The following is a 144,179-nucleotide window of genomic DNA, read 5'->3' as shown; positions in this document are numbered from 1 at the left end:
GTGTGTCCCTTTTGAGGATACGCAAGGCATAATCCGCCATGTGGGCCAAAGTTCCCGTTGTCAAATCTGCGGTTGTGCTTGGTTGAGGGGCAGTTGCAGGCAAATCTACGTCACTTGTGTCCCTCAAAAAACCAGAACCCGGCCTTGCCACGCCACCAATTTCCCGTGCCCCCGGGAAAGCTTCCTCATTAAAAATATACTCATCCCCATCATCCTCCTCATCCTCCACCTCCTCTTCGCCCGGTACCTCGTCATGTACACTGCCCTGACCAGACAATCGCTGACTGTCATCAAGGCTTTCCTCTTCCTCTGGTGCAGACGCCTGATCCTTTATGTGCGTCAAACTTTGCATCAGCAGACGCATTAGGGGGATGCTCATGCTTATTATGGCGTTGTCTGCACTAACCAGCCGTGTGCATTCCTCAAAACACTGAAGGACTTGACACATGTCTTGAATCTTCGACCACTGCACACCTGACAACTCCATGTCTGCCATCCTACTGCCTGCCCGTGCATGTGTATCCTCCCACAAAAACATAACAGCCCGCCTCTGTTCGCACAGTCTCTGAAGCATGTGCAGTGTTGAGTTCCACCTTGTTGCAACGTCTATGATTAGGCGATGCTGGGGAAGGTTCAAAGAACGCTGATAGGTCTGCATACGGCTGGAGTGTACAGGCGAACGGCGGATATGTGCGCAAAGTCCACGCGCTTTGAGGAGCAGGTCGGATAACCCCGGATAACTTTTCAGGAAGCACTGCACCACCAGGTTTAAGGTGTGAGCCAGGCAAGGAATGTGTTTCAGTTGGGAAAGGGAGATGGCGGCCATGAAATTCCTTCCGTTATCACTCACTACCTTGCCTGCCTCAAGATCTACAGTGCCCAGCCACGACTGCGTTTCTTGCTGCAAGAACTCGGACAGAACTTCCGCGGTGTGTCTATTGTCGCCCAAACACTTCATAGCCAATACAGCCTGCTGACGTTTGCCAGTAGCTGCCCCATAATGGGAGACCTGGTGTGCAACAGTGGCAGGTGCGGATGGAGTGTTTGTGCGACTGCGGTCTGTGGACGAGCTCTTGCTTCTGCAGGAGGACGAGGAGGAGGAGGAGGAGGAGGGGGTGCGAACGGCTACAGACAACTGTTTACTAGACCGTGGGCTAGGCAGAACTGTCCCAAACTTGCTGTCCCCTGTGGACCCTGAATCCACCACATTTACCCAGTGTGCCGTGATGGACACGTAACGTCCCTGGCCATGCCTACTGGTCCATGCATCTGTTGTCAGGTGCACCTTTGTGCTCACAGATTGCCTGAGTGCATGGACGATGCGCTCTTTAACATGCTGGTGGAGGGCTGGGATGGCTTTTCTGGAAAAAAAGTGTCGACTGGGTAGCTCGTAGCGTGGTACAGCGTAGTCCATCAGGTCTTTGAAAGCTTCGCTTTCAACTAACCGGTAGGGCATCATCTCTAACGAGATTAGTCTAGCTATGTGGGCGTTCAAACCCTGTGTACGCGGATGCGAGGCTAAGTATTTCCTTTTTCTAACCATAGTCTCATGTAGGGTGAGCTGGACTGGAGAGCTGGAGATCGTGGAACTAGCGGGGGTGCCGGTGGACATGGCAGACTGAGAGACGGTGGGAGATGGTATTGTTGCCGCCGGTGCCCTAGATGCAGTGTTTCCTACTACGAAACTGGTGATTCCCTGACCCTGACTGCTTTGGCCTGGCAAAGATACCTGCACAGATACAGCAGGTGGTGCGCTAAATGGTGGTCCTACACTGCCGGAAGGGATGTTGCGTTGATGACTAGCTTCATTGGCTGAGGGTGCAACAACCTTAAGGGACGTTTGGTAGTTAGTCCAAGCTTTCAAATGCATGGTGGTTAAATGTCTATGCATGCAACTAGTATTGAGACTTTTCAGATTCTGACCTCTGCTTAAGGAAGTAGAACATTTTTGACAGATGACTTTGCGCTGATCAATTGGATGTTGTTTAAAAAAATGCCAGACTGCACTCTTTCTAGCATCGGATACCTTTTCAGGCATTGCAGACTGAGCTTTAACCGGATGGCCACGCTGTCCTCCACCAGGTTTTGGCTTTGCCACGCGTTTTGGGCAAGATACGGGCCCGGCAGATGGAACCTGTGGCGATGTTGATGCCTGCTGCGGCCCCTCCTCCTCCTCTGCTTCAGAACTGCTGCCGCCTGCACCCTGTTCCCCCAATGGCTGCCAATCGGGGTCAAGAACTGGGTCATCTAATAACTCTTCTTGTACCTCCTGCGCAACTTCGTCTGTGTCACCGTGTCGTTCGGTGGTATAGCGTTCGTGATGGGGCAACATAGTCTCATCAGGGTCTGATTCTTGATCAGCATCCTGCGAGGGCAATGTTGTGGTCTGAGTCAAAGGACCAGCATAGTAGTCTGGCTGTGGCTGTGCGTCAGTGCACTCCATGTCAGATTCAACTTGTAATGGGCATGGACTGTTAACTGCTTCACTTTCTAAGCCAGGGACGGTATGTGTAAAGAGCTCCATGGAGTAACCCGTTGTGTCGCCTGCTGCATTCTTCTCTGTTGTTGTTTTTGCTGAAGAGGACAAGGAAGTGACTTGTCCCTGACCGTGAACATCCACTAACGACGCGCTGCTTTTACTTTTACCAGTTTCACGAGAGGAGGCAAAAGAGCTAGAGGCTGAGTCAGCAAGATAAGCCAAAACTTGCTCTTGCTGCTCCGGCTTTAAAAGCGGTTTTCCTAATCCCAGAAAAGGGAGCGTTCGAGGCCTTGTGTAGCCGGACGACGAACCTGGCTCCACAGCTCCAGACTTAGGTGCAATATTTTTTTCCCCACGACCACCTGATGCTCCACCACAACCACTACCCTCATTACCAGCTGACAATGAACGCCCCCGGCCACGACCTCTTCCACTAGACTTCCTCATTGTTTTAAAAACGTAACCAAACTAACGTTATTTGTTGCAGTCACACAACTTACACGGTGAGCTATAACTTCAGTATGATTTAGCTACCCCTTTACAGGTTGGTGAGACCACAGCGAAAATCAGGCCCAATGTTACACACTCTGTTTTTGGTGGCTGCAAATTAGAGAGATGCCCCACACGCAGGACTGTCACTGAAGCACAAATGTTAATATTAATGTCACACTATTATTTTTTTTTTATTTTTATTTTTTTCAGGAACACTTTAGAAACCCCCCAAAAAAAAAAAATAGATTTTTGCAGGGAGAATTTAGAAAACAAATGTAACAAACTATATGCTTTCTATGGGCCACTGAGTGAGAGATGACGCACACAGGAATCAGGAGTGGCACACAAGCCCAGAGGCCAATATTTTTCTACCAATGATTGATGGAGTTATTTTCTCTGGTAGATTTTGGAACCCAAATCAAGGAAAAAAAATATAGGCTTTCTATGGACCACAATTGGAGAGAGAGAGAGAGAGAGAGAGAGAGAGAGAGATGGCACACCCAGGAGTCAAGACTGGCACACAAGCAGAAAGGCCAATATTAATCTCCCATTTTTTTGGGGGGTTTGTTTTTTTTTTTTTTTTTTTTTTTTTTTTCAGGGAGACTTTAGAAAAAAAAATAATAAAAAAAATATGATTTTATCAGGAAGAATTTAGAAACCAAATAAAATAAAATTATTTTTTCAGGGAGAATTTATAAAACAAATAAAAACAAAAATAGGCGTTCTATGGCCCACTGACTGAGAGATGACGCACACAGGAGTCAGGAGTGGCACACAAGCCCAGAGGCCAATATTTTTCTACCAATGATTGATGTAGTTATTTTCTCTGGTAGATTTTGGAACCCAAATCAAGGAAAAAAAATATAGGCTTTCTATGGACCACAATTGGAGAGAGAGAGAGAGAGAGAGAGAGAGATGGCACACCCAGGAGTCAAGACTGGCACACAAGCAGAAAGGCCAATATTAATCTCCCACTGTTTTTTTTGTTTGTTTTTTTTTTTTTTTTTTCAGGGAGACTTTAGAAAAAAAAATAATAAAAAAAATATGATTTTATCAGGAAGAATTTAGAAACCAAATAAAATAAAATGATTTTTTCAGGGAGAATTTATAAAACAAATAAAAACAAAAATAGGCGTTCTATGGCCCACTGACTGAGAGATGACGCACACAGGAGTCAGGAGTGGCACACAAGCCCAGAGGCCAATATTTTTCTACCAATGATTGATGTAGTTATTTTCTCTGGTAGATTTTGGAACCTAAATCAAGGAAAAAAAATATAGGCTTTCTATGGACCACAATTGGAGAGAGAGAGAGAGAGAGAGAGATGGCACACCCAGGAGTCAAGACTGGCACACAAGCAGAAAGGCCAATATTAATCTCCCACTGTTTTTTTTGTTTGTTTGTTTGTTTTTTTTTTCAGGGAGACTTTAGAAAAAAAAATAATAAAAAAAATATGATTTTATCAGGAAGAATTTAGAAACCAAATAAAATAAAATGATTTTTTCAGGGAGAATTTATAAAACAAATAAAACCAAAAATAGGCGTTCTATGGCCCACTGACTGAGAGATGACGCACACAGGAGTCAAGACTGGCACACAAGCAGAAAGGCCAATATTAATCTCCCACTGTTTTTTTTTTTTTTTTTTTTTTTTCAGGGAGACTTTAGAAAAAAAAATAATAAAAAAAATATGATTTTATCAGGAAGAATTTAGAAACCAAATAAAATAAAATGATTTTTTCAGGGAGAATTTATAAAACTAATAAAACAAAAAATAGGCGTTCTATGGCCCACTGAGTGAGAGATGACGCACACAGGAGTCAAGACTGGCACACAAGCAGAAAGGCCAATATTAATCCCCCACTGTTTTTTTTGTTTGTTTTTTTTTTGTTTTGTTTTTTTCAGGGAGACTTTAGAAAAAAAAATAATAAAAAAAATATGATTTTATCAGGAAGAATTTAGAAACCAAATAAAATAAAATGATTTTTTCAGGGAGAATTTAGAAAACAAATAAAACCAAAAATAGGCGTTCTATGGCCCACTGACTGAGAGAGAGAGAGAGATGGCACGCTTAGTACTGGCACACAAGCCCAAAGGGCAATATTAATCTCCCTTTTTTTTTCAGGGAGAATTTCTAAAACCCCCCCCAAAAAAAAAATAGGCTTTCTATGGCCCACTATTTGTGAGAGAGATGGGACGCTCAGGACTGGCACAGATGGCACGCTCAGGACTGGCACAGAAGCCCAGAGGCCAATATTAATCTCCCTTTTTTTCTGGGAGAATTTATAAAACCAAAAAAATATTTAAATAGGCTTTCTATGGCCCACTATTTGTGAGAGAGATGGCACACTCAGGACTGGCACACAAGCCCAAAGGCCAATATTAATCTCCCACTGTATTTTTATCAGGGAGAATTTATACACCCCACAAAAAAAAATACAGAAAAATGAAAAGGCTTTCTATGGCCCACTATGTGAGAGAGATGGCACACACAGGGATGGCACTCTAGCAGAAATGCCAAATTGCCAATCTTAATCTCCCACCAAAAAAAAAAAAAAAAAAAAAACAGGGAATGTCCTACAATTACTATCTCCCTGCCTGCAGTAATCTCAGCCAGGTATGGCAGGCAGCTACTATCTCCCTGCCTGCAGTAATCTCAGCCAGGTATGGCAGGCAGCAATAAGGAGTGGACTGATGCACAAATGAAATAAAAAGTGTGGACAAACAAAAAAGATAGCTGTGCAGAAAGGAAGGAACAAGAGGATTTGTGCTTTGAAAAAAGCAGTTGGTTTGCACAGCGGCGTACACACAGCAATGCAGCTATCAGGGAGCCTTCTAGGGCAGCCCAATGAGCTACAGCGCTGAGGGGAAAAAAAAAAAAAATAACTTCCACTGTCCCTGCACACCGAGGGTGGTGTTGGACAGTGCAAATCGCTGCAGCACAAGCGGTTTTGTGGTTAATGGACCCTGCCTAACGCTATCCCTGCTTCTGACAAAGCGGCAGCAACCTCTCCCTAAGCTCAGATCAGCAGCAGTAAGATGGCGGTCGGCGGGAACGCCTCTTTATAGCCCCTGTGACGTCGCAGACAGCAAGCCAATCACTGCAATGCCCTTCTCTAAGATGGTGGGGACCAGGACCTATGTCATCACGCTGCCCACACTCTGCGTTTACCTTCATTGGCTGAGAAATGGCGCTTTTCGCGTCATTGAAACGCGACTTTGGCGCGAAAGTCGCGTACCGCATGGCCGACCCCGCACAGGGGTCGGATCGGGTTTCATGAAACCCCGACTTAGGCAAAAGTCGGCGACTTTTGAAAATGTTCGACCCGTTTCGCTCAACCCTAGTGAACAAGCCTCTTAGTATTGTCACGTTTCTTTTATGCTTTAGATACCCATAGCGGTTAGAGAATGTACTATAAACAGTCACATTTATTGCCATGAGGCGTGTTCATGTTCTCCTCTGGGCACTGCAGCTGACGCCATCAACTCCAAGCAAAAGAACAAAGATCACATATGTATTGTAGCACATGTTTTTGCTAGGGATGCGTTAGATCAAACCGTGTTTTTGCCATAGATTCTAGTAGGTGGTTACAGGCTTTATAAATTGAAATTCGTTGTTCAAAAATATTTGACATATGTTTATGGGTTTTTTCAAAAAGGGAAAGAATAATATTTGCAATTGACATATGGAAATGGTAGAAATATGACTCATTTTTTTAATATATTTTTTTCTGTAGAGGCATGCCTCCTCTATATGTAAAAGTAAAAATAACAGGTGATATATCATCATAATTAACTTTTCAAGAAAATCTGCCAGACCCATCTGTATCTTATGTTGCACTAAAGATGATAAAACGCATTTATAAAATGCAGCATTATGTATGCAAGTGTGAAAAGTCAGAGTTAGGGCCTGTGCACATGTTGCAGATTTGTCACTTTTTTGTCCAGATTTGTCACAAAATCGGAAGAGTTTCCTGATGCCAGCAAAGTGAATGAGAATCCTGAAGTTAAGATGATCTTCATTTCCCTTCATTTTCCTTCTCTCCTCTTCCTCCCTAACCCCTTTCCTCTTTTTCTTTGTTTGGTTACCGTCCTTTCCCTTCGTTGCTTTCCTGACCCATTATCCCCTATACTGTAAAAATCCCCTAATAAAAAGAATTTTGAAGAGAATCCTGAAGTCTCATGCACATGTTGCTTATTTCAGACTTGCAGATTTAGATCTGGTCAATTCTTTTAGCGTTTTTGTTGCAGATTTCACTTGTACCAATGAGTGGGGAAAATTTTGCATCAAAACCTCATGTAAAAACGCATAAAAAATGCTGCAAAAATATGCGTACTGTACGCTGCGTTTTTTTTCTACCAAGAGATGTAGAAATTTCTACACCAAATACTTAACGTCTGCACATACTTGTGCCTTCATGCTGCCTACCTGCCCCTTCAGTCTTGATTAAAGGGAAGTGGTCACTACACTCATGCTGTCTAAACCATGGGCAGCATGAATCAGAGTCTGGTTGTACAATTGATCTCAGGAATGTTTTTATCTGAAACTCTGCAACATCTCAGAGAAAACATTGTTTGAATATCCCACCAGGGACCATGTGGAGAAATGTGGCTAGCCTGGCACAGGTCAAAACCAGTTTCTCCCCACCAAGCTCCAAGTAATTAACAATTTGGGGAATTAAGTAATTAACCTTTGGGGAAAACGTATTAATCACCTTTAATGATGTGGGAAGAAGCTAGCTGGGGATCAAGCCAGGCAAGTACTATCTCTCGCTAGGGTTCCCAGCCAACTTTTCAAACTATGTTGGAGCATTTCAGAGGCAGACATACCTAGCTGTAATTGCACAGTGGCACGGTCATGCTCTGATTCATTATGGCCGTAGTTCAGACAGCGTGAATCTATTAAATGGTTCCTTTTAACAAGTTCCCAATGGCTAAAGTCACGAACAGGCTACTCCAAATCTTTCACATGTGCCTTATAGCGATGAGTGAGTGTGCTCGTTACTCGAGTTGGTGGCTGCTAGACAGCCTGAATACATGTGGGGATTCCCTAACAAACAGGCAATCCCTGCATGTGTTCAGGTTGTCTAAAGGTACCGTCACACTTAGCGACGCTGCAGCGATACCGACAACGATCCGGATCGCTGCAGCGTCGCTGTTTGGTCGCTGGAGAGCTGTCACACAGACCGCTCTCCAGCGACCAACGATGCCGGTAACCAGGGTAAACATCGGGTAACTAAGCGCAGGGCCGCGCTTAGTAGCCCGATGTTTACCCTGGTTACCATCCTAAAAGTAAAAAAAACAAACACTACATACTTACCTACAGCCGTCTGTCCTCCAGCGCTGTGCTCTGCACTCCTCCTGTACTGTCTGTGTGAGCACAGCGGCCGGAAAGCAGAGCGGTGACGTCACCGCTCTGCTTTCCGGCTGACCGACGCTCACAGCCAGTACAGGAGGAGTGCAGAGCACAGCGCTGGAGGACAGACGGCTGTAGGTAAGTATGTAGTGTTTGTTTTTTTTTACTTTTAGGATGGTAACCAGGGTAAACATCGGGTTACTAAGCGCGGCCCTGCGCTTAGTTACCCGATGTTTACCCTGGTTACCAGTGAAGACATCGCTGAATCGGTGTCACACACGCCGATTCAGCGATGTCTACGGGGAGTCCAGCGACCAAATAAAGTTCTGGACTTTCTTCCCCGACCAGCGACAGCACAGCAGGGGCCTGATCGCTGCTGCCTGTCACACTGGACGATATCGCTAGCGAGGACGCTGCAACGTCACGGATCGCTAGCGATATCGTCTAGTGTGACGGTACCTTAACAGCCGCAAATCATGCAGCTGCGGGGAAACAAACATAATCTATGAGCACGCCCAAGATACTTGGAGAACACCCGAGCATGCTCGGAAAACTCAAATAACAAGCACACTCACTCATCACTAGTGCCTTACTATCTCTGGGTATGCAAAGAAACAGAGCATGTGCAAACTTTGCATGAGTCTGATGGGGACTACAGCTGGGCATGTCAGCTAACACAAGAGGGATAGAGTTGGACTTAGTATGTCATGATGCCTTAGTACAGAGTAAATACCTTCTTAACTTTTCCCTGAACGTCACCATACAGTACAAAGTGCAGCATTTCATATTTATTTTATTACTTTTGCTGCATTTGAAAACATACACTGGAGCACGGCTGTGTAACGCTGGTGGGTGTGGACTCGCTGTGCCAGGGGCCAGGCTTACTCTGTAAGGATGTGATTAGGTGTGTACCAGGTCTTCACTAGAGCCTCTGATAGTGAGGATAGACTGGGTTGCCAGTAGATACCAGATCCCACACCAGGCCAGTCCACAGGACTGCAGTAGCTGATCAGAGTGTCAGACGAGCAGGTATGCAGTAAAGGAGGGCAAAGACAAACAATCCGATGTGCAGGCAGCACAGGTTCAATACATGTAGCCAAGGTCAGGAGCATAGAGGTCAGACAGGAAGGGTGAACAAGCCACGGCGATAACAGGAAGCGGAATATGGTGGAATTCATAAACTAGGTGCTAGTAAGCAAAGAACAAATGTTCAGGCAAGGAGTGGTGCGAAGAACTGCCTTATATAGAGCCTGCTGGCACAGGTTTGGCAGGGTAACCTAATCTCTGCAGAGCACAGCAGGGTTAAATACCTGCAGAGACCAGCCACGGCCTCTAAGGGTACCGTCACACTTAGCGACGCTGCAGCGATACCGACAACGATGCCGATCGCTGCAGCGTCGCTGTTTGTTCGCTGGAGAGCTGTCACACAGAGAGCTCTCCAGCGACCAACGATCCCGAAGTCCCCGGGTAACCAGGGTAAACATCAGGTTACTAAGCGCAGGGCCACGCTTAGTAACCCAATGTTTACCCTGGTTACCAGCGTAAACGTAAAAAAACACAAACAGTACATACTTACCTACCGCTGTCTGTCCCCGGCGCTGTGCTTCTCTGCACTCCTTTGCACTGACTGTGAGCACAGCGGCCGGAAAGCAGAGCGGTGACGTCACCGCTCTGCTTTCCGACCGCTGTGCTCACAGCCAGTGCAGGAGGAGTGCAGAGAAGCACAGCGCCGGGGACAGACAGCGGTAGGTAAGTATGTACTGTTTTTTTTTTTTTACTTTTACGCTGGTAACCAGGGTAAACATCGGGTTACTAAGCGCGGCCCTGCGCTTAGTAACCCGATGTTTACCCTGGTTACCAGTGAAGACATCGCTGGATCGGTGTCACACACGCCGATCCAGCGATGTCAGCGGGAGATCCAGCAGCAAAATAAAGTTCTGCACTTTCTTCAGCGACCAACGATCTCCCAGCAGGGGCCTGATCGTTGGTCGCTGTCACACATAACGATTTCCTTAACGATATCGTTGCTACATCACAAAAAGCAACGATATCGTTAACTATATCGTTATGTGTGACGGTACCTTAAGGCAAAATGGAAGCAACTTGCTTTTGCAGCAGTGCAGAGGAGTGCTGTAAGAAACAAAACTCAGCAAACTAGACATGAGGAGATGAAGCACAGTCACCCTGATAAGTAGGGTGGGGCTGAGAAGGCATGCGAGTTGCTGCTGTGATAGTCTGGATAGATTGTCAGCTCAATTACTATGGCATGTTGACAGCGTAGGGTGGTAAATTACCTGACACGTTACTTTTAGGTTCAGCCTAGATGAATGTATACAAATAGTGAATTGACACCCCGGTGACCCTGTCTGTCATAGCAGGGATCGGGCGTGGTGCTAACACTGACTTGCAGAAATGGGCGCTGATGTGACATACCTTGACAAGAAGCTCGCAAGTCTGGGTATGTGTTCAGAAACCACTGATCTTCCAAGTTGAGCACATATGCCAGGCATGGTATGTGCGAAGCTTCACAACCAACACCAAGTTATGCCCAATATCACACACGACCATGCCTGGTTGGATGTTCAAAAATCACAGATCTGTCTGGTCTGTTATTCCTTTAAATAACTCTGCCATGGTGTGCGGTTTATCTCCTAGACAAATTTGCTTCAGCAGGGCCTGTTGCCGCTTCACTGAGGCACTGCTGCAGAGTCTCCAGCTTCTGGCTGATGTGGACAACATGCTCTAAAATACCACATCGGAGATGTAGGATGAGGGGGTACAGAAACTGCTGTAGGAGGTGGAGGAAATCCTGAGCGAAGTAAGGCCAGCAATCCTTGGCGTTGGGAGCACATGTGCATGCCAGAGTGTGAGTCGGCCCCAGTGTCCACTGTGTTCACCAGTGTGCCGTTACGGAAATGTAGCACCCCTGGCCACAAGCACTTGTCCATGTGTCAGTTTTTTAGTGGAGAATGCCAGTAAGTGCATTGGTAAAGGCATGGGTGTGTTCCTGAACACATGCTGCTATAAGGCAGGAACACTGCATAGGGAGAAAAAGTAGCTGCTGGGGACCGAGTACTGAGTGACAGTTGTAGCCATGAGTAGGCGGAAATCCTCCTTGTTTACGAGCATAAATGGCTTAATTTTCATGGCAAGCAGCCTGCAAATGTTTCCATTTAGCATTTGGGCCTGTGGGTGGCTGGCTGGGAACTTTCTTTTTCAATCTAAGGCCTGGGGCAGAGACAGCTGAACACTGGGCTGGGACAAGGATTTGGAAGTGCCTGATGATGGTAAGTCAGAATGTGCAAGGCTAGGGGCAGGGCAGGAGGCACCTGCCCCAGTGTTTTGGACAGGGGATTGGGAAGCACAAAGCATAGGGGAAGAGGCAGTGGTGTCACCCAATGGCACCAATCGTGGACCCAGATGTCCGACCCACCGAGTTTGGTGCTTAGATGATATTAGCCTGATCATGCTGGTGGTTAGATTCTTAATAGTCAGTTCCCTGCTCACCTTTGCATGGCACAGGTTGCAAGTGACCATTTTGTTTGTCTCAGAACTCTCTTTAACCTTCGTCAGGCTGCATAATTTTACAATGTAACAGGCTGCAGAGATACAATTGTACCTTCATATATATTTTATTGAAATTTGGCCAATATATTCTGGACCAAAACTGCAGAGATGTCACGAAATTTCAGCCCTCTACGGCTTTTCGAAAAAAAAAGTTATTGCAATTTTAAAACGGAATAGTTACAATTGTACCTACTCAGCCGGACGAAGGTTTAAAAAGTCCCAAACCGAGGAACACCTAACTCTTTGACAGAGAAATTCAGAATTGTCGGTGCTCTGCACCTTATGGTCATCACACTGCCTCTTCCTGTCTGTTTCGGTGCAGCCTATCTCTTCTCATCAGTGCTCCTGGACTCGCTCTGCATGCCAGCTTCCCACGTTGTGTTGGTGCACCCTAGTCCTCCTGACTTTGTTACATAACAACAAGACTTAGTGGAAACTGTGTCTCCTCATCATCTTCCCCCTTATCCAAAATGTACTGTTCCCTGCCATGTTCTTGGGGCCATGGCTGCTCTAAGGTTTGTGCAGCACTAAACAGCATGTCCTCCTGTCCCTCTTAGAGCATGCAGGTTGAGAGTCCACAATCAAGAAATTGTGTTGTAAAGAACTCCTCGGAGTGTCCTAGTATAAAATATTCAGAAAAATTCCCACGCTCGAGTTCATCTGAGGTTATGCCAGCAGGGGGCGCAGCACCACAAGTCTAGGTAGCTACGTTCCCCTGCTTTCCATTCATTCCCCAGTTTTTACAGGCAGGGGCGCCTGCATTAGCAGGCTGCTGCTTGTAAAATTCCTTCAAATGTAAACCCCTTCAGAAGGATTTACAGCGTGGGACAAGACTGAATGACGGAAGGTATGGGATATTGTTGATTTTTTATTTTAACTTTGTTTCAGGTGACAAGGGTCTTCAATTGGATTGAGAGTTGTAGGGATTCGGACAGAAATCCGAGAGTGGACCCTCTGGGTCATGACTCTAGAGCCCCCGGGGTCGAGTGGACCAGATGGAATCACCCCCTATACAGGGAGTGTTAGGAGCAGGACCTCGGGGGAATGGAGACACAACAGCTAGAGCCAAAGGGACGACCCAAGAGAAAGAAGGAGAGCACAGAGCTATTGGAATGGCGGGGAATAATAGGAAAACAGGACTTAACTGATAATGACAGGAACACGAGACGATGCAGGACACGGCAGGAACACAGGACTTGGCAGGAGACGGCAGGTACACGGAACTAGGCAGGGCACAGCAGGAACACGGAACTTGGCAGGACACAGCAGGAACACGGAACTTGGCAGGACACAGCAGGAACACGGAACTTGGCAGGACACAGCAGGAACACGGAACTTGGCAGGGCACAGCAGGAACACGGAACTTGGCAGGACACAGCAGGAACACGGAACTTGGCAGGACACAGCAGGAACACGGAACTTGGCAGGACACAGCAGGAACACGGAACTTGGCAGGACACAGCAGGAACACGGAACTTGGCAGGACACAGCAGGAACACGGATCTTGGCAGGACACAGCAGGAACACGGGACTAGGCAGGACACAACACTGAGACAAAGCGAGAACTAAGCAGGGAAAAGATATAGACACTGAAGAGCCTAGGGCATAGGGACACTGACGGTAGACAGTGCACCTACAAAGCAAAGGCGTCTTGCCTGGAAAGACGCCGGGAAGAAATACCCGATGGTCGCCGCCATGTTGGGGCGGAGCCATCGGGTCGCGACCTCCCAGAGGGCTCAGCCACAGAGGAGACGCGACCGCGCATGCGCAGAGAGACCGGACGCCGTGAGCCGGCGAAGGAGGAGGCAGAGCGGCGAGGGACAGGATCGAGAGTGCGCCGAGGGATGGAAGAAGCCGGGTAAGTATGTGCAGCGGACGTGACAGTACCCCCCTCCTTAGTCCCCCTCTTTTTAAGGCTAGAAAGGAATCTTTTCATGATAAGAGGAGCATTGATGTTCTCTGGAGGCTCCCAGGACCTCTCACTCAGGGCCAAATCCCTCCCAATCAATCAAAAAAAATAGGTTTTACCCCTAACTACCTTTTTGGCAAGAATATCTTTAACATTAAAGATTCCATCAGAGGTACAGAGCTGAGGAGAAAGAGAGGTAGCGGAGTGAAAACGATTAAACACTGCGGGCTTGAGAAGAGATACATGGAAGGCATTGGGAATGCGTAAAGAGGCAGGTAGTTTCAGTTTGTAGGAAACATCATTAATGCGACCCAAGATAGGAAAAGGACCAATATAGCGAGGGCCTAGTTTGTAAGAGGGGATTTTGAGCTTGATATAGCGAGAGGAGAGCCAAACTCTATCACCCGGAGAATATGGAGGAGCATCCAAACGCCTCTTATCAGCAAATCTTTTCATATTATGGCTAGCTCTCTCAAGAGCCTCTTTGGTCTCACTCCAAATCTTAGAGAATTCCCGGGACAAGAAATCCACTGCCGGTACCCCCGAGGAGAGATAAACAGGAAGAGGAATGCTCGGATGTTGACCATAGACTACAAAAAAGGGAGATTTGGAGGAAGACTCACTGGGAAGATTGTTATATGAGAACTCAGCCCAGGGGAGAAGGGAGACCCAGTCATCTTGATGTGCATTGGAAAAATGTCGCAAGTATGTAGTCAGGACTTGATTAACTCGCTCCACTTGACCGTTGGACTGAGGGTGATAAGCGGAAGAGAAGTCCAGGTTAATTTTCAATAGACTGCAGAGAGCTCTCCAAAAACGTGAGGTAAATTGTACTCCGCGGTCAGAGACAATACGATGTGGAAAACCATGAAGACGGAAGACTTGGTGTAAAAAGATTTTTGCTAACTCAGGTGCAGAAGGCAGACTAGGCAACGCGATGAAGTGAGCCATCTTAGAGAAGCGATCCACAACAACTAGGATGACAGAGCAACTCGAGGAACAAGGTAGATCAGTGATGAAGTCCATAGCGATATGACTCCAAGGGACGGAAGGCACAGGCAGAGGATGCAGGAGACCGGAAGGAAGCTGCCTAGGGACCTTATTTTTGGCACAAGAAGAACAAGAAGCAATAAATTCGGTGACGTCTTGTCGGAGAGATGGCCACCAGTAGTGCCGAGAGATAAGGGAAAGTGTCTTCTTGACTCCTACATGTCCTGCAATCTTGGAGGAATGACCCCAACGTAAAACTCTCTCCTTGTCTTGATTAGACACAAGAGTCTTGCCAGGAGGAGTTGAAATCACTCTTAGAGGAGCAAGAGTGACGATCTTCGCAGGATCAATGATGTGAGCCGGAGAGTCCTCAATGTCCTGAGGCTGAAAGGATCTTGAAAGAGCATCCGCTTTGACATTCTTATTTCCGGGTCGGAAACGAAGTTCAAATTCAAATCGTCCAAAGAATAAAGACCATCTGGCTTGTCGTGGATTTAGTCTTTGGGCAGACTGAACATAGGCCAGATTCTTGTGGTCTGTGTAAATGGTGAATGGATGAAGAGACCCCTCAAGGAGATAACGCCACTCTTCTAAGGCTAGCTTGATTGCCAATAGTTCTTTAACCTCAATGGAGTAGTTTCGCTCAGGAGCAGAAAAGGCTTTAGAAAAAAAAACACAGGTCACCAAATGTCCAGACGAAGATCTTTGCAAAAGTACTGCTCCGGCTCCAACAGAGGATGCATCGACTTCAAGGACAAACGGTCTATTAGCATCAGGACGATGAAGCACAGGGGCTGTAGCGAAACTTTGTTTAAGGGACTGAAAGGCCTCTTCAGCCTCAGGGGTCCAAAGACTGGAGTTGACTCCCTTGTGAACTAGGGCAGAGATAGGCTTGGTAATGGAAGAAAAATGAGGAATAAATTGTCTATAGTAGTTGGCAAAGCCAAGAAAACGTTGGATTGCTTTTGTTCCAAGAGGACGAGGCCAATTCAGGACAGCAGAAACCTTCTCTGGATCCATCTCTAGGCCAGATCTTGAGACAATATATCCAAGGAAGGGAAGTGAAGATTGCTCAAAGACGCACTTCTCAATCTTAGCGAACAGATGATTCTCCCTTAGCCGTTGCAGAACACGGCGGACATCTCGTCTATGAGTGGAAAGATCCGGAGAAAAGATGAGAATGTCGTCAAGGTAAACTACGACAGAAGAGTAGAGAAGATCCCGAAATACATCGTTCACAAATTCCTGGAAAACCGCAGGAGCATTGCAGAGACCAAACGGCATAACCAAGTATTCATAGTGACCGTCACGAGTATTGAAGGCGGTCTTCCACTCATCGCCTGCACGAATTCGAACCAGATTGTATGCGCCACGTAAATCCAATTTGGTAAATATTTGCGCTCCTCGAAGACGATCGAAGAGTTCCGGAATGAGTGGCAGAGGATATTTGTTCTTCACCGTGATGTTGTTTAGGCCTCGATAATCAATGCAGGGACGAAGTGAACCATCTTTCTTCTTCACGAAAAAAAAACCTGCTCCGGCAGGAGAAGAAGACTTGCGAATGAATCCTTTAGCTAAATTTTCTTGAATATACTCAGACATAGCTTGTGTCTCAGCAGGAGAGAGAGGGTAGATTCTTCCCCTGGGCGGGGTAGTTCCAGGCACGAGATCTATGGGACAATCATAGAGACGGTGAGGCGGAAGACCCTCAGCCTCCTTCTTGTTGAAGACATCAGAGAAAGCGCTGTAGACACAGGGTAAGGCGGGAAAAGAAGAGGAAGGAGAAGAAGAAGAGGAAGAACCTACAGGATGCACCGGCAGCAGACAAGGTTCCCGACAAAGCTCTCCCCAGCGCAAGATATTGCCATTGCGCCAATCTAAAGTGGGCTCGTGATTCCGAAACCAAGGAAGACCTAAAAGCATAGGATGAGACAGACCCGCTAAAACATAAAATGCAATTTTCTCCTTATGCAGAGCCCCAACTTGAAGTTCCACCTCAAGTGTTACTTGAGTAATGGTCTCCTGTAACGGTCTACCATCCACAGATGCAAGAATCACAGGAGCCTCTAAGGTTTTGACTGGAACGGAGAATTTCAAAACCTCTTCCAACCTGATAAAATTCCCTGCTGCGCCAGAATCCACATAAGCATCCAAAGAAATGCCCTTGCCAGAAATATGCAAAAGGACAGACAAAGTGAGGGGTTGAGAGGAATCACACACACCTAGGGAGGCCTCTCTTACCTGACCTAGGCGGAGAAGTTTTCCGGACGTTCAGGGCAAGACCGCAATAGATGAGCAGCACTCCCGCAGTAAAAACATAAACCCTGAGTACGCCTCTCTTTATGTCGCTGTTCAGACATCTTTAGACGGTCCACTTGCATAGGCTCAGGTGCGAACGCCAGAGAGGAAGTTCTAGGCTGTGGGCTGAGTGGCTTACGGGTGGCAGGAGAAGGACGTAGAGATCTCCGCTCCCGGGCGCGTTCCTGGAACCAAAGGTCAATACGGGTAGCTAAGGAAATTAAATCCTCCAAAACCGTAGGGGTGTCCTGACCAGCTAACTCATCTTTTATGCGCCCAGAGAGGCCCCGCCAGAAAGCACCCACTAATGCCTCATTGTTCCAGCCTAAGTCGGAGGAGAGGGTGAGGAACTGAATAGCATACTGGCCCACGGATAAAGATCCCTGATGGAGAGACAATAGAGCCTCAGTAGTAGAGGCCAGACGACCAGGTTCGTCAAAAACAAGACGGAAGGTCTCCAAAAATTCAGACAACCGGGAGACTAGGGGATCGTCACGCTCCCAGAGTGGATTTACCCACACCAAGGCGTCACCCTCCAGATGGGAAATCAAAAAAGCAAACTTGGACCGATCCGTTGGGTAATGCTGGGGCAGAAGCTCAAAGTGAAGACGGCATTGGTTTAAAAATCCTCGGCAGAATTTAGGATCCCCATTGTACCGAGGTGGTTTAGCCAAGCGGGGTGGAGGGTGGGAAGCAGAAGCAGAGGTAGAAGCGGTTGTCTGGATAGAAAGCAGCCGATCGTCTATCAAAGACATATAACTGAGGATATGAGCCTGGGTGTCACGCTGCTGAGCTAACTCTTGCTGTAAGCCAACGAGTAGAGCGGCGTTGCCAGGATCAGAGGGCAGGAGCGTAGAAAGGCGAGAATCCATAGCCTTCATAAAGGACATAATACGGGACTGATTCTCCCGCAAAAAGAGTAGCTCTTTTTGCGCGGCAGAGGCCCCAGCGGGGTCCATGGCCTTTGCTTACTGTAGGGATTCGGACAGAAATCCGAGAGTGGACCCTCTGGGTCGTAACTCTAGAGCCCCCAGGGTCGAGTGGACCAGATGGAATCACCCCCTATACAGGGAGTGTTAGGAGCAGGACCTCGGGGGAATGGAGACACAATAGCTAGAGCCAAAGGGACGACCCAAGAGAAAGAAGGAGAGCACAGAGCTATTGGAATGGCGGGGAATAATAGGGAAACAGGACTTAACTGATAATGACAGGAACACGAGACGATGCAGGACACGGCAGGAACACAGGACTTGGCAGGAGACGGCAGGTACACAGAACTAGGCAGGGCACAGCAGGAACACGGAACTTGGCAGGACACAGCAGGAACACGGAACTTGGCAGGACACAGCAGGAACACGGAACTTGGCAGGACACAGCAGGAACACGGAACTTGGCAGGACACAGCAGGAACACGGAACTTGGCAGGACACAGCAGGAACACGGAACTTGGCAGGACACAGCAGGAACACGGAACTTGGCAGGACACAGCAGGAACACGGGACTAGGCAGGACACAACACTGAGACAAAGCGAGAACTAAGCAGGGAAAAGATATAGACTCTGGAGAGCCTAGGGCATAGGGACACTGACGGCAGACAGTGCACCTACAAAGCAAAGGCGTCTTGCCTGGAAAGACGCCGGGAAGAAATACCCGATGGGCGCCGCCATGTTGGGGCGGAGCCATCGGGTCGCGACCTCCCAGAGGGCTCAGCGACGGAGGAGACGCGACCGCGCATGCGCAGAGAGACCGGACGCCGTGAGCCGGCGAAGGAGGAGGCAGAGCGGCGAGGGACAGGATCGAGAGTGCGCCGAGGGATGGAAGAAGCCGGGTAAGTATGTGCAGCGGACGTGACAAGAGTATAATAAACTATTACAACACCCTGTGTCTTTATTTCAATAAAATACTTTTTTCCTAATTTGTGTGTTTTATTAACCATTTACTACTATTGGATCAATAATGGATAGGTGTCTTATTGACGCCTCTCCAATATTAACCTGGCTTAATGTCACCTTACAATAGCAAGGTGACATTAACCTTTTATTACCCCATATTCCACGGCTACACGGGAGTGGGAAGAGAGAGGCTAAGTGCCAGAATAGGTGCATTTTACAGTTGTGCCTTTTCTGGGGTGGCTGGGGGCAGATGTTTTTAGCCTGGGGGGTCCTATAACCATGGTCTCTCTCTAGGCTATTAATATCTGCCCTCAGTCACTGGCTTTCCTACTGTGGCAGAGAAAATTGCGCCAATTTTCTCCGTGATTAAACCCTTTATTTTAATAGCTAGAGCCCCAAAATTTTTCACACAGAGGAATATGTTAAAAAATAATGAATATGAAATTGTTTACTGTATGTAAACCATGTCTCATATCTGTCGGGTTTGGAAAGGAGATGGCAAAAGCCGGCAATTGAATTACCGGCTTTTAAGCTATCTAGCGCTGCATTAAATATTAATATAAATATATATATATACTGTATATATATATATGTGGCTCACTGACATATATATAAATAGACTGTATATATGTCTTCATGAATATTTGAGCCCATGGATCCATTGTATGTCCGTTTTGCAAGCTGGCGAGAAAATCGCGCTGTACGGATGCCATACGGATTACATACAGAGGTTGACAAGTACAAGATACGCTGACACACCCTGCTTACGGATGACATACGGATCACTATTTAGGGAATATTTCTGCGTATTACGCATGTAAAATACGGACTGTATTTCCCTATGCTGAGTGTGACTCCGGCCTTAGAAGGGCTGTTAGTATGATGGCTCAGCTTCAGCACCAGTATCTACAGTATAGGCCTCTGATTCATTACACTGTGCACACAGATCTAGACAAGCATTCACTCCTTCCAATATGAAGTGTCCCAGAGCTGTGCAATGGTGTCACTGTGCCGGGCCGACGCTTGTCCTTTTCTAATCCCTGATAATGTCAGAAGGCCAGCCAACCACAGAAATGCAACAACCAAGATAGCTATGGCATTACAGTTACATTACGGCTTATTGTCTGGGTAACAGGCACTAAAAATATGGGGGCCAGGGATTCCATTGTTACAACCATAATGGGAGATGTTGTGAATTCTGTTGTCGAACTCCCTCCTGTGGTCGTGAATGGTACTTCGGCGAGTTCTGTCTATGGGCTCCTGTTATGACCTGGTGGTCAGGACAATAATGGACCTGGTGGTTAAGAGCACACGGAATAACCTGATAGTTACTGATAATAAAGGACGAGCTCTGGGACGTGGGAACTCTGATGACCGCAATCCCTAATCCTATCAAACACACTAGAAATAGCCATGGATTGCGCCTAACGCTCCCTATGCAACTCGGCACAGCCTAAGGAACTAGCTAGCCCTGAAGATAGAAAAATAAAGCCTACCTTGCCTCAGAGAAATTCCCCAAAGGAAAAGGCAGCCCCCCACATATAATGACTGTGAGTAAAGATGAAAATACAAACACAGAGATGAAATAGATTTAGCAAAGTGAGGCCCGACTTACTGAACAGACCGAGGATAGGAAAGGTTATTTTGTGGTCAGCACAAAAACCTACAAAAAGAACATACAGGGGGCGCAAAAAAGACCCTCCGCACCGACTCACGGTGCGGAGGCGCTCCCTCTGCGTCCCAGAGCTTCCAGCAAGCAAGACAACAATAAAAATAGCAAGCTGGACAGAAAAATAGCAAACCAAAGAAATACAAGCTGGAACTAAGCTTCTGCTGGGAAGACAGGTCACAAGAACGATCAAGGAGTGAACTAGACCAATACTGGAACATTGACAGGTGGCATGGAGCAAAGATCTAAGTGGAGTTAAATAGAGCAGCCAGCTAACGAATTAACCTCGTCACCTGTGGAAGGAAACTCAGAAACACCCACCAGAGGAAGTCCATGGACAGAACCAGCCGAAGTACCATTCATGACCACAGGAGGGAGCCCGACAACCGAATTCACAACAGGCTCCCTCTGGTGGCTGTGAGTGAAGCTGCTGCTTCTGAGGTTCCTTGCACAGGTGACGTGGTTTATCCTTTGGTTGACTGCTCTATTTAACTCCTCTCAGATCGTTACTCCATGCCAGCTGTCAATGTTTTTGCATTGGTTCAGTTCGCTCCTGGATCTCTCTGGTGACCTGCCTTCTCCTGCAGAAGCTAAGTTCCTGATAGTCATTATTTGTTCACTGTTTTCTTGTCCAGCTGGTTTTCATGATTTTGTCTTGCTAGCTGGAAGCTCTGGGATGCAGAGTGGCCCCTCCGCACCGTGAGTCGGTGCGGAGGTCTTTTTGCACACTCTGCGTCGTCTTTTGTAGGTTTTTGTGCTGATCGCAAAGTTACCTTTCCTATCCTCTGTCTATTTAGTAAGTCTGGCCTCCCTTTGCTCAAACCTGTTTCATTTCTGCGTTTGTGACTTTCATCTTTACTCACAGTCAATATATGTGGGGGGCTTCCTTTACCTTTGGGGAATTTCTCTGAGGCAAGGTAGGCTTTATTTTCTATCTCTAGGGCTAGATAGTTCTTAGGCTGTGATGAGGCGCCTAGGTCTGGTCAGGAGCGCTCCACGGCTATTTCTAGTGTGTGTGATAGGATTAGGGCTTGCGGTCAGCAGAGCTCCCACATCCCAGAGCTCGTCCTGTATGAGGTTTAACTATCAGGTCATTCCGGGTGCTCCTAACCACCAGGTCATAACAGTACAAGTGGCCCAAAGTATTAATGCATCTCAATAGAGTTATCTCGGAGATTCATTGTTCAGTATTGGCTGGTCATCCTGGAATCTTTGGTACCAGAAATTTGGTGGCTAGATCCTTTTGGTGGCCTTTTTTGTCACGGGATGTGCGTTCTTTTGTGCAGTCCTGTGGGATTTGTGCTCGGGCTAAGCCCTGCTGTTCTCGTGCCAGTGGGTTGCTTTTGCCCTTGCCGGTCCCGAAGAGGCCCTGGACGCATATTTCCATGGATTTTATTTCTGATCTCCCTGTTTCTCAAAAGATGTCAGTCATTTGGGTGGTTTGTGATCGCTTCTCTAAGATGGTCCATTTGGTACCCTTATCTAAACTGCCTTCCTCCTCTGATTTGGTGCCATTGTTTTTCCAGCATGTGGTTCGTTTGCATGGCATTCAAGAGAACATCGTCTCGGACAGAGGTTCCCAGTTTGTTTTGAGGTTTTGGCGGTCCTTTTGCGCTAAGATGGGCATTGATTTGTCTTTTTCTTCGGCTTTCCATCCTCAGACTAATGGCCAAACCGAACGAACTAATCAGACTTTGGAGACATATCTGAGATGCTTTGTTTCTGCTGATCAGGATGATTGGGTGTCTTTCTTGCCTTTGGCTGAGTTCGCCCTTAATAATCGGGCCAGCCCGGCTACTTTAGTTTCTCCTTTTTTCTGTAATTCTGGTTTCCATCCTCGTTTCTCTTCAGGGCAGGTTGAGCCTTCGGGCTGTCCTGGTGTGGACGCGGTGGTGGACAGGTTGCAGCAGATTTGGACTCATGTGGTGGACAATTTGACATTGTCCCAGGAGAAGGCTCAACGTTTCGCTAACCGCCGGCGTTGTGTTGGTCCCCGACTTCGTGTTGGGGATTTGGTTTGGTTGTCATCTCGTCAAGTTCCTATGAAGGTTTCCTCTCCTAAGTTTAAGCCTCGTTTCATTGGACCATATAAGATTTCTGAAGTTCTTAGTCCTGTGTCATTTCGTTTGGATCTTCCAGCTTCTTTTGCCATCCATAATGTGTTCCATAGGTCGTTGTTGCGGAGATACGTGGCGTCTATGGTTCCCTCCGTTGATCCTCCGGCCCCGGTGTTGGTCGAGGGGGAGTTGGAGTATGTGGTGGAGAAGATTTTGGATTCTCGTGTTTCGAGACGGAAACTCCAGTACCTGGTCAAGTGGAAGGGTTATGGTCAGGAAGATAATTCCTGGGTTTTTGCCTCTGATGTTCATGCTGCCGATCTTGTTCGTGCCTTTCATTTGGCTCATCCTAATCGGCCTGGGGGCTCTGGTGAGGGTTCGGTGACCCCTCCTCAAGGGGGGGGGTACTGTTGTGAATTATGTTGTCGAACTCCCTCCTGTGGTCGTGAATGGTACTTCGGAGAGTTCTGTCTATGGGTTCCCTCTGGTGGCTGTGAGTGAAGCTGCTGCTTCTGAGGTTCCTTGCACAGGTGACGTGGTTTATCCCTTGGTTGACTGCTCTATTTAACTCCTCTCAGATCGTTACTCCATGCCAGCTGTCAATGTTTTTGCATTGGTTCAGTTCGCTCCTGGATCTCTCTGGTGACCTGCCTTCTCCTGCAGAAGCTAAGTTCCTGATAGTCATTATTTGTTCACTGTTTTCTTGTCCAGCTGGTTTTCATGATTTTGTCTTGCTAGCTAGAAGCTCTGGGATGCAGAGTGGCCCCTCCGCACCGTGAGTCGGTGCGGAGGTCTTTTTTGCACACTCTGCGTGGTCTTTTGTAGGTTTTTGTGCTGATCGCAAAGTTACCTTTCCTATCCTCTGTCTATTTAGTAAGTCTGGCCTCCCTTTGCTCAAACCTGTTTCATTTCTGCGTTTGTGACTTTCATCTTTACTCACAGTCAATATATGTGGGGGGCTTCCTTTACCTTTGGGGAATTTCTCTGAGGCAAGGTAGGCTTTATTTTCTATCTCTAGGGCGAGATAGTTCTTAGGCTGTGACGAGGCGCCTAGGTCTGGTCAGGAGCGCTCCACGGCTATTTCTAGTGTGTGTGATAGGATTAGGGCTTGCGGTCAGCAGAGCTCCCACATCCCAGAGCTCGTCCTGTATGAGGTTTAACTATCAGGTCATTCCGGGTGCTCCTAACCACCAGGTCATAACAGTACAAGTGGCCCAAAGTATTAATGCATCTCAATAGAGTTATCTCGGAGATTCATTGTTCAGTATTGGCTGGTCATCCTGGAATCTTTGGTACCAGAAATTTGGTGGCTAGATCCTTTTGGTGGCCTTTTTTGTCACGGGATGTGCGTTCTTTTGTGCAGTCCTGTGGGATTTGTGCTCGGGCTAAGCCCTGCTGTTCTCGTGCCAGTGGGTTGCTTTTGCCCTTGCCGGTCCTGAAGAGGCCCTGGACGCATATTTCCATGGATTTTATTTCTGATCTCCCTGTTTCTCAAAATATGTCAGTCATTTGGGTGGTTTGTGATCGCTTCTCTAAGATGGTCCATTTGGTACCCTTATCTAAACTGCCTTCCTCCTCTGATTTGGTGCCATTGTTTTTCCAGCATGTGGTTCGTTTGCATGGCATTCAAGAGAACATCGTCTCGGACAGAGGTTCCCAGTTTGTTTTGAGGTTTTGGCGGTCCTTTTGCGCTAAGATGGGCATTGATTTGTCTTTTTCTTCGGCTTTCCATCCTCAGACTAATGGCCAAACCGAACGAACTAATCAGACTTTGGAGACATATCTGAGATGCTTTGTTTCTGCTGATCAGGATGACTGGGTGTCTTTCTTGCCTTTGGCTGAGTTCGCCCTTAATAATCGGGCCAGCTCGGCTACTTTAGTTTCTCCTTTTTTCTGTAATTCTGGTTTCCATCCTCGTTTCTCTTCAGGGCAGGTTGAGCCTTCGGACTGTCCTGGTGTGGACGCGGTGGTGGACAGGTTGCAGCAGATTTGGACTCATGTGGTGGACAATTTGACATTGTCCCAGGAGAAGGCTCAACGTTTCGCTAACCGCCGGCGTTGTGTTGGTCCCCGACTTCGTGTTGGGGATTTGGTTTGGTTGTCATCTCGTCACGTTCCTATGAAGGTTTCCTCTCCTAAGTTTAAGCCTCGTTTCATTGGACCATATAAGATTTCTGAAGTTCTTAGTCCTGTGTCATTTCGTTTGGATCTTCCAGCTTCTTTTGCCATCCACAATGTGTTCCATAGGTCGTTGTTGCGGAGATACGTGGCGCCTATGGTTCCCTCCGTTGATCCTCCGGCCCCGGTGTTGGTCGAGGGGGAGTTGGAGTATGTGGTGGAGAAGATTTTGGATTCTCGTGTTTCGAGACGGAAACTCCAGTACCTGGTCAAGTGGAAGGGTTATGGTCGGGAAGATAATTCCTGGGTTTTTGCCTCTGATGTTCATGCTGCCGATCTTGTTCGTGCCTTTCATTTGGCTCATCCTGATCGGCCTGGGGGCTCTGGTGAGGGTTCGGTGACCCCTCCTCAAGGGGGGGGGTACTGTTGTGAATTCTGTTGTCGAACTCCCTCCTGTGGTCGTGAATGGTACTTCGGCGAGTTCTGTCTATGGGCTCCCTCTGGTGGCTGTGAGTGAAGCTGCTGCTTCTGAGGTTCCTTGCACAGGTGGCGTGGTTTATCCTTTGGTTGACTGCTCTATTTAACTCCTCTCAGATCGTTACTCCATGCCAGCTGTCAATGTTTTTGCATTGGTTCAGTTCGCTCCTGGATCTCTCTGGTGACCTGCCTTCTCCTGCAGAAGCTAAGTTCCTGATAGTCATTATTTGTTCACTGTTTTTTTGTCCAGCTGGTTTTCATGATTTTGTCTTGCTAGCTAGAAGCTCTGGGATGCAGAGTGGCCCCTCTGCACCGTGAGTCGGTGCGGAGGTCTTTTTTGCACACTCTGTGTGGTCTTTTGTAGGTTTTTGTGCTGATCGCAAAGTTACCTTTCCTATCCTCTGTCTATTTAGTAAGTCTGGCCTCCCTTTGCTCAAACCTGTTTCATTTCTGCGTTTGTGACTTTCATCTTTACTCACAGTCAATATATGTGGGGGGCTTCCTTTACCTTTGGGGAATTTCTCTGAGGCAAGGTAGGCTTTATTTTCTATCTCTAGGGCTAGATAGTTCTTAGGCTGTGAGGAGGCGCCTAGGTCTGGTCAGGAGCGCTCCACGGCTATTTCTAGTGTGTGTGATAGGATTAGGGCTTGCGGTCAGCAGAGCTCCCACATCCCAGAGCTCGTCCTGTATGAGGTTTAACTTTCAGGTCATTCCGGGTGCTCCTAACCACCAGGTCATAACAAGGAGATACGAGAGCCATAACGAGTTATAGCCGAGTATCACGATTGCTCATCCCTATACATCAATGATAGATAAATACTGAAGAAAAAGTGCAATGCCCGCCAGGGTCGTGGGGTACTCAGTACCAAGTCTGGTACTTAAAAGGGATGTGTCACGGCGGCGGCGACCCGGTCCGTGACTCTGGGCGCCCAAGTAAAAAGGACTGTCTTTAAAGGAGTTTGTAAAATGATAAAAGTTTGTGATGCCACCTGTGGTATTCGGTCAGGGGTGACTGGCGCTGCTTAAAGGGGTCCACTGGGGTTATATTATGGCAGCTAAGATGGTGTGGCTTCCCACAGGTGAAGTTTGGTCTCCAGGGCTCCTGGTGTAGTTGTAACAGGTGATAGGTGGTGTAGAAGCAAACAGAGGACACAGGGTTGCACTCCCTTTACCTCTTTATTGATGAATTCAGGCAGCCAAAGTCCACAGTCCAGAGTACAGGATCACAGGTACAGGTATGGCCAGGTTGGAAACTAATCTGGACTCCCCTTTACCAGGCGGGGTTGGAAGCTTTCCTACTAGCGGTATGGTGTAGTCCTTTGCTGCATTAGGCCTCACACAAGGTCCTCACACTTCTTCTCTGTCCTCCTTGCGGGTAGGACTCTACCCATACGATATGTAGCTTGAGCCTTTTTACAGGATCTGACCCAGGCTCTATTCTGCTACTGTGTCCTCGGGTGTCAATGGTGGACAGGTAACTTGCAATCTGCTCTCTGCTGGTTTCTGCCGTGGTGCATAGAGTTACCCCCACAACTTCGGTCTTCGGGCTACCGGTATCTGTGCTCAGCGTGGAGGAAGCCCAGTCACAGCTTCTCTCTCCAGCTCTCAACTCTCCTTTGCTCCTTTCCCTCCTTCACTGTCTCTACAACTGTTCTGTTCTCGTTCCTTCTAGGAGCTGCAGCACCTCTCATGGCTGCACGGACCCCTCTTTCCCTCTCAGACTCTCACAGTCTGCTTCTTCTCTGCTCTGTTCCTCTGACAGACTGTCTGCTCTGGTCTCCCTGGACCAACTGCCTAACTCCTCCTCCAGACCAGAATATATATCTCTATATCTAGGGAAGCTTCCCTGAAACCGGGTTCAGAGCTCCCCCTTCTGGCCTGGAGTCAGAGCAGTGTTATATGTGCTGAATACCTGATAAAGGGATCCTTTCTTGCTTCCAAACGTGACATCACTCTCCCCATAAGGAAAGCAATGCCACTACCAGGAACCTGGGTGTTACAAAAGGAATGAAGAAAGAAAGAAAGAAAGAAAGAAAGAAAGAAAGAAAGAAAGAAAGAAAGAAAGAAAGAAAGAAAGAAAGAAGCATCACACCAAAAATTTGTTTAAAAAGTGTTTTTCAATGGTCCACTTTTCACACTAATTTTTGGTGTGCTGCATCCAGTTGCTTTTCTTATCTGGAAAGACAGACAGACAGATAACATTGGTCTGATAGCATTTTCTTAGTGTTAATGATTTGTCATACTGTGCTCAATGACCTATCCGAGTCTCACCAAGAATAAATAGACTGCACGCTAAAAATACACCACAAGTCGGAAATCAGGCTTTAAATACAAAAGGCATTAATCCAGTGTCTAGAGCTTTATAACAGCCTTGCTTCTTTAAAGGACTGACCTACATGTTAGAATGATGAAAAGAGGCTATCCAGGGACAATGTCTGGTAATTGTGGAAGATGTCTGTAGTTACAACATCTGCCTTATGTGCATCTGAAATGACCTTGCAAAAAGCAGTGAGTAATATTTTAATGGTACACCATTGAATGGTCTTTTATGCTTAATGGATTTTTTTTTACTTCTAAATCCAGTCAAGTGGTTCTACATAATCTTCCATTTATTATATGATGAATCGATTTTAGAATATTTTTTCTAGAGGAGAGATGGGCAGTCACCGACGTCCTAGCCATTTGAAAATTACATAAGTTGCTTTCATAGCATTAGCGGACATATGGGGCCTGATTTATTATTGTATTTCTGTCAGTCTTTTACTAAATTAGTTATTTTTTGATTGGCGACAAACTTGTCAAAAGATTTGTGCTTTTTTTCATGTTGTCTTTTGTGTTTAATTAGTTTTCTAATTTTGACATCACTGTTGCTTTGCAGATATTTTATAGTGATTCATGAAATGTGACTTTTAGAAATCTCTACTTCATCTCCCCTGGAGTGATTTTATGTATGCCAGTTTAAATAGTCACAACTTTGCGACATTTTGCAAAAAAAGTGACTTTTTGTGCTAAGAAGTTGCAAAAATGGTTGATAGCAAAAAGAAAAGACGAATGTGACTTTTGCGTAGAATTCATGTATTGCAAGTGCCATTTTGATGAATTTGGTGCACAAAAGGTCTGCAAAAACCACAAGCCAAAAAGAAATTTGACTTAAAAAATGCAAATATTGAATTGGGCCCATAGTTTCAAACCAATCATATATAATTATATTTACAAGACAACTAGCTTTAAAGGGAATGTTTAATCAAAAAATGTCCTACTGTTTAAATTTTACTTTTTATGTTAAATGTATAATTCATTTGTAAAAGCTTGTTTTTAATTTTCAAAGTTTCTAACTTAAGTTTAAATAAAGAAATATTGTAATTCTCACTCTGGCCACTAGGCCTGATATTAGGCTGATACTTCATGTTCTGTACAGATTACATCTCGGTAGTCCTCTCCTTATTATTACAGGCAGGATTGCATTGACAGATAAAACAGAATTTGCTAATCTCAATACATGATAATCTCAGCTCACTTCTTCGCCCTCCCTGCACAATGACCTCTGCACATGTCACAGAACATGCTCTGGAAACTCTGATACAGAAGTCAATGAGTCAGAGCCTATCTATTGTTTTCTATAGTTCCTATGGCTATCTCTAAATGTTGTTAACAGCAGGTCAACCAGGAAGTTCGGTTAGCATAGCAGACCGAACCTTAAAATGTTCACTCATCTCTATATATTACACATATATCTACGGCAAGCCCGGACTGGCCATCTGGCAATTCTGGCAAATGCCAGAAGGGCCTGTCTGGTCGTGGGCCACCTTGACTGCTACATTGTTAACAGAATCAGTGATCTCAAGACAACCATACTGTTAAGAGTTGTGACGGAGCACAAGGTTGCTGACTCCATCACTTACTCCAGCAGGCCACGGGTACCTTTAGACATATTGGTCTTATAGTAAATCTTGCTTTTATCCATCCAGGGTAATAGTAGTAATATATCCCATCAGGTGCACAAAAATTAACAGCAACTGTCAAGCCATTTTTTCCAGTCTGTAGGTTATCTTAGGGCAGAGGTGTCAAACTGCATTCCTCATGTTTTCAGTATTTCCTTGTACTGCACAAGGTGCTAGAATCATTCTGTGCAGGTGATTAAATTATCACCTGTGCAATACAAGGAAATCCTGAAAACAGGACCTGTTTGCGGCCCTCGAGGAATGCAGTTTGACACCTCTGTCTTAGGGTATCTTAGCCAGATGTTACAGCATAGTGGATGGGATTTCAAGAAATCCATTTCCACTATGCGTTCAGGGGTTCCCACGGCATCCCTTTGTAAACGGACATGTGGTGCGTTTTTTCAGACCGGAGCATGTCTATTTATGATGCGGAGACGTAACCCATTCACTATCATTAGATGCGGTAAAACCACATTATCTTCTTAGTCACATGCGTATTAAGTGCGGGAACGCAGCTTACTACTCATATGAACTAATTTATATACTAGCGTACCTTGTTTCAGCCAGAAGTTTGCGTACACTGCAGTTCTCGTGATCAATCAGCTGACCGCAAGAACTGGTGTGCATGTGACCGCTGGGGACAGGGTTATCTCCGGTCACTAGCCAAGTTCTCACGGTCAACTGACCGCGTTATCTCCTCCGGTCATCAGCTTCCTGCTCTGCTGTGTCTGGATGTCAGGCTGAATGGTGACATATTACCACTGTTCAGCCAAAGACAATCAGAAGTAGCAGAACTGGACTCGTGGGGCAGGATGTATATATTCTCGGCGGATAGGTAAAGTTATTGTTGCTTTTTTTAATTCTATTACAAGAGATCAAGGGCTTCGGTGGAATTAGGCGATGCAGTAAGTATGGTTTAATTGAGATTAATAAAGGAGTCTGTGTCATTATTTCAATTAAAATACTATATTCTGGCTGTGTTTTTATTTACCATATGACTGTAGGATAAGTAATGGATAGGTGTCTAATAGACGCTTCTCCATTACTAAGCCGTTGGCTTGATGTCACCTGACAATACAAAGGTGACATCAACCCCACAAATCTTACTCCACTTGTCACTGCTAATGGGCTAGTGAGAAGAGCTGAGTTAAGTGCCACAATTGGCGCATCTTTGAAAGTGGCAGTAGTTGGGTGGCTGCGGGCTGCTATTTTTAGGCTGGTGAGGACCAAAATCCATGGGCCTCGTCAGCCTGACAATACCAGGCCGCAGCTGTCTGCTTTTTCATTGGCTGGTTAACAAAACTAGAGGGACCCTACTCTATTCTTTTTGGAAGGAATCCCACTATTTTTGCTAACCATACAAGGTAAGCAGACTTCTGTGGCCTGGCATTATCAGGCTGGTAAGGTTCATGGATATTGTAGTCTACTTTACTCTGGCTGGTTAACATATATAGGGGGACCCCACGCTATTTTTTAAAAATTACTATTTATTTATTAAAAATCAGGGGACCTCTCTCTGGGCTTTCCTCCACTTCCTGTGTCATGTACTTCCAGCTGTGTCACAAGATTCACCATTATTTAAACTAGTACACATGCGTAGTTAGCTGTGTTCCCACACTTAATGCACAAGTATTTAGGAAGATAACACGGTTTTACTACATCTAATGAAAGTGTATGGGTAATTTACGCAGCGGAGACTGAGTGACTCCGCTACATAAATTGACATGCTGCGGTCTGGAAAGACGCACCACATGTTCGTCTCTGCGGTTGAGCCACGGGCATCGGTGCACACATAGGGGGCATGGGATTTCTTGAAATCCCATCCAGTATGCTGTAACAGCTGGACCCTGCAGGTTGGATGCTGCAGATGTACGCAGCATGCAACCAGCAGCGTTTACTCACCGTGGGAACATACCCCAATATATCTGCAAACAGGAAATCACTTTTTTCCTTCCCAGAAGCCAACTTTCAATTAGCCTTATTTCAGGTGACAAAAAAATGCATGCGGAAAAACGCATCAAAAGCGCATGTAAAAAACGCATCAAAAACACAGGTGACCTGCCAGTGACCTCAGCTACAGATTTGGTGCAGATTTCACCTGCATCAAATCCTGAGCAAATACTAAGCCATTCCTCATCACGTACACATACCCTTATAGTAGCCTGAAAGCAGTATTGAATAAAAGAGCGCATCCCCAAAAAAAGATTAAACTGACTCCACTCTATGGCCATTCATCTATCCAGGACTGGAGAAGGGAGTCTTTCACAGATTGTTATCACCAAAGAATATGGGAATAAACCCTGTTCCAAGGGGTCCTGGAGCAGACACATGATCTGTCTCTTACTTGAATGGTCTCATCAAGGGTAGTTCATTTTTTTATAATAATCATAGCATATTAACATTTACATGGGAAAGGATTAAAAAAAACATGGCTACTTTCTTCCCCCAAAAAAGTATTCATCCTGTCCATTGATTGTGTCTCGTATTGCAGCTCAGATCCATTAATTCCTTCAATAGTGCCAATGGACATATCTGCACATGCACACCGGGATCCAAAGTGTGGATGGGGCTCAAGAGCAGAGCCTGCTCCACATGGGACAGATGCCAGCTGTTTTATACACCCGGCATCTGTCTCTAACAGCATCCATGGTAGCTAACTCTAATCACTGCTGTTAAACAATTTAAGTGCTGCTGTCAATCATTGACATTGGAATTTAAATGGAGTGATGGCCTACTAAAGTCCCCCATGGCTGACGTGTTAGCTCAGCCATTATCTGGGCTTCATAGGAAAAATCGTATGTATCCCAAAATGGTATCTATAATAACATCAGCCCTTAAAAAAAGCCCTTATACAGACATGTCGATAGAAAAATAAAAAATGTATAGCTACTGGAAGAAGGGGAAGGAAATACAAAAGCACAAAAATGAAAAGAAACCCTGTCAAGTTGACAAGGTTCAGCAGAACAAACAGCAGAAAATGTATAAATGGAGCTAAAGTGATTGCCTGGGACTTTAATTCTAATTATTTATGAATATCAGATTGTTGAAGGACATATTCACAGGACCCATGTACAAGAAGTGCCAAAGCTCCATACATCATGTAGTGGCCAACACGTACATATTGATGACTTTTTTATTGAGCATCAATATGAGATTTGTGGGGGTTCGACACCAGTCACCCTACTGATTAAATGATATCCGCTCAGTGTCCGAATTTAAGTAATGTATTGAGCAGAACTAAAAAAAACAAAAACAGAATACTCAGTGGGGAAGTGGGAATAAAATGAGAGAAAAAAATTGCCATTTTTGACCTGGTGATAAGCCTTTCATCAAACTTTTCATGATGAACAGGACACCTGAAGTAATAGTGGCTGCAGAGCCGAATAAAACTTTTTAGTTTCTTTTTAATTTTGCCTCTCTGTTGTGGAGATATTACAAATCAAAGTCTCGACACCTAATGAGTTAAATGTTGTTACGTCCAAGCGGGTGTCATCAGGTACCAACTCATACAGGGAGAAGAAGTGCATGCCCCCAGTGAAATCTATCTGATAACACCCACTTGGCCTTAACTAAAGTTAACTCATTAGGTCCCAAATTTTTTTATTGCTAATATCTCTGCAACGGAGAGGAGAAATTAAAAAAAAAATGGATTTACTCTGCTCTGCAGCTCCTATTATATCATGTGTTGTGCTCAATGTGAAAAAATGTGGTGATAGTTGAATCGATAGATAAATAATACCTATCGATATTTCATTTCCCATAATTATAATAAAATTCTCCCAAGATGATGATTAGCAAGTGTCTGCACAGCTTCCCATCTGAAAGGGAGATAATCAATTACGAAATAAGAAAACCACCTGAATTTGAATAGCACATGACTAGTTAATAAAAGGGTTAAATTAAATTGCCGGTGTGGTCTCTTGACCGCTAAGTCCCTCCGGCTTTCAGTGGCATCTCCTTCTGCATCATTTGTTAGGGGGAAGGATTGATCAGATTGGAGCATCCTCCTTCACCTCCAGCACACACAACCTCGGGCATTTTCTCCCTTTGCTCTCTGTGGCTCCTTTGACGTCAGACCTACAGACAATAAGCCGTGCATTCTAATGATAAAGTGAATAGGAGCTTATGGGGAGAGGGGGCTTTGTATAGCAGCCATTACTGTTTCTGCACGGCGTAATGAATAATTTTCTCTGACTGTGTGGGAACTTGAATTGCTGCAAGGGAGAGGGGGAAAAAAAAGGAGAGAGAGAAAGAGAGAGAGGAGGGGGTGAGAAGGAAAGACTGAGCTAGAGGGAGAGAGGAGAGACAGAAGGAAAAAAAAAAAAAAAAGCAAATGCTGCACACTCCATAGGTGGCACTAGGGAATGGTACATCAACACTGAGCTTTAGGTTTGCAAAAGGGAAAATCATTTTGAATCCGCCTGCCTGAAAGAGAGGGAACGGCTGATAAAAAACAAACATGTCCGCGAAGGAAAGGCAAAAAATCAGGGTGACAAAAGACAGCGTCACCTTGCTCCCGTGTTTTTATTTTGTGGAGGTAAGTGACACGAGAATCCTAATACTTCCATTGCATGTCAATGTGTGCATGGTCCTTCTGTCTTAAAATTAGATTTTTTTTCCCCCTTGCTGGAAAATTTGCTTTATTTCTAGACAATGAATGAACGAAGATCTGCATGTATGTGTCTCTGTACCACCGGCTGGAGGTTACATATTGGGTAGAATGGTTTGCATCTTGAGAAAACTGTGTAAACCATCACGTCTTTAGACACAATGTAGGTGATGTGCAGAGACTGACGATCGATAGATATTGTAAAGCTTTGCTAATAAATGTGCCGACAGCGTAACACAGATGTATTCTCATATATTTCCTATTGCTGATACATCCATGTTACATGTCATCCTCGACCTGCTCAGTCAGAAGCTGACATATGCTGTAAGGCTGTACAACGTCGATGAAGATGATTAATGTATTTTTTTATGTAAATGTAAAAACTGTTCATGGAAATAGACATTTGGCTTTGGAATATGTACAGTATTGGTGCCTAGTGTTGTTTTTTCTCTTTCCTGGCACTCAGCCTTTTTTGTTGCTGTACATAGTGTTGACGACTTGTCTGGGTTTTCCGAAATAATGCACACATACACTGTATCCATGTAGATGACAGATATCCATGATCACATGGAAGGATAGGAAGGATTCATCATCTTGGAAGCAAGATTAGATATTGTGTTATACGGGTATGAATGAAGGTCATATATGTTTGCTTGTTTTGAAGGCCAAGCTGAATGTGCTGGAATATTCATCAATAATTACAGACCGGTAGTTGCTATCTATAGGGGAGTTCAGCGACAGGCCACATTTACTGTCATTGAGGTCACGTTCTAACATGTTATGTGGCCCTGTTGGAGAAAAAGGGAGGACTTAAAGGTTTCTTAACATCTGCCTTATAGTGATATCTAGTATCTATCTATCTATCTATCTATCTATCTATCTATCTATCTATCTATCTATCCCCAATAATTTATCTTTTCCAGTACTAGGAACACAGGCCTACATTGTTACAAGATACTACACATCATAGTAGTAGATCAGTGGAGGAGCGAAGGATGATGTTTCCAACACTCAAACTAAAAAATGAAAAAACAAACGACAAAAAGTCAACTCACCACTCAGAAGATCCAAAGCAAGGATGCCTGCAGTGCCGCAGGATGAAACATGTGAAGAAATAGGAGGAAATCCAACGTGTAAATCTTCCGTAAAAATAGGAACTTTATTCGGAAGTATAACAAAATCCATAAAAGTTGCAACTGTGTTAATGGCTTCACATTAGTGAGCAAGACCTTGCTCATTGATGTAAACACATGCACAGTTGCAACTTTTATGGATTTTTTATACTTCTGAATAAAGTTCCTATTTTTACGGAAGATTTACACGTTGGATTTCCTCCTATTTCTACACTCAATAATGGATGTGAATACTTTTCTGCCCAATGATGACAAAAGTATTCTCGGAGTGATACCTTTATTGGCTAACCAGGAAATAATATGTTTGCAAGCTTTCAGAGCACAGAGGCTCCTTCAGGCAGGATTACAAAAATGTTGTAATTCTGCCTGAAGAAGGAGCCTCTGTGCTCTGAAAGCTTGCAAACATATATTATTTCCTGGTTAGCCAATAAAGGTATCACTCCGAGAATACTTTTTTCACCATTGGACAGAAAAGTATTCACATCGATTTTTCTGGCTAACACGGTACCACAATATCATTTGTTATTGTTCGCTTAATAATAGTATCCCAAGACGTAACTCCATGAAGCCCAAGTATGAAGAATAGAGTTGAGCGAATTTGGTCGAGTTTCCTCTTATTTGGCAAGCTATAGCGCTTGCCGAATAAGCTGCAGAGGGAACCCGGCTTCCTGGATCGCTCCGGCCGATCAGCTGATCAGTGCCACAGCTGCATGTATTGTGACGGTGTCAAAGTCGCAGCACATGCATGGAGAGCCTGTTTGTTGGGATCTCCATGCATGTGCTGTGACTGGGATACAGCCGTGAAACATGCACCTGCGGCGCCAATCAGCTGATCGTCCGGCGTGATCCAAGAAGCCGGGTTCCCTCTGCACCTTATTCGGCAGGCGCTATAGCTTGCCGAATAAGAGGAAACCCAAACAAATTTGCTCATCTCTAATGAAGAATCCTCCAATGTACCATAGTTTGGTCATACAAGAGTCTTCAAGAGTATATTGTAGCATCAATGAAGGCCTTTACTATCCAGATTGGCCAGAAACGCATTATTTTGTTCATTTTAAAGAGAAAAAATATTATTTATTTACTATCTATTCATTTATTATGGTTTTTACTAATCAGACTGTAATTTTTATTGATTTCCATTTTGAGGTCGTCCATTTAACAAAGCAGAAAAATAACTGAATGGTCTCTTTTTATATATAAATATGTGTGGCCTATGCACATTTTACAGAATACAGACACTCTTGATTCCATACCTATGTTTTGATGGTTTATAACAAGATAAAAGAGAGGCCTTGTTATAGGCCGAAACATGTTGTTCTAGATGTCCACTGGTTTGATCTGAATGCTTGTAACTGCGCTTTATACACATTTTTTAACTATTTCTCAATAAATTGGAATTTTTAAACAAATAAGACCTCTGAAGGGGCAGCGGATTCTTCATCGCTGGGGCATATGTTTTTGGTCTGGATTATGTTTTGATGGGTGTGTTGTACGGTACATCAACAGGTTGAGCGTACTCTGAACGATATTTCATTGTCAAGCACATTGAGCAGCACAAACTTCTAGTTGCCTTCAAACCCTACGACAAATCTCTGTGGGTGATACTGTTCATTATACTGTTTACCATTGACTTTGGTCTAATGTCCTATGATCCTGTCCAAGTGGGCAAGCAATGTGCTAGAACTGTAAAGGGTAGACAATACCACATAGTTACAGTAGTGAAAAGATGCTTAATATTTCATTGATTTCAGTGATCTTGGCTTTTCTTTTAATTAAGAGGGGTAAGATAGACTTAAAGAGTACCCAAACTTTTTTAATTTAATTATTGATCAGCCTTTGTAAAGTTATGAATCATTGTAATTTACTCCATTAACTTATGTTATTTCCTTCTGTCTTTAGCACTATATGGAAAGTGCTGGCTTGTCTGCCTAGTTCATGCTTTGTTAGGAACTGATTTGCACTGTAGGTCTAGCAAAGATCTGTTCTTCTGTGAGCGTGTCTACTCAGATAGGGAATAATGTGTGAACATGGGGGAAGGGAGCACAGGACTATGGGCTTTGCTAGACCTGGAGTTCAAATCAACTCCTAAGACAGCATAAACTAGGCAGACAAGTCAGCATTTTCAGCATGGTGGTAAAGATACAGGTGTTTCTCACAAAATTGAATATCATCAGCCATAATCATCAACATTAACAGAAATAAACACTTGAAGTAGATCACTCTGTTTGTAATGATTCTATATAATATATGACCTTCATTTTTTTGTATTGAAGAACTGAAATAAATTAACTTTTTGATGATATTCTAATTTCTGAAAAGCACACTGTCAGTGGAAGGCTTACAGCTCTTAAATGGTCTTTTTTGTGTAATCTTTAAGTAAGTCATTCTATCTAACAGGTCCAAGGAGAAACCAGGCCTTTGATGTTTAACCCTTACAGTTTCATGTAAAAGTTTGGGCACCTCTGGTCAAAATTACTGATTTTGTGAACAGATAAGCAAGTTGAAGATGAAATGATCTCTAAAACCCTAAAGTTAAAGATGACACTCTTTTTTGGGGGGGTAAAAACAAAAAAATATATTTTGATATTTTATGTTTTAGAAATTACAAAAAGGAAAATGGTCTGATGCAAAAGTTTGGGCACCCTCCATAGTTAGTACCTAGTAGCACGCAATTTTGAAAATCTCACAGCTTGTAAGCGCTTTTTGTAGCCAGACAAGAGACTTTCAATTCTTGTTTGAGGGTTTTTCATCCATTCTACCATGGAAAATTCTTCCAGGTCTGTGAGATTCCTGGGTTGTCTTGCATGCAACGCTCTTTTGAAGTCTAGCCACAGATTTTCAATGATGTTCAGATCTGAGGACTGTGAGGGCCATTGTAAAACCTTCAACTTGTGCTTTTTGAGGTAGTCTATTGTGGATTTTGACATGTGTTTAGGATCATTATCCATTTATAGACACCATCCTCTTCAACTTTAGCTTTTTTTTTTTTTTACAAATGATTTAATTGAATCCCTTCTTCCCATTACTCGTGAAATGTTCCCTGTGCCATTAGCTACAACACAATACAACGCAACATGATTGATCCACCTCCATGCTTTATTGTTGGGGAGATGTTCTTTTCCTGAAATTCTGTGCTCTTTTTTTCTCCACACATACTTTTGATCATTGTGGGCAAAGAGTTCTATTTTAGCACCAGGCTTGTTTAGATGTTATTTTGCATACTTCTGAAGCTGAATTCTATGGTGAGGAAGCAGGACAGGTTTTCTTCTGATGACTCTTTCATGAAAGCCATATTTGTGCAGGTGTCTTTGAACAGTAGAACAATATACCACAACTCCAGAGTCTGCTAAATCTTTGTGACAGTATTTGGCATTCAAGCAGCTATTCTGATTTCCCTCTCTAGAAATCCTATGAGCAGCTCTAACAGAAATTTTGCTTGGTCTTCCAGACCTTATCTTGACCTCCACTGTTCCTGTTAACTGCAATTTCTTGATTACATTTCAAACTGAGGAAAGGGCCTTGAAAATGCTTTGTTACCTTCTTATAGCCTTCACCTACTTTGTGGGCCTCTACTATTTACAATTTCAGAGTGCTAGACAGTTGCGTAGAAGAACCCATGGCTGCTGTTTTTTTAGCACAAGGTTAGAGGAGGGTGGGTTTTTATCAAGTTGGGAAATTTGCATCACTTGACCTTTCATTACAATGATAGTAAACAAACCATAATCCTAACGGGTTACTTAACTTTTACCAAGGTTTCAAACATGTAAAAGATGAAAATGTATTCTTTGTTTTAAACCTAAAATTCAAAAGAAATGTGTCATCTTTACCTTTAGGCCTTTTACGCTTTTAGAGAGCATTTCATCTTCAGCTTACTTAACTGTTCACAGAAAAAGTAATTTTGAGCATTGGTGCCCAAATTTTTACATGCCACTGTGTACAGGAACCTGGACTTATGCATGGTCACCTAGGTTGTGTCAACAGAGTGGCTGAAGGTCGGTGAAGCTGATTAGTAGAGAAAAATTAGAAAGTCAAGTAAAGAAAAAATTTGAGTTGATTTGTCAAAACACAAGCCGAGATCAAGGACGTGAATAAATAGGCAGTGAAGAAGAAGTGAACGAGCTAAAGTATAACCCATAACTGGCAGCCAGAGACTGATTGTGTGGGTTTAAATAGTGAGGAGCCCCATCTATGGATCATGGGAAGGAGCTAATTGCACTAATAACCAGCTCTCTACTGCAAAACACAGGTGAATTGGAGGAAGGAAAAATTGGATAGGTCCTAGCCATCGAAATGTTTAAGTGAAATGCGCTATCATTGCCCAGCATCATCCTAGTGAATGACTGAGGTTTTACGAACATGTGCAAACACAGATGTTACAAAAGATATATAACTTTACAAAGGATTATTCTTAATTAAATTTTTTAAAAAAGCATGAATATTAGTAGCCATAATTTATGTCCTGTCCTGGTTTTGTTTCTAGTTGCTCTTACCTATAAAAATATCTAAACCTTTCTTTGCTGACTAAACAATCTTTTTGAGAATTTACTCATCTGTGAAGGATACTGCCGAAATTGTATACAAGGTACTACCGGTGTTCGCTGAAGTTAATAAACCATCAAATAATTATTATGTGACATGAAAGTGGAAAAAAAAACAGCCATATATGGACATCAAAATGTTCATGAGAACAGATTTTTTTTAGGAGACAAATGTGTTTATCGTGCTTGACGCCCACCTACATAGTTATAATGCTGAGTACAGGTTTGCAAGGAAAAGTAGCAGACTTATTATTTAAAACCATTAAGACTGAAATTAGCAGAACTGATCGATCAGCTGGAAGTTGCACACAGGCTTGGGTAAAAGAATGAGTCCATATGCCCCTCTGCCAAGCAGACTGTATAGTCAGGCTAAATTCACATCTAGAGAGCAAATGGATGCAAAACCGAGGGTATACATGTGCTGTGTGTTAATATCATTGACCTAGTCAAATCAGACCAATGCTATCATTTCATGTGAAAAATGTTGAATGAAGAATAAAAAGGTGCCTGACCACGTGTTATGGTCCATTTTAAAACAGATAGCACATGTATGCCAAAAATGGAGATGTGATTGATATCTGATAAGTAGTTCATTATTTACGTGGTAGGTCCTGATATAGATTTTGCATTGGAGTTTAAATAATAATCAATGGAAATTAGAATAACAGCATTGGCAGATCCCAAGAATTATTTTCCAATAACACAGAGATTTACAGAGCAGGATGGTTATTGGTTACTATAAAGCGTAATTTATCCATCCAGTTTTCACGTATGAATGTTATCCTTGTTTTTTACAGATAGCATGCATACCTGCGATAGCCTATGCGGCCATTCCCATGTCCATGATTTTTCGCAGAGAGAGAGGTCCACAAAAAATTGTGGTGGTTAGTCCGATTTTGATCTGAGAGTTGGATCAAAATTGGTCATGTAACTCAATGTAGGCTTAGACACAAATTTGTGAAAAATGAACAGAAAAAAAGTATTTTTGCAAATTTCAAAAAGTAATAACAGACTTGTAAGCAGATGTTACCACCACTTATCAGAGTATTATAATAAAAGTAGTCATGTGTCTTATAACTTTTAGATGACAACGGTAATGCCCTTATCTGGCATCACCTGGCAGCAACAACTTGTCATTATCCACTGTTATATCACTGTGGCACAAGGTCATAATGGACTGCATTTTCCTGAAGAGACTTCGTGAGAGAAGGCTCTAGCAGTTGCACTGGCATCTAAGAAATGTTGCGTGCACATAGCCAGTTTCTGCTCCAAAAAGTTTTTCAGGTGGGTTTGGAGCTCATTCACCCTGAACCGTACTGGAAAAAGCACTAACAAAACCCTCAAAAAATGAACATATATTTCTATGTAAAGAGACATGTAGTTGTTCATATGTTCAGACTTTTGAGCATCCTTTACCTGCTTGAGGTTTACAGAGACACCATTTAACCATTGTTGAGGCATCCTCAACTTGGAAAATGTTCCATAATGCTTGCTCACATGACCGTACAACATGGCTGAGTGGAAGTTGATGTTTTATCAGATAGCACTTGGCCCAGTGTTATACTATGGGGCAGTGCAGATCTGCAAATTTTTTCTCATGCTGATTTGACATGAGAAAACAATCGTCGCATGATCAGATTACGTTCATTCATACAAGTCTATAGGTGCGCGAGAAACGCGGACTTCACTAAGATTTAATGCATCCAAGTGCAGTGCGATTACCACGGGCAATGGAGGAGGTGGAGAATTTAAGTTCTCCGTCTTCTCCAAAACTGTGCTGCGATCCTCTGAAGCGAGAGAATCGGATCACACTAAGGTGACACTCGGATCATACTCTGACAGAGTTTGATCACAGTGACATTAGCATAATGAGCCTGATTCTCTTGTATGAGACAATTGATGGCCGTGTGAGTGTGACCCCAGCCAAATTTATAAAAAATGGGGCTCTGGAACCCTGGTAATGGGGGGCACTGTATTGTATGGAGTCGAGATACTCATGCTTGACATCTGCTCCATTCAATGTCTAAAGAACAGAGAAAGTTGAGTACAGTGCTCGGCTATTTCTAGCAATCCCATCAACAGTGGTTGGAGCGGAGGCTGAGCATGCACATCTTGACTCTACATTCAAAATGGAGATCTTAGGATTAGTGGGGTTCCTGGTAGTCAGACAAACAGTGATAAGCAAAGTTATCCTTTATCCTACAGACCGGGGATAACTTATTATTTTTGGGAAAACGCATTTAAAGGGGTTGTCCATGACTGGCAGAATCCTTTCTCAATTATAATAATCTCCCACATGAAATGAAAACAACTTATTCACACCTTCGGTGTCTGCTTGTTCCCAGAAATGTTTGCACCAGATCTCCCGGGGCTTGCATGACTTTGTTATGTGAGTATAAGGTGTTTTAATTTTATGTGGGTGAATGTATTAATTAAGAATTGGTTGTCTGAGTAGTGGCTGCAGTGATCTCATGAGCACTGTGACACTTTCAAACTCAAACAGCTGATCAGACAGGGTTCCATGCCCATAACAAATCCTATAACGGTGAACAAATTGATTCAATGCAAGTCAAACTCATGTCGAATTATAGGAGATTCACTTGGCCCAGTGAATTTGAACTATTTGTGATTAAATTTGCTTGTATAGACAAAGAATGATCCATTGCCATTTTCCACAAAGTAAAAGATTGCATCAGCCAGCTAAAGCTCACATGAACTCAAGTGCAGCCATGCTTGCTTCCCCATAAGGCTTTACAACTATCATATGAGGTCGTATAGCACAGCCAATCTGGAGGGACTATAGCCTGTATAAAGGTCAAGAAAGAGAATGCAGCAGCCATTTTAGGTTGATTCTGAAAAGTGAGTGGATATCAGAGCTCACAGCTCAGAAATAGAAAGGAGGAGAAAAAGCCGTAAAATATTAGACAAATGCTACAAACATTGTGTGTTATACAACTGAAGCAGTGAAGAAGATGGGTATAGTATTATGCCTATAATAGAAAGATTAATTTGCTAAGGGAAGAGAGATATAGGAGAGGTAGCATAGTAACATAGTTTTTAAGGTTGAAGGAAGACTTTTAGTCCATCTAGTTCAACCCATATCCTAACCTAACATGCCCTAACATGTTGATCCAGAGGAAGTGTCAACAGACCCACTGTGATTGATCAGTAATATAATGTAGTTGGCAGCTTGTCTTACGGCATTTTAATTACAATTACAAATTCTTTTTTCATTCTTCATACACTAGAAAGCAGCAAGGCAACGCAATATTTCTTACTTAAAAAGAAAAGTAAACTAAACTCAGACATTTAACTACTCACTGAATGTCAACCTCACAAAGCATGACACAAACCACTTTTTTGCACACCTCCCTACCTACCTAGCAGTTCTTACAGCCATTTTGGGAAGGGTAAAATCATTGTTTTACCAAAATCACAAAAAATTACAATAAATCCAGACATTATCTGTACATGCCTGCATTTGCACATCTGTTTTTTTTTCTTGTTCAGTTTGATACCCACACATGTCAAACAAGTTGTCCTCCTCCAACCTCATGATCATCTTTCTGGTAGCCAGGCTGCATAATCCAATTAGTGTTTGGTGGCCATTATGACCATCATTGTCCTCTTCTCATCTTCTTCCGTTATGTCATCAGATAGCCATATGTGTAATCAAGAAACGTGTCCATTTGTCCATTCTTGTGGCAACTCAACTCTCTCACGTTGAGGTTTACTACAAGTATTGCCATTTTTTCCAAAGGAAAGTAATCTGCTTTGTATTCTCATATGGCACAAACTGTTGGACGTTCCTTGGAATTGAAGCTGTGCTGCAAGGTGCACTCCACCATGGATAGCAGCAATTATGGCTGGACTTTACATGTCTTTATGGCCCATTGAGTCAATGTTTTAAACAGCGGTGAAGCATGACTGCGGGTCTCTTTAGAAACAATGGTGAAAGATTACCAAAAACCAACTCTTCATATGTATCTGACGGTTTAGACAATAGCACATTTTATCACTAAAATTTCAGAATGTAATGAAAATTTGTTGGAAAAAAGTTTTTTTAATATAATTATAGAGTTGGAACCTTTTAAGAAATCACAATACGTATTTAACCTGCGTAAAAAATCCAACTCTATCTCTCCTGCTTCCACTCCTTAGCTAAAAAGGTAAAAAATAAAGCCTCTTTAGAAAAGTGGATTAGGTTAATGGATTTTAAGAATATTTTTAGAAGTACAATAGAAAAATATGATCAGCTTGACAGTTCTAGTGACTCCTTTATGATGAACTGTGTTATTCATCCTGCATATGAACAGTTATATATCATAGCTGCTTCTCATATGATAATACCTAATTTGAAGAGCGTGCTCCTCTTCACCTTTGAGTTGTCATTTAAGCCTATCCTGTTGACATTTAGCTAAACTTTTAATGGTTTGATGAAATTTTGGAAAAAGAGAAACTTTAGACTTTTTTTTAATAAAACGCATATTTGCAATAGTAGACCTGCTAAGCTTGATTCATCATTTATTCAACCAAGGTAACTCTGACATCCTTAATTCAGCCTTCAGAAAAAAAACCCTGATTGAGGGAGAGAGGGAAGAGACACAGGTGTGGCGTTTCCTCTGAGCGTAATACGTTTTTGCCAACAATGAAAAATTATTTTAATTATGGTTATACACACCTTTAATCAGTAGGGAATGCAAGTTGAGATTCTCTAGGAATCGATTCTTTGTGCACCTCTCCTCAGTGTCTGGTAAAATCCAATAAGGTGTGCAGCTCACTTTGGAGAACTATGTACAGATCCTGCTTCAGATCTACATAGGTAGTGAATTCAGAGTAAGGAGGAACTCCAAGCAAATGTGGCGTTCGTCACCTTAGTATTTCTTAAAGAATCCATTTCCAGTGAAAATCTATTCCAAAAAATTGTTTTCATTTCTCAAAGTAAAAATGTTAAAATACAATACTACACATTTCGACTGCTATTTTTACAGTGCAGTCTTCATCAGGTAACAAAAACAAACAAACAACATACAAAAGCACTATAGGGTGGTGTCACAGCCTTGAAGCTTTCTTATTTATGAAGGTTCCCAGGAGAGATTAGCTGGGCGGGACCCAGATTCTGACAATCGGGTTCTCCTCCCTGACAAATGTCTACATAGTTACGTCTGGAGAGACTCAGTTTTCTCATGTACATAAAATGATATAAAGTAATATGACAGATATAAAATACTTACAAATTAAAAATATAATGTAATTCATTCTAATACGTCTGGAGACACTCAGTTTTCTTATTTACATAAAATGGTATAGAGTAATATAACAGATTATAAAATACTTGACAAATAAAAATATAACGTAATTCATTCTAATACTTTATAAAACAAAAAAACAAAACTCTATACTCTATACTATTTTATACCACCTTATAGTGCTTTTGTATGTTTTTTTATCTTTTGGTTTTTTTTAACCTGATGAAGGCTGCACTGTAAAAATAGCAGCCGAAAAGTGTTGTATTGTATTTTAACATTTTTTAAGGTGATGAATGCCACATTTGCTTGGAGTTCCTTCTTACTCTGAATCCTTAATTCAGGAGAGACAACTGAAAATTACCGTAAGTTCTTTCATATTTTTGTGAAGAGAGATGAGAGACTTTTTTTTAAAGTTAAACCCTTCTCGACATTGGACCTACTGGTACGTCCTATTTAGCAGTGCGTTCTCACAAAAGGACGTACATGTACCGTATGTCCTGGCGATCGTGCGAGTTCAGGAGCGGAGGCCCGGATGCCACTGCCGGAGTGGAGCCCGCACCGGCCAGGACTGTTTAATCCAATAAATGCTGCAATCAATAGCTTTGTAAAAAAAAATAATTTCTTAGTGTGTGACAGAAGCCAAACATTAAAAAAAAATATAAGTCTGGTATTGCTTTAATCGCACCAACCCAAAGAATAAAGTCGCCTTATCACTTTTACCACACAAGGAATGGCGTCAAATATACATAAAAGCCATTCTTCACCAGCTGTTGATTTGTTCATTCGGTTCACAAAGATCGCAGTAAGGCTCTGGTCACATTTATCCTGCGCTCTCTGCTGAGCGCTAACACTTGGGTTTCCGTGTAAATCTCTGAAATACGGGATTCAGGCAGAACCCTATAATGAGGCAGATGGAAACATTGTGGATACCGTCTGTCTTACGATCCAGTGGGGTCTTTCCTTTTAAGCATGCATATAAGACTGGTCAGTCACAGTTTTGTGCCCTTCTGAAAAGAAGGACACCGTTGAGAACAGGCCAGACTGAGTCCAGAGTAAATCTGCTGCCTCATCATAGTGAATGAATCCATCAGGAGTTTCATCTGAAATCAATTAATTTGAAAATTTAGATGGAATCCCGGATGTAAGTGCTCAACATAGAGCGCAGGATGAATGTGATCCAAAATCATACGTAAATTGTTCCCAGTATAAGCTTCAAATCAAACCACAAAAAAAGCAAGTCCCCACTCCTATCTGTTACTCTGTTATCTGTCAATGAAATGTTGGAGGCTTCCATGTTACTGGTAGTACGAAAGCACTGGAAAAGTGCTATGGCTCCTCGCTCCACCCAAAAGAAATCCAGTGAATTTTGCGATCCCAAATCCAATTGTCTCCCTCCTTTCTGAGCCCCAATGTGCCTAAAACAAAATCAGTGTCCACATGTTTGGCTTTCCTATAGTGAAGAGAGCTTGATTAATTTCCAAGTGCATGTCTCCAGATGCATGAGCTGGGCATAATGTATGGGCAATATAATGTACGGCCACTATAATGGCAAATTTGCAATTATGACTTGGAAACATCTACTGCTGCTTGTTTCTGAAAAACAGCCATGGAGTCAAAATCATCACTACACCTGTACATATATTCCCAGGGGGTGTATTTTCGAAAATGGGGCCACTTGAGGGGGAATTCTGCTCTTCTGACACTTAAGGGCTCTGTATATGGAGTCCGCAAACTATTTTACAATAATTTGTTCTCCAAGAATCAAATAGCAATCCTTCACTCCTGAGTCTTGCTATGAGGCTAAGCAGTTCTGTACAGCCACATATGGGGTATTGCAACATTCAGCAGAAATTGTGTGACAAATTATGGTGCCATTTTTACCCATTTTCCCTTGCGAAAATGTAAAATCTAGGGCTAAAACATAATTTTTGTGGCAAAAATGTAGTTATCTTTTCTTCATTACCCAATGGTATAACATTTTGTGACACATGTGGGGTCCATATGATCACTTCACCCTTAGATGAATTCATTGAGAGGTTTAGTTTGTAGAAATGGGTCACTTATATGGGGGTTCCACTATTCTGGCACCTCAGGGGCTCTGCCAATGTGACAAGGCACCATCAAGCCATTCCAGCAAAACCTTTACTCCAATATGCATCTTCTTCCCTTCTGAGCTTAGCACTGTGCCTCAAAAGTAGTTTTCGATCAAATATGAGGTATTCAAGAGAAATTGAGTAACAAATTGTACTGTTCAATTTCTCCATTTCTCCTATTATCTCTTTTGAAAATTAAAAACTTGGGGCCAAAGCAATATTTGATTGGAAAAAAATTGTAATTTTCCATTGATTCAGCCCAAAGTTGTACAATTCTGTGAATCGACTGAGGGTTAAAAAATGCTCACTACACCCCTAGATGAATTCTTTGAGAGTTGTAGTTTCTAAAATGGCATCACTTGCAGGGGTTTCTGCTGTTTTGACATGTCCGGGTTCTTCAAATGTGACATGGCATCAGCAATCTATTTCAGCCAAAATTGCGCTTCAGAATTCAATTGGCACTCCTTCCCTTCTGACCCCTTCCGTGTGCCCATAAAGTAAATTTCTACCACTTCAGGTATCAGTGTACTCAGGAGGAATTGCACAACAAATTGTATCTTCCATTTTTTTCATGTTACACTTACGAAAATGTAAAATTTAAGCCTAACGCAATAGTTTTGAGGGAATTAACGTATTTCTTCATTTTCACAGCTAAACGTTATAACATTTTGTGAAGCACCTGTGAGGTCAAGGTGCACACATCTCTAGAGAATCCTTGGGGGTTTAGTTTCCAAAATGGGGTCACTTGTGGGGGTTTTCCACTTTTTAGGTGCATTATGGACTCTGCAAATGAGACATGGTGTCTGTTTGCTATCTATTCCAACAAATTTTACGCTCCAAAAGTCAAATGTTGCTCTTTCCCTTCCGAACCCTACCATGTGTCAAAACAGTAGTTTTACATCACATATGGGGTATCAGTACATAACACAACACATTGCATGGTTCATTTTCTCCTGTTACCCTTGCGAATATAAATAATTTGGCACTAAAGCAGCATTTTTGTGGGAAAAAGTACAATTTCCACTTTTTCCTTCCACATTCCTTTCCTTCCTGTGAAGCACTTAAAGGGTTAATTAACTTCTTAAATGTGCTTTTGAGCACTTTCTGTGGTGTGATTTTTGGAATTTTCTGTCACATAAGCCTCTCAAAGTCACTTCAAATGTGATATGGTCCCTAAAAAAACTGGTTTGGTAAATATTGTTGGAAAAATTATAAATTGCTGATTAACTTTTAAACCTCCTAACTTCCTACCAAAAAAATTATGTTTAAAAAAGTATGCTAATGTAAAAATGTAGACATGCTGTAAATGTTATTTATCATCTATTGTGTGTGGCATAAATAGAAAGTTTGAAAATTGCAAAATTTTCAAATTTTTTGGCAAATTTTCGATATTTTCACAAATAAACGCAGCTCATATCAACCAAAATTTACCACTATCATGAAGTACAACCTGTCATGAAAACAAATTTAGAAATAATAACCCTTTTCTTTTGTTGACAGCTCGAAGTATAGAGACCCAACCACCGCTGATGCAAGCTTATAAGCACAAAGCTAAAGTTAGCCAGGATTAGGAGGTAACAGCACACTCCAACAATCCTGGCCAACTGTAAAACGATGCTTACAAGCTAGAAAAAAAAGAGAAAGAAAGCTTGGAAGCATAACGCATGTTCTAGTGTCTAGCATCGGTGATCAGTCTCCAAAGCAAAGAGCAGTAAACAAAAGAAAAGCATTAATATCTCAGGAACAGCTGAAAATGTTAATAAGCAGTAAGTTGCAAAATTGCTTGTATTTACATGCAATACTGACAATACTATCAAATTAGTTTAGAGCTAATTAGTAAAGCCGAGTGCACACAATCCAAAAGTGGCAGTGCTTTGGACACGGCGCACGTTTGCTGAGTCCAAAGCGCTGCAGAAATGCTGCATAGGCAGCATCAATAGTAAAAAGTTGGTCACACTTGTCAAACACTATGCTTGACAAGTGTGACCAACCTGTCAATCACTTTTCCAAGTGATGCTTCAAATCTCTTGGAAAAGCGTAAGCATTCTGCAAGCTAAAAACACTTGCAAAATGCTTGTGTTTTGCGGGAAAATGCATGCGAATTCCACATGCGTTTTACCGGTGGCAAAGAGTTGCGGAAAGGCTGCAGACATTTCCACAGCAGTTCTGCAACATGGGCACATAGCCCAAGCTGCTTAACCCCTTTCTGACCTCGGACAGGATAGTACGTCCGAGGTCAGAAGCCCCGCTTTGATGCAGGGCTCTGGCGGTGAGCCCACATCAAAGCCGGGACATGTCAGCTGTTTTCAACAGCTGACATGTGCCCATAATAGGCGCGGCTATTAACGCCTATTAACTAGTTAAATGCCGCTGTCAAACGCAGACAGCGGCATTTAACTACCGCTTCCGGCCGGGCGGCCGGAAATGATCGCATCGCCGACCCCCGTCACATGATCGGAGGTCGGCGATGCATCTGAATTGTAACCATAGAGGTCCTTGAGACCTCTATGGTTACTGATCGCCGGTAGCTGTGAGCGCCACCCTGTGGTCGGCGCTCACAGCACACCTGATTTTCTGCTACATAGCAGCGAACATAAGATCGCTGCTATGTAGCAGAGGCGATCGCATTGTGCCTGCTTCTAGCGTCCCATGGAGGCTATTGAAGCATGGCAAAAGTAAAAAAAAAAAAGTAAAAAAAAAATGTGAAAAAATAAAAATAAATATAAAAGTTTAAATCACCCCCCTTTCACCCCATTCAAAATAAATCAATTAAAAAAAATCGAACCTACACATAATTGGTATTGCCGGGTTCAGAATCGCCTGATCTATCAATAAAAAAAGCATTAACCTGATCGCTAAATGGCGTAGCGAGAAAATAATTCAAAACGCCAGAATTACATTTTTTGGTCACCGCGACATTGAATTAAAATGCAATAACGGGCGACCAAAAGAACGTATCTGCACCAAAATGCTATCCTTAAAAACGCCATCTTGGCACGCAAAAAATAAGCCCTCACACAACCCCAGATCACGAAAAATGGAGACGCTACGAGTATCGGAAAATGGCACATTTTTTTTTTCACCACTTAGATAAAAAATAACCTAGTCATGTTAGGTGTCTATGAACTCATAATGACCTGGAGAATCATAATGGCAGGTCAGTTTTAGCATTTAGTGAGCCTAGCAAAAAAGCCAAGCAGAAAACAAGTGTGGGATTGTACTTTTTTTGCAATTTCACCGCACTTGGAATTTTTTTCCCATTTTCGAGTACACAACATGGTAAAACCAATGATGTCGTTCAAAAGTACAACTCGTCCCGCAAAAAATAAGCCATCACATGGCCAAATTGACGGAAAAATAAAAAAGTTATGACTCAGGGAAGGAAGGGAGTGAAAAACAAACATGGAAAAACGGAAAATCCCAAGGTCATGAAGGGGTTAAGAAAACCTTAATATAAACATATAAATTTATTTTTGGGGCTCTTGCTTGATACCTTTATAACACATCCCATGAGGGACTATGAATGGCAGAGACTACAATTGCAGTGTTTTCTTGGCACTAAGGTTCATATAAATACATATCTACAACTCCTGGCAAAAATTATGGAATCTCTGGCTTTGGGGGTTGTTCATTCAGTTGTTTAATTTTATAGAAAAAAAGCAGATCACAGACATGGCACAAAACTACAGTCATTTAAATGGCTTTAAGAAACACTAAACGAAATCAAGAACAAAAAATGTGGTAGTCTGTGATGGTTACTTTTTTTAACCAAGCATAGGGGAAAAATTATGGAATCATTCAATTCTGAGGAAAAAATTAAGGAATCATGAAAAACAAACAAAAAAAAACACTCCAAAGCATCACTAGTATTTTGTTGCACCACCTCTGGCTTTTATTCCAGCTTGCAGTCTCTGAGGCCTGGACTTAGTGAGTGTCACACAGGACTCTTCATCAATCTGGCTTCAACTTTCTCTGATTGCTGTTGCCAGATCAGCTTTGCAGGTTGGATTCTGGTCATGGACAATTTTCTTCAACTTCCACCAAAGATTTTCAATTGGACTGAGATCCGGACTATTTGCAGACCATGACATTGACCTTATGTGTCTTTTTTCAAGCAATGATTTCACAGTGTTTGCTCTATGGCAGGATGAATTATCATCTTGAAAAATGATTTAATCATCCCCAAACACCTTTTCAATTGATGGGATAAGAAAAGTGTCCAAAATATCAACATAAACTTGTGCATTTATTTAAGATGTAATGACAGCCGTCTCCCCAGTGCCTTTACCTGACATGCAGCCCCATATCATCAATGACTGTGGAAATTTGCATGTTCTCTTCAGGCAGTCATCTTTATAACTCTCATTGCAACGGCACCAAACAAAAGTTCCAGAATCATCACCTTGCCCCATGCAGATTTGTGATTCATCACTGAATATGACTTTCATCCAGTCATCCACAGTCCACGATTGCTTTTCCTTAGCCCATTGTAACCTTGTTTTTTTCTGTTTAGGAGGTTATTGACGACTTTTGTTTAGCTTTTCTGTATGTAAATCCCATTTCCTTTAGGCGGTTTCTTACAATTCAGTCATAGACGTTGACTGCAGTTTCCACCCATTCGTTCCTCATTTGTTTTGTTGTGCATTTCCTGTTTTGGAGACATATTGCTTTAAGTTTTCGGTCTTGAAGCTTTGATGTCTTCCTTGGTCTACTAGTATGTTTGCCCTTTAACAATCTTCCAATGTTGTTTGTATTTAGTCCAGATTTTAGACACAGCTGACAGTCAACAACCAACATCTTTTGCAACATTGCGTGATGATTTACCCTCTTTTAAGAGTTTGATAATCCTCTCCTTTGTTTCAATTGACATCATGTTGGAGCCATGATTCATGTTAGTCCACTTTGTGCAACAGCTCTCCAAGGTGTGATCACTCCTTTTTAGATGCAGACTAACGAGCAGATCTAATTTGATGCAGGTGTTATTTTTGGGTTTGAAAATTTACAGGGTGATTCCATAATTTTTTCCTCAGAATTGAGTGATTCCATAATTTTTCCCCTATGCTTGGTTAAAAAAGTAACCATTACTGACTACCACATTTTTTGTTCTTGAATTCTTTTAGTGTTTCTTAAAGCCAGAAAATTGCCATTTGAAATGACTTTAGTTTTGTGCCATGTCTGTGATCTGCTTTTTTTCTGCAAAATTAAAGAACTGAATGAACATCCTCCAAGCCTGGTGATTCCATAATTTTTGCCAGGGGTTGTACTTACTGTGACATCAAGTGTGTACATACTCTTTACAGTTTGATGCGTTGTTTTTCATTGCATTCTGTGCATGAATGTATTTATTATATTTGTCCTGTGACATCATTGTGGTCTTTATCCTTTAGCTATGACATCACTGTTTTTATGATACCTGCTCTTCGGCATAATTATGCTCATTATTCCAGTGTGACAACACTGTATGCGTCCTCTGATCTGAGATATGAACGTTTTTCTGTTACATCACCATATTTATTATACCAGTGCTGTGACATCACTGTGCTTTTAAATTTCTGCTAAGTTGGATTGCCCCCGTAGGGCAGTGGGGTACTCGGCACCGGGCCCTTCGGTTCTCAAGGGGGATGTCACGGTGGCTGACCCAGTCCGTGGCCCTAGGGGAACGTCCGTTGTAAATGGGGGGAAGGTCTTTAAAAGGATAATGTTCGTGACACCACCTGTGGTATTCGGTCAGGGTGATTGACGCTGCTTAGGGGTCCACTGGGGTGATGTTATGGCAGCTAGATGGTATACCTTCCCACAGGTGAAGTATGTCCCCAGGGCTTCCCAGTGTGTAGATGGTGGATGGTGAAAGGCACAGTGAAGAATGAGGAAACAAGGTTGCAGTCTCTTTACCTTTTTACTGAAGGCTTCAGCGTCCTCAGTCCAGAGCACCAGATCACAGGGTAGGCAGAGTCCGGCCGGTCTGAAGGCAAATCCAGAGTCCCCTTATTAAGGTGGAAATCAGTAGCCTTCCTCTAGCGCCTGAGTGTTGTAGTCCCTCCCTGCTGAGCTTCTCGGTGAGGTCCTCACAACTATTGTAGATGCTAAGTCTCTTTCTCTCTGTCCCCCTGATGGATAGGATAGGACAAACCCATATGACTGATGGCCTGAGGCTTTTTACAGGGACACTATCATGCCTCGGCCCCCACAAGTTGCCACCGTGCCTCCTGGGTATAAGGTCAGGCAACTAATATGGAACTAGCTGTCCTGCCGGTCTCTAGAGCCAGGCTTGGAGACGATGACTCCTTCGGTGTTCCGGCTACCGGCTTCTGCGCCTCAGAAAGGAGGCAACCTTTTACAGGGCAGAACTCTCCTTTTGCTATGACTTTGTTTCTCACTCTCAGCAACGCAATTCCCTTCAATGTCTCTTCCTTTGGATGCTGCCGCATTGGTAAGCAGGCGCAGCTCCGTGTCCTTCTGTCTAAGCCTGTGACAGGATCCCACCCCTGTCAGGGACCCACTACCTGAGAGGAGCTCAGATAGCAGCTCACTGGGTGAAGCTCAGCTCACTTCTCTCTCACTTCCTGTCCAAACTGCCAGTTTTGCCTAATTGTGAGGAGTGCCCTAATAAATAGAAACATGGCTTCCCCTGGCGGCCTGGAGTGTGAAGTGTGTTGTGTGGTTTGTGATACCTGGTAAAGAGATCTCCTTTATTGCCCTCAGACGTAATATCACTCCCTCTGGTGGAAGAATGACATTACTGCAATGACCTGGACCCTGGGGCGCTGCAGTGCCACTTTGCAAAAAGGTATATACATCACAGTTTGTAATAAGTGTCTAACACTGAATATGTATGGCATCTGCTTTAATTGATACATTAGGAAAGCCATTAAAAGCAATATGTCAGCAGGTTTTTGCTGTGTAATCTAAGAGCAGCATGATGTAGGGGCAGAGACCCTGATTCAAGCAATGTGCCACTTAATAGGCTATGTTTTGCTCTTTCAATAAAATCACTATTTTATCAGCAGATTATCACTAGAGGACTAGGTGTTGTCACAGCGGTAACTCACACTCTCTCAGTGCTGTCCTACTCACTGTGGTCACCGCGCTGCTTCTCCTTGTGTCATGCCTTCTTGCTGAGTTGCCTCTTGCAGCAGGCCCAGCACTGCTGCATCTACTTGCTGTCTCTACCTGGCTATACGGAGGTGGGCCAGACTTTGAAGGAATTTAACCCTGCTGTGTCCAGCAGACTTCCTGACCATGTCTCAGTGTTTGATCTCTGTGCCTTGTACTCCTTCCTTGATTCGTAGGTCAGTTACTGCAGGCCCTGGCACTACCTTGGATTGGCACTTGGTGGCTACCCCAGTGGCCCAAACCTATCCTCACCATCAGAGGCTCTAGTGAAGACCAGGTAACCAGCCAGGCTAGTGGCGTCGTGGGTCCACACCTAACGTAGTCACAGTTGTCTGGTGCCACCTGGCCCAACCACGTCTCCAACAATGATTAGCAGATTTCTGTCAAAATACATTGTACACAGAATACTGCTAATCAGTGGTGTGGAGAGGGTTATACAGAGCTCAGCATTCAGAGCACTGCTAGATTTGCAGCAGAGAAAACTATGTTTTTATCACAATTACTGCACCTAATAAACTAAGAGATACATCACCGGAATCAGGGTCTATATAGCTATATCATGCTACTGTCAAATTACATAGCAAAAACCTGCTGACAGATTCCTTTTAAAAAAGCTCATGACATTCTTGTTAAATGGCTGCCTGTAGTGGATACCATACAGTAACATTCATCGCCCATAGATTATTATTTTACCCATTTAATAAGTATGTTTTTTATAGGATCCTGTTTTTGAATTTTAAGTAATGAAGGGTAATATATGGTACTCCCTGTAGGAGAAGTGGTGCACAAGTAAGGTATCCAGCCATCAGTGCTTTCCTTTCCTTGCACAATCGCGGTTGTAACCAGATTCTCCCTTTAACCTCCGGCAATCAGTTCTGATGTAAGTCTGAATACAAGACCGAAAACGTGTAACAAACTTTATGATTGCATTAATAAAAGGAACTCTGTTTCACTGTTTATCTACTTGAGTGGCAAGTTTTTTAATCGCTATGAATTTTAAATAGTTATAAGGATCTGTCTGAGTCACTGGCTCAAAAGAGGCTACCTTTAACAAATGTGGCCCTAGTCACTTCACTTATTAAGCTCCAGAAAAATCTTGGCTTTCATCCTTTAACCTCTATACATGTATCTGGACTTACAGCATGGTCTCATGGGCTCTATCCATGCAGTAGTTGCCGGCTGGATGAGCGAGCATGAGGCAAGATTGGTCAAACCAGCTGGATCAGTAGCAGTAGAGACAAGACAGGGCCAAAATCAGGGCACAAAACAATAGTCAAGAAATAGTGGTCAGGCAACAGAAGATAAGTTGAATCAAGTCAAAATAGCCAAAGTCAAGATCAGATGGAATTCCAAAGTAAGGGTCAGGAATATAATACAACAAAAGCCCACCAGCTTTATAGGGAAACCAAACAAAATAAATAGTAAATCCCAGCAGCTTACTGGGAATTTAAACAGAGTGTGGTGCTGTGATTTAGGCCTCAGCAGGGTACTAATTAAGGCTCTACACAAGTGCGTGTAAGGTCACGGTACATGTTGTGACAATGTCAACCATCCTGGACCTCATCAGAACTGCAATTGCCAGCCTATCGTGAAGAGGCCCAGGATTTCAGCTCTCGCTGTAATGAGAAGATGCGCCAAGTATCGGATGGGCAATGGTGAGGAGAGGATGGGTAAGAGAGGTGAGCAGTAAGGTAAGTATAACATTTTTAATCTTTTGATGGCCTTTCATAGTTCAGCTGACAACCATTTTGCTAAATCCGCGAGGATGCGAATGACAAAAAATCTGCATTTTGACAAATGCAGATTTTTGCAAATTTCAAGTAGAATTCCATTCAATTTGAATAAATTATTAAACCTCTAATACTGATATATGCCATCCCAACGAAAGCCCGAAGGCCTCCGGGCCAGTAGCATTAGTGTGAATCCAGCCTTAGGTACATATATAAAACCTTGCGGAATGCCTCTTACAAATACCGTATAATACCATATGAAAAATATTCCTATGACATAACATTTCAAAATGTTTTTGTGGAATAATGTAACTATCGATTTACATTTTTATTACCTAATACATTTACTAGAGAATCAGAGAAGGATATGAATCATTTTTAGTAATTCATTTCTCACATTTACATTTATAGGCTTGTGCTAAAAGATATAGTACTCTCACCTTAATTATTAATTTATACAGAGCTTCAAGAAGATCAATATCATGCAATCTACTTTTGTCAAAATAACGTGAATTATTTATTAGAAATTATATTTTGACACTTATAGTGCTTGAAGCTGGAGGAAAAAAATGTCACATTTACATTCAGGTCTTCAACCAAGAAATACATTGAAAACCCTATAAAACTTTTACTTACTAGCAACTTTTAGCTCGTCTAAGTCCTAAAGGTCAATCCATACACATTGGACTTGTCAGAACCCGCCAATATCGGGGGGCTCAGCTGACAGTCTGAGTATGGAGACACTTTACTCTCTTCCTACAAATAATGTCAGGGAAGAAAAAGATTTGACATGTCTGATTTGAGACTGACAAAACTTTTCTTTTCTACGAGATATGCCGCCACCAAAGAAGTCGGGAAGTGACTCTTATTTAGAGAGCCAAGCACTCCTGTATATTGAGGAGTAAGGAGATATATCGGCCATAGGTGGTAATCCTATGGTTTTCCATAGGTGGTAAATGCAAATTATACCATCCTATACCACCATATCCTATAATGGTGGTGGTCTTTGTATTATCATCATTATCATCAGTGTTACAGCTGTACAAGGTTTTAAAATCTGGACTGTACAGGACAACTGTATACTTTTTGAGTTTCCACCCATTTTTGTTGGAGACACCACCTTGTTGTCTACTTTATGCCTTTGGCATACCAAGCACTGTATTATTGTCAGGGTCATTTATGAAATGCTGCACAGTAGTGTGTTTACTATAGCCAGCAATGTACTGTTCTTAATTAACATTATATTTTATATTTAGGTACACCTTTTCTTGCGCACTGTATGTTACTTGAACTGTACACGTTGTGACAGACTTCCAACATTGTATGTATCCGATTACAGAAGTTCTACTGCGCTGAAAAGAAAAATGGAGAAAACACGGTGCCTCGTGGCACAATAAATTCAAGACGGGTTATTGGAAATCCAATTTTTCACAATAAGTTCAAAATGGGCTAATGGAAACCCAATTTTCAACAATAAGTTCAAGATGGGCTTGTGGAAACCCAGTAAAGAACTGTTCACACTGGGAGGTTGTGCAGTGAGCATGCACAACACTAGCGGACAGTGTATGGAGTAGATTTATGTGCACAAGGGACAAGCTGTAGGAGTCACTCAGGAGCGCTTGTGTTGTCTGGGTATCCACGCAAAATACTTAAAGTCTGGAGGATTAATACTGAGCATTGGGCGCTACTGGTCCAGCCTTAAAACGCGTTGTATAGACTCTCCAACATTTCATGCCTTTTTTATGCTTTTTTTTTTAACTTTAAGTAACTTTTTAGCAATAAAATATTCACTTTTTCTACATCTCTGTTGGATCCACTTTTCATTCCAACTGAACTTCCTCAACCAATAGTGCCCAAGCCTCATTAGTTTCCTGTAGAATTTTTTTATTACACAAGTTAGGAACGCATGTGTGGTGCAGGATTGAGTGTGATATCAGAAACAGAATTTGTATGAAAGGTATACCGCAAGTCTAAAATGCCTTATGCAGTAAATTGTTTGATGCTAAGTTATGTCTGAGTAGTAGCAAGGAACTTTGCACTGTAATTATAGATAAATAGTTTTCTTATGTGGCAGGTAATATGGCTAAGTCAGAAGACATTATGGAGTCAGTATTAGCTTGTCCCCAATGTCCACGGTAATGTGTTGAGAGCATAAAAGCAAGATGGCTAGAAAGTTGAGGTCACACCTGCGGTAGGCTCAAAAAAGCAATCCAGCCATTTGAGCTATCGGTCTTTGTGTGTGACAATTAATTGATGTGCTACCCTATGGTTTAAAACAGAAAGAAGAGAAGCAGGAGAAGGATATTAGTAGTCACATAAATGTGCATCGATTAGCTTCTATAATGGGGGAGGCTATAGTGACACCAGATGGGGTCTAGAAACTAATGCCTGATTTTCAAAAATAGTGCTGTGCCTGAGACAACTAAAAGGCTCATACTTGATTGTGAGGAACTGTTAGGCAGTAACTGTGGTATAAGCTGCCAGAGCCTAGTCAAAGATGCTGCAGGAAAACTGATGAAAGTGTAGATGTGAACTGTGAGAAGGGCTGTGAAAAACAGAGAGACTGTGTGTGTGCGGAAGCTGCAGCATAATAATGCAGAGACTACTGTGGTGCAACAGAGAAGCTTCTGAGAAGCTACCAGCAGATATGTCTCGCAAGTGATGAAAGTGGATCGCCCCCAGACACAGGGCCACGGGTTACTCGGTACCGGTCCTCTGCTGGCTCAGTTCTGGGGATGTCACGGTGGCTGGACACGGTCTGTGACCCTGCCAAGGGGCGTCCAATAAAGGGTGATGGTGCGTAGTGCGAGGAATAACAAGGACACAGGGTTCAGTTTCTTTACCTTTTACTGAAGGTTTCAGGATCCTCAATCCAGAGCACAGTCAACAGGGCTGTCTGAGACCGACCGGTCCGAAGGCACTTCCAGAGTTCCCTTTGCAGGTGGAAATCAGTGTCTACCCACTAGCGCCTGTGTGTTGTAGTGCTTCCCTGCTGAGCATTCAGGATAGTCCTCACCACTTCTGTTCTCGTTCTTTCTAGATCTTTCTCTTCTCCGTCCCCCAGGTATGTTATGGCTAGGATGCACCTTTATAACAGGTAGGCCTGGAGTTATTCTGGAACCCTAGTGTCACCCCTCTCCCACGATTGCCTCCTATGTCCTTCTTAGGTGTTGTATGGTAGACAGCCAACCTGTAATTAACTGTCCTGCCGCTGTTTGAAATAATGCGTGGAGACTGTTACTTCCTCGGTGCTCCGGCCACCGGCTATGCGCCTCAGTAGGATGTTGCCGTTCTCGAGGCGCGACTCCTACTGGATCTCCTTTGTGCTGATCTCATTTCTCACTGTTCCACAATATCCTTCGCTTCGTGTCTCTTTCTTAGGATACCGCCGCAGGGTAGTGCAGGGGCGGTTCCGTAACAATCTGTCCTTTCGCTAGGTACCTGCCAGATTTCCCAGTTCTGACAGGTCCTCCCTGGAGCTCTCCCAGGCTTCGTTCTGCCTAACTTCCTGTCCAACCCCTAGTTTTACCAATGTGAGGAGTGGCCCAATAAATAAGCCTTTTACTCCCCCTAGTGGTCGGAGTGTGAAGTGTAATGTGTGCTGGTGATACCTGGTCAAAGAACTCCTTTAGTGCAGTCAGACGTACCATCACTCCACTTAGTGGCAGAGCGACGTTACTGCAACAACCAGATCTCTGGGGCGCTGCAAAAGTGTCAAGTGTCTACTGTAATGTAAGCTGCTGCAACCTCAAGTCTCTTCGTAACTGAAATTCTTCAACTTGAATCCCATGCGGCTCTGCATCCTTCTGCCAAACATAACTGCTCTACCATAAAGGGCCATCATAGCTTAACCATATTTAAAGGGCACAGTGCCAGCCACCTATACGAGCACTGTACTTGGCTGTATCTGTCATCTCCCTACGAGATGAATGGTGCATATCGACAAGGCATTTCAGTGCCTCGCTCTTGGTATCAGTAGGGTCCCAAAGGTCAGAACTTACTGATCTGCAATTTATCACCTATCCTAAGATGAGTGAAAACTTTAAATGTTGGGGTAGAAATTTAGTCTTGTTTTTATATATTGTTACATATTTGACCTGTAGATGAAAATGACGCTTAAAATATAAAGACTATAGACAGTTTGCTACGGATATCATTTTTTATTATTCGTTTCCTAAAAGAAAAATGTAACTCCTAGTGCAAATGGACATGCCTGTACATCCACACTGAGATTTGCAAGTGTGTAGGGGGTTCAAGCTGGAGGTCTTCTGAAGGCCCTCTTGGCTGCTATTTTGGTGCTCTGGTAAAGCCCAGTCACATTCTGGGCTTCATAGGAGAATATCATTTACACTATATACTGCAATATTGTGGTATTACAGTATATAGGACAAGAGATCAATTAATCACAAGTTCAAGTCCTCAAAATGGATTAAACTTTAAAATAATTATATATATATTTTTTTCTTTTCAATTAAAATCTCCTCTATTTACTCAGTTGAAAGGTTCGCTCACACTCGCGAATAACACGGCCGAGTGCTATGCGATGTTTTATCGGCTAGCACTTGGCCCAATGTTATTCTATGGGGCAGTGGAAAATCTGCAATTTTTTTCTTGTGCCAGTTATATAGCATTAAAGAATGTATGGCAGTGTGAGTGATAACTTAAAGCAAAGAAAAATTCAAATAAATAGACGTAACTGGTATTGCCACATTTGTAAAAGTATGTTATGTTCTATAAAAAAATAAATTGAAGTAACCGATACAGTAAGACCCCCTTCACACGTCCTTTTTGTCTTCGTATGGTGGTGTGTGCATGTCAGATTTTTAATAACAGCTCACAGCTGTTTGCTTAGCCTTTACTGGTGAATTTACGTGGACCCCAGCAAAAAATGGCGTAGGGTCCCCCTTTAAATTCAAACCAGCAAAGCCTAAGCAGACATCTATGATGGATATTTATAGCCTGGGAAGGGGCCAGAGATCATGCCCCCCAGGCTACCAACTTCAGCCCTCAGTTGCCCCAAAAATGTTGGCGGTGGATGGAACTGCTCAGTTACAAAGCTGCACAGCACAGTGCCATGGACGGAATGGTGGCCGCGGCCAAATACTGCACATCCATTCCTTGTTTATTTGAATAGGGGCAGATGTGCAGTGCCTGGATGCAGCCATTAAACTGTAGACGGAGCTGTAGTGTGCAGCTCTGCAATTGAGCAGTTTCGGTCAACACTGGGAATAGCTGATTTGCGGTGGTGCAGGCTGTTGCATCTCCATTGATAAGACATTGATGTCCTATAGTAAAGCAAAGGCCACCAATGTTGAAATCCCAGACAACCTCTTTAATGTGAAGAGTGCTACAAAAGATGCTCCAAAATTCTTAATTCATGGTGAACATATATCTAATAAAAGACAGAAGAGCTTGTGGGTCCATTTTGAATATATTATGATGATGCTATTGACATAAATTGATGAATACTAATGTCGAGTAAACTTCAGAATGAAATTTTAGACAGCCACTGATTAAAGTCCCCATATGAAATTTTGGAAGTGCTTATTGTATTTACCTATTGGAAAGAAGATTGCTTGTGTTATGGTCATATTTTGGAAAATTGCTACCTTTCGATGAACCAAAAAAAACAGAAATGCTTAATTTATTCTTCTAATCTGTCCTGTCATATGAAAAGCTGGTGTCTACTGTTAGAACAAACAGTTAAAGGGAACCTGTCACCCCGTTTTTTCAAGAAGAGCTAAAAATAGCGTTAAATAGGGGCAGAGCTGGGCTTTACATTAGTGTATTTTTAGTTCTTCTTGAAAAAACGGGGTGACAGGTTCCCTTTAAATAATTACAGAGAAAGCATCCATGTCTTTAAAGAGTTCACAAAGAAGGCAGCGCTTATAATAATTATTGGTGTAATTAGCAACGCTGTGAATGCCACAAGCAGTTCTATGCTGCCAAAATAAGTCTCTAAAAAAAGTGCTATAATGTACAAAGTTCACTTATTAAGTCTCCAAAGTGTCTTTGAGTTTAATTGAACTAAATAGAGTTATAAATCTATAAACTCTACACCCCAACAGAAAACTGGATTACATCAAGGTGATCCTGTAAGTGCAAGAACAACTAAGATCAAAAGCCTATTATCCTGACCAACATAGTAAGAGCAAAATTCTTAGCTGTATCTTCTAACGCATGACTACGCAGTCAGGTAACTTGTGTGTGGATCCCGGTGTAACAGGCCAAATTAATCTCTGTCCCTATTAAACCTAGGTAAAGTTTGGCCTAGGCCAGAGTATAGCCCGAAGGATAAACTTTCCCAGGTCAAGCAATACCCGTGGGTTTAAAATAGCCAAGGCCAAACTAAACCCATCTAGGCTACAATACCTCGCTATTTTATGATTCTATGTAAATTAGATAGATTTTAGATACCATTTTTTAATAACCTAAACTGACTTACAGGTAGAGGGAAGGTATTTGTATTGTTAATTACATGATGAAGATTGATCTTACAATACAATGAGACTCATAAATTACAACAGTCCTCACATTTGAGATTACACTTCTGTCCAGTAAAGGTACCTTCACACTGACCAACTTCACAACGATATTGCTAGCGATCCGTGACGTTGCAGCGTCCTGGATAGCGATATCGTTGTGTTTGACACGCAGCAGCGATCTGGATCCTGCTGTGACATCGTTGGTCGGAGCAGAAAGTCCAGAACTTTATTTCGTCGCTGGATCTCCCGCAGACATCGCTGAATCGGCATGTGTGACGCCGATTCAGCGATGTCTTCACTGGTAACCAGGGTAAACATCGGGTTACTAAGCGCAGGGCCGCTTAGTAACCCGATGTTTACCCTGGTTATTGGTGTAGATATAAAAAAAAAAAACACTACATACTTACATTCCGGTGTCTGTCGCGTCCCTCAGCGTTCTGCTTCCCTGCACTGTCAGCGCCGGCCAGCTGTAAAGCAGATTACAGCGGTGACGTCACCGCTGTGCTTTACGGCCAGCCGGCGCTCACAGTCAGTGCAGGAAAGAACAGCGACGGGGGACAGACACCGGAATGTAAGTATGTAGTGTTTGTTTTTTTTTACATTAGCACTGGTAACCAGGGTAAAAACATCGGGTTACTAAGCGCGGCCCTGCGGGACTTCGCATAGTTGGTCGCTGGAGAGCTGTCTGTGTGACAGCTCTCCAGCGACCACACAGCGACGTTGCAGCGATCGGGATTGTTGTCTAGATCGCTGCAGCGTCGCTAAATGTGACGGTACCTTAAGACAAGGGCTTTTATCTTAGAACTAGATGGTGGCCCGATTCTAACGCATCGGGTATTCTAGAATATGTATGTCCACATAGTATATTGCACAGCCCACGTAGTATATTGGCCAGTCACGTAGTATATTGCCCAGCCACGTAGTATATTACCCAGTCAGGTAGTATATTGCCCAGCCACGTAGTATATTGCCCAGCGACGTAGTATATTGCACAGCGACGTAGTATGCAGCACAGACACGTAGTATGTTGCCCAGCCACGTAGTATATTGCCCAGCTACGTAGTATAATGCCCAGTCACATAGTATATTGCCCAGTCACGTAGTATATTGCCCAGTGACGTAGTATACAGCACAGAGCCACGTAGTATACAGCACAGAGCCACGTAGTATACAGCACAGAGCCATGTAGTATACAGCACAGAGCCACGTAGTATATTGCCCAGTCACGGAGTATATTGCCCAGCCACGTAATATATTGCCCAGCTACGTAGTATACAGCACAGAGCCACGTAGTATATTGCCCAGTCATGTAGTATAAACCATTAGAAAAAAGGAGTCAAAACGCTGCCAATTATATCAATAAAATTACAAATATTTATTAAGTAGTAACATACAATATACAATCACATAAACACCTAATAAAAAATCTCCAGTACATATAGGGTTACTCATGTGAAGGGTACAGGTAACAGAATCACGTACCATCCCAAAATGTAATACGACTTAAGGTCCAAGGTTCAGAGCGCAAGATGAGTATACCAAAAGTGAAAGCACACTTGTTAAATCCCTCTAGGAACCTATGGCCCCCCGAAGAAGCCTACGCGAAACGCGCGTAGGGGCTGGCAATCTTCACGTCCACTCCACGACTGACATGGGTAAGGTCCAGTCCTAGACACCTTTTGATACAACTAGTTTACATAGGTTCCTAGAGGGATTTAACAAGTGTGCTTTCACTTTTGGTATACTCATCTTGCGCTCTGAACCTTGGACCTTAAGTCGTATTACATTTTGGGGTGGTACGTGATTCTGTTACCTGTACCCTTCACATGAATAACTCTATATGTACTGGAGATTTTTTATTAGGTGTTTATGTGATTGTATATTGTATGTTACTACTTAATAAATATTTGTAATTTTATTGATATAATTGGCAGCGTTTTGACTCCTTTTTTCTAATGGTTTATATTATCAATGGGAGTTTTTTCTGTCCAGTATAGGACGTATATGTGGCTCTGATCTAATTAATCATACCCAGTCATGTAGTATGTAGCACAGCCCACAGAGTATATCACACAGCCCACATAGTATATAACACTGCCTATGTAGTATACAGCACAGAGCCACGCGGTATGTAACACAGCCCACACAGTATACAGCAGTGTGGGCACCATATCCCTGTTAAAAAAATAATTAAAATAAAAAAAGTTATATACTCACCTCTTCGGGTGCAGCGGAGCTCCAGCGATAGGCGCGCGGCTGCTGCCATCTTCCGTTCCCAGGATGCATTGCGAAATTACCCAGATGACTTAGCGGTCTCACGAGGCCGCTAAGTCTTCTGGGTAATTTCGCAATGCATCGACGAGAACGGAAGATAGCGGCTGGCGCGAGCCGCTCAGCGGACAACGGAGGGTGAGTACAGCAGGTTTTTTTGTTTTTTTATTATTTTTAACATTACATTTTTTACTATTGATGCTGCATAGGCAGCATCAATAGTAAAAAGTTGGGGACACACAGGGTTAATAGCGGCGGTAACGGAGTCCGTTACCCGCGGCATTAACCCTGTGTTAGCGGTGACCGGAGGGGAGTATGCGGGCACCGGGCAGTGACTGCGGGGAGTAAGGAATGGCCATTTTCTTCCGGACTGTGCCCATCACTGATTGGTCGTGGCTGTTTTGCGGCGACCAATCAGCGACTTTGATTTCCATGATAGACAGAGGCCGCGACCAATGAATATCCGTGACAGACAGAAGGACAGACGGAAGTGACCCTTAGACAATTATATAGTAGATGCAATTGTAACTTCACTTCACTGGTTATCACACTCTGATTGGTTGACACGTGTGCAGATCTCTTTCTATCATACTCACACAGCTGTCTTTAATGTGCAACTACTAGGAAAGCAAGAGAAAGAAGCGTCTCCATACCATTTATTGGACTGATATTTCTATTATATCTGTAGCCTTGTTTCCTCACACATAGAAGTCGCTTCTTAGATGGTTTATGCTTATTTTCTGCGGTTAAATTTTTTTGGGCTTATTGGGTCCATATAGCTAGCATTTGCTCCCTTACCTATACAGGGGTACCCCTTCACTATATGGTTTTCTGGGGACGCCCAGACTATACCTATTGCCTTATTGTGTATATTCATATAAGAACAAGCCATTTTTTGTGCATATACAGGTCCTTCTCAAAAAATTAGCATATAGTGTTAAATTTCATTATTTACCATAATGTAATGATTACAATTAAACTTTCATATATTATAGATTCATTATCCACCAACTGAAATTTGTCAGGTCTTTTATTGTTTTAATACTGATGATTTTGGCATACAACTCCTGATAACCCAAAAAACCTGTCTCAAAAAATTAGCATATCAAGAAAAGGTTCTCTAAACGACCTATTACCCTAATCTTCTGAATCAACTAATTAACTCTAAACACATGCAAAAGATACCTGAGGCTTTTATAAACTCCCTGCCTGGTTCATTACTCAAAACCCCCATCATGGGTAAGACTAGCGACCTGACGGATGTCAAGAAGGCCATCATTGACACCCTCAAGCAAGAGGGTAAGACCCAGAAAGAAATTTCTCAACAAATAGGCTGTTCCCAGAGTGCTGTATCAAGGCACCTCAATGGTAAGTCTGTTGGAAGGAAACAATGTGGCAGAAAACGCTGTACAACGAGAAGAGGAGACCGGACCCTGAGGAAGATTGTGGAGAAGGACCGATTCCAGACCTTGGGGAACCTGAGGAAGCAGTGGACTGAGTCTGGTGTGGAAACATCCAGAGCCACCGTGCACAGGCGTGTGCAGGAAATGGGCTACAGGTGCCGCATTCTCCAGGTAAAGCCACTTTTGAACCATAAACAGCGGCAGAGGCGCCTGACCTGGGCTACAGAGAAGCAGCACTGGACTGTTGCTAAGTGGTCCCAAGTACTTTTTTCTGATGAAAGCAAATTTTGCATGTCATTTGGAAATCAAGGTGCCAGAGTCTGGAGGAAGACTGGGGAGAAGAAAATGCCAAAATGCCTGAAGTCCAGTGTCAAGTACCCACAGTCAGTGATGGTGTGGGGTGCCATGTCAGCTGCTGGTGTTGGTCCACTGTGTTTCATCAAGGGCAGGGTCAATGCAGCTAGCTATCAGGAGATTTTGGAGCACTTCATGCTTCCATCGGCTGAAATGCTTTATGGAGATGAAGATTTCATTTTTCAGCACGACCTGGCACCTGCTCACAGTGCCAAAACCACTGGTAAATGGTTTACTGACCATGGTATTACTGTGCTCAATTGGCCTGCCAACTCTCCTGACCTGAACCCCATAGAGAATCTGTGGGATATTGTGAAGAGAAAGTTGAGAGACGCAAGACCCAACACTCTGGATGAGCTTAAGGCCGCTATTGAAGCATCCTGGGCCTCCATAACATCTCAGCAGTGTCACAGGCTGATTGCCTCCATGCCACGCCGCATTGAAGCAGTCATTTCTGCCAAAGGATTCCCGACCAAGTATTGAGTGCATAACTGAACATTATTATTTGATGGTTTTTTTGTTTGTTATTTAAAAACACTTTTATTTGATTGGATGGGTGAAATATGCTAATTTTTTGAGACAGGTTTTTTGGGTTATCAGGAGTTGTATGCCAAAATCATCAGTATTAAAACAATAAAAGACCTGACAAATTTCAGTTGGTGGATAATGAATCTATAATATATGAAAGTTTAATTGTAATCATTACATTATGGTAAATAATGAAATTTAACACTATATGCTAATTTTTTGAGCAGGACCTGTACGTGGTATCATTTATATATTATTGTGCCTTAAGGTCGTCTTTATATGCTGATTTATTATGGGACTAGCAGTGTTGTTATTTGTATTTTAACATGTTTTTATTGTGTTCACTCTCTTTTTCAAAAAATTTAGCATTTTTGTAATTTGATTATATTTTGGGAGTGCACTCTATATGCATGGTTCTTTCTCTTGCTCTCCTAGTACATTTTGCTGCTGTGCATCGGGTTGCACCCCTGCTCATATTTACCTCATAGGTTGTGGTTGGTTTCTTGCCCATTGGTAGTGCCCCCTGGCTCTCTTTTTCCTCTTTGTGATTACATAATGTGTAACTACTGAGAAGTGCGGCAGGATTATTTACCTCATTATATCCTTGTGGAACTCTAACATTTTTACCAATTGAAGTTTTTCTGGTTCAAGTAATAAAAGCCCTTGTGTTTAGAACTTTAACATTTAAGTAAGTTATCTTCTGAAATAACTTATGTGATAAACCTAAACCTCCAAAAAGATGTTGAAAAATTAAGTAATTCTTGTGAATATCACTCAACCCTGCTGATATAAAGGGAGGCCTCATCTGGCATATAGGGATATGAAAAGGCCTAGGCCAATTTATATCCAGCAGTATAATATACCCAGGGTACAATCAAGCCTAGGCCGCTTTAACACCTAGTATAGCCTGAACTCAGATTATTCTATGGCCTGTTACATAAGGATATTGTTATTTAGTGCTTGTTATGGGTTTTAGTATGGGAAGTGGTTCACAGGATCCTCTGGCATGTATATTTAGGCTGATTTGCATAATTACCCTGTGAGCCACGCCCTCCTGGTAAATAACATAAAAAATTGCATAAAAAATACACCCATATCTCTGGAACCATCTGGCAGATTTAAAAAAATTAAATAAATAAAATAGAAAAAATAAAATAATGTCTAATACTCAGGGGAGCAGTGGGAATAAAATAGGAGCAAAAACTGAACACTTTTGATCTGGTGACAGGTCCTCTTTAAATCCAGTACTGTAGACTTTTGTTCCCTTGGCCCCTTGATGCCACAGTCACCACCTTCTATTGTATTTGTGTCTTCCATCCGTATTAGTGTCCCATGGTGCCCCAGGTATCTTCGGAGCCTAACAACTTATCTGCCATAAGCAGTTGCACTGATATTCAAGGTGTCTTAGCAAGTCCTTCCCTCACGCTCACAATCAGACATAAGTCTGTAATTTACATGTTTGCGTCAACCATCACGTAATCACTTATGAGTAGGAAAAAAGTCTACTCCTCAGATATTCCTACAGATCTACCCAAACTGCAATTATTTTCCCTTTCCATTCCCATTAGTAAGTCAGCAAAAAGTCTGTACTCTGCGTCCCTGGTTGCCTAAGCTGAGAGAAGTGGTACAGTGGACCCCAAGATATTTCATTAGCATACCAAGCACAGGTCACTTCCCAGTGGGGGAGTGAAGTTGGGTTCAGAAATAACATTTACACATTATGCAAATTATAATATTTCAAGAAAGATTTTCACAGTGACAAATTCTTCTAACCAGTTCTGTTCGTTGCTAGATTAATTATTGAATTTTCATTTTTTCATCTGTCAATCATATTACAATAAGAGAACCAGTGCTTATATACTTTACTCAATGGGTACTAAACTTTTTGCAACTAAGGCCTCACTTCTCTAAACATGGTAATACCTGGCCTCATCTTTGGTCAATGGTTATTCGAGTATTACCATTTGTCTTGATTTATCTTCCATCCATAGCTAAATCAGTAGAAATGCAAGGAGACAAAAACTGACCAACCAGCATGTCGGAATGAAGCAAACATGAAAAGATGCAGACTGCAGTGGCTGCCTTGTGTGCAAACCAAAGAGTGCAGCAGCAAACTGCGAGCACCAAGTTATATGAAAACATGGAATATATGACTTGTAAATGGCATTAATGCAAAAAAGACTATACTTCTAAAATTGAGGTACTTAACAGAAAAATTGGCTAATTTGCGTGCACCCACTTAGCCTCGAAAAGGCTAGGGTCACACAACCTATATTCTCGTGTCCAAGAAAATCGTTCCTCTTATGCTGATCACTTTCTGATCAGCGTGTGATTATAGTGTGATCCAGTTTTCTCGGATGTGGAAAAGATGGAAAAAAAGTCTCCATCTTCTCCTTTCTGTCAGTCCATAAAAATCGGCCTAAACCCGAAGTGCAGTCCAATTTTTTTGACGGACCCATTGTATTGCATGGCCTAGTGCGATCTGATTTATGGATGCAAATCGTGCATGTTACGATTTTTTTTCCTTGATCCGAGGAAAAAAAATCAGACATGTGCATGACCTCATAGAATAACATTAGTGATGACGAGCGAATATTCTCATTACTCGAGATTTCCCGAGCATGCTTAGGTGACCTCCGAGTATTTTTTAGTGCCGCAGCTGAATGATTTACATCTGTTAGCTACCATAAGTACATGTGGGGGTTGCCTGGTTGCTAGGGAATCCCCACATGTAATCAAGCTGGCTGAGAGATGTAAATCATTCAGCTGAGGTGAGGAAAAATAAATCTCCGAGCACTAAAAAATACTTGGAGGACCCCCGAGCGTGCTCGGGAAATCTCGAGTAACGAGTATATTCGCTTATTACTAAATTACATTGGTCTGAGTGCGGATCGCGCTCGGACTGAAAATATGGTTGTCTACATGAAACCTAAGACATACCTTTCCTTGATAGAACCCTAACCCTTATTATATACACCTGTGCAAAGCTTACAAACATAAATTGTTCACAATTTTTCTGGTGCAGAAAAAAAAACAATTTTTCATCACTATCTTTGATCTGGTCTTCATCAGTGTTTGGTCAGTTTCAGTTTTTCCAATCAGCGCTTCATCAGTGATATTCATGAATGAAAAAAAAAAATGTATAAATTGCAAAACTTCTCCTATTCATTGCAATGTTAATCAAGGACAGCACGTGGATTGCACACTGGTGCCGTATGTAGGCTGGCCATGATCTCCACGGAGTCTTAGCCTTCTATGAGTAATTTTGATATATGACTCAAATAAAAAACGAACATGTTTGCTTGTTAGGCCTCATTCACAGGTCCATTAATAATAATAAATAATACTTTTATTTCTTCAAAGCCAATATATTCTGCAGCACTTTATAATTCAGAAGGAACATGTACAGACAATAGCAGACATGAGAGAGTAACACATATTTCTACAATTGCAAGGAGTGACGGCCCTGCTCGCAAGCTTCTAATCTATGAGGACGCAGGGAAGATGCAATGATTTTAATAAATAAGGGTATTCAAATAAAGCTGCGTGAAGAGGATCACTGTCCTGTGTCTGTATAAGTACAAATACAAAGTGCTATGGAGTGAATGGAGAGTATGGGAACAGATGATTGAAGGGAGAACAGTGAACTGTCATGTTCATGAGGAGAGGTGATAAGCCAGTCTAAAGAAATGTGTTTTGAGGCCACACTGAAAACTGTGGATACTGGGAATTTTTCCTATTGCCTGGGATAGTGAAATCCAGAGAATTGGCACAGCATGAGAGAAATCTTTGAGACAGGAATGGGAATTTCTAATTAAAGATTATGCTAATCTTGGAGAAGACGGGTAGGATGGTAGACAGAGATGAGGGAGGATGGTGCAGACCTGTGGAGAGCTTTTTGGATGGGAAAGAAAAGTTTATATTGGACTGTGAAGCAGAGGGGTAAGCAGTGCAATGAGTGGCACAGAGTGGAGGCATCGGTGTAGCGGTTGGACAGAAATATGATTCTAACTGCTACATTCAAGATGGATATGAAAGGAGAATTTTAAGAGGGTAACCGATAAGTAGAGAGTTGCAGTAGTTCAGGCAAGAATATTTCAGAACAACAGAAATAGTTTTTGCAATTTAAAAAGTAAGAAAAGGTTGACAAAGTTGAAAAGGTTGAATAATAGATATGTTTTTGAGTTGCTGGTGAAAAGAGTGAGTGAGGGATTGGATATAGGGAGTGAAGGAAAGATCTGAGTCAGATATAACCCTGAGACCGCGAGCACCCTTTTTCCACATATGTGTTCTACGTATCTGTGATTTTCATGGACAGAACACATACCCATTATAATCTATGGAGCTGTTCACAAGCCAGTATTTTATTGCTGCCTTGTGTCCGCAAAATAAACTGCGAAGACATGTCCATTTTTGATCCGACTCACATGTGTTACTCAGTCTCTATTTTATCCTGTGGTCTGTCAGCTTGTGCTACATTTTCATTTAAAAAAAGGCTAAAATTTTTGAGGGCATTGGTTGCCTATGAAGTTTGGTACTAGAAACCTTCCCCAAATCTTGCATAACTCTCTATCTATCTATCAAAAAATAATTCTGTACATTCAGAGGACTACTGACTGAAAGGGTGTTAAGGAATTAGCTGTAAGTGAAGTTGTTAAAAAAAAGTGCCTAAGCACTAACAGGATCCTGCTGTCCTGCTGGCAATTTAGTCTCTGCTAACGTTTTTGTTTCTGCTCTGCTTTGTTGATGTGTGACTGACAGCATCATGCTGATTGACCCCTTAACTGTGGGTAGCCGGCTGTCAATCTGCAAGATATCAACAGTCACGCCCCGTTGACAGAGTAGCTCGGAAGAAGAAGAGCTGCTCTTTTAATAGTGTGTGACTGCAAACATCATGTTGATTGACCCTCTAACTGCGGGTAGCCGGCTATCAATCAGCAAGATGTCGGCAGTCAAACCCGTCAACAGAGCAGCTTGGAAGAAGAAGAGCTGCTCAGGTTGATAGGGCATGACTGCCAACATCATGTTGATTTACCCCCTAATTGCAGAGACAGCTGTCAATCAGCAGTCATGCCCCGCCAACAGAGCAGATCAGAAGAAGAAGAGCTGCTCTGTTGACAGGGAGCAGCCGAATTGACTACAGGAGCGGTCTGTGCCAATGAAGAAAGGTGCTGAGCACAAAAGGCAGGTAGTTAGCAACTAAATGCCTGTTAGTATTTAGGCACTTTTTCAACATAGGTCTGAATATCCTCATTAAAGGGAACATGTCACAAAAAATAGGCACCGTGTTATAGAGCAGGGGGAGCTGAGCAGACTGATTTTGTAAGATTTAATATAACCTGTGATTTATTGCTTTATACCTATGCTCTTTTGGGAGTGTTTGGTCCTTTGGGTGGTCCTATCAGTGGCTGACAGCTGTATCTGTATACACACTTATACCAAGAAAGTGGTTAGTCACTGATAGGTCCGCCTACTGGACCAAACTGGATCAGAAAAAGCAGAGGATTAAATGATGAAAATGCAGGCTAGAGCTAGTGTTTTTTCACAAAAGTATATGACAACATACTCACCTCCCCCACTCTATAACATGGTGCCTGCAGATTATACTGCATTTTAATGGTGACAATTCCCTTAGCCCTATAGCTTATGCACGTGGATGACCGCGGCTGTGGGCAACATATCAGTGTGTCGTATTCTTATCTCCAGGGGGGCGATGGGGTGATGGAGAGGTTCCTCTCCCTCTGTCTAAACATTTAGATGCTGACGTCAGCATTGACCTCATTGTAGGGTTGAATCTTTTATAAATGAATAATGTAAAATCCAAATAAAAAAAGTAAAAAATAAATAAATTCTTATAGTGTGATCTGTCATCAAAGACAAGGCAAATATTAATGTCATCTCTAGATGATTTATTTCTGAGGATTAGGAGATAATTTTTCTAGCACAGTTTTAGGCTATAGGGAAAATTAAAAGAATAAATATATTTTCAGGACATTTTGTTCTCTGAGCAGCTGAGGTCACTTTTTAACCACATGTGGCATTACCTTGGGGATACAAGTAGTGTACTGACTTTCCTTGGGTAGCATTCATGTTTCTAGTGCTTTTGCATTGAATATATCAGTTTCACCCTAATTTTATTTTAAAAAATCTACTTGAACTTTGTCAAATATTAGAAAAATCTAATAAATGTCTTCTCTTTGGTTAATTAGTAACCAATATCTTTAGAGCTGGTTCTATCAAGGTTCTGTAATATTTACACTTTTATACCATACTTTATAATGCTATTTATATAGTAATTTTTTCTTTTTAGTTATTTGTTTGCACTATGAATTTTGCAATTTTTGCTTTATAAATGCCAATACTTCCTTTATTGTGGCTATAGACATTCAAAACTAAACATTATTGTTAAATTAAAATAATTTGTCTTAATTAATGAGCCTTTGAACAGTTACTAAAACCGTATATCAGATTCTATTTAACTAGAAGAATATTGGGCCAATCATTCAATTTATTACATGTAGGAAAGCAGAGTAAAGGCCCCCATACGCATTAAATTAACGTTGACCAAAGCTGCCGATATCGACAGGTTCAGGTGGCAATCTATTGTCTATGAGGCCTTTTCTGACATGATGTTGAAAGACAGAAGGTGTTATGACCTGGTGGTCAGGACAATAATGGACCTGGTGATTAAGAGCACACGGAATGACCTGATAGTTACTGATAATAAAGGACGAGCTCTGGGACGTGGAAACTCTGCTGACCGCAATCCCTAATCCTATCAAACACACTAGAAATAGCCGTGGATTGCGCCTAACGCTCCCTATGCAACTCGGCACAGCCTAAGGAACTAGCTAGCCCTGAAGATAGAAAAATAAAGCCTACCTTGCCTCAGAGAAATTCCCCAAAGGAAAAGGCAGGCCCCCACATATAATGACTGTGAGTAAAGATGAAAATACAAACACAGAGATTAAATAGATTTAGCAAAGTGAGGCCCGACTTACTGAACAGACCGAGGATAGGAAAGGTTACTTTGCGGTCAGCACAAAAATCTACAAAAAGACCATGCAGAGGGCGCAAAAAGACCCTCCGCACCGACTCACGGTGCGGAGGCGCTCCCTCTGCGTCTCAGATCTTCCAGCAAGCAAGACAACAATAAAAATAGCAAGCTGGACAGAAAAAATAGCAAACCAAAGAAATACAAGCTGGAACTTAGCTTCTGCTGGGAAGACAGGTCACAAGAACGATCCAGGAGTGAACTAGACCAATACTGGAACATTGACAGGTGGCATGGAGCAAAGATCTAAGTGGAGTTAAATAGAGCAGCCAGCTAACGAATTAACCTCGTCACCTGTGGAAGGAAACTCAGAAACACCCACCAGAGGAAGTCCATGGACAGAACCAGCCGAAGTACCATTCATGACCACAGGAGGGAGCCCGACAACAGAATTCACAACAAGAAGGTTCCAGTGTGTCAGATTTCAGACTGTCCATCCTTTGTTCTTTTAGAGATAAGACATACCTGTTGACAACTGTCTCAACTGTCTGAGCACAATGGAAGGCTCAGCCAGCTGAGCGCTCCTGTGTATGGGAGAGTCTGGGGAGATAGGAGCCAGCCGAGCCGTCTGCTGAACCATCGTCCAGCCCAAAACTAACTAAATTGTATAGGGGACATAAGGAATCTTGTGCCTACCTATGTCTGAATCTGAAACCTATGTCTGAATCTTGCCAGCTTATCAGAATACCTGAGGATTCTCCAGTGAATAACGGCTTTAAAGACTGTCTACTTTATGGTACCATTGCGGAAATCTTAATCCATCCTGTTACTACCCTCAACTCTATAGCTCAATACCCTCTGCAGCCCATGAAGATAATGAATAAACAATTGCCTTTTATCCATTGGAATTAACATCACATTATTGACCCATGTGAAGACTTCCTAAGATGTTCCCATCTACTTCTACACACACTGAGCAGAGCACTGGAGTGGACAAAAATGGGCAAATCAACTGACCGACACCATTTTGATTCCTATGAACAAAAGTCCGCTAACAAACTTTCCTCCTGATAGACAACAAAGGGTCTAAAAGGGTTTGTCTCACATTTATATTTTTAGCAGTGCACCATCCCTCTGCATCTCAGCTCCCGGCTTGTCACAGATTCTCATTTCAGGCCAGTGGCATGGCTGAACCAATATCTCAAACTGCCAGCTCTCTGAAGCTGCAAGCAGAGGCAGTTTGTTTTTGGCAGCATGGGAGTAATGTTGAGACACTGATCCAGGGATCCAGCCAGCTTCAAATCGGCTCTTGCAGGCTGTATAGCAAACATCTTGCAAGTTTGCCTAGAAAACCAGTCACCTCTGAGGTGGTGGGTACTCTTGGCAATGAGAAGTAAATTATAGAAAAATGTAACATTTTGAGAACAAAGAGGATTTTTAATAAGACTTAAATTGCAAAGTTGCTTGTTTTTACAACCACTTTGCAATTTTACAAATTTAGTAAGAAAACCCCTTTAAAGGGACTCTGTCACCTGAATTTGGCGGGACTGGTTTTGGGTCATATGGGCGGAGTTTTCGGGTGTTTGATTCACCCTTTCCTTACCCACTGGCTGCATGCTGGCTGCAATATTGGATTGAAGTTCATTCTCTGTCCTCCATAGTACACGCCTGCGCAAAGCAATCTTGCCTTGTGCAGGCGTGTACTATGGAGGACAGAGAATGAACTTCAATCCAATATTGCAGCCAGCATGCAGCCAGCGGATAAGGAAAGGGTGAATCAAACACCCGAAAACTCCGCCCATATGACCCAAAACCAGTCCCGCCAAATTCAGGTGACAGGTTCCCTTTAAACTAAAAAGCTGCAGGTAGCATTGAGATGCAGTGGCAATTTGTGGGACACACTTTTACAGTGTATTAGCAAGTATATCAAGGAGTAGCCAAAATAGTAATTACCGTATTACTGTGGATTTTGCCCAAGTTAGATCCTACCCCAAGTAAATTTTGTAGAAAATATGGCACTCAGGTAGCTGGTGTAAAAAGATAATTTTATTGTGTGCAGGACATCCAAAATTAAAGAAGACGTTTCGGCCATATAATCATCTTCATCAGTCAGACAGATAGCAGTGTGCAAAAGGATACAGGCAATAATGACCGCCCTGGCTAACCTGCATGTGCCACTCACTGTCACAGCACATGCTGGTTATCCAGATCCAGGCACACACAGATTTGATGTTGGTGATCCATTCTATGGAAAGGTTGCTAATTTCATAAGCATGAGCAACCCCTTTAAGCGAGCAACAAATGAAAATTAAGCAAGAATGTACCGGGCAAGACATTCAGTACAGACCAAATTTTGGACACACCTTCTCATTTAAAGATTTTTCTGTATTTTCATGAATATGAAAATTGTAGATTCACACTGAAGGCATCAAAACTATGAATTAACACATGTGGAATTATATACTTAACAAAAAAGTGTAAAACAACTGAAAATATGTCTTATATTCTAAGTTCTTTAAAGTAGTCACCTTTTGCTTTGATGACTGCTTTGCACGCTCTTGGCATTCTTTTGATGAGCTTCAAGAGGTAGTCACCGGAAATGGTCTTCCAACAATCTTGAAGGAGTTCCCAGAGATACTTAGCACTCGTTGGCCCTTTTGCCTTCACTCTGCGGTCCAGCTCAACCCAAACCATCTCGATTGGGTTCAGGTCTGGTGACTGTGGATGCCAGGTCATCTGGCGTAGCACCCTACCACTCTCCTTCTTGGTCAAATAGCCCTTACACAGCCTGGAGGTGTGTTTGGGGTCATTGTCCTGTTGAAAAATAAATGATGGTCCAACTAAACGCAAACCGGATGGAATAGCATGCCGCTGCAAGATGCTGTGGTAGCCAAGCTGGTTCAGTGTGCCTTCAATTTTGAGTAAATCCCCAACAGTGTCACCAGCAAAGCACCCCCCACACCATCACACCTCCTCCACCATGCTTCACGGTGGGAACCAGGCATGTAGAATCCATTCATTCACCTTTTCTGCATCGCACAAAGATACGGTGGTTGAAACCAAAGATCTCAAATTTGGACTCATCAGACCAAAGCATATATTTCCACTGGTCTACAGGCCTGCTGCACAAAGTCTCATCTTAACAGTTGTTGTAGAGATGTGTCTGCTGCTAGAGCTCTGTGTGGCATTGACCTGGTCTCTAACCTGAGCTGCTGTTAAGTCTCCCCGCGGGCTAGGGGTACTCGGTACCAGACCCGGTGTTCACAGCGGTATGTCACGGTGGCTGCGACCCGGTCCGTGGCCCTGGATGCCCATGTAAAAGGGAAAGGTCTTTAAAGGGATAAAGTTTATGTTTGTGACTCCACCTGTGGTATTCAGTCAGTGGGGACTGACGCTGCTTTAAGGGGTCCGCTGGGGTGATGTTATGGCATCTAGATGGTACATCTTCCCACAGGTGAAGTATATCCCCAGGGCTCCCGGTGGGTAGATGGTGGTATGGTGAGAGGTGCAGAGAAGAACATGGACATAGGATTGCAGTCTCTTTACCTTGTTTACTGTTGGTTTCAGCAGCCACAGCCCAGGGCACCAGACCACAGGGCAGGCAAAGAAGTCCGGGCAGTCCAGAGACAAGCAAGTTCCCCTGGGTACGTCAGGTGGGAACCTACCACTCTGCGCTTTCTGTCTCTAAGTCCCTGCTGCCACTAAGTGTCTCAACAAGGTCTTTAATCATTCTGCTGTCCTAGGACAGGTACCTGTATGGCAGGCAGCTAGGGCTGTGTAAACTGGGGTCTGTTCTCGGTGACTCCAGGCTCCTAGTTGCTGCTGTGCCACAGGTTATAATGGGCGAAGTCCTTGTAGAACAATACCCTCCGATTCTGCTCTGTGTTTTATAATCCACAAAAGCCTCGGGCTCCTGGTACCCGGATTCTTGCGCTGATACTCTTCAGAGGCCTGCTCATGTCCTCCTGGAGCTCTCTCTTTCCTCTCTGCTCCACTCCTGTCTGTCCTCGCACACAGACTTGTGCTACAAACTGAACTCTCTCCACCTCCAAACCAGGATCTTTATTGAGGGAAGCTGCCCTAAAACAGGGCTTGGAGCTCCCCTCCTGGCCTGGAAGTGGAAGGTGTTGTGTGTGTAAACCTACCAAAGGAAACCTCACTTGTCTCCAGACATAGCACTATTCTCCCCTTGAGGAAGACAGCACTACTGTGGTACCCGAACTCCTGGGGTGCAACACTGTTAACTTGCGATTTCTGAGGCTGGGGACTTGGATAAACTTATCCTCAGATGAAGAGGAGACTCTTGGTCTTCCTTTCCTGGGGCGGTCCTCATGTGAGCCAGTTTCTTTGTAGCGCTTGATGGTTTTTGCAACTGCACTTGGGGACACTTTCAAAGTTTTCCCAATTTTTCAGACTGACTGACCTTCATTTCTTAAAGTAATGATGGCCACTCGTTTTTCTTTACTTAGCTGCTTTTTTCTTGCTATATAATACAAATTCTAACCGTCTATTCAGTAGGACTATCAGCTGTGTATCCACCAGACTTCTTCTCAATACAACTGATGACTTATAAGGCAAGAAATCCCACTTATTAAACCTGACAGGGCACACCTGTGAAGTGAAAACCATTTCCGGTGACTACCTGTTGAAGCTCATCACGAGAATGCCAAGAGTGTGCAAAGCAGTCATCAAAGCAAAAGGTGACTACTTTGAAGAACCTAGAATATAAGACATATTTTCAGTTGTTTTACACTTTTTTGTTAAGTATATAGTTCCACATGTGTTAATTCATAGTTTTGATGCATTCGGTGTGAATTTACAATTTTCATAGTCATGAAAATACAGAAAAATCTTTAAATGAGAAGGTGTGTCCAAACTTTTAGTCTGTACTGTATCTAGGTCTGTACTGTATCTAGCTACATTTTTTTTCGAATATGCAACATAGTTTTTACGGATGTATATGTATTAGTGATGATGAGCGAATATACTTGTTGCTCGGGTTTTCCCAAGAACGCTCGGGTGGTCTCCGAGTATTTATGACTGCTTGGAGATTTAGTTTTCCTTGCCGGAGCTGGATGATTTTCGGCTACTAGACAGCTTGATTACATGTGGGGATTCCCTAGCAACCAGGCATGTACTCAAGCAGGGTAGCAGCCATAAATCATCCAGCTGCGGCAAGGAAAACTAAATCTCCAAGTAGTCATAAATACTCAGAGACCACCCAGCGCGCTCGGGAAAACCCAAGCAACAAGTATATTCTCTCATCACTAATACTGTATGTATCTTTACGTACTTTGCTTTCTATTTGCATTGATTTTTTTTCTTTTTTTTCACTATAGCTGCCTATTCTTGCCTCATCAGTGGTGAGCCTCTACTTTCTGGAGTTGACAGATGTCTTCAAGCCAGTACATTCAGGGTTTAGCTGCTATGACAGAAGCCTTAGTATGCCCTATATTGAACCTACTCAAGAATCTATCCCATTCCTTATGTTGCTCTGTTTGGCATTTGCAGGACCAGCGGCAACCGTAAGTATTATCATTTTGTCTTACCTATACCTCCTTATTGGAAAAAGTCAATCTTAAAAGTGTTTATATAACCTACAAAGAAATTTCCGTGGCCAAGATGGAATTCTACCCCTTAGACCGAATATGTAATACCAAGAAAAAGCAAACCTTAAGATCTCTATATGACAGTATCTGAACACGATATTAAACCGTGTCTCAATAGATGTATAAATTAGAGACCTCAAAAAAAGAGTAAGGGGATTTTTTAATGTAAAAATATACAATCTATATATATAATTGTCTAAGGGTTTTTCCGTCTGTCTGTCTGTCTGTCTGTCTGTCCTGGAAATCCCGCATCTCTGATTGGTTGAGGCCGCCAGGCCTCGACCAATCAGAGACGGGCACAGCATGGCGACGATGATGTCATAAAGGTTGCCTCGACCAATCAGCGATGGGCACAGTCTGCTGCGAATTCGACTCGACCAATCAGCGACGGGCACAGTATCGACGTAGATGTCATAATGGTTGCCATGGCGACGATGATGTCATAAAGGTTGCCTCGACCAATCAGCGACGTGCACAGTCTGCCACGAATTCTGGAATCATCATTGTCCATATACTACGGGGACATGCATATTCTAGAATACCCGATGCGTTAGAATCGGGCCACAATCTAGTTTTTATTATAAGCATATTACTCCTAAACATAAGTTCATGTCGCCCAACATTGAACCTTTATACTGCTAACAAAAAAAGAAATAGTCAGCTCACCTGCAATTAGGCCATTCCTCATCTGTTCCTGCACGGAAAGCAATTGAGCAATCAGTTCCAAGAGGAGAAAAAAGGGAGTTTGTCCAGCAGGAATGATGAATACAATTTTAATTTATTGATCCATATTAAAGAAAAGTAGTATTCTTTAGGTAAACCACATTTTTTTCCTTCCTCCCCTCTCCTGCTATTCTGCAAGGGCCCACTGAGGATTTCCCCAGCACCCCGCCAGCCCAGTCCGACCCTGGATGGAGCACCATTTTACTTTTTGAATGAAAAATTTGCTGGAATCATTAGCGGACGCCATATCACAATTGGAGAGCCCCTGATGTGCCTGAAGAATGAAAATCCCCCACAAGTGATCCCGTTTTCATTCATATTCAAAATCAGGACAAGAGATGCTCACATGACAAAGTGTGATATCTAGGACACCATACAGAATGCTATCAGGGAGTATATTGCATACTGTCAGCATTCTGTAGCCTAGATATACACACAAATTATACAGAAAGCCCGGACAACCCATTAAAGGATTATTTTCAATTTGCAATGATAGGTATCTCCACTCAAACAATCATTTGCACAATTGTTTATTTCACATCAGTCATTATTAACAGCAGCAAACACCGGTTTTGAAAAGGAAGGGGTAAAATATTTGCTGCTGACTTAGCATAAATTCTAGGCCTGCATGAAAAATGTGATTAGTTAACAAATTAGCTTTTACTTGTTTTTTGGCTAATAGTTGTAGGTGACCATGTCTACACGATGATCAGTAGCAAAACATTTCTATCAAGTATTATTTCTGTACTTCCTATTGATGTTTCAAATATTCTGTACCAAATATTTCTATATAACCCACAAAGCTCAGAGAAGTAATGAACTAGTCAACTCTTTGATGGCCAGCAAAGACTGGGTACTCTTTTTCTTGGTATGGATGACCAATGAGACAATTATGGTATAGGCAATGAATAAATCTTTATTGCAGGAAATGTGTGGTTGGGTGTGTGAATATGGAAATTATTCACTGTGGAAAATCTGCAGCAAAATTTGCAATGCTAAAGAATGCACCAAATTGTGTTGTGTTCTTTTTTGAATGTTTCCCACAGCCTGTAGAATAAACTGACATACTGTAGACTGCTGATTTGCACCTCAGATCAATTTATGCTTCCAACTTTTTGTATGTTACATGTCATAGAGCAAAATTAAAATCTATAAGACCTCTACAGAAGGGAGAAAGAGCTGCTGGGAAAAAGACAGTAAGTTGTGAGATCTGTTTATGCAGGGAAGGTGAAGTGCAAAGGCTGGCTTTGTTCCAAGGAAGAAGCATCCTGGGTTCAAAGGTTTTTATGAGGTTGTTCAAGGATGTGTGTCTTCATTGTCCAGATGTCATGACTCTGTCGGGTATCAACAGGACCAGGGTCTCCTTCCCTATCCCTAATGCTATGGGCACCCAAAAACACCCTATTCCCTGGATTACTTCTGATAGTGAAGATGCTGGGACCACGTACCTTGCCTTAGCTCCTGAATCCACACTCAGTCTATACCCTTTCCCCACCCAGAGAAAAGTAGTAGTGTACCATAATACACCAACCAGACTAACAAGGTAATGCAAACAGGGAAAAAGGAAAAAAACAATCGTACAAATATACACACATAAACAACAGAGGTAAACACCGGAAAGTGGAGGATGGGGTTAAACCAAAGTAGGAGAAGAATGGGAATTACCACACACTCAAAATCTAGCAACAGTCATAGATAAATCTACCAAACTCCTTCTCTCATAACAACCACCAACAGCCTTGCAGCATAAGCTACTCTGACAATGAGTGCTAGCCAGGACCCAGCTTATATAGGAGATGGGAGTGGCTAACAGTGCACAGCTGAGAAACTTTAAGCAGGAAAGCTTCCAGGAGCTCTCAATAGAGTAGATTAACACCTGCACTGCTAAAAGAAATTTAAACTGTTTAATATGAAGGTGAAGTGCTTCTAATCAGTGCAGAAGTAGGAGAAATCAGACGTTGCGGTCTTCTGGCTCCTATCTGTCGTGGTAAACCTGTGACATCAGATATGAATGTTGGGGTTTTCCATCGATTTGATATTTATGGTATATAGATTTTCAGTGTTGCAGCAAAGGGACAGACATGGCACATTCAATAACATCTCTGTGGGGCCATTAGAACCCCTCTAACTTAATAACTTTACTATAGATGATGCATACCAGGTCATGTTTAATCTCTACGTAATGGTAAACCCAGGATAAGAAATATGACATTAATATCTACATTCTGTAAGATATCCTGTAAGTTGGGGATCTCATAAAATTCTAACAGACCCAGCACATCCCACAATCCGCTACACATGAGTTCATCAATGGGAGGTACGTGGGCTTAACTTTGAGTTAATAAAAAGCAGTATTTGGGTATGGGCCATTTGTCAGTCCTTGGAACATATAATTTGCTGTGGTTCTGTCCATTTTCCCAAACAAAGTGCTTCCCTCCACTAAGCTCTGAGCCAATTCCATGACCAGGTTTAGTAATTCTCTTTCAATATTTCTATTTTATGTAATTGTATATATCGTATTGTTTATTCCCATTTTGAATCATCTAGTATATTTTTTATAAAACTGCCTATCTTTCTCGAATAAATATATAACATGTAATAGCTGTGTTCCTCTTGCTCTGTAAACCGCACCCCTGAAGCCATACACTACCTGTAACGGGTGTCCAATCGGCCTGTATAAATAATTAGTAATGGCAGCTTGTAGTGGTTCCTTTTTGTGTTATTGCGGAGCTGGCAGTGAATGTACAGGGGTATGTACATATATATATATTCCATTCATTGAAATCGGAGGTGAATATACCATAAGCTCACTGTTAGTTCCCCAATAACCAGCCTGGTAGTAGAAGCAGCCATGGTCTCGCCCATCACTTGTCAGTTAATTGTGTAATTGTTCTGATGATTTGAGGCAGCAGAATTATGTTCCTTTTACAAGTGGTAACAGTGGTGGGTTCTGCATGACCCCCCTCCCTGGCTGTGTATCTTTGACATATTGGTGTATGTACATATAGAATGTAAGTCCGCAAGGACAGGGTCCTCTCCCCTCTGTACCAGTCTGTCACTGTAATCCTGTTTGCTGTAAACGATATCTATAACCCTGTATGTAACCCCTTCTCATGTACAGCACTATGGAATTAATGGTGCTATATAAATAATAATAATAATATTGGTGGTAGCGGTGGGATTAGCAGGATCCCCCTGGCTGTGTTTATTTTACAAAATACATGAATGAGATTTTGAAAAATCTCCTCTGTAATGCTGCCTCTAAGTTTTCAGTGGAAAATTCAGAGCTTAATGGTTATGTGGAAACATATCCTAATGGTGGACATAGACATTTCAGATAAAGTGGTCAATTAGAAACATGTGTAAATATGCCTATTGCTATAATTATGAAGTGTGATCAATTATTATAAATAATGTCGAAATCAGAACATGTTTAAAGAGTTTTCCTACTACATAAATGATTCCATTGCCTAACCACAGGATAGGTGATAAAGGTATTATCTGTCTGACCGCTCAGACCTTCATTGATCCTGACCGGTGTTTCCAAAGCACTCTATCCCCTAATTGAAGAAGTGGTATCTATGCTCCATCACTGCTCCATTCGCTTCTCTGGGACTAAGGCAGACTAATTGAAATGAATAGAGTGATGACCAAGCATGTGCACCACTGCTCTGTTAACCAAGAGGACTTCGGGACCCCTGTTATTTGAATTGGCTGGGTTAAAGCATCGAGAATCCCAGGAATTATGCATTTATTCAACTGTATTTATTTTGCAGAAAACTTCTATTAATAAATATACAGCACTGGTTATCAATAGAATATCGTTCTCATAGTTACAATCACATAATTTACTTGACAATTACCTTTATTTGAAATTATTGTCAATTGACTGAAAAGAGAAATCAGATTTTTCATACTATTTAATGCCTAAAGGTAAGACGAGAAAAGACTGCTTGCCAGGAAATCCAATGTGTGAAAGTGCAAGATAGAAAATAATTTGTAGCAGGCATCACAATTTATGAAAGGGTAAATGATAAACAAGAGGTCAATGGACATATAATGTGCTGACAATTGTCTGACACGCCGTGCGCCTCACCTACAGATTTCCTCATTGATTTGATGATTTTAGCATCTCTGTCTAATCCAGTGAAATCTCATTTGCCATACAGTCGATTGAGCTGAACTATACCTAGGTGAAACAGTTCAGGTGGAAATATCTTTAATTTATCAAATTGGAGTACATCTCCCATTGAACCTTTTCCTTTGTTTTTGGCATTTCATCAATTTCCCAGCACATGCTTTTCTAGCCAAGCGTTGCTTTTCCTGCTGAACGCTGACAGCAGATTTACCACATAGCCGGTGTACTGCAAAACCTCAGTAAGAAACTAATAGACTTAACACATGGCCACTTCTGGTGATGAACACAGAACGTTTTACGATCTCATGAGATACGTGGTGAATAAGGAACCTGCCATCTTCCATGTCTGAATCTACAAGACATAATATCAATAATACCATTCCTTCTCTTGCAGAAAATGTTGCACGTTGTTTTCTGATGGAATTTAATGATCTTATTGAGTTGATATGTGAGGATCTCTCACCTGTGAATAGAATAAAATCAATGAAGGTTTGTGTAGGACAAAATACAATGCACAAGCCTCGATATTCATTGCTTGAACCATTGAAAGCAGGTGAATGGATGCAGTAACAGTCGGAGGCAGAGCAAGGGTTAACAGAGAGATTTACTATAACATTGTTACTCAACACAGGGAGGGGGTAAATGGAAGATAGGGTAGTAAAACTGTATATGATTAACCCCTTAATCCCATATGACGTACTATCCCATCGAGGTGACCTGGGACTTAATTCCCAGTGACGGGATAGTACGTCATAATGGATCAGCCGATCGCGGCCGGGTGTCAGCTGACTATGGCAGCTGACATTCGGCACTATGTGCCAGGAGCAGTCATGGACTGCTCCTGGCACATTAACCCCTGGCACACTGCGATCAAAGATGATCGTAGTGTTCAGGCGGTACAGGGAAGCATCGCACAGGGAGGGGGCTCCCTGCGTGCTTCCCTGAGACCCTTGGAGCATCGCGATGTGATCGCGTTGCTCCAAGGGTCTCCTACCTCCTCTTCCCTGCAGGCCCTGGATCCAATATGGCTGTGGGGCTGCCTCCAGCAGTGCACGTCAGATCGCTGTCCTGACACAGTGCACTGCAAAGTGTCAGATCAGCGATCTGACCCTAAAACATGATGCCCCCTCCCCCCTGACCCCCCCCCCATGTTGTGAAGTTAAAAAAATTCACATATGTAAAAAAAAAAAAAAAAATTCCTAAATAAAGAAAAAATATATATTGTTCCCATAAATGCATGTTAGGGGTCGAGTTCCCGCTTCTGCACAGGGGGAATCTCGAGCCACCTCCGCTGCAGTCTCCCATTCTTGTCCAGCCGCAGTGGAGTCTGCTCAGCAAGGACGTCGGTCCCAGTGTCTTGCTCATTCTCACTCTGTTCTGAGAGTTACTGCTGCTTCTCCAGTCTCTGCTATTAAAGTCTGTGCTGGTCAGCAGCGAGCGGACTTCTCTGGGACTAAGTCCTTGTCTGCACGTACTGAGCATGCCCAGCGTAAGGTCTCCCGTTGGAGATCGAGGGTCATGTGCTCAGGCTCTGCAGCACATTCCATTGGTCCTCTTGGCAGGTCCTAGAAGGGCAAAAGTGCTGTGGCCACTTCCTGTGCTGCTGCTATATAAACTGCGCATGACCGCACGGCCATGCGCTAGTATTGTCAAACAATTGCTAATGTGTGTATGTTGTGAGTGCAAGTCGTCCTTGGATACCCCTACCCTATAGTATGACTGTTCGCGGAAGGTGTATGGCTGCTACCTAGCACCCGACTTATCCTACAGCACTAGTCACACATTATAGCGTCCAGTTGCTGTGACCGCCAGTACGGCGCCGTGCACTTCCTCTGTGCTTTCCTTACCCAAGCCTGGGTGGTTAGTGGCATTCGTCAGTGTGGCACTGCATGCTCTTCTGTTTCATTTCACACCCAGTTGCGGTGTTGCGCCAGCAAGGGTCTAATCGGACTTCAATCCCAGTTGGGGTTGAGTTCGCTGACTACTTGCTCGCGCTTTAGGTGCGGTACCGCGGTCCTGTGCCTTAACAGGATTGCTTCTTTCACGCTGGGTGAGGTTAACCCACGCGTGTATACTCTAGTGTACCGCCATATAGTCTGCTAATTGCTAGCAGCAGGTTTTCACCTGCACGGTGGACCCCGGACTGCGAACGCATCTATACCATCTGTCTTGGTGCGTTCCGCCAGTCCTAACAGAATACTAGCGCCAGGGTCTGGCTAGTAAAATGGCGGACGACCAGCGTTTACAGCGGTACATCCAGCAGCTGGAGGGAAGGTTGGCGGCTCTTGAGCGTTCAACCTCAGCTGTGGATGTTACTGCTGTCGCTGTTCAGGCTGCAAGTGTGGCTGCAGCTACCTTGTCCACTGCCGCTCCTGTACCGACGCTATCTCGCCTCCCGCTACCAGAGAAATTTTCTGGTGACAGTAAGTCCTGTAGGGGTTTCGTGAGTCAGTGCTCAATACATCTCGAGCTTCTGGCCTCTCGTTTCCCTACAGAGCGGGCTAAGGTGGGCTTTATAATTTACTTATTGTCGGACAGGGCGTTGCAGTGGGCTATGCCGCTGTGGGAGCGTGGCGATCATGTGGTGCAGAGTGCTCCGTTATTCCTGAGCACTCTGAAACAGGTCTTTCTAGGACCTCGTGTCACCCATGACACGGCGCTCCAACTGTTGGCACTGACTCAGGGCTCGTCCTTGGTCAGCCTTTTTGCCGTCCATTTCCGCACTCTGGCATCTGAGCTGGAGTGGTCGGATAAAGCCCTTATCCCTATATTTTGGAGGGGGCTGGCTGACCACGTTAAGGATGCTCTGGCCACTAGGGAGATTCCCGCCACACTGGAGGAGTTAATAGCAGTATCTACTCGCATTGACCTCCGTTTTCACGAGCGGAGGTTAGAGCGAGCCCAGTGTAGGCAGAGGTTTCGGCTGGCTCCCACCTTCGCCAAACCTTTGGAATCTCCAGTCCAGGCTCCTGAGTTCCAGGAACCTAAGGTGGTGTCACGAGCGGGATCTAAGTCCCAGACCGCTCGTGCACTCCAGGGTTGCCATGTTTGCCAACAGTCAGGACATCTTGCCACCAGATGTCATCAGCGGTCGAGGAAACGTCAGCATCTAGTGGTAGTAGGTGGAGGTGCACTAGACACTGCGACGTTTGCCTCCAAATTGTCCTTCAAGGGGACAATTACCTTTGGCTCATCCTCCCACTCGGTAGACCTCTGCGTGGATTCTGGGGCGGAGGGCAATTTTATGTCTTCTGCCTTCGCCCAACGTCACGCAATATCCCTGGTTATGCTATCTCAACCAGTAACGGTATGAGTGGTGAATGGGTCGACACTCCCCGCACAGATAACACATCAGACCATCCCTGTTACTCTGTCCCTGTCGCCATCCCATCAGGAGATTATTTCTCTGCTCGTCATTCCTGAGGGTATTGATGAGGTCCTGTTGGGGATACCTTGGCTACGGTACCACTCTCCTCACATCGAGTGGTCCTCAGGCAGAATTCTGGGATGGGGTGAATCATGTGGGGGTAGGTGTCACCGAGAGTGCGTTCAGGTTGCTACTACTGAGGTACCCGCAGATCTATCCTCTCTCCCCAAGCAATATTGGTCTTACGCAGACGTGTTCTCCAAGAAGGCGGCGGAGACCCTTCCGCCCCATCGTCCCTATGACTGTCCTATCGATCTCTTGCCTGGTGCGGAGCCTCCCCGGGGTCGAGTTTATCCATTATCTCTCCCGGAGACGGAGGCCATGTCTCAGTACATTCAAGAGAATCTGGCAAGAGGGTTTATCAGGAAGTCAGTGTCACCTGCTGGGGCAGGGTTCTTCTTCGTGCAGAAGAAGAATGGGGAGCTACGTCCATGCATAGACTACAGGGGTCTTAACGCTATCACCGTTAAGAACAAGTATCCTTTGCCCTTGATATCTGAGCTCTTCGATAGGCTTCGGGGAGCAAGGGTATTTACTAAATTAGATCTGCGGGGTGCTTACAACCTGATTCGCATCCGTGAGGGGGACGAATGTAAAACGGCGTTTAACACCAGAGATGGGCACTATGAGTATCTGGTGATGCCCTTCGGGCTCTGTAATGCCCCAGCCGTTTTTCAAGACTTTGTCAACGACATCTTCCGGGATATGCTTTCCACCTCAGTTGCAGTCTATCTGGATGATATTCTCATCTTTTCTCCAGATATTGACTCCCACCGGAGAGATGTTGGCAGAGTCTTCGACTCTCTTTACGCTAAGTTGGAGAAGTGTATGTTTGAGCAGGAGTCTTTGCCGTTCCTGGGCTATATCATCTCCGCCCAGGGATTGGCTATGGATCCTGCCAAACTACAGGCTGTGATGGACTGGCAAGAGCCCCATTCTCTTAAAGCGGTGCAGCGCTTTATGGGGTTCATTAACTATTACCGCCAGTTCATTCCCCACTTCTCAACTCTGGTAGCTCCCTTGGTAGCCCTCACCAAGAAGGGAGCGAATCCTAAATTGTGGTCGGAAGAGGTCTCCAAGGCCTTCACTTCTATTAAGTCCCACTTTGCTAGCGCTCCCATCTTACATCGTCCCGATGTGGATAAGCCATTCCTAATGGAGGTGGATGCCTCGTCCGTTGGTGCTGGAGCAGTCCTCTACCAGAAGGATGCTCAAGGTCGGAAGCATCCATGCTTCTTCTTCTCTAAGACTTTCTCGCCAGCGGAGAGAAACTACTCCATCGGGGATAGGGAGCTGCTAGCAATGAAGTTGGCCTTTTCAGAGTGGAGACATCTTCTGGAAGGTGCGCGGTTTCCCTTCCAGGTTTACACTGACCACAAAAATTTGGTCTACTTACAGACAGCCCAGCGGCTAAATTCTCGCCAAGCCAGATGGTCCTTGTTCTTTTCCCGGTTCCACTTTTCTCTTCATTTTCTCGCCGGGGAGAAGAATATTCGTGCTGATGCTCTCTCTCGCTCCCTTATGTCAACTGAAGAGGAGGAAGAGGAGCCTCGGCTTATTGTTCCCTCTGAGAGCCTGAGAACCGTAGCACCGGTTTCGCTTGAGTCTGTGCCTCCGGGCAAGACTTTTGTGCCCATTAATTTGCGACCGGAGGTTCTCTCTTGGGCTCATTCGTCCAGAGTGGGTGGACACTTTGGGACAAAGAGGACATCTGAGCTACTGGCGAGGACGTACTGGTGGCCGCATATGGTCCGGGATGTCAGGGATTATATTCTGGCGTGTGTCTCCTGCGCCAAAAATAAATCTCCGCGTCAAAGGCCAGCTGGGTTGCTCTATCCCTTGCCGGTGGCAGATGGGCCCTGGGAGATGGTCGGGATGGACTTTGTCGTGGGTTTGCCCAAGTCTCGCGGCTGTACCATCATTTGGGTCATCACCGATCATTTCTCGAAAATGGTGCATTTGGTGCCGCTACCACGGTTACCTTCTGCACGGGCCTTGGCTGCGTTGTTCATTAAGCACATCTTCCGCCTACATGGTATGCCTGACAAAATTGTCAGTGACCGGGGTCCCCAGTTTGCGTCTCGGTTCTGGAGAGAGCTGTGTCGTCTTCTCAGTATTGAGTTGAATCTCTCTTCCGCTTATCATCCCGAGACGAATGGGTTGGTAGAGAGGGCCAACCAGACCTTGGTCACATACCTGCGACATTTTGTTTCAGCCAGGCAGGATGACTGGGCATCCTTGCTATCATGGGCAGAGTTTGCGCTGAACAACGCCGTAGCCGACTCCACTGGACAAACCCCATTCCTCCTCAACTATGGTCAGCATCCACGGGTACCTGTGCCTATGCCCGTGTCTTCCGCAGACTCCAGGGTGGCAGACTGGGCTGTGGAGGCACGGGATATTTGGGACCGCACTCAGGATGCCATTCGGGCCTCTAAGGAGAGAATGAGGTCCTCCGCCGATGCTCATCGGCGCCCCGCCCCGTCCTTTGCTCCTGGCGACTTGGTGTGGCTCTCCGCCCGTAACATCAGGCTGCGAGTTGAGTCCACTAAATTTGCTCCTCGCTACTTGGGTCCCTTCAAGGTCCTCGAACAGGTTAATCCTGTGGTCTACCGTCTGGCCCTTCCTCCACGCCTTGGTATCACCGACACCTTTCATGTGTCCCTCCTTAAGCCCGTATACATGTCTCGGTTTTCTGAGTCATCTGCCGGGACATTGGGTTCGTCTACGGACGATTTCGAGGTGAACGCTATCTTGGGGTGCAAGGTGGTACGTGGCAAAAAATTTTTTTTGGTGGACTGGAAGGGTTACGGCCCTGAGGATAGGTCCTGGGAGCCTGCTGAGCACATTCGGGCTCCGCAGCTCATTGCTGCCTTCGAACGTAGCGAGGCCCAAGGGAGGGGGGGCCCCAGGAGGGGGGGTAATGTTAGGGGTCGAGTTCCCGCTTCTGCACAGGGGGAATCTCGAGCCACCTCCGCTGCGGTCTCCCATTCTTGTCCAGCCGCAGTGGAGTCTGCTCAGCAAGGACGTCGGTCCCAGCGTCTTGCTCATTCTCACTCTGTTCTGAGAGTTACTGCTGCTTCTCCAGTCTCTGCTATTAAAGTCTGTGCTGGTCAGCAGCGAGCGGACTTCTCTGGGACTAAGTCCTTGTCTGCACGTACTGAGCATGCCCAGCGTAAGGTCTCCCGTTGGAGATCGAGGGTCATGTGCTCAGGCTCTGCAGCACATTCCATTGGTCCTCTTGGCAGGTCCTAGAAGGGCAAAAGTGCTGTGGCCACTTCCTGTGCTGCTGCTATATAAACTGCGCATGACCGCACGGCCATGCGCTAGTATTGTCAAACAATTGCTAATGTGTGTATGTTGTGAGTGCAAGTCGTCCTTGGATACCCCTACCCTATAGTATGACTGTTCGCGGAAGGTGTATGGCTGCTACCTAGCGCCCGACTTTTCCTACAGCACTAGTCACACATTATAGCGTCCAGTTGCTGTGACCGCCAGTACGGCGCCGTGCACTTCCTCTGTGCTTTCCTTACCCAAGCCTGGGTGGTTAGTGGCGTTCGTCAGTGTGGCACTGCATGCTCTTCTGTTTCATTTCACACCCAGTTGCGGTGTTGCGCCAGCAAGGGTCTAATCGGACTTCAATCCCAGTTGGGGTTGAGTTCGCTGACTACTTGCTCGCGCTTTAGGTGCGGTACCGCGGTCCTGTGCCTTAACAGGATTGCTTCTTTCACGCTGGGTGAGGTTAACCCACGCGTGTATACTCTAGTGTACCGCCATATAGTCTGCTAATTGCTAGCAGCAGGTTTTCACCTGCACGGTGGACCCCGGACTGCAAACGCATCTATACCATCTGTCTTGGTGCGTTCCGCCAGTCCTAACAATGCATTTCTTTATCTAAAAAAAAAAATAAAAGTACACATATTTAGTATCGCCGCGTCCGTAACGACCCGACCAATAAAACTGTCACTCTAGTTAACCCCTTCAGTGAACACTGTAAAAAAAAAACAAGGCAAAAAACAACGCTTTATTATCATACCGCCGAACAAAAAGTGGAATAACATGCGATCAAAAATACAGATATAAATAACCATGGTACCGCTGAAAATGTATTCTTGTCCAGCAAAAAATGAGCTGCCATACAGCATCATCAGCGAAAAAATTAAAAAGTTATATTCCTCAGAATAAAGCGATGCAAAAATAATTATTTTTTCAATAAAATAGTTTTTATCGTATAAAAGCGCCAAAACATAAAAAAAATATAAATGAGGTATCGCTGTAATCGGTCTGACCCGAAGAATAAAACTGCTTTATCAATTTTACCAAACGTGGAACGGTATAAACGCCCCCCCCCCCCAAAAGAAATTCATTAATATCTGGTTTTTGGTCATTCTGCCTCACAAAAATCGGAATAAAAAGCGATCAAAAAATGTCACATGCTGGAAAAATAGTACCAATAAAAACATCAACTTGTCCTGCAACAAACAAGACCTCACATGACTCTGTGGACCAAAATATGGAAAAATTATTGCTCTCAAAATGTGGAGACGCAAAAACTATTTTTTGCAATACAATGCGTCTGTTAGTGTGTGACAGCTGCCAATCGTATAAATCCACTAAAAAACCTGCTATAAAGTAAATCAAACCCCCTTTCATCACCCCCTTATTTAGGGAAAAATAATAAAATAAAAAAAGTATTTATTTCCATTTTCCCATTAGGGTTAGGGTTGGGGCTAGGGTTAGGGTTAAGGCCAGGGTTAGGGTTGGAGAAAGGGTTAGGGTTGGGGCAAGAGTTAGGGTTTGGGCTAGGGTTAGGGCTAGGGTTAGGGCTAGGATTAGGATTAGGATTAGGGTTAGGGCTAGGGTTAGGGTTGGGGCTAGGGTTGGGGTTAGGGCTACAGTTAGAATTGGGGCTAAAGTTAGGGTTAGGGTTGGGTTTAAAGTTAGGGTTAGGGTTTGGATTACATTTGCAGTTGGGATTAGGGTTAGGGGTGTGTCAGGGTTAGTGGTGTGTTTAGGGTTATGGTTGGGATTAGGGTTAGGGGTGTGTTGGAGTTAGGGGTGTGGTTAGGGTTGGGATTAGGGCTAGGGGTGTGTTTAGGTTAGGGTTTCAGTTAGAATTGGAGTTTCCACCCCAATATATGGGGTATCAGCGTACTCAGGACAAATCGGACAAGGCCGTGTCCTTGGAGCCGGCTCAATACTTGCTCTAATCATTGTAGAAATTCATCAAATGTGCCAGCATAGACGATTATGTCATCCAAGTAGATCAGAGTGGCTTCAAAGTTCAGGTCCCCCAGACACTTCTCGATAAGTCATTGAAAAGTTCCCGAAGCATTCGCCAGTCCGAATGGCATTTGGTTAAATTCAAACAGCCCCATTGGTAATATAAAAGCCGTCTTCGCTTGGTCGTGCTCCAACTTGAATGAGCTGTAATTGTCAGGATTTCATTCGGAGTCATGGAGGAAGTGACTCGCATATGCAATCACTAGTGTTGAGCGATACCGTCCGATACTTGAAAGTATCGGTATCGGATAGTATCGGCCGATACCCGAAAAATATCGGATATCGCCGATACCGATATCCGATACCAATACAAGTCAATGGGACATCAAGTATCGGAAGGTATTCTCATGGTTCCCAGGGTCTGAAGGAGAGGAAACTCTCCTTCAGGCCCTGGGATCCATAGGGATGTGTAAAATAAAGAATTAAAATAAAAAATATTGATATATTTACCTCTCCGGCGGCCCCTGAACTCAGCGCGGGTAACCGGCAGGCTTCTTTGTTCAAAATCAGTGCTTTTAGGACCTGAGAATCACGTCCCGGCTTCTGATTGGTCGCGGGCCGCCCATGTGACCGCCACGCGACCAATCACAAGCCGCGACGTCACCGCAAGCTATTAACGCGCTCATTTTTAAAAATGAGCGCGTTAATGGCTTTCAAAGACATAGCGGCTTGTGATTGGTCGCGTGGCCGCGACCAATCACAAGCCGCGACGTCACCGCAAGCTATTAACGCGCTCATTTTTAAAAATGAGCGCGTTAATGGCTTTCAAAGACGTGGCGGCTTGTGATTGGTCGCGTGGCCGCGACCAATCACAAGCCGCGACGTCACCGCAAGCTATTAACGCGCTCATTTTTAAAAATGAGCGCGTTAATGGCTTTCAAAGACGTAGCGGCTTGTGATTGGTCGCGGCCACGCGACCAATCACAAGCCGCGACGTCACCGCAAGCTATTAACGCGCTCATTTTTAAAAACAATCACAAGCCGCTACGTCTTTGAAAGCCATTAACGCGCTCATTTTTAAAAATGAGCGCGTTAATAGCTTGCGGTGACGTCGCGGCTTGTGATTGGTCGCGTGGCCGCGACCAATCACAAGCCGCTACGTCTTTGAAAGCCATTAACGCGCTCATTTTTAAAAATGAGCGCGTTAATAGCTTGCGGTGACGTCGCGGCTTGTGATTGGTCGCGTGGCGGTCACATGGGCGGCCCGCGACCAATCAGAAGCCGGGACGTGATTCTCAGGTCCTAAATGCGCTGATTTTGAACAACGAAGCCTGCCGGTTACCCGCACTGAGTCCAGGGGCCGCCGGAGAGGTAAATATATCAATATTTTTTATTTTAATTCTTTATTTTACACATCTCTATGTATCCGATACCGATACCACAAAAGTATCGGATCTCGGTATCGGAATTCCGATACCGCAAGTATCGGCCGATACCCGATACTTGCGGTATCGGAATGCTCAACACTAGCAATCACCTGTTCTTTTCCATCTTAGATTTGTGACAACACTACTCCTAGTCCTTTCAGGCTGCCATCCATGTGCAAAATGAAGGGCTGCGAAAAACCAGCATAGGCCAACACTGGTACTTCCGTCAGGGCAGTTTTTAGAGCTTGGAATGCCTGTTCCTGCCATTCTCCCCACTGTATCTTCTGATTCTTTGCCCTGAATGGGACGCCTCTCAACAGTTCCTGCAGTGGATTCACGATGTGTGTGAAATTCTTCACGAACTGTCAGTAGTAGCCAGTTAGTCCCAAGAAGGTCCTTATATCCTTTACTCTCTTTGGGTAGGCCAGTCTTGTACCACTGCGATCTTCTCTGGGGATGGTCTTACTCCTTCAGGCGAAACCATATGCCCCAGGTATTCCATCTGGGTTTGGAACAGATGGCATTTGGAAAGCATCCTTTACTCTCTTTGGGTAGGCCAGTCTTGTACCACTGCGATCTTCTCTGGGGATGGTCTTACTCCTTCAGGCGAAACCATATGCCCCAGGTATTCCATCTGGGTTTGGAACAGATGGCATTTGGAAAGCTTCAGCTTTAGGCCGTGTCCTTGGAGCCGGCTCAATACTTGCTCTAATCATTGCAGATGTTCATCAAATGTGCCAGCATAGACGATTATGTCATCCAAGTAGATCAGAGTGGCTTTAAAGTTCAGGTCCCCCAGACACTTCTCCATAACACATTGAAAAGTTCCCAGAGCATTTGCCAGTCAGAATGGCATTCCGTTAAATTCAAACAGCCCCATTGGTGATATAAAGGCTGTCTTCGCTTGATCGTGCTCCAACATTGGTCACTTGCCAGATCCAGTGTGGAGAAATACTTTGCATGTCCTAGAGCAGAGAGAGACTCATCTACATCTATGGGGTCTCCATGTGTCTCCTCTAGTATATGTAAGACCTTGTCAAATGTGTCATGCTGTCAGGGGTGTCTAAAAATCACTGAATCTTTGGCCTCACCCTCCAGTGCCATTATGGCGATCTACGCCTGTAATGCGGGCACCATATGGTGCATTTTCATCATCCCCTTAATATCATCCAGTCCAGCTTCACAACATGGTATTGTTCCCATTAAACTTTGGCAAGTTAGTTAACATAGCCCCTAGGGAGATATTTGACCTTGAGAGTGCTCCAGACACTTGGACTGCCACCTTCGAACTTGAAGACTGCACCCTGCCGACTACGCCAAGTGAAAGCAGGTGAATGGATGCAGTAACGGTCGGAGGCAGAGCAAGGGTTAACAGAGGGATTTGCTATAACAGTGTTACTCCACACATGGAGGGGGTAAATGGAAGATAGTAGTAAAACTGTATATGATTAACTTAGGGACAACATGTGTATAATAAGGAAGGGGAGAGTTCAAAAGCATCAAACTTTTCCTTGATGAGGAGCAGTCTCTGAGATGATAGTGGTGGCGTTCCGGCCTGAACGCTTGAAGAATCCGGTGTCGTCCTGGAACGGAAGGGGCCTTGGATTCCAATGTAGTCTGTGGTCCTGGGATGTCCGATCGCAGGTCCTGGGTCCAAGGGGGAGATCAGCTGGAGGAGACCCAGTCCTTTCTTTTAAGCGCTGACACAGCACGGAAATATGCGGGAGCGGATATGTCTGGCAGCCGCACTCTATCTGCAGCCTGGTCATCCCATCTGGGAGTGTGCTCTCTATAGTCTGGCTGCAAGGAGGAGCCACTAACGGTCAGTGGAACTACGGGAGTCAGCACGGTCAGTGATCTCTGGAAGCGTCTCCTTCTGAAGTCTCTGGTAAGCTTCTGTAGGCCACTCTGGCTTGGGCCTACTGTACTTTGTCCTGACCGTGCAGCGCAGGAGGGCTCGCAGATTCCAGTTTGAGATAAACACCCTGCAGAAAGGGTTTGGGTGTGTCAGTTTTGGTCTTGCATGCAGGAACAGCAGTAGACTCTGCAGAGCCCAACGGTGTGAGGCAACACAGAGCAAAGTGGAGCCAAAAGGCCTGACACCCCCAGTGTACATGACAATGCAGAAGCCCACGACAACAAGTCACGGTCTGTCTTTGTTTCCCGACTGCGATCCGGTGGATCTGATTTACTTCTTTTGCTTGTGAGTACAATATGCTATTGAAAGAGACTTTACTTTGAACTTTTCCTGGGTCACTGCCTCATCCCTGCACAGTGTGGATACCGCTGCACTACAATGTATATGTAGTATTTTTTTGCACAATTCTTAGTAAAATGGAGCCTTTGATTTCTTTAATAATGCTTTGTAATTAGTCCAAAAAAATGAATCACATAGTGTTATGTAAGGGATGAAAATCTTTTCCACAAAAATGATCCTGACTCTGGATCATGACACGGTCACCCCAGTAGTAGATTAATCCTCTCCGCCTGCACACTAGAGCAATATACACCATAGATTGCCCCACAAGTCTACAATTTAGACCTGTAGATACTCCATGAATATTATGGAAGTACATGGAAGTATATCTGTGAAATGCAGCTGGCTTTCACCATCTCTCTCCACACAGTGCAACAGCTCGGACCCATAGAAACAAGGACACAATATTCTAGTTTTGTCTGACACAGATGCTGAATGCAGCCTGACAACGAATTTATTGTTTGGAAGGCAGCCCTCATTATTTTTGTGCCATGGTTACAGGGAGCTGAAGGACACAGCGTACAATGCAGGTGTGCATAACATGTCACACCATAATTACAGTATTTTTTTACATTGCATTCTGTAATGCTGTAGATAAGCCCCCGATGTTACCTGAAAAGGGAGAAAAAGACGTTATATTATACTCACCCAGGGGCGGTCCCGCTGCTGGTCAGGTCAGATGGGCGTCTCTGGTTCGCTGCGGCGCCTCCCATCTTCATTACAAGACGTCCTCTTCTGATCTTCAGCCACGGCTCTGGCGCAGGCGTACTTTGCTCTGCCCTCTTGAGGGCAGAGGATAGTACTGCAGTGCGCAGGCGCCGGAAAGGTCAGAGGCCCGGCGCCTGCGCACTGCAGTACTTTGTCTGCCCTCAACAGGGCAGAGCAAAGTACGCTTGCGCCGGAGCCGTGGCTGAAGATCAGAAGAGGACGTCTTGTAATGAAGATGGGAGGCGCCGGAGCGGACCAGAGACGCCCATCTGACCGGACCAGCAGCGGGACCGCCCCTGGGTGAGTATAATATAACGTCTTTTTCTCCTTTTTCAGGTAACATCGGGGGCTTATCTACAGCATTACAGAATGCTGCAGATAAGCCCCTGATGCCGGTGGGCTTACCTCACCCGCGATTTTCGGGGTGACAGGTTCCCTTTAAAACGATTTGTGTGATTATGTCAGATATGATTACCAGAGTAACCCGGTGCGTTCTAATACAGAGGGAGTCAACTATCGGAGCAGGGTGCAAAGCCCGGCCCTGGAGCTGGGACAGGTGAGTGTTGTGAATTCTGTTGTTGAGCTCCCTCCTGTGGTCAGGAATGGTATTTCGGCTGGTTCTGTCCATGGACTTTCTCTGGTGGCTGTGGGTGTTTCTGAGTTTCCTTCCACAGGTGACGAGCTTAATTCGTTAGCTGGCTACTCTATTTAACTCCTATTGGATCATTGCTAGATGCCAGCTGTCAATGTTGTACTATGGCTCTAGTTTGCTCCTGGATCGTACTGGTTACCTGTTACCCCAGCAGAAGCTAAGTTCCTCTTTGCTATTTTGCTTGTTTGCTATTTTTTCTGTCCAGCTTGCTATTGTTAAATATTGCCTTGCTTGCTGGAAGCTCTGGGACGCAGAGCGGCGCCCCCCGCACCGTGAGTCGGTGCGGAAGGGTTTTTTTTTCCCTGCACTCTCTGCGTGGCTTTTGTAGGTTTTTGTGCTGACCGCAAAGTGACCTTTCCTATCCTCTGTCTGTTCAGTAAGTCGGGCCTCTCTTTGCTAGATCTATTTCATCTCTGTGTTTGTGATTTCATCTTGCTCACAGTCAATATATGTGGGGGCTGCCTTTTCCTTTGGGGAATTTCTCTGAGGCAAGGTAGGCTTATTTTTCCTCTTAAGGGCTAGCTAGTTTCTGAGGCTGTGTCGAGTTGCATAGGGAGCGTTAGGAGCAATCCACGGCTATTTTTAGTGTGTGTGATAGGCTTAGGGATTGCGGTCAGCAGAGTTCCCACTTCCCAGAGCTTGTTCTGTGTTTTGTGGCTATCAGGTCTTTCCGGGTGCTCTTAACCATCAGGTCCATTGTTGTCCTTACCACCAGGTCATAACAGTACAGCTGGCCAGAAGTATTAATGCATCTCAATAGAGGGATAAGAGAAGTTCTGAGACCATTTTTTTTCTTTGCAGCGTGTTTTGTCTCTCATTTCCCCTATACCTCTGGGTGGTTCAGAACACAGGTGTAGACATGGACATTCAAGGTCTGTCCTCTTGGATGGATAATCTCACTACAAGGGTACAAAGCATTCAAGATTTTGTGGTTCAGAATCCGATGTCAGAGCCTAGGATTCCAATTCCTGATTTGTTTTTTGGTGATAGATCTAAGTTCTTGAATTTCAAAAATAATTGTAAATTGTTTCTTGCCCTGAAACCTCACTCCTCAGGTGACTCTGTTCAACAAGTAAAGATCATTGTTTCTTTATTACGTGGCGACCCTCAAGACTGGGCATTTTCCCTTGCGCCAGGAGATCCGGCATTGCGTGATGTTGATGCGTTTTTCCTGGCGCTTGGATTGCTTTATGACGAACCAAATTCAGTGGATCAGGCAGAGAAAGTCTTGCTGGATCTGTGTCAGGGTCAGGATGAGGCAGAGACATATGGTCAGAAGTTCATAATCCAGTACTGGACTGGAAATCTATGTCTGTGTCCAGCTGGGGTTGCCAGGGGGTACATGGTGATGTTCCATTTTTGTCTATTTCGTCATCCACCCCTTCTGAAGTTCCGGAGTTTTTGTCAGATTATCAGGATGTATTTGATGAGCCCAAAGCCAGTGCCCTACCTCCTCATAGGGATTGCGATTGTGCAATTAATTTGATTCCTGGTAGTAAGTTTCCTAAGGGTCGATTGTTCAATTTATCTGTGCCAGAACACGCCGCTATGCGGAGTTATATAAAGGAATCCTTGGAGAAAGGCCATATTCGCCCGTCGTCATCACCGTTAGAAGCAGGTTTCTTTTTTGTGGCCAAGAAGGATGGTTCTTTGAGACCTTGTATTGATTACCGCCTTCTTAATAAAATTACAGTCAAATTTCAGTATCCTTTGCCGCTGCTGTCTGATTTGTTTGCTCGTATTAAAGGGGCTAGTTGGTTCACCAAGATAGATCTTCGAGGGGCGTATAATCTTGTGCGTATTAAAAAGGGCGATGAATGGAAAACTGCATTTAATACACCCGAGGGCCATTTTGAGTACCTGGTTATGCCATTCGGGCTTTCCAATGCTCCATCAGTATTTCAGTCCTTTATGCATGACATCTTCCGAGAGTACCTGGATAAATTCCTGATTGTGTATTTGGATGATATTTTGGTCTTTTCGGATGATTGGGAGTCTCATGTGAAACAGGTCAGAATGGTGTTCCAGGTCCTTCGTGCAAATTCCTTGTTTGTAAAGGGGTCTAAGTGTCTCTTTGGAGTTCAGAAGGTTTCGTTTTTGGGATTCATTTTTTCCCCTTCTACTATCGAGATGGACCCTGTTAAAGTCCAGGCCATTTACGATTGGACTCAGCCGACATCTGTGAAGAGCCTGCAGAAATTTCTGGGCTTTGCTAATTTTTATCGTCGCTTCATCACTAATTTTTCTAGTGTTGCTAAACCGTTGACTGATTTGACCAAGAAGGGTGCTGATGTGGTCAATTGGTCTTCTGCGACTGTGGAAGCTTTTCAGGAATTGAAGCGTCGTTTTTCTTCTGCCCCTGTGTTGTGCCAGCCAGATGTTTCGCTCCCGTTTCAGGTTGAGGTGGATGCTTCTGAGATTGGAGCAGGGGCTGTTTTGTCACAAAGGAGTTCTGATGGCTCGGTGATGAAGCCATGTGCTTTCTTTTCTAGAAAGTTTTTGCCTGCTGAGCGCAATTATGATGTTGGTAATCGGGAGTTGTTGGCCATGAAGTGGGCATTCGAGGAGTGGCGTCATTGGCTTGAAGGAACCAAGCATCGCGTGGTGGTCTTGACAGATCACAAGAATTTGACTTATCTTGAGTCTGCCAAGCGGTTGAATCCGAGACAGGCTCGATGGTCGCTATTTTTCTCCCGTTTTGATTTTGTGGTTTCGTACCTTCCAGGCTCTAAGAATGTGAAGGCTGATGCCCTGTCAAGGAGTTTTGTGCCTGACTCTCCGGGTGTTCCTGAGCCGGCAGGTATTCTCAAAGAGGGGGTAATTTTGTCTGCCATCTCCCCTGATTTGCGGCGGGTGCTGCAAAAATTTCAGGCTGATAGACCTGACCGGTGCCCAGCAGAGAAACTGTTTGTCCCTGATAAATGGACTAGTAGAGTTATCTCTGAGATTCATTGTTCAGTGTTGGCTGGTCATCCTGGGATCTTTGGTACCAGAGATTTGGTGGCTAGATCCTTTTGGTGGCCGTCTTTGTCACGGGATGTGCGTTCTTTTGTGCAGTCCTGTGGGACTTGTGCTCGGGCTAAGCCCTGCTGTTCTCGTGCCAGTGGGTTGCTTTTGCCCTTGCCGGTCCCGAAGAGGCCCTGGACGCATATTTCTATGGATTTTATTTCGGATCTCCCTGTCTCTCAAAAGATGTCGGTCATTTGGGTGGTTTGTGATCGCTTTTCTAAGATGGTCCATTTGGTACCCTTGTCTAAATTACCTTCCTCCTCTGATTTGGTGCCATTGTTTTTCCAGCATGTGGTTCGTTTACATGGCATTCTGGAGAACATCATTTCGGACAGAGGTTCCCAGTTTGTTGCGAGGTTTTGGCGTTCCTTTTGTGCTAGGATGGGCATTGATTTGTCTTTTTCCTCGGCTTTTCATCCTCAGACAAATGGCCAAACCGAACGAACTAACCAGACTTTGGAGACATATCTGAGATGCTTTGTTTCTGCTGATCAGGATGATTGGGTGTCCTTTTTGCCTTTGGCTGAGTTCGCCCTTAATAATCGGGCCAGCTCGGCTACTTTGGTTTCGCCGTTCTTCTGCAATTCTGGTTTCCACCCTCGTTTCTCTTCAGGGCAGGTTGAGTCTTCGGACTGTCCTGGTGTAGATACTGTGGTGGATAGGTTGCAGCAGATTTGGACTCATGTGGTGGACAATTTGCCATTGTCCCAGGAGAAGGCTCAACGTTTCGCTAACCGCCGGCGCTGTGTGGGTCCCTTGACTTCGTGTTGGGGATTTGGTTTGGTTGTCGTCTCGTTATGTTCCTATGAAGGTTTCCTCTCCTAAATTTAAGCCTCGTTTCATTGGTCCGTATAAGATTTCTGAGGTTCTCAATCCTGTGTCATTTCGTTTGGCCCTTCCAGCTTCTTTTGCCATCCATAATGTGTTCCATAGGTCGTTGTTGCGGAGATACGTGGCGCCTGTGGTTCCATCTGTTGATCCTCCTGCCTCGGTGTTGGTTGAGGGGGAGTTGGAGTATGTGGTGGAGAAGATTTTGGATTCTCGTATTTCGAGACGGAAACTTCAGTACCTGGTCAAGTGGAAGGGTTATGGTCAGGAAGATAATTCCTGGGTTTTTGCCTCTGATGTTCATGCTGCCGATCTCGTTCGTGCCTTTCATTTGGCTCATCCTGGTCGGCCTGGGGGCTCTGGTGAGGGTTCGGTGACCCCTCCTCAAGGGGGGGTACTGTTGTGAATTCTGTTGTTGAGCTCCCTCCTGTGGTCAGGAATGGTACTTCGGCTGGTTCTGTCCATGGACTTTCTCTGGTGGCTGTGGGTGTTTCTGAGTTTCCTTCTACAGGTGACGAGCTTAATTCGTTAGCTGGCTACTCTATTTAACTCCTATTGGATCATTGCTAGATGCCAGCTGTCAATGTTGTACTATGGCTCTAGTTTGCTCCTGGATCGTACTGGTTACCTGTTACCCCAGCAGAAGCTAAGTTCCTCTTTGCTATTTTGCTTGTTTGCTATTTTTTCTGTCCAGCTTGCTATTGTTAAATATTGCCTTGCTTGCTGGAAGCTCTGGGACGCAGAGGGGCGCCCCCCGCACCGTGAGTCGGTGCGGAAGGGTTTTTTTTTCCCTGCACTTTCTGCGTGGCTTTTGTAGGTTTTTGTGCTGACCGCAAAGTGACCTTTCCTATCCTCTGTCTGTTCAGTAAGTCGGGCCTCTCTTTGCTAGATCTATTTCATCTCTGTGTTTGTGATTTCATCTTGCTCACAGTCAATATATGTGGGGGCTGCCTTTTCCTTTGGGGAATTTCTCTGAGGCAAGGTAGGCTTATTTTTCCTCTTAAGGGCTAGCTAGTTTCTGAGGCTGTGTCGAGTTGCATAGGGAGCGTTAGGAGCAATCCACGGCTATTTTTAGTGTGTGTGATAGGCTTAGGGATTGCGGTCAGCAGAGTTCCCACTTCCCAGAGCTTGTTCTGTGTTTTGTGGCTATCAGGTCTTTCCGGGTGCTCTTAACCATCAGGTCCATTGTTGTCCTTACCACCAGGTCATAACAGGTGAGTAACACTTACATATGAAGCCATTCTTAGGGTATGTGCACACGTTGCAGATTTTCCTGCGGATTTTTCTGTACTAAATCCGCAGCTCGTGGCAGAAAACGCAGGTGCGGTTTTGGTGCGGTTTTAGTGCGTTTTTTGTGCGGTTTTAATTGCGGTTTTCATTGCGGTTTTCTCTGCAGATTGTCTGCATTTTTTATATCAATTATAATCACTGTAGGATGTATTGCACATATAGGCATATAAAACACCTAATTTAAATGATCCAATGTGAAAAAAACCCTAGTGGGAAGTGAATGGCTCCAATATCATGTCTTCCTAGATTCTTGTTATCGTGCTGTGTGAGAGCCTGGACTCTCCAGAGGATCATCTGCTACTCTCTCTGGTGGGCCAAATCAGCTATGCTCATAATATTATGTGACAAATTAGTTCATGTAGCTGACAACCAGAGCTTTACATTCAATATTATTTGTTTGGGTTGCTTGAAGTTTTCATAGGTTTAGTTGTCATATGCTGAATGTAAGTCTACATATTCTCAAGCAAAGCAAATGCACCACTGAAAATGTCGTGTGTAGGTGTATCTCACTGTACTAAATTAGACTGTAATTCTTGTGATAAAGATGCCTGGACAGTTAAAAGTGTCCTTGTACATGTACTGAAATGTTGTCAGGTATGTTAGTCAGTGGTAATTATTGCATAATAACAGCTATGGAAATGGCTGCAGGCAGTGTGGGAGTAACGAGAGTTGGAGCTGCAGAATAGATGACTCATGCTTTGCTGTTTTGCTGCAATGCAACTGTTCTGCTCACATATATATATATATATACACAGTATATATATATATATATATATATATTTAGATATATACACACACATATATATATATATATATCTAATATATAATTGCCTAGAATACTACTTCCTGCAATTTGTGCCAACTTCCGTGGCTTTGTCCGGAGCTAATGTCCGGAGCTAATGTCCGGAGCTAATGTCCGGAGATTAATTGCCTAGAATACTACTTCCTGCAATTTGTGCCAACTTCCGTGGCTTTGTCCGGAGCTAATGTCCGGAGCTAATGTCTGGAGCTAATGTGCGGAGATAATGTCCGGAGCTAATGTCCGGAGCTAATGTCCGGAGCTAATGTGCGGAGATAATGTCCGGAGCTAATGTCCGGAGCTAATGTCCGGAGAGCTAATGTCCGGAGCTAATGTCCGGAGATAAGTGACGTCAACAGTGTCCAGTGTCTGATTGGTTGCCGCCTGCTGCGAGCGACCAATCAGAAACGTGCCGTACTGTGACACACTCCGCCCGCCATTTTGGTGTGATTTTTGAATTTTTACCTCACAGCAAGTTTCTACTGCGTGGAGGCGGGCCCAGTGACGTTGCTCTTCAAGCTCCTGCCGAATTTCGTCAAAAAAATGATAATACCATTTACCAAAACTATATATATTTAGTTGTGAAGTGGTTCAGTGACATTTTCACACCAATTTTGAACTTTTGTTTGGTGTTTTCTCCATATACTGCCTATTATTTTTGTTCTTTCTTACTATTATTTATTAATTGTATTATTCTTACATTTGAATAATTAAAGTATATATGGATTCTAGACTCCCGATTCTTTAGAATCGGGCTGCCATCTAGTATATATATAAGAAGCTGGCAGGGAGTGGCTGCCAGTCTAGTCGTCCCTCTCCTTGTAGGCTCCAGCTAGCCCTTCAAACTATATTTTCTCTAAAGCACTGTAATTGTGCAGCCAATGTCATGAAGGTTTTGGGACTTCGGGCGCTAACAAGGTCCCTAGAACTAGGGGTGCCCTGAACTATCCCTGTCCCAAGCATTACTTCTGAAGGTGGAGACACTGGGTTCTCTTGCCTCGTTATGCGCCTATATTTATACTGGTCTATCCCCTCTCTCACCCTGGGTATTGGGAAACTGAAGTGTATAGGAACACACTAACCAGACAAACAAGGGAAGACGGACAGGGATAAATGAAAATACCAACCATACATAATGCTCACACCAAACAACAGAGTGGAAAACAGGGGAGTTAAAGGAAGGAGAAACCAAATAGGGGAGGATGAGGATGTGCACACAGACAAAACTCAAAGCAACAATCTCAGAATGCTAACTCCAACCATGAACTACACCTCCAACTCCAGAACCAGACAGTAAGAACTAACACTGGCAATTATTTAGTGCCAGAGATGAGCATATATAGCAAAAGGGAGTGACCAACACTAAACAGCTGAGACAATCCAAGTAGAAAAGCTCCAGGAGTTTCAACTGAATAGATTAACCCTTGCATTGCTAGCATGGAAAAAAAACCTGACCTGTTGTGTTGGTGAAGTACTTCTAACCAGTGCAGGAGTGCATGAAACTAGACACTGCGGTCCTCTGGCCCCTATCTGTCTCTGTATTCCCATGACAGCCAGGCTTTGATTTATGATGCCTGTGGTTTGGCCAGCATTAATAAAATGACAGATTCACTTTCAATACATAAGGCTGAGACTTACTGTATATGTTGTGAGACAACAATTTTCTGAAAATTCACTTATCAAAAACATTGGTGCAGAGACTTATAAGATGGAAGTAGGCACGCATACCTGTTATATTTCAGGGGTCTCTAAAGCTTGAGAAAGGGAAGGTTGGCAAAAAGTTGTGTAGAGGCCTGATTCAATCTTACAGTACAACCATATTTGGCAAGTTAAAGGTTAACAGTACATTTAATTAATAGATATTGGAACTGTGATCAGAGATATAAAGTTTACCTCTGGTCAGTGGCGCAGGTTGATGGAACTACTGCTCCCATCAGCCGACATCTGCTGCCGCTAATAGCAGCGAGAGCAGGAGCAGCTGAAGGGAGTATTCATCAACTGGCACCTGTGCTCTAAATAAATAATTTTTAAAAAAAGGTGTGGGTTCCCCTGTATTTTTGGTAAACAGCCAGGCAAAACTGACAGCTGGGGGTTGCAACCCTCTGCTGTCAGCATTAACAAGGTTATCAAGAATTGAGGGCTCCCACGCTGCTTTTTAAATTATCTAAATACATAATTTTAAACAAATTGCATGGGGTCCCCCAAATTTTTTGACAACCAGCCTTGCTAAAGTAGACAGCTGGTGGCTGGTATTCTCAGGCTGGTAAGGGGCCATGATATTGACCCTCCAAGTCTAAAAATAGCAGCCCACTGCAGCCCAGAAAAGGCATATCTATTAGATGTGCTAGTTCTGGTGCCTTGCCCGGCTCTTCCCACTTTCCCTGTAGTGGTGACAAATGGGGTTCATATTTGTGTGGCTGATGTCACCTTTGTATTGTCCGGTGACATCAAGCCCACAGATTAGTAATGAAGAGGCATCTATAAGACACATATCCATTACTAATCCTATAGTTGTATTGTAAATAAAGACAAAGCAATGATAAAGTCTTTTATTTGAAATAAAAACAAAAGACACTTTTCCTATTTTTATTTAAAATTAACAAACACAATTTACTCACCTAACGCCCATTCTCTTGAATCCCTGGTCTCCTGTAACAAAACAAAAATAAAAATCAACTATATCCCTCACCTGTCCGATGTTCTGTCACATGCCGTAATCCATATCTGGGAGTAAATAGTTTTCAACCTTAACGGTACCAAGATGCGACCGTCCAGGCTGAGAACCACTGATGAATGAGCTGCTGCAAGCGCAGCATCAGTGACTAGCGATGATGTCATTGAAGTTACTTCCGATCACTGTGACAGCATTCTCAGCCGAGTTGAACTGCGGTGACCTCCCTTAGGTGAGAGGTGAGCTCACTGCAGTTCACTGGGAGAACTTACCCACCTATGAAAGTACTGTGTCTTTAAGCCTCTGTGAGTACTCTGCACCCCTGCCTGTGGGAGTACTGTTCCAAAAAGCCTCTGTGTTTTCTGCAGCCATGTCTGTACGAATGGTATCTAAATAACAATTCTATTCTGCAGTCATCTATGCCATTTATGCGCCAAAAAAAAAATTTACTCTACTGCTGTGTCTATACAACTAGTGTTTTTTTGTTTTGTTTTTTAATCTACTCTGCAGCCATCTATTTGGCATTTGTGGTCCTAGAAAAGGATCTTTCCCTACCACTGTGTCTGTACGAGTAGTGTGCCAAAAAAATAATTTTACTCTGCAGCTGTGTCTTTGCCATTTTTGATCTGAAAAAATAATTCTACTCTGCAGCCGTGTCTTTGCCATTTGTGGGAAAAAAAGATTATTTTTCTCTACCACTATGTCTGCACGAGTAGTGTGCCAAAAAAAATAATTCTACTCTGCAGTGGTGTTTTTGACATATTTGATCCTGAAAAATAATTCTACTCTACAACCGTTTTTTTACTAGTAGTGTGTCTAAAGCTTAATTCTACTCTGCAACCATGTGTTTGCCATTTTTTGGTCCAAAATACAATTCTACTCTTCTGCAGCCATTTTTTTGTAAGCAGTGTGTTTAAAAAATAATTGTACTCTGCAGCAGTGTCTGTGCCATTTGTAGGCCCCCAAAAAATTGAAATCCACACACTAAAGCCAGCTCAAAAAAGCTCCCTGGAGTGGAATTTCTTGAGGTAATGTGCTGATGACAAGTGACGGGTAGTTTGCACGCTGTGCTATCAGAGCCTTAAGTGAGGCATAAATCTCTTGAACCTGAGCACCACCTGAATGACAAGGCATCTGAATTCGTAGCACGAGGTGCAGTGGAGTACACACCTAAAAAGCATGACAGATCTGAGCCTCCTCCTGATTCCTCTTCTGATGCGATCTCGACCTCTTCCTCCTGCTCACGATCAACAGGGCCACCTGCCTGCCCTCAAGGAGATTATCTGACAGCACCACCACTACCACGAATGTCAAAGAGCATCTCCACACCGTCCAATGGAAATGTTTAGCTTTCCATCCCTCTAACCCTCGAGAGAAAGAACATTTCAAAGTTACTGGCATTTCAAAGGCTGCCATTCCAGCTGGTGGAGATGGATAGTTTTAAAAAACTGTTGGCAGTGGCTATGTTGCAGTACATTCTTCCCAGTCACCACTATTTTCTGGGCATGCCATCCCTGCCCTGCACACACATGATACAAGCAAAATAAGGGGTAGGTGTGCACTACGCAGCACAATCAGTGGCAACGTCCACATAACCACCAATACGTGGATGAGTAAACACGGCCAGGGACGTTACATTTCCCTAACTACCCACTGGGTAAATATAGTGGCCCCAGTAACAGAGGCAGAAGGCGTTTTAGCCCATGTCTCACCACCATCGAGGATTGCTGGACGTTTCTTTGTCTAGGCTCCCATCCCATCTAATCCGCTTCCTCTACTGTCTCCTCATCCAGTCACAGTAAGATCTGCACTACCAACTTTAGCAAAGCCAGCTGGAAACAACAGCAGGCAGTACTGAAACTCCTCATCAAACAGCAGACAGATGAGTGGTTGGTACTGGTAAACCTCAAGCCCGGCCTGTTGGTTTATGGTAACACGTGAAATCTCATAGCAGCTATGGGCCTAGCCAGTTAACACACATCCCTTGGCCGATGCATGTACTGAACTTGGTGGTGCTGAGCTTCCTGAAAAAGTACCCACATATGTAAGAACTGCTGCTGCTGAAAGTGCAGGCAGTGTGTACGTGCTTTCAGCATTCTCACCCTGCTGCTGCTCACCTGTCCATGCTGCAACATCACTTCTGCCTTCCCACTTATCGCCTCATATGCAAATGAACCAACAAGGCTCTAGTTTAGCTAGGTCCTTCAAGATGCTTAGCTATGTCCTTGTGAAATGATGATTTCTTGATACATTGCAGTGCCTATATTCTTAGCCTTGAGCTAAACGTTTTTATGTCATTTTAGCTGGTATACAGGATCTTGCAGCATCAGCTGAAATCTGGTACATGTTTTTAACCCCTTTCTGACCTCGGACAGTATAGTACGTCCGAGGTCAGATCCCCTGCTTTGATGCGGGCTCCGGCGGTGAGCCCACATCAAAGCAGCAACATGTCAGCTGTTTTAAACAGCTGACATGTCCGTGCAATAGCGGTGAGTGGAATCGCGATCCACCCGCAGCTATTAACTAGTTAAATGCCGCTGTCAAACGCTGACAACCGCGTAGCATTTAGCAACCGCTTCCAGCCGCGCGGCCGGAAATGCGCGCATCGCCGATCCCGTCACATGATCTGGGGTCAGCGATGCATCAGGATAGTAACCATAGAGGTCCTTGAGACCTCTATGGTTACTGATGCCAGTTTGCTGTGAGCATCACCCTGTGGTCGACGTTCATAGCAGCCTGTAATTCAGCTGCATAGGAGCGATCTAATGATCGCTCCTATGTAGCTGAGCCGATCGAGTTGTGCCAGCTTCTAGCCTCCCATGAAGGCTATTGAAGCATGGCAAAAGTAAAAAAAAGTTTAAAAAAATATGAAATAAATAAAAAAATATAAAAGTTTAAATCACCCCTCTTTCGCCCCATTAAAAATAAAACAATAAAAATAAAATCAAACATACACATATTTGGTATCGCCGTGTTCAGAATCTCCCGATCTATCAATAATAAAAAAAAGGATTAACCTGATCGCTAAACGGCATAACGAGAAAACAATTCGAAACTTCAAAATTACGTTTTTTGGTCGCTGCGACATTGCATTAAAATGCAATAACGGGTGATCAAAAGAACGTATCTGCCCTAAAATGGTATCACTAAAAACGTCAGCTCGGCATGCAAAAAATAAGCCCTCACAAGACCCCAGATCATGAAAAATGGAGACGCTACGGGTATTGGAAAATGGCGCAAGTTTTTTTTTTTAGCAAAGTTTGGAATTTTTTTTCACCACTTAGATAAAAAATAACCTAGACAGGCTTGGTGTCAATGAACTCGTACTAACCTGGAGAATCATAATCGCAGGTCAGTTTTAGCATTTAGTGAATCTAGCAGAAAAGCCAAATAAAAAACACGCATGGGATTGTACTTTTTTGCAATTTCACCACACTTGGAATTTTTTTCCAATTTTCTAGTAAATGTCATGGTAAAACCAATGATGTCGTTCAAAAGTACAATGACATGCAATACCCCAATTGATCTGATATTGATTGCCCATCCTAACCTTTTGGATTTCATGTTTTCATTTAATAATAGCACTTCTTCATGGTTAATAGGAACAGAAGCAAATATCTTATATATATATTTGCAATGATCCTAAAGGTACCTTCACACTAAACGATATCGCTAGCGATCCGTGACGTTGCAGCGTCATCGCTAGCGATATCGTTCAGTGTGACACGCAGCAGCGATCAGAATCCTGCTGTGATGTCGCTGGTCGGGGCTAGAGGGCCAGAACTTTCTTTGGTCGCTGGCTCTCCCGCTGATATCACTGAATCGGCGTGTGTGACGTTGATTCAGCGATGTCTTCGCTGGTAACCAGGGTAAACATCGGGTTACTAAGCGCAGGGCCGCGCTTAGTAACCCGATGTTTACCCTGGATACCATCCTAAAAGTAAAAAAAACAAACGCTTCATACTTCCCTTCGGCTGTCTGTCCCCGGCGCTCTGCTTTCCTGCACTCACTGTGAGCGCCGGCCAGCCGGAAAGCAGAGCGGTGACGTCACCGCTCTGCTTTCCGGCCGCTGTGCTCACAGCCAGTACAGTGAAGCAGAGCACCGGGGACAGACAGCGGAAGGTAAGTATGAAGCGTTTGTTTTTTTTACTTTTAGGATGGTATCCAGGGTAAACATCGGGTTACTAAGCGCGGCCCTGCGCTTAGTAACCCGATGTTTACCCTGGTTACCGGCATCGTTGGTCGCTGGAGAGCTGTCTGTGTGACAGCTCTCCAGCGACCAAACAGCGACGCTGCAGCGATCCGGATCGTTGTCTGGATCACTGCAGCGTCGCTTAGTGTGAAGGGGCCTTAAGAACATTTCTTTGATTCAGCACTGAGATGATTCACAAGACTGAACAATAGAATTTTACATTCACCCTAAAGACAAACAACTTGTTAGAGCACTTGGCAATTGTAAATAAAGTTTCACATTTACTCATTGTTCTATTTTATGTATGTTAAACATTTACGATCTGTGAATTTATTATGTTTTCTCTTTTTTAGATAATGGTGGGTGAAGGTGTTCTCTACTGTTGTCTTTCAAAGAGGAAACATGGGATTGGAGCAGAAGCAAACATCAATGCTGGCGGATGCAACTTCAACTCTTTCCTAAGAAGAGCGGTCAGGTTTATAGGTACGATTATCTTTTAATGTCTGTCCTGCAACATCCCTGCACATTTAATCCCTTCATCCCAAAGCCTGTTTTCACCTTCCTGATCAGGCCACAGTTTGCAATTCTGACCAGCGTCACTTTATGTGGTAATAACTGTGGAATGCTTCAAAATATCCCAGTAACTCTTAGATTGCTTTTTTGTGACACATTGTACTTAATAATAGTAGTAAATTTTAGATCGATAGGATTTGGGTTTATCTGTGGGCGACACTTGCAATGCCACTGATGTACTAGAACAGGAAAAAAACCCCACTACTGACCCCATTTTAGAAACTATACTCCTCAGGAAATTCATCTGGGAGTGTAATAAATATTTTTATCCCATAATTTTTTTTATCCCAAAAATATATTACCAATTTCTTTACCACTGGGATGTGAGAAAATGAAGAAATACATTTGTTACAATAAAGTAGATTTAATCAAAATGTTTAATCTTTACCATGACTATAAAAAAGTACCCTGTAAATTGTTACACTATTTCTCCCAAGTACTGTAGTACCCTATATGTGGTATACGACAGCGCTCAGTAGAGACAACCCTGCCAGAGCAGTTCTCAGCTGATAAGTGAAAGCTGATTAGACCCCACCAAACTTATATTGAAGAATTATCCAGTCGATAGATCATCAATGATTGGATCTAGAGAACTCTGCAGCAGTGCCATAGAAATTAATATTACGCATGATATGGGCACCCTTGGGACTTCAGAAGAGGTGGCTATTTGGCTTTTCAAGACTGAATTTTACTTGATTGGCTTTTTTGGGAGCCATGTAACTTTTCCAGCTCTTCTAAATGACAAGGAACACGGACATCTACTATTTTTCCAATAACAGATAACAGATCTGAGTAATGTCTTGTTTTTGTGGGAGGAGATTAAGTTTTTATTGGTGCAATTTCAGGGTACAAAACATTTTTATTTGCTCTTTATTCCAAATTATGAGAGACAGAATGAACAAATAAAAAGCAATTCAGTAATTGTCTTTTTTTACACCATTTTATGCTGTTCATCATGAGGTAAACATTATAAGACTACTTTATTCTTCGGGTTAGTACAATTACATTGACACCAGGGTAAGTTAGCATTTTTATACTTTGCAATTTTTGCAATCTAAAATAGTGATTTACCAAAAAAGTATTTGTTATTGCATTGCAATAGTCTGAGAGCTATAACTTTTTTATCTTTTTGGCTGAGTTGAAGTTTTCATACCATTTTGCACTACATAACTTGTTTCGATCGCTTTTTTATTTTTGGGTGGCAGAGAGAAATTCATAAATGTTTATCGTGTTCACCAAATGGGTTAAATAATATGACCGTTTTATAGAGTGTTTCATTCCAGACACGATGAGGCCAAATGTGTACTTTTTTCCTTTGTACCTGCAAAATATTTTTCCATTTTTTTGGTATTTTCCTTTTTATTTTTTCAAAGTTTTACCTACTTTAATTTACTTTGTTTTTACTTTTTTACTTAGTCCCACTTTCTGTTGTCTGATCACTAGCCTAATACTCTGCAATGCTTTTGTATAGCAGGTGGTGATGAGCGAGTATACTCATTACTCGAGATTTCCTGAGCACGCTCGGGTGTCCTCTGAGTATTTATAAGTGCTCGGAGATTTAGTTTTCATCACCGCAGCTGAATGATTTACATCTGTTAGCCAGCATAAGTACATGTGGGGATTCCCTAGCCACCAGGCAACCCCCACATGTACTTATGCTGGCTAATAACTGTAAATCATTCAGCTGCGGTGATGGAAACTAATTCTCCGAGCACTTACAAAAACTCGGAGGACCCCCGAGCGTGCTCTAGAAATCTCGAGTAACGAGTATATTCACTCATCACTAATAGCAGGGTATTAGAGTTTGTCAAGTAGACACAAGCAGGAGGTTGCCAGGTCCTGCTTTCAGCAGGACCTTACAGGTCACTTGTACTTGAGCGACACCTCGGCCATTATTCAGCCTGGGATCATCATGGAGACAATCAGCATGACGCGATCGCGTTGTGCCAATCAGAGCAAAGGGGAAGCCCCATCTCTCTATTAGCAGATCAATGCAGCTGTTGCTATTGACACAGGTATCAGAGGGGTTCAACCCCACAATTGGCACTAGTATCGATTGTGCGTGTTACTGCAGGTTGTCAGCTATGATGTATAGCTAACTCTCAGTGGTGATTTCACCAGCTTTGCTATGCTAGTGAGCCGGCACGATTGTCGCACTACATATGTATGATGGTTTGCGGGAACGCACTTCCTGCTGCGCTGTAAATGTGTATTTTGAAGGGGTTAAAGAGATTTTGGAAAACCCCAATGATAGCTGCATGTATGGGTAAAAATAAAATATTGCCGCGTTAATTTTAAAGCCCTGCTGCTTGTACACCAACAGTTATTTAGTACGATTACAGACTTGGTTGACTCATTTGTAGAAGTAATTCTTATTATATGACACATGACCATGTCAACAAATTACTGCCCACAGCATGGCATTACTGTTACCGGTCAGCGATTATCTTCCATGGTGACACATTGAGTGCAATAAGTGATTCATACAGTCCAGTAATAAAGGTCTACAAAGAAACTCTGAACTGTCAGTAAATGATGGGAAGGGGGGGTTGAAGTTCATTGCAAGATTTTTTTATTATTTTATCCAATTTGCTGCCATTATTGGGGCTTTCCTAAAGATCAATAAACCTATTTTACTAATGGGAGACATTCTATAACGCCAATGATTATTTTGGCTTTCTTTTTGACATTATAGCAAACACAAGTTATGAGAGGAGTTGACAGGACCTTGGGCTGGGTTGTATTCATGTTCATGACCCTGTTAGGGGAGTCTGTATCGATCACTGAAAAATAAGATTTTGCTTTACCACAAATGAGCATTTGAATTCAGTTAAGCAAATTAAGTCCAAAGCCTGAATTAAAGGAAGTAGGTAGTGATGAGGCATTAAATAAATACAGACAATTAAATAAATTCTGTAAAAAGCAAATCAAGGCAGCAAAGAATGAGACAGAGAGACTCATTGCCAGAGAGAGTAAAAATAATCCCAAAATATTCTTTAACTACGTAAATAGTAATAAACTAAAAAATGATAATGTTGGCCCCCTTAAAAATAGTCTGGGTGAAATGGTGAATGAGGATGAGGAAAAAGATCCGTGATAACAAAAATTCTCAATTAAGTGTCACCTGCTTAACCCAGCAGGAAGTACGGCAAATTGACAAATCTCCGGGCCCGGATGGGATACACCCCCGAGTACTGCAGGAATTAAGTACAGTCATTGATAGACCATTATTTGTAATCTTTAAAGATTCCATAATAACAGGGTCTGTACCACAGGACTGGCGTATAGCAAATGTGGTGCCAATATTCAAAAAGGGGACAAAAACTTAACTCGGAAATTATAGGCCAATGGATGTAGTGTACATAGACTTGTCAAAAGCCTTTGATATGGTGCCACACATAAGGTTGATACATAAAATGAGAATAATGGGGATAGGGGAAAATATGTGTAAGTGAGTTAGGAGCTGGCTCAGGGATAAGAAACAAAGGGTGGTTATTAATGGAGCACACTCGGACTGGGTCGCGGTTAGCAGTGGGGTACCACAGGGGTCAGTATTGGGCCCTCGTCTTTTTTAACATATTTATTAATGACCTTGTAGGGGGCATACAGAGTAGAATTTCAAAATTTGCAGATGGCACTGAACTCTGCAGGATAATCAATACAGAGGAGGACAATTTTATATTACATGATGATTTATGTAAACTAGAAGCTTGGGCTGATAAATGGCAAATGAGCTTTAATGGGGATAAATGTAAGGTCATGCACTTGGGTAGAAGTAATAAGATGTATAACTATGTGTTTAATTCTAAAACTCTGGGCAAAACCGTCAATGAAAAAGACCTGGGAGTATGGGTGGATGAAAAACTCATATTCAGTGGCCAGTGTCAGGCAGCTGCTACAAAGGCAAATAAAATAATGGGATGCATTAAAAGAGGCATAGATGCTCATGAGGAGAACATAATTTTACCTCTATACAAGTCACTAGTGCGACCACACTTAGAATACTGTGCACAGTTCTGGTCTCCGGTGTATAAGAAAGAAATAGCTGAACTGGAGCGGGTGCAGAGAAGAGCGACCAAGGTTATTAGAGGACTGGGGGGTCTGCAATACCAAGATAGGTTATAACACTTGGGGCTATTTAGTTTGGAAAAACGAAGGCTAAGGGGTGATCTTATTTTAATGTATAAATATATGAGGGGACAGTACAAAGACCTTTCTGATGATCTTTTTAATCATAGACCTGAAACAGGGACAAGGGGGCATCCTCTACGTCTGGAGGAAAGAAGGTTTAAGCATAATAACAGACGTGGGTTCTTTACTGTAAGAGCAGTGAGACTATGGAACTCTCTGCCGTATGATGTTGTAATGAGTGATTCATTACTTAAATTTAAGAGGGGACTGGATGCCTTACTTGAAAAGTATAATGTTACAGGTTATATATACTTGATTCCTTGATAGGACGTTGATCCAGGGAACTAGTCTGATTGCCGTATCTGGAGTCGGGAAGGAATTTTTTTCCCCAATGTGGAGCTTACTCTTTGCCACATGGTTTTTTTTTGCCTTCCTCTGGATCAACATGTTAGGGCATGTTAGGTTAGGCTATGGGTTGAACTAGATGGACTTAAAGGGTATGTGCACACGCTGCAGATTTTTCTGCGGATCCACAGCGTTTCCGCAGCTGCGGATTCGCAGCAGTTTCCCATGAGTTCACAGTACAATGTAAACCTATGGGAAACGAAATCTGCAGTGCACACGCACGGAAATGCAGCGTTTTATTTTCCGTAGCATGTCAATTCTTTGTGCGGAATCTGCAGCGTTTTTACACCTACTCCAGTAGAAAACTGCAGATGTAAAACCGCAGCAGAATCCGCAATAGAAACCACGATAAATCCGCAGGAAAAAACGCAGTGGTTTTGCACTGCGGATTTATTAAATCTGCTGCGGAAAAATCCACAGAGTTTCTCCTTGCACAGAATGCCAAGTCTGCAGAAGGAGACATATAGGCCATACAATGCTCCTCTGGGAATATAAATATGCAAATTGCTTCTTCTGAAGACTACATCATTAGAGTAATCTATTGGATGTAGCAATAAAAAGGTCAACATAGAACCTTTAACACCTTTACTGATCAAGTCGGTTTTCATCTTCATGACCAGGTCAAATTTTACAATTCTGACCTGTGTCATTTTATGTGGCAATAAGTCTGAAACACTTCAAAGGAAAAAATCAGAAAATTGGCAAAAATGTAGCAATTTTCTAATTTTACATTTTTATGCCCTTAACCCCTTCATGACCTTGGTATTTTCCATTTTTCCGTGTTCGTTTTTCACTCCCCTCCTTCCCAGAGCCATAACTTTTTTATTTTTCCGTCAGTATGGCCATATGAGGGCTTATTTTTAGCAGGATGAGTTTTACTTTTGAAGCACATCATTGGTTTTACCATGTCGTGGTAAAAAAAATTCCAAGTGCGGTGAAATTGCAAAAAAAGTGCAATGCCACACTTGTTTTTTGTTTGGCTTTTTTGCTAGGGTTCACTAAATGCTAAAACTAACCAACCATTTTGATTCTCCAGGTCATTGCGAGTTCATAGACACCAAACATGCCTAGGTTATTTTTTATCTAAGTGTTGAAAACAAATTCCAAACTTTGCTAAAAAAAAATTGCGCCATTTTCCGATACCCGTAGCGTCTCCATTTTTCGTGATCTGGGTCGGGTGAGGGCTTATTTCTTGCGTGCTGAGCTGACATTTGTAATAATACCACTCTTGTGCAGAAATGTTCTTTTGATCGCCCGTTATTGCATTTTAATGCAATGTCGCGGCAACCAAAAAAAGTAATTCTGGCGTTTTGAATTTTTTTCTCGCTACGTCATTTAGCGATCAGGTTAATCCTTTTTGTGGCGATACTAAATATGTGTAGTTTGATATTTTTTTATTGCTTCATTTTGAATGGGGCGAAAGGGGGGTGATTTAAACTTTTATATTTTTTTACTTTAAGTTTTTTTTTACTTTTTTTTACTTTTGCCATGCTTCAATAGCCTCCATGGGAGGCTAGAAGCTGGCACAACTCGATCGGCTCAGCTACATAGCAGCGATCATCAGATCACTGCTATGTAGCTGAGTTGCAGGCTTAATATGAGCACCGACCACATGGTGGCGCTCACAGCAGGCCGGCATCAGTAACCATAGAGGTCTCATGGACCTCTCTGGTTACTATCCTGATGCATCACTGACCCCCGATCATGTGACGGCCTGATGGCCGGAAGCACTGGTTAAATGCCGCTGTCAGCGTTTGACAGCGGCATTTAACTAGTTAATAGCGGCGGGTGGATCGTGATTCCACCCGTCGCTATTGTGGGCACATGTCAGCTGTTCAAAACAGCTGACATGTCCCGACTTTGATGCGGGCTCACCGCCGGAGCCTTCATCAAAGTCGGGGTTCTGACCTCGGACGTACTATCCCATCTGAGGTCAGAAAGGGGTTAAACCAGAGTCATACAAAAAACTTAATAAATAACATTTCCCATATGTCTACTTTACATCAGCACAATTTTTGAAACATATTTTTTAGGAAGTTAGAATGGTTAAAAGTTGATCAGCGATTTCTAATTTTTCCAATAACATTTACAAAACAATTTTAGTGACAACATCCCATTTAATGTGACTTTGAGGGGCCTCTATGACAGAAACTATCCAAAAGTGACACAATTCTAAAAACTGCACCCCTCAAGCTGCTCAAAACCACATTCAAGAAGTTTATTAACCTTTTTAAGTACAACGATACCCTATATGTGGGTGAAAACTATTCTGTGAGGGCACGCAGCGCTTGGAAGGGAAGGAGCACCGTTTGACTTTTTGAATGCAAAATTGGCTGGAATCGAGAGGAAACGCCATGTTGCGTTGGGAGAGTCCCTGATGTGTGTAAAATCACAACAAATGACCCCATTTTGGAAACTAGACCCTTCAAGAAATGTATCTAAATGTGTGGTGAGCACCTTGAACCCCCAGGTGCTTCACAGAAATGTATAAAGTTGACCCGTGAAATTAAAAATCTGATTTTACAAACAAAAATGTTCTTTTAGCCCCAAATGTATTATTTTCACAATTGCAACATGAAAAAATGGACCCAAAATTTGTTGCCCAATTTCTCCTGAGTGAGGAGATACCCCATATGTGAGTGAAAACTACTGTTCGGACGCATGGCAGGGCTCGGAAGGGAAAGAGCACCATTTGACTTTTTGAACTCAAAATTGACTGGATTTGAGAGCAGATGCCATGTTGTGTTTGGAGAGCCCCTGATGTGCCTAAACAGTGGAAACCTGCCACACAAGTGACCTCATTTTGGAAACTATTTCCCTCAAGGAATGTATCTAGGCATGTGGTGCTAGCACCCCCAGGTGCTTCACAGAGTTTTGCAACGTTGATCTGTCAAGATAAAAAATATATATTTTTGCCACAAAAATGATGTTGAGGCCCAATGTTTTTCATTTTATCAGGATAGCAAAAGAAAATGGACCCAAAATACGTGGTTGAAAACTACTTTTGAGGCACAGTGCAAAGCTCAGAAGTGAAGAAGCGCCATAATGGAGTTCAGATTTTGCTTAAATAGTTTGAGGGTGCCATGTGACACTGTATTCTGTGATAGAAAACTTATCACCAACACTAGACTTATCATAGAAAAGCAGGGGACTGTCTTCCTAGCAGCAGGGATTTCGGGTGCCAGTAAAAAATAAACAAAACCATTTGCATGCAATCATTTTACAAGAATGAAGCAAATACCATAGCAAAATTATTTTCAAAGTTTTAGAACTTTTTATGCTGGACGAAATTATAAAAAATTAAAGTTTCTTTAACAGTGTTCAGACCGTAAAGTAATCAGTTTTCTCTCCCTCCCACTATGAAAGTAAATCCCATCACACAATCATCAGCTGCAAATACAAATTCCTTCATACATTTCAATAAAAAAAATTTTTTTTATTAAAAATAAAATTAAACATTTATTAGAATATGAGTAGAATAAACACATGACAGCAAGGCTGTATTACCATATAACAATGGCATTTATGCCACACAGGCATTTAATCAATACAGCCTGAATAAGGAAGAAAATCTGAAGCAAACCTTATGAAGGTGTAATAGATACACAATCAGGTAAGACTATGCACTGGCCATAGGTGGACACTAGTGATGAGCGAATATACTCGTTACTCGAGATTTCCCGAGCACGCTCGGGGGTCCTCCAAGTATTTTTTAGTGCTCGGAGATTTAGTTTTTATTGCCGCAGCTGAATGATTTACATCTGTTAGCCAGTATAAGTACATGTGGGGATTCCCTAGCAACCAGGCAACCTCCACATGTACTTATGCTGGCTATCAGATATAAATCATTCAGCTGCGGCGATGAAAGCAATCTCCGAGCACTAAAAAATACTCGGAGGACCCCCGAGCATGCTCAGGACATCTCGAGTAACGAGAATATTCGCTCATCACTAGCAGACACAAGAACATTGAAAGGTCAAATCAAGGTTTTCCAATTGCCTTATATCAGAGTAAGGACTCATTCGGTTTTTCTTGTGTGAATGCTTTTTACAAATAAAACTTGTGTCTATAATGGTGAATGGGGCCAATTAATTACATGCCCCGAAACCTTGGAGACATGTTCGATCTTGATCCATGTATCCGATCAAAATAGGCAATGCAAGTTTATGCGTCAATAAAGAAAATTGGACAGCACTTAGACACCACGTTTTCACAAACTGATAGGCGAATGTGGAGAAACCTTTTTTTTCATATACAAGAAAAACTGTTAAAAATCGTGCCAAAGTCTGATGAAACTCTTATGAAAATCACAGATAAAACTCTTTCCATTTGTCTCATATTTGGGAAAAAAAAGACGTGTGAATGAAGCCTACAATCTGAGAAGTTTTGGTGACAGTTTATCTAGTTTTTCAATTTTGGCTACTTTTTAATGATGAACAAGCACTTTAGATGGAGAAACCCAGTACAGAAGAAAGAGTGGTTTAGCCATATTAGTGAAGAGACACATCTTTAAGAAGTTATACGGCAAGCTCTGTTCAAAATAGTTTAGGATTTAGGTGTTTCCTGTGGGGAAAGAAAACAATCTCACTAGTTTCACCTATTGGAGGTACCTACCAATTAAGTCAATGGCTGACCCTTGGCACTAGTGAGATATTTTTGTTTCATTCCAGGAACAAGCTAATTTGCATGTTTTGTCCTGGAAACATTGCCAAAGAATCAATTTTTTAGTCAGCATCCTTAAAGCCTGAACTTGTACCAGTTTTTGAGTCTGAACAAATATCGCTATCTTTAACTGCTCCTGTAATACATTTCACAAATGTGTCTATCAACTCTTGACTCCCCCTGAATATCCCCAAAAATACTGTATGTAAATGAGTGTGAGCGTCCTTGCTGCGACGACGTCTGTGCCTCCCCTCTGCACCTAATCCCATCCTCCTGCTTTGATTGATGTGAATGATGCAGGACACGACATCCACATCCACACAGTCCTGTGTCATCCACATAGCGAACTGAGCTCTCGCGCCTGCGCAGCAGCCTTACAGGACTGCGCAGCAAAGCAACGTCATCCAAATGAGGCTACTGTGCAGGTGCGAGATTGATTCACTATGTGGATGTTGCAGGATACATTGTCCACATTAATCAGAGCAGGAGGACACGATTAGGAGCAGAGAATATGCAAAGAAACCACAACGATGATGCTCACAGGACCGGACCACTCTCCTTTACATACAGCGCGAGAGCATATCAAATAGCATTTTTTAGAGTACACAGGGGGAGTTGGAAGCTGATAGACACGTTTGTGGAATGCAGCAGAGGAGAAGTTAAAGGTGGTGGTATTTGTTCATAGGCTCAAAAACTGGTGACAGGTTATCTTTAAAGTGGTCCTCTGAGAATAGAAAAACAGAAATAACTAAAGGAAATATCATTATATATACATTTCTAAATACATTTAACTAACAAATCACAATCGTTTTGTCCAGACAGCTGATATAGAAATAAAATGGCCGTCATCTTACTACACTGACAGAAACTTGTCCTACAGGGCAGGTACGGACTGGGGCTGAAATTCAGTCCTGGCATTTGAAATCACACAGGCCCATGTTGTCCCTGTTTCCATGAACCAACTGGGATATATTACTAATATTACCCTGGATGGAGGAAAAAGATTTTCTACAAGACCAATATTTCTAATGATACCCGTGGCCTGCTGGGGTAAGTGACGGAGTCAGAGACTTTGTGCTCTATCACAACTCTTAACAGTATGGGGGTCTTGAGAACACCGATTCTGTTAACAACATAGCAGACAAGGCAGCCCATGACCAGACAGGCCCTTCTAGTATTTGCCAGAATTGCCAGATGGCCAGTCTGGCCCTGCTACAGGGTTAGGACAAATGGTTGTGAGCATGTGCAGTAGGAAGCTCCTTTTCTGTGACCAGGAGATACATTTATTATTATTCAGAAAGACAGGGCACCCATAAATGTGAGCGGCCTCTTTTTACTTCAGTAGTATTTCCCGTAGTATTAGTGGAGCTCATCTTCCTACATATGAAGGAGGGCAGAGCTTCCTACTGCACATGCTCACAGGCACATGTCCTAACATTCTAGGACAGGTTTCTATCAGTGTAACAATATGACAGCCATTTTAATTCTATAGTTATTACCTCCCTTGACAAAGCAATTGTGATATTGCTAAGTAAATGTATTTAGAAATTTCTTTATAATGACATTTTCTTTAATTATTTTGCTTTTTTTTCTATTCCAGGAGAACCCCTTTAAGGAGAACGAGTTGACTATTCAATGTTGCTCCAAGCAGTTTAAAGGGAACCTGTCACCTGAATTTGGCGGGACCGGTTTTCGGTCATAAGGGTGGAGTTTTCGGGTGTTTGATTCACCCCTTCCTTACTCGCTGGCTGCATGCTGGCCGCAATATTGGATTGAAGTTCATTCTCTGTCCTCCGTAGTACACGCCTGCGCAAGGCAATCTTGCCTTGCACACGCACAGTATGCTTTGCCCAACTGTGGGCAAAGCCGAAAAGCATTAGTGCGCATGCGCCAGTGCACTATGTCCCGGAACACAGCAAAATAGTTCCAGGACATAGTACACCGGCGCATGCGCACTAATGCTTTTCGGCTTTGCCCGCAGTTGGGCAAAGCATACTGCGCGTACACAAGGCAAAATTGCCTTGCGCAGGTGTGTACTATGGAGGACAGAGAATGAACTTTAATCCAATATTGCGGCCAGAATGCAACCAGTGGGTAAGGAAAGGGTGAATCAAACACCCGAAAACTCTGCCCATATGCCCAAAAACCGGTCCCGCCAAATTCAGGTGACAGGTTCCCTTTAAGAGCAAAATCTGTGACTGTCTGGACTATAATTTTGATCCGTGTGCATCAAGAATATATTTTTTGAGATTTGCTTTTTTTAAGATGTTTCTTTTTAGATTTATAAATGTCCACAAGCTCAGATTGCTTCATTCCACTCAACGGTGAATGACTGTTGCATAAAAATGATATTTCTGAATTATCCATCACTAAGAATTTTATTTGGTTTGTGTCCAAGGTGTCCATGTGTTTGGACTTTGCTCCACTGCTCTCATTACCGATATTATCCAACTGTCTACTGGATACCAGACCCCATATTTCTTGACAGTCTGCAAACCCAACTACACTTCTCTAAATGTGTCCTGTAAAGAAAATCCATATGTGCTAGAGGACATCTGCTCTGGGCAAGATCTCGCCATAATAAACGCTGGAAGGTAAAGTAAATAATTATAACACATTTTTAATATCTTCCCTCTGGGGTGAAAGAAATCAATAACGCTGCCTCGAATATCGATTATTTTTTATACATGATGCTCATTTTTATGAGGGGATTGATTTTGACAAGAGACGTAGATAATAGGTGTCCAGCTCATTAATGAAAGCCAAGAAAATGTTTTCTCCAAATACTTGGAAAATGTTCTGTAGAAATTGTAATTCAGAGTTATAATAACAATATATAATATTGGTATAGGGAAAATATCATCTGCGCAAGGCTTCAATAAAAAAAGTTGGGAGGCCATTTTTCTAAACTACAGCGTTTTGACAAGCACTCCCACCTTACAACCTGATGGCATAGCACTAGAATAAAATATTAATATATGATAAGTAGTGTTTCATCTTTTTGAATCACCACACTTTTGAAAATGTAAGGTTGGCAGTGTTAATTTAGTGCCATTGCCACCTACTGTGCAGTTGAACTGCAGTGCAGTTTCAGCCAGGTGAAGGAGGATAGCATTAGTGCCTTACAGATTGGTCTTCTGAACCAACCGGTTGTGTGGGAAATACCATCAACCACCATTCTCTGGAATGGAGCCATTCTGAAGTTCCTCTCCACAGTCAGAGCGCTTACATGAAAGGACTGCAGTGCTGAATTCTTAGCCTTTTTCTTAGGTATCCTTCTAAAGATCGATGGGTGTCAAAGGGGGTCAGACCTCCACCAATCATAAGTTTATGGCGTATCCTATTTTCCAATGACTTATGCCAATATTCTCTGCATCTAAAAGATAGATCAGATAATTGATAAAAATGCTACTTTTCTTCCAACAATTTGGTTCTTTTCCATCGGGAGTGTCTTTTATTGCAATTTATCCCATTTCCTTAAATTAAGATGAGCTGAAATAACAGACATAGACAAGAGCGGCACTATTTTGGGTAAAAAAAAACAAACAGTTTTTTAAAATTGTAGGCAACGTTCTATACCCAAAATACATCTTAGATCAGAGTTTTTAGCCATGTTGTATCTATATGTTTTTTATGTATGTTGCATTAATGCACGATCACAAATCTTCCATCTAATACCTTTAAAATTTCAATATTTTCCTGGCTCCAAAAGTTCTTGTCACATAGGAAATGTATTTTCAAAGATATTGGACTCCCCTTACCTCATTCTAAAAATAATGCAACACAATTATAAGACATTGTCTCTGTAAAATTAATTGATTTGGATTAGATGGATAATTAACAAATGCCCTTTATATAGATTAATTGTAACCTGGTGTCTCAATTGTCTTCTGCAATTCATTTACATAACTGGCTCCTTTAAGGTTAAAGCATGTTAGTTTGAATATGCAAAATATGTTACCAAATTCAGAAACGAATGTAAACTAATTAGGGCTTTCTTGTTGAAGCGTAATTGGTTATGTCTCTAAAGGAACTTTTACAAATACACTATAATTTTGCTTGTTGTTTTTGGCAGGAAATCATTCCCTTCTCAACATGCCACCCTGGCAGCCTTCGCAGCTGTTTACATTTCTGTAAGTAGATTTTTTTTGTACTAATTTAAACCCCAAATGCCATTTTATTTCTCAACTTTAAATATATACTGTCTTGCTTTTCACACACTGAACGCCAATGTATTAAAGACACCAATCTTGTAGCATGTTGGACATCCTTTGGACATCAGGACCGCAGCTATTCATCATGGTTGGATTTCAGTATTTGAAAATGTTGTGCATGTAGATTGACCCAAATGGACAGAGTAGCTTCAAACAATTTGCCAGGATTGCTCTACAGGATTGTGATATGGGACAATGAAGGCCAAGGAATTCAAGGAAAACTGGCTGTCGTGTTCTAAATGATCCTTTTGGCATTGCACAATGTCCTGCTGAAAGTGTCCTTCTGCTATAGGGTAGACAGCTGACATGAAGAGAGGAACTTGGTTGGCCAAAATGCTTGGGTAAGCCATGCTGTCCAATTGTCCATCCAATCATATCAGAGGAACCAGGGTGTGTTTAGACATTCCCAATTACTTCCCCTTCACCAACCTGCACTGCTGAGACCAAACTGTAGGGATTCAAGGATTCATTCTGCTTGCACCAAATTCTGACCAGAATCTGTCCATTTAGATCAAGAAAATACTTACTTTAAAAATGGTTCTACTGATCCAATCGAAGGAGATCTGCTCTCCACTGTGGAACAGTCTTGAAGTTGATGTGTTAGAAGCAGGAAAAATGAAAGTTTAAGAATCTGAATTTGGCAAGGGTCAAGCTGCAATTTTCTGGTCAATGTTACTTTTTCTTCAATAATTGTCAATACTACACAACCGCTACTAGATACTAGATTCACCACATTGGTCCATTAGTTAAGAAAAAGCAACAATTGACATACAGTTTCCTAGGGATGGGGTGACAAAGAAGAAATCAGGAAGAGTATTTGTTCATCAATGTCATTAAATTTCATTTATTATAATTTTTGGAAATGAAAAGTGTGTGCTGCTCTACTTTTAAACTTTGCTTTTGTCCCGCCATTCATTCATAAGTCTCATTTTCACTTTTCCACACTTGTTTGAAGAACATGAAAAACAGTTCAAGGTGTTGATTTGGCAACTTAGCCTCTGAATTTTCCAGGAGTCATTGCAATAAAGCATCAACGGGATGTGATGGAATAATAGAGTCTGGCCCATGGAGGCCTCAGCTCTCTACTTACTTGAAGACTTAGAATTGCTCCTGCTGTTCTGTTCACATTGGCTGCACACTTGTGTACCTTTTCGGGTCAAATAGACCCAAACAGAACAGCAGGGTTAACTGGTGCCAGGGGGGGCTACATATCTATATACAACATATACAATAAAAATCAACGCAATGCTAATGTTTTACAGAAAACTCAAGTCATTTGGTAGCCATTCTAAACCTGTCAAGGACCTTCTGTAAAACAGCATATTTTGCATATGAAATACTCCGATAACTTTAGAAGCAATGCAAAATGAGACATTGATTGACATGACGACAAGTTTTTAACTGTGCTGAAAATACATCTATTCCCTCCTACAGATGGAACAGCTGAAACAGAAGAGGCAGGCAGCCAAACCTACTAACTATCAATTAATTTTTCATATTCTGCCCACTCCTACACATTAACTCACAGTGTATCAGAGTCAAGACTTTTAAACTGTTGATTAAAAATGTGTTTGACTTTATATGTTCTTATGTTTAGGCCTTGTGTACTAGTTATTCCAATAGCGCCTACTGCTGATGAGCAACACTGTTGAGAACCGGCTGCTTAATTCTATCCCTTCGCTATTAATGATACACTGTGTTAATTAGAAATAAGTACACTATGGCCACTAATGTCAAAGAAAAGGGAAAACGTGTGCCAGTTTTTCCAATTCATTCTTGCTGGTGCTGACAACAAACATTTATAATGTTGATTTTATATACAATTTTTCGGGAGAGTTTTTTCACCCCACAGGTATTTTTAGGGGGTAACAATGGGCAATTGAATTCTACTTGAATTTTACAAAAATCTGCCTTCTGGAGAAGACAGATATTTTTTTAATTATCTCAAGACAAACTCAGCAAAGTGACATCCAACTATGAGGATGGGAGAAGATTATGAAAAAACAGCCCCATCTGCTCCCTGTCCATTGTCTGGTTCTCCGTACTTCCTTCATGCTACATCTCTGGTTCAGTGTTCTCTCTGACTTTGAGAGAACACCAGACCAGAAGTTTGGCATATTGGAGGCACAGAGAAACAGAGAGTGGATAGAGAGCAGCTGGGGTGGCCAAAGAGTTGGGCGGTGAGGTGAGTATGTGTTTTTTGTTGTTTTTTTTACATCTTGTGTTTATTATGCTCCATGTGATCATAACAGTCAACCTTCAGTTCATGGAGAATAATACAGTTAGGTCCATATATATTTGGACAGAGACAACATTTTTCTAATTTTGGTTATAGACATGACCACATTGAATTTTAAACAAAACAATTCAGATGCAGTTGAAGTTCAGACTTTCAGCTTTCATTTGAGGGTATCCACATTAAAATTGGATGAAGGGTTTAGGAGTTTCAGCTCCTTAACATCTGCCACCCTGTTGGTAAAGGGACCAAAAGTAATTGGACAGATTAAATAATTTTAAATAAAATGTTCATTTCTAGTACTTGGTTGAAAACCCTTTGTTGGCAATGACTGCCTGAAGTCTTGAACTCATGGACATCACCAGACACTGTGTTTCCTCCTTTTTGATGCTCTGCCAGGCCTTCACTGCGGTGGTTTTCAGTTGCTGTTTGTTTGTGGACCTTTCTGTCTGAAGTTTAGTCTTTAACAAGTGAAATGCATGCTCAATTGGGTTGAGATCAGGTGATTGACTTGGCCATTCAAGAATATTCCACTTCTATGCTTTAATAAACTCCTTGGTTGCTTTGGCTTTATGTTTTGGGTCATTGTCCATCTGTAGTATGAAACAACGACCAATCAGTTTTGCTGCATATAGCTGGATCTGAGCACACAGTATGGCTCTGAATACCTCAGAATTCATTTGGCTGCTTCTGTCCTGTGTCACATCATCAATAAACACTAGTGACCCAGTGCCACTGGCAGCCATGCATGCCCAAGCCATCACACTGCCTCCGCCATGTTTTACAGATGATGTGGTATGCTTTGGATCATGAGCTGTACCACGCCTTCGCCATACTTTTCTCTTTCCATCATTCTGGTAGAGGTTGAAATTGGTTTTATCTGTCCAAAGAATGTTCTTCCAGAACTGTGCTGGCTTTTTTAGATGTTTTTTAGCAAAGTCCAGTCTAGCCTTTTTATTCTTGATGCTTATGAGTGGCTTGCACCGTGCAGTGAACCCTCTGTATTTACTTTTCTGCAGTCTTCTCTTTATGGTAGATTTGGATATTGATACGCCGACCTCCTGGAGAGTGTTGTTCACTTGCTTGGCTGTTGTGAAGGAGTTTCTCTTCACCATGGAGATTATTCTGCGATCATCCACCACTGTTGTCTTCCGTGGGCGCCCAGGTCTTTTTGCATTGATGAGTTCACCAGTGCTTTCTTTCTTTCTCAGGATGCACCAAACTGTAGATTTTGCCACTCCTAATGTTGTAGCAATTTCTCGGATGGGTTTTTTCTCTTTTCGCAGCTTAAGGATGGCTTGTTTCACCTGCATGGAGAGCTCCTTTGACCGCATGTTTACTTCACAGCAAAACATTCCAAATGCAAGCACCACACCTCAAATCAACTACAGGCCTTTATCTGCTTATTTGAGAATGACATAAGGAAGGGATTGCCCACCCCGGTCCATGAAATAGCCTTGGAGTCAACTGTCCAATTACTTTTGGTCTCTTTAAAAACAGGGTGGCACATGTTAAGGAGCTGAAACTCCTAAACCTTTCATCCAATTTTAATGTGGATACCCTCAAATGAAAAGTGAAAGTCTGAACTTCAACTGCATCTGAATTGTTTTGTTTAAAATTCATTTTGGTAATTTCTATAACCAAAATTAGAAAAATGTTGTCTCTGTCCAAATATATATGGACCTAACTGTATAGAGAAATCTGAAAAGATGGCAGCTACTCTAAGGTATTTGCAGTAGGAATTAAAGTAGGGGATTCCAGGGAGACTGAAAATAATTTTTATTTTACTCCATAGTAGTTTAATAATAGCTATGAAAACTGATCCACAAATGCACATCATAACATTATCATTTTTTTCGTCTTCACTTTTCAGATGTATTTCAATGCGACACTTACAGATTCCTCAAAACTGCTGAAGCCATTGCTTGTGTTTTCTTTTATAATTTGTGGGATTATATGTGGACTTACTCGTATCACCCAGTACAAGAATCATCCTATAGATGTTTACAGCGGCTTTCTCCTGGGAGGAGGAATAGCTATATATCTGGTAAGTGGTAACAGTGGCTTATATGTTATACATGCATCTATTTAATATATATGTTAATTTTGTTTCTATCTTAGGTTTTGCCTGTTTAATGCCCAGTGTGAACATGCTCCTAAACGTTGCATGTATATCAACTTATATTCAGTTCATTTCATTTGCTTTAGGTTCTTGCATTCGGTGCACACAGGGGTGTGACCTCCTTCCTTTTCATTGAGCTGGGTTTTAAGTTTATATAGCTTCTTGCTGCTATGATTCCATAGTTGGGCCCCAGTCCTGCTTAGCCCATAATCACATTGAGGTTAGGACCACACCAAATGGCTACACCTTGGTATTCTTTGGATGGCTTTTACGCTTTTTTGATCAAAAACAGTGCCTTATGTTATTTATATGCACTATTGCTTTTTACTTAGAGCAGGGTATATGTTCATTTTGTTTCTGTCTTAGGTTTTGTCTATTAAACATACACGCTCCTAAACTTTGAGATTGCAGCACCAAGAAGTAAAAGTCATGGAATTAAGGAATACACAGGATAGAGAGATATGTTAACCCCTTTCCGACATTGGGCATAATAATATGCCCACATCAGAATCCCTCCCTTTGATGTGGGCTCCGGTGCTGAGCCCACATCTTACCCAGCACGGCAACTGTTTGAACAGCTGACATGTGTTTCTAACAGCCACAGGTGGAATTGTGATCCACCCGCTGCTGTTAAACTGTTAAATGCCACTGTCAATCTCTGAAAGCGGTATTTAACTCATGCTTACCGGAAGCACTCCGGAAATCCCACCCATCGGTGACCCCATCACGTGATTAGGTAACCAATGGGCTGGGATGACAACCAGAGGTCTCCAGCAGACCTCTATGGTTGTCATAGCTGGATTGCTATGAGCACTGCCCTGGTGGTTGGTGCTTATAACAAGTGAGCATTTCTGCTACACACAGGCCATCTGATCATTGCTTGTGTGTGGCACAGGCGATCAGACAACTGCAGCTTCTAGTCTCCCATGAAGACTATTGAAGCTTCAAAAATTAAAAAGAAAATGTTTTAAAAAAATATTTAAAAAAATAAAAATATATAAAAGTTCAAATCACCCCCCTTTTGCTCCATTCAAAATAAAACAATAAAAAAATCAAATATACACATACTCGGTATCACCGCATTCAGAATCGCCCGATCTATCAAAACAAAAAACAGTTAAGCCGATTGCTAAATGGTGTAATGGGACAAAAATTCAAAAAGTCAGAATTAATTAATAAAGTAAAAAAAAACACAACTGTGGAATTGCATTTTATGGGGGGGCAATTTCTCTGCACTTGCAATTTTTTTCCCATTTTCCAGTACACGATATGTTAAAACCAACGGTGTCGTTCAAAAGTACTGCTTGTCCTGCAAAAAACAAGCCCCCACATGGCCATTTTTGCCTACAAATAAAAAAGTTATGGCTCTGGGAAAAAGGGGAGCAAATAACTAAAACACTTCCGGTCATGAAGGGGTTAATGATATGCAAACGATGAAACAATATTTTCAAAATGTCTCGATTTATTCAGTAGTGAGTATGAGCTCCATGTACAGAAATACTCGCACTTACAGTCTTGGCTGCTCTCAGTGAGGTTATTAACCCCTCTGTGACCTTAGACGTACTATCCCGTCGAGGTGCCCTGGGCTTATCTGACCCTGGACGGGATAGTACGTCATAGCCGATCGGCCGCGCTCACGGGGGGAGCGCGGCCGATCGCGGCCGGGTGTCAGCTGCTTATCGCAGCTGACATCCGGCACTATGTGCCAGGAGCGGTCACGGACCGCCCCCGGCACATTAACCCCTGGCACACCGCGATCAAAGATGATCGCGATGTGCCGGCGGTGCAGGGAAGCACCGCGCAGGGAGGGGGCTCCCTGCGGGCTTCCCTGAGACCCCCGGAGCAACGCGATGTGATCGCGTTGCTGCGAGAGTCTCACCTCCCTCCCTGCTCCCTCCAGCCCCGGATCCAAGATGGCCGCGGATCCGGGTCCTGCAGGGAGGGAGGTGGCTTCACAGAGCCTGCTCAGAGCAGGCACTGTGAAGCCTGCAGCGCTGCATATCAGATCAGTGATCTGACAGAGTGCTGTGCAAACTGTCAGATCACTGATCTGTGATGTCCCCCCCTGGGACAAAGTAAAAAAGTAAAAAAAAAAATTTCCAAATGTGTAAAAAAAATTAAAAAAAATATTCCAAAATAATGAAAAAAAAAAAAAAATATTATTCCCATAAATACATTTCTTCATCTAAATAAAAAAAAACCCAATAAAAGTACACATATTTAGTGTCGCCGCGTCCGTAACGACCCGTCCTATAAAACTGTCCCACTAGTTAACCCCTTCAGTAAACACCGTAAGAAAAAAAAAAAAAAACGAGGCAAAAAACAACGCTTTATTATCATACCGCCGAACAAAAAGTGGAATAACACGCTATCAAAAGGACAGATATAAATAACCATGGTACCGCTGAAAGCGTCATATTGTCCCGCAAAAAAAGAGCCGCCATACAGCATCATCAGCAAAAAAATAAAAAAGTTATAGTCCTGAGAATAAAGCGATGCAAAAATAATTATTTTTTCTGTAAAATAGTTTTTATCGTATAAAAGCGCCAAACCATAAAAAAATGATATAAATGAGGTATCACTGTAATCGTACTGACCCGAAGAATAAAACTGATTTATCAATTTTACCAAACGCGGAACGGTATAAACGCCTCCCCCAATAGAAATTCATGAATAGCTGGCTTTTGGTCATTCTTCCTCACAAAAATCGGAATAAAAAGCGATCAAAAAATGTCACGTGCCCAAAAATGTTTTCAATAAAAACGTCAACTCGTCCCGCAAAAAACAAGACCTCACATGACTCTGTGGACCAAAATATGGAAAAATTATAGCTCTCAAAATGTGGTATTGCAAAAAATATTTTTTGCAATAAAAAGGGTCTTTCAGTGTGTGACGGCTGCCAATCATAAAAATCCGCTAAAAAACTCGCTATAAAAGTAAATCAAACCCCCCTTCATCACCCCCTTAGTTAGGGAAAAATAAAAAAAAATGTATTTATTTCCATTTTCCCATTAGGGCTAGGGTTAGGGCTAGGGTTAGGGCTAGGGCTAGGGCTAGGGCTAGGGTTAAGCCTAGGGTTAGGGCTAGGGCAAGGGTTAGGGCTAGGGTTAGGGCTAGGGCTAGGGTTAGGGTTAGGGCTAGGGTTAGGGCTAGGGTTAGGGCTAGGGTTAGGGCTAGGGTTAGGGTTAGGGCTATGGTTAGGGCTAGGGTTAGGGCTAGGGTTAGGGCTAGGGTTAGGGTTAGGGCTAGGGTTAGGGCTAGGGTTAGGGTTAGGGTTAGGGTTGGGGCTACAGTTAGGGTTGGGGCTAAAGTTAGGGTTAGGGTTTAGATTACATTTACAGTTGGGAATAGGGTTGGGAATAGGGTTAGGGGTGTGTCAGGGTTAGAGGTGTGGTTAGGGTTACCGTTGGAATTAGGGTTAGGGGTGTGTTTAGATTAGGGTTTCAGTTATAATTGGGGGGTTTCCACTGTTTCGGCACATCAGGGGCTCTCCAAACACGACATGGCGTCCGATCTCAATTCCAGCCAATTCTGCGTTGAAAAAGTAAAACAGTGCTCCTTCCCTTCCGAGCTCTCCTGTGTGCCCAAACAGGGGTTTACCCCAACATATGGGGTATCAGCGTACTCAGGACAAATTGGACAACAACTTTTGTGGACCAATTTCTCCTGTTACCCTTGGGAAAATACAAAACTGGGGGCTAAAAAATAATTTTTGTGGGAAAACAAAAAGATTTTTTATTTTCACGGCTCTGCGTTATAAACTGTAGTGAAACACTTGGGGGTTCAAAGTTCTCACAACACATCTAGATAAGTTCATTGAGGGGTCTAGTTTCCAATATGGGGTCACTTGTGGGGGGTTTCTACTGTTTAGGTACATTAGGGGCTCTGCAAACGCAATGTGATGCCTGCAGACCAATCCATCTAAGTCTGCATTCCAAATGATGCTCCTTCCCTTCCGAGCCCTCCCATGCGCCCAAACGGTGGTTCCCCCCCACATATCGGGTATCAGCGTACTCAGGACAAATTGGACAACAACATTTAGGGTCCAATTTCTCCTGCTAACCTTGGTAAAATACAAAACTGAGGGCTAAAATATAATTTTTGTGGAAAAAAAAATATTTTTTATTTGCATGGCTCTGCGTTATAAACTGTAGTGAAATACTTGGGGGTTCAAAGCTCTCACAACACATCAAGATGAGTTCCTTAGGGGGTCTACTTTCCAAAATGGTGTCACTTGTGGGGGGTTTCTACTGTTTAGGTACATTAGGGGCTCTGCAAACGCAATGTGACGCCTGCAGACCATTCCATCTAAGTCTGCATTCCAAATGGCGCTCCTTCCCTTCCGAGCCCTCCCATGCGCCCAAACGGTGGTTCCCCCCCACATATGGGGTATCAGCGTACTCAGGACAAATTGGACAACAACTTTTGGGGTCCAATTTCTCCTGTTACCCTAGGGAAAATACAAAACTGGGGGCTAAAAAATAATTTTTGTGGGAAAAAAATTTTGTTTTATTTTTATGGCTCTGCATTATAAACTTCTGTGAAGCCCTTGGTGGGTCAAAGTGCTCACCACACATCCAGATAAGTTCCTTAGGGGGTCTACTTTCCAAAATGGTGTCACTTGTGGGGGGTTTCAATGTTTAGGCACATCAGTGGCTCTCCAAACGCAACATGGCGTCCCATCTCAATTCCTGTCAATTTTGCATTGAAAAGTCAAACGGCGCTCCTTCCCTTCCGAGCTCTCCCATGCGCCCAAACAGTGGTTTACTGCCACATATGGGGTATCAGCGTACTCAGGACAAATTGGACAACAACTTTTGAGGTCCAATTTCTTCTCTTACCCTTGGAAAAATAAAAAATTGGGGGCAAAAATATAATTTTTGTGAAAAAATATGATTTTTTATTTTTACGGTTCTGCATTATAAACTTCTGTGAAGCACTTGGTGGGTCAAAGTGCTCACCACACATCCAGATCAGTTCCTTAGGGGGTCTACTTTCCAAAATGGTGTCACTTGTGGGGGGTTTCAATGTTTAGGCACATCAGTGGCTCTCCAAACGCAACATGGCGTCCCATCTCAATTCCTGTCAATTTTGCATTAAAAAGTCAAATAGCGCTCCTTCCCTTCCGAGCTCTCCCATGCGCCCAAACAGTGGTTTACTGCCACATATGGGGTATCAGCGTACTCAGGACAAATTGCACAACAACTTTTTGGGTCCAATTTCTCCTGTTACCCTTCGTAAAATAAAACAAATTTTTTGTGTAAAAAAGTTAAATGTTCATTTTTATTTAAACATTCCAAAAATTCCTATTAAACACCTGAAGGGTTAATAAACTTCTTGAATGTGGTTTTGAGCACCTTGAGGGGTGCAGTTTTTAGAATGGTGTCACACTTGGGCATTTTCTATCATATAGACCCCTCAAAATGACTTCAAATGAGACGTGGTCCCTAAAAAAAAATGGTGGTGTAAAAATGAGAAATTGCTGGTCAACTTTTAACCCTTATAACTCCCTAACAAAAAAAAAATTGGTTCCAAAATTATGCTGATGTAAAGTAGACATGTGGGAAATGTTACTTATTAAGTATTTTGTGTGACATATCTCTGTGATTTAATTGCATAAAAATTCAAAGTTTGAAAATTGCGAAATTTTCAAAATTTTCGCCAAATTTCCGTTTTTTTCACAAATAAACGCAGGTACTATCAAAGAAATTTTACCACTATCATGAAGTACAATATGTCACGAGAAAACAATGTCAGAATCACCAGGATCCGTTGAAGCGTTTCGGAGTTATAACCTCATAAAGGGACAGTGGTCAGAATTGTAAAAATTGGCCTGGTCATTGACGTGCAAACCACCCTTGGGGGTAAAGGGGTTAATGACTGTCTGACGAACATTCTGCCACGTTGAATGCCTTTGGGCAGCAAATCATAAAGATTTGCTGTTCCAGATGTACTCAATGGCAGACAAGTTCGGAGATGCTGCAGGCCCACATTTAGTAGCACATTTAGGCCACACAGGCTGCTCATAGTAGCACAAGCAACATATAACCTTGAGTTGTCATGTTGGCGAGATGTTCATCTCCCATACTGAATAAATTGAGATGTACTGAGAATTTTTATTTCCATTTTTCATCATTTGCATATCACTAACTTATTTTTTTATTCTCTGATTTCTATAATCCCATGACATTTTCTTCTTGCTGTGGCAATGTCAATGTTGAGGAGTGCATTTAGCGAAGTTGCAGGGCCACTATCATAAAGTGTTTTACAGTGTCAGTTCAATAAATGTATCAGAAAGCTTCCGGTGCATACATTAAATCTATTATATGGCCACCATTTACTTAACATAGACCAGATAAGTACATTTTTGGCTTATATCAGATTGATACATATCAGTCTGTTTTTCTTCTGTATGATATAAGGAATTATCATGCAAAGCTTCCAATATCAATAAAAAACCTGCATGTTCACATGTGAAGTTATAGACTGTACAGGTCCTTGTCAACCTACAGCGTGCCATTTGCCTAAACTAGCATGTGTCAGGCGATACTTCCCAGGTTAATGAGCTGTGTCATCCTTCCTTGTCTTTCTTTATATTTTCGTCAAGTTTTCCTTAGGTGTGAACAGTGAAGATAGAAAACTTATACCATACCTCTGCCTATAAATGGGCACCAAAGATGAAACCTTGCTAAGAGGCAGAAGATCTGCTGCAAACAAAGATGTGTTAGCAGGAAAAATATTGCATCAAATACGTTTTTTGCAGTGTTTTCGCATGCGTTTTTCCCATTCATCATAATAGGTGAAAAAAGCTATAAAAACGCTGAAAGAATTAACACGCTGCAGATTTGAAACTGCTTCAAATGTGCAAGGACAAAATAAGCAGGATGTGCGTGAGATTTCAGAAATCGCACTCACATTGCTGGGACAGTAAAATGCTGCATTTTTCACATTTTTCGTGGCAAAAAAACACACGGCGAAAAAAGATCCAGGAAAAATGCAGGGTGTGAGCATACCTTTAGGGATAATTCACTTTTAGATGATCCTGACAATAGCAAAGATTGTTGGTTTCACCTTTGGTTTAACACATAAAAAAGGGAAAATGGGGTGGTTTAAATATTTTGTTGAGATTTTTTATACTAAAAAAAATGTTTTTATCTCTTTTTCTAGACTTAGGAGACTTAAGTCTAAAATTGCTTGGTTGCAGGTATAATGAACTGTAATATATTTGTATTGCAGTATATTTTCCTAATAGCAATTTCATAAAAGCTGAACCATGGTTCAACTGTTGTGTTGACTTGGAAGATACCCATCTTAATCACACAGTCATGTCGAGGGGAGCTTTTGGGGAGAGAGATGTCCCCATTTTGGTTCAACCGCTTAGATACTGATGACAGTATTGATCGTGGCATTTAAAGGATTAAACTGTCATGATAAGTGCAAGCTCTACTCATGCCAATTGCTGGCAAATGTCTCAATACACAATATTATCAACAAGGTTATCTTCTAGTTATAATAATTAGGTTATGATAATGACTAGTTTACATTTCTTTTTTAGCTTTCTTATTTTTTGTAAAGCAGACATGTCAGGACTCAGGACAGAATAAATAACCTCTTTTTGAAACAATATGTTTTGGAAAGTGATCACAAAGATAAATGGTTTGAGGTGACCATAATAATAACTTACAAATCTTTTTATACAAAGTAACAGTCATGTATCAAAAGAAAGTTATTAAAAAAAAACTTTTTTCGCAGAGCTCATACCATACAATAGCAAGCTATAGAACTGCTGCTTTGCCATTAAGAGCACTTCATGCTTAACTACTTGAATAGATCTTTTGTAAGTGAAAGTCACGCAATCTCTCCTTAAAAGCTTTCATACATTTAATGGGAACCTGACACCTCCTAAAATGCTTTTCACCTGCAGATTTAATGGTAATCTGCAGATAAAGAGCCTTTAAATCATATTAGGAATTGTTACTGGGGAAGGGTTACATGTAGGAAATGTGGTTATATTCCCCTGTGGCCACTTGTTTCCAGCCATTGGGGCTAATCAGGGAGTTGTATCAGTCACTGCTCTTTACAGAGTTAGCTCTCTGTTTTCACTCCTCTGATTTCAAATTGATTGATGTTCACATTGACTGACAACCTGCTCTGCACTCACTCTGTAGAGGTCAGAGACTGATGCTCCACCTGAAGACTGGAAAAGCACAGCTGCAGAGAGAATAAAAATGTATTTTCTCCTGGTAGCCGCTGTTCTAGTAAACCTTTCAGACATAATTTTAAACACTATTTAGCTACAGATTATCACTATATCTGCAGGTAAATAGCATTTTAGGAAATGGCAGATTCCCTTTAATGTAGAAACTCCTGTAGTCAATGATGTTGTTATGGATCAATATTTTCTTTTGGATAGATGTGATGCATTATTATAACATTTCTAAGCTGTTGTTTATCTTTTTACAGTTGAAGCATTAGAATTGTTTTTTTAGAATTTTCTTGATTTTGCAACATTTTTTTCTCACTTCATTAAGATTAAAACAATATCAATGTTTAATTTTCCAGGGCCTTTATGCAGTTGGAAACTTTCAGCCGAGTGAGGACAACATTCCACAGAAGCCTCCTCCTCCTCCACTTAGGGAACCATTGAGGTCGTTAACCGATCTTAGTCAAGATGCAAGCAGGATATTACCAGGAAAAAATGGCAGTAGCAGTGATGGCCTTTCTTCACATCCTTCTGAAAGTATCCTCAACAGAAATAACCGAGAATCAAGTTCTTTGACAAACATTAAAAGAGCAAGTACAGATGTAGAAGTTATAACTCCTCGAAGTCCCATGGGCAAGGAGAACATGGTAACTTTTAGCAATACCTTGCCCAGAGTCCATACCCCATCATTAGAGGATCCACAAAGAAGAAATGCTACTATTCATGCTTCAATGGACTCTGCCCGTTCTAAACAGCTATTATCTCAATGGAAGACTAAGAATGAAAGTCGCAAATTATCTTTGCAGGTCATTGAAACTGAATCAGGACTTTCACCACAAAGAATAATAGAAATGAGATCAAGCTCTGAGCCTGTAAGGGTTGGTGTTAATGGAGACCACATTGGACCAGGAAATCCATACCTTAAATTACAAACTGGAAGTGTACCGGGCTGCAATAATACCGGTATCCCTGGAGGACCTAGAGTGTCTATACAATCACGTCCAGGTTCCTCTCAACTAGTACATATTCCTGAAGAAACCCATGAAAATATCATAACTACGTCTCCAAAATGTAGTTCTGCCAGATCAAAGTGGCTAAAGGTGGCAGAAAAAAGTGTTGCTTGCCGTAGTAACAGTCAGCCAAGAATAATGCAAGTTATAGCCATGTCAAAACAGCAAGGGATGCTTCAAGGCAGCCCCAAAAGTTCAGATGGGAGTACAGTCAGCTGTACAGGATCAATCAGGTACAAAGCTCTAACAGAACATGAACCAACAAATATTGTCCGAATTGAAGCCCATCCTGAAAATAATAGGCCAATTATCCAAATGCCCTTGGAGGGTGAAGGGAGCGGATCATGGAAATGGAAAGCTCCCGAGAAGGGATCATTGCGTCAAGCTTATGAATTGAATGACCTCAATAGAGACTCTGAAAGTTGTGAGTCATTAAAAGATACTTTTGGCACCACTGAAAGAAAGAGAAGCAACATTGATAATGATCACCTTCTTCATGGAATCACTACAATACGAGTGACACCAGTAGAAGGGAGTGAAATTGGCTCAGAGACTGTATCTATATCATCAAGTCGTGACTCTACTCTAAGGAGAAAAGGCAACATCATTTTAATCCCTGAGAGGAGTAACAGCCCAGAAAGCACTCGGAACATCTTTTACAAGGGAACATCGCCAACACGCACATATAAAGAATGAGGAAAAATACGCAACATTTCCACTGATTTTTTTCTAGAGTGTATCCTACTTTGATAAAGCTTGTGCTCTTATTAGTTTGGAGATAAAAGCAGAAAATGATTTTACTTGTGCCAAAATAACAAATGGTCAGATGGTCTGTGGATAAAGAATACTAACACGAACAATGAAATATCACACACTTGTGCAGAATGGGACAAAATGAAAGCACAATGCAAATACATGAAACCAATGCGAAGGAATAAAAGCATCATACAATCAGTTACTTTAAAGAAAATGGACTACAAAAGCAAATACATATTGGTTAAATGAAAAAAAGAATGGAACATCGACACTTTATTTCATGAATGTGCCAATTCTGAAATTTTCTGGTCCTTAATCTCAGAAATTGTTTCAATTTGCAAAAAAAAAAATAATAATATGAAAGCAACATTTTCTTTAATGTAAAATATTTTCTTTTGCAGAATATGAACTAACATGGGGAGTGGTGGTACATTTTTACAAGTCTTAGCATATCTGCATAAGCACATTATTACTATGTAGTTCTTTTAACAGTTCTTTGGCTAGGACAGTAGTGACTGCCTTTGTACAGAAAACGACATTCAGCTCTGTTATTGTGGATTAATCGCACTTGACTTTACCAGAATTTTGTGCTGATCTGTCCTCACGGTTTCCTTTGACAAAGTGTGGGTGTAATTCACTTACAATGGTATAATTGTTTTCTTTCGTTAGCTAGTTCTTCTTTAATGTGCTTATTATTAAGAGTGCACATCATACTAAACAAAAAAGGTGCTCTGTAGTGGAGACATTCACATGTGCTGGATGTTCTACCACTTTCCATGATTGTTCCTCTTTCATAACCTCATAAATACAGGGTTTAAAGAAGAAGTTTGTAAAATAGTCATCACGGTGACCTCCAAAGGTCAACGTCAACTAGAAAATAAATAAAGAGACAACATATAGAGAACACTGCCAGACCAAATTATAGAAGATGAAGTTATATTTTCTAACTATAAATGTAAAGATATAAAGATTATAGCAAAGCTGGAAATGGTAGAACATGTTTACAAAAATGTGGACGATAGGTACAAAAGGAAAAAATTTAGTGGTATATAGTGTGGCATATGTGTTGACGCTGCAAAAAAGGAAACAGAAGTGTTTATCAGTCTAGTAGTTTGGATGGTAATGTTTTTACACCGAAGGTTTCTCTGGATGACATCTCCGTCATACAGAATGGACACATTTTTATCAAATGTCCAACATTCGACATTCCGTAACATGATGCACCGCCCCTTAATTCAATTTTAGACCAAGCACTTTTGACATTTCTTACAGACTTTGGGTGGTAAGAGTAAAAGTAATATTAAAGAAAAAAATGAATGATTGATAATTCAATTTTGTCAAAATTTGTAACAGCCATGGATGATGTTGTCAACAGATGAAGACCAATGTGGATGTAGGCAGAATGAATGTGATGCCTATTTTTATGTACCTAGCATTGAGTTTATACAGACTGTTTATGGGCTCAGTGTTGTTGACTACCAATGAAAAATAATATTGTCCTTTTTTTCCACATTCATCCTGTATTGATCTTCATTTGGACAGTGGATTACAAGGTGGTCCTAAATCATAGCTTAAAAAAAAAGTTGTAATCTTAGTACGGTGTATCAGGTATGTGACTTTTTTCTACTCAAACTTTCCAAAGTCTTAAACATGATTTCTGATTGTTTCAGTAATCCCTGAAACTGTGCTCTTTACATGGACTTTGTTCATGTAAGTCATTTTATACTTAAAGTGCCAAAACTGACTTTTTTCTTCTTTTTTTTCTTTTATAGAGGGCGTAACATAATAATAATAATAATAATAATAACACTATATGGTAAAACATCCGTTTAGAACAGATATATCAGTTGTTTCAAGAAAACACCTGCATGAATATTTGATAACTAAAATGCCTTTTGTAAATGTCACATTTGTTTACATCCTACTAATACCTTAATTTAGAAACAATCAAGTACCAGATGACATCTTTTTAAATTTCTAATTTTCTTACTTGCTAAAGGGGGCACTCATTTATTTGTGAGGCTGTGCTTTATTGAATAAAGAATATAAAAAAAAAATATGACTATGTTTTTCAACAGAAAATAAAGATCCGTATGTAAAGTATTGTGTTTAATAAAATGTTATGCAAATGTTTTCAAAAATTCTAAAACTTTGTAAATTGCTATAAATGTATTTTATCTAAGTAAAATCAATGCTACTGTGTGAGTTTATTGTGTAAAACATCACAAAAAATAAAGATAAAATAAATCTACGATATGTTTTTTTGTATTCCCATCTGTAAGATTGTTAACAGAAAAAAAAAGCCTATAATCTGATGGGTTTAAATTATCATAATCAAAAGTTTATTTGATTTCATATATTTTGAACTTTATCGAATTATATAGTATCCGCAATCAGAATTAAAAATGTAAGGCTACTTTGAGCATCTATTAAAGAGCAAAACATAGTTAAGGGTTGTGGTGGCATCATTGGATTACAAAAACAGGTCCTAGTCTATGCCCGGATTGAATGACCATCTCTGGCCGTATTTTCAAATTGAATCATTCCTAAGGGCCATTAAAATCTTATAAAGGTATTACCATCTGAGACATTTATGACATTTCAAAATGACGTACTAAAATTGTTGGATAGGCACAAGTTCATTTTCTCGGAATCCCGCCTTTCGGGAAATTATAGTCTCCCCCGGTTACTAATCCAGAGAAGAGGAGATAATTTATTAAACTGTAGCTTTGGAGAAAAATATAGAAATATTATACATTGCTGTATTATGGCAAAAACAGAATTTTTTAAAAATGGAACATGAGGGTCTCAGTTAACATTTGATCAAAGTGTGTAAGCCCACTACCACATCACTGCAATGTTTTCAAAGTCGGTCCCTACTCTATTAAGTGTAGTTATGCATGGTGGCCACAGCTGCCACAACTATTCTCCCACAGAGAGCATCACACTAGTGCCCAACGGCACCCCTGTTTCCAAGCAAAACCACTTGGTTTTCTTAGTCAAATCTTTTATTTTTACTGAAAAGTAGTTGAGAAACTGTATATGAAATACATCCTTTCAAAATAATTTCATGTTTTCCCAACTTTATGGGCTCTCCAGTAGTTTATCAACCATGATATTTGTTAAGGTGTTCGTTGAATTGCCCTGTATTCCCCTGTAAGCTGTTCTGTACAGTAAATCTTCTACTTGCACATTAATATGGAAATAGTAACATAGTAACATAGTAACATAGTTAGTAAGGCCGAAAAAAGACATTTGTCCATCCAGTTCAGCCTAGGGAATATGGAATATTGGAATATGGAATATTGGTGGTCAGACATCTCCGGCTCTGGTGATGTGGCAGCTCCAGATTGGCCCACGGGCGATGTGCTAGCTGGCTGGGCATGAGTGTTTGGGGAGGAGCCTTGCATTTAAAAGGCTCTCAGCGGTGCACGTGGGCTCTCTAGTATCATTTATGTGTGGCTATGTGAGTGGTAGCTCTACCACTCTGTCTGCAAGTGTTGTGTGTCTGTCAAGCTTTGGGACTGTACATGTAGGCAGGCAGCTAGCATCAGTGGGGGCAGTTAGTCGCTTGGCTTAGCATCTGTTACCTACATGTGTGCGGTTAACACAGTAGAGTTTCAGAGCAAACTCAACCCTAGTCAGAGTATTATGCTCAGTATCTATTTTGTTTCTGTGTGCAATTGACTCAGCTCAGTTGCAGGGCATCTGTTTCATTTCTGTGTGCGATTGACACAGCTCACTTGCAGAGCATCTGTTTTGTTTCTGTGTGCAATTGACACAGGTCAGTTGCAGAGCATCTGTTTCATGTGGGAGTTCAGTTCACGTACTTGTGCTGTGTCGTTTAACAGGACAGAGCACTTAGTACTCATTTGTACTGTTCCTTCTTGTGGAGTAACAGAGTTTGGAACTCAGAGTTGCGATTGCGCTTTATTATTTATTTTATTTAGTGCAATCCGCCAAGCCTAACAAACGATCTGAATTGTTCTTATGGGCAACTGCTTCACTTTGCCCTTGTGCTCACAGTTATTTGTAGAGTACAATTCACTGCTACCTTTCAAAGTCCATGTATTAGCTAAAGATTTTGCTCAGTATGTCAGTTAAGTAATAAGCGATGGTTCATCATATTTTAATAACATATGCTGAAAGAAAATTTGATGTACCAGATGGCAACCAAATTGAAAAATGTAATTTTATCTCTGAAGTTCTATTATAGGAAAAGAGTGATCACAGACTTTAGGTCAAGGCCACATGGCTGATGGCGCACAAGCAATGGAAGGGCGAATGAGCAAATTCCTCTACTGAACGAGCTTTACTTTCAGCAGCTGGCTAAGTTGCATAAAGTACTATTTTTTTAAAATAATTTCACAGTCATATGAGCACAGACTGCACAATTATGTAGATGAGATGACCTTACTTGTAATGCCTCCAAAGCTCATAACATTGCACTCAGCTTCACCATAAATATGTTGAGAGCACACGAGAACACTCACTGTTCCTGTTGCATAAAGTCATTATTTAAACTTTTTTTTTCTAGTATAGCAGGTCTGGAATTTTAAAATATTTTACTTTTTAAAATGGTCATTGTACTTTCAGGCAACCTGATCTGATGTGACTGATATGTTAAGAAGAAAATATTCAGATCACTTAATTTAAAAATGATGTTCTCTTTCATCCCCCCCAAAAATAAATACTGGAAAAGTGGCAACCACAAGGTGTCTCCCTCTGGTCTAACTTGCTGCACAATTTTTTATGTAACATGAAATTCGTCTCTAGCAGCAGAGATGCCTAGATGGATTACAGCAAGTGGGGAGGATCTTCTTCACTCTGATCCTGCTCTCTATCCTGATCCTGCTCTGCTATCTATGGACAGATGTTTTATTAACTTTTTAGTGTTACATTACACAGAATCCACATAGGGTGTTTTTTTAGTACTTTAATGTTTTAATAGGATTAAATAAATGTAATAAGAAAATGAATAAAAACAAACCATATTTCTAAAAATTCTACAAATAAATTGCAATAAGACATTTTTTAGATTAAAATGCATATCTTGTGACTACATTACATAAAACAAAAAAACTACAATTATTAAGTAACCACACAACTGTAATAACTTAAAAAAGCAATATCAGTGGTTATGCAAGGTGAAACATAAATTGTATAAATA

General features: G+C 42.6%; 1 protein-coding gene across 1 annotated transcript; it reads left to right on the top strand.

The window, feature by feature from the left end:
- The first annotated feature begins 33,215 nt into the window (after positions 1 to 33,215).
- PLPPR4 (phospholipid phosphatase related 4) lies at positions 33,216 to 141,260 on the top strand. Its single transcript, XM_069737679.1, has 7 exons — positions 33,216 to 33,781; positions 79,084 to 79,269; positions 111,051 to 111,180; positions 122,867 to 123,062; positions 124,544 to 124,601; positions 128,792 to 128,965; positions 137,603 to 141,260. The coding sequence occupies exons 1-7, from the start codon at positions 33,704 to 33,706 to the stop codon at positions 138,947 to 138,949; spliced, it is 2,169 nt and encodes a 722-aa protein (XP_069593780.1). The 5' UTR covers positions 33,216 to 33,703; the 3' UTR covers positions 138,950 to 141,260.
- Positions 141,261 to 144,179: the final 2,919 nt, after the last annotated feature.

Source organism: Ranitomeya imitator, chromosome 8, assembly GCF_032444005.1.
Source record: "Ranitomeya imitator isolate aRanImi1 chromosome 8, aRanImi1.pri, whole genome shotgun sequence".
Taxonomy (NCBI): domain Eukaryota; kingdom Metazoa; phylum Chordata; class Amphibia; order Anura; family Dendrobatidae; genus Ranitomeya; species Ranitomeya imitator.
Note: the sequence above shows the minus strand (reverse complement) of the source record. Positions and strands in the feature narration are given on the sequence as shown.

What these genes read in the sequence shown, in the direction of transcription:
- PLPPR4 (XM_069737679.1), top strand. Translation starts at nt 33,704, where the DNA reads ATGTCCGCGAAGGAAAGGCAAAAAATCAGGGTGACAAAAGACAGCGTC. An exon ending in CGTGTTTTTATTTTGTGGAG is followed by an intron (nt 33,782 to 79,083) that starts GTAAGTGACACG and finishes TTTTCACTATAG; the next exon opens with CTGCCTATTCTTGCCTCATC. An exon ending in AAGAGCGGTCAGGTTTATAG is followed by an intron (nt 111,181 to 122,866) that starts GTACGATTATCT and finishes TTTGTGTCCAAG; the next exon opens with GTGTCCATGTGTTTGGACTT.